A 125715-nucleotide genomic window follows, 5' to 3' on the forward strand; every position below is an offset into this window, starting at 1 on the left:
GAAAGATTTACATCACTGAGGGGAAGTGTTTTTTAAAGTCCTGGAGGAGTTGCATCAATGTGGGGTCGTTGGAGTCAGCGTAGGATAAAATAAATTTAAAAAAATTAATACAAATCTATTTTTATACATTTATGATTGTTAGAACACAACATTGATTGAGTAAGGTGGAAGCAATATACATCATGAAGCAAGCAATGAAAGCTAGCTCTTGGGAGTTAAGCAAGAAGAACTATTAAAAGCGATCTTGAAATTTTAACTTGGTCCTTCGTCCAAAACAATGATCGATTTTCTTCCTTCACAAAGTCATACTTTTGGTGTATTTTATCTTATGCGGTGTTAAAGTGTACAATTGTAAAAGAAATTAAAACTATTATAATCTAATTACATTGTAATAATTAATAAATTAAGTGTTTTCCAGAATTAACAAGCTTGAATAAATCATCAAACATTTGAAAGGAATTAAAAATTAAATTATTCTACTTCTTTCATTCATTATATCAACAAAAAGAAAAAAAATAATAATTAGAGAGGCGATTATTAATTTGGATTAAATTGGATTAAGATGACCTAGTTCAAATAGAATTAAGTATGCAAATATGGAAGTTGTTAAACGAGTTGCTAAAATTTGTCTCTATGAAATTATACAAGATTTGAGGATTATTAAAACATATCTGTTCTGCACTTTATTTTGAAAAAAAATGTCAAATTTCAAAAAGAAATTTAAATTCTGTTCCACCATAAATTTTACTTTGATAACATCTATGTAAGAGAGCCAAGTGTGGCTCTTTCGATGGGAAAGTGCGGCTCTCAACCTTACGTCAACCTCTAATCTAGGTGATACGAAAAATTTGATTGAAATCATGTCTACATCATGTTGATCTTGACATTGATTATTATGAAAACAGGTCAAATAAATTACCTAAAATAATTACTAAAATTAGTCTAATTGAGAGTCAACAAGATTCAATGATTATCCAATCACAAATCGAAAACACTAATAAAAAAATCAAATTACAATATATTTCTTTTCATTCCACCAATAAAGAAATTTATTCATAACAAAATTAATTAAAATTAAACTTATTAACACCGATTAAATTGAATTAAGCTAATCATGTTCGAGCGCTTGTGATAATTGCTAAAATTACCTTACGTCCATTATTTAATGGACTCGATTTGAAACTGTAAAATTCTACATCGAGCACAGTTTGTTAAATTAGCATATTATGAAAGATCTTTATTCGATCCTAATTATATTAGCTCGTCGCTTTTAAATTAGTTGTTTAGCACTGTTAGGAATTATCTTTGTTAATCCATAAAACGGTATTCCCAATTTGGTCCCTCCGCAGTTGTCTCTTTGTTCTTTGTCCATCTACGAAGGAAACATTAGCGTAATGCTTCTATTGAATCAATTGTATTACTGCTTTCTCGCTAATTTGATTTTCCAAGCAGATATTCATATTTATTATAATATAAAATTTAAAATACTTTAGAACAGTCTTCAAAGGGAAGAAACAAAGCATTCCACCATACAGCATAGTCCTCGGAGTTGCACGCCGCATACATCGGTGGAAGCGGAGATGTAGATCGAAGTGTTGAGTGCGGGCCCTGACACTAGGTGCATATGTTGCTATTTGGATAAACATTCCTGTGGGGTGGGGTGCTCTCAACTCTGGAAAGAGTCCATGCATCCAGTTATTATGAGGATTTTAAATGTTGATTGACCAGTCACTCTCGAGATAATTATTTTGCATAATCTGTGTTCGATTGCAGTTGATTTTAGGTGCTGTCTAAGCATTCGTAATAACTTGGTCTATTTTTGTTAGCATACAATACAACGAAGTGGTGTAAGGATTTTTAGTAAGCCCTTTAGAAGGGTTGCATAATGGACAATGGACAATGGTCTTAGGATTGTTCATTTATAATAAGAAGCCAGTTTTTGTTGGGTAATTGGGTATAATTTGGGTACATGTCGGACAGTTAAATGCTTGTCCTAACCTCGCAGGTATTTAAATAGAAGATGTTATTTTGCGTTTTAATGATTGGTGGCATGTATTTTTCATTGAGGTTGATCTGCCAGATACATTTTGAGAAGTTTTGAAAGTATTTGCGTCGTCTCTTTGACTGATATCTCTCGCAGTTTTTGTATGTTTTTTGATTTAGTGTAAAACTTTTTTGATCGGTCTCGTTTCCTCTTCCCCTGCTACCACATACCAACTATAGGCTCAGAAAAGCATGATAAATTTAGACAAAGTGTAAATAAAATATCTATTTTACAAAAAGTACTCGGCGCTGTGGAAGAATCAACTGCACTGCATCGCGTTTCGAACTGAACTGTTTATATAATCATAAAACAGTAACAAAGGGCTATTAACTACAATCTTACAGCCCTGTATATTTTTTTCATTTAATTTCATAATTAAACATATTCAATACGAAATAATGTTTAAATTTTAATAATAAAAATCTATGTAAAAAATATATTTTGGGATTTTATTTATTAATTTCCAATAAAAATATTGCAAAGATTACTGAAATAAATAGTGAGTTCACTCGCAAGAAAGTTGGTTTGTTTGGTAACTTTAGTGTTAGTTTAAGGAAGTTAAGCATTTTATTAAAATTTTAGAAAAATATGGGTAAGTAAATTAGAAACAAAACTTATAATAAGTATACTAATTTCACTATTTTAGCGTATATGTCCGAATATTACACAAACGCTAAAGCTCTCGCTCTTGTAGAGGTTGTTGAAAAAGAAAAAACTTACTATGAAATCATCGATTTCAATAAAATCGTTAGCAAGCATGATGTAATTAAGTTAGATATTCGGGTGCTAGCGCCTTTCCAAGATGGACTTGTTCGGTTGGGCGTATTAAAATCTATTTCTAGTGCGTATTTTTCTAGAAATCGTTAATTGAAATCAAATAATAATTTAACTATTTTAGGTGAACTTTCCAGATTGCTTACATACAAAAAATATCTCGAAGATATACTTAAAAATCCCACGTTAAATCATAATACTCCAGGAACTAGCAATTTCGAGACGAATAGCAACGTAAAGTTTGTTAGAAGATTGAGATCAAGTGAGTTTTAATTGTAATTAATTAAAATTAGATAAAATATGCAATTTTGTATACTATATATACTATATAAATTTTATGAAAATTTTTCTTTTTCAGATTCAGCCGTGAAAAATAATTAGACACCCAATTTTTCTGATGATTTATCTAGTCCAGAGAATAATGTAAAATATTAAATTATCGGAATATGGGAAAAATTTTAAGTAAAGTTTAGACATACTTGAATAGTTTTTATATATAAAAATTAAAAGGTCAATGAAAAAATGTTCAAAATTCAATTTTTCTTTGAATATTTCTCACTTGAACTTAAAATAATAGAAACATTTTTTATTTAAAAATATAAGAAAATATAGATACAAAATAATTGATATATTCAATAATTAGCCTAAAATAATTACGTCATCGACAACAAAACAAATCTAAATCAATTATTCAATTATTCAAAATTAAAGCAATAATTTTCCTTTTAAGTATCTTTTGAAATATAAAAATCATTTAATATTCACCGTGAAGTGAATAAATTTGAAAGTATTGAAAAAATATTATATTTTTTATAAGTTCATGTGTCTATGTATTGTTATTAAACTTTTAAATTGTATTTTTTTATTACAATTACCATCTATTTCGGACCGTAAGTCACAGATTTTTACATAGAAAAATCTTAAGTATGTATTGCGTCTTATGGTCCGAAGGTAATAAAATATTTTTTTCTAAAAATTGTCTCACAAATTTAGTCCGAAAAATGCAGTATATTTGAATAAAAAGTAATGAGGAATTAAAATCGGAAAATTGAAATATTAAATGTTTAATAATTAGACTTTTTTTAGAATTAGAATATTTTTCACAAATATATATATGATCTCCAACTAATGTATTATGTATTATAAAAGTACTGTATTATGAAACATATTTCTAGTGTTTTTTTCATATTATTTGCATAAAATGAAAATTTATCTAACAGCAAAATTAATCAGAACTAGTTCTTTTTATTACGAAATAAAGTACACTAATAAAATATTCAGATTTATAAATATATACAAATAAACTTTTCCTTGCCAAACCTAAACTAACCTAACCTAAGCTTACATTAAAACTTAGGGGCGCCATAACAAAAGACACTAGAGCACTCTTTCCTAACGTGGGACCCACGCCCCACAGGGGGGCAATTTGATTGATAAAGGTGGCAATTCGAAAATAGACATGTTTAGAGTTTAACCATATGTCGTATTATGTATATGTTCCATAGGGGCATAAGAATTTTAGAAAGGCTTTGGTGGGGCATGGTTGAAAAAAGGCTGGGAGTGAATGTTTTGGGTACTTAACATTAATTCTAACCTTTAGTTCTACGATTTGTATTAAATCAAAATGTTAGAATTACAGTATCTATTTTTTTTTTGTACGCCAAAACGACAAAATAATATCAAAAAAAATGGAATAATAAATGTTATATCAAAGATTTGAAAAAGGTTCTTAAATGACATTAAAAACGTTTTAATTTTTCTTAGTAAAAATTATCCTGATTTAGGATATAAAAGAAAATTTAGTCTCATATAAGAAAATTTAATTTCACTTTGTATGTAAGTTATGCTTTTCATTTTCTTTAGAAGGAACGCATTCCCATTCTACCTATAGGATATTTACCTCTGAAAAGGAAATTCACTAATTTTGTGAAACGCATCCTATTCGTTAATCGAGGTCTGCGTGTATCGTATTGCAATTTGACATTATGAAATCAAATACTATATACTGTACTATATATAGTATAAAACGTACAATACAGCAGCGTTAAAATAAACAGACATAACATAAATAAATACGAATCACACCAGGATGTGAGTCTGTTGAATTTTCAAGAAAAATAGGGCCAAACACGTAAAGTGAAAACTGTCACGAAGAACGGAATCCGATGGAAAACCCTGAAATCGAATCACCGTGAATCACCACAACATTTCGATCAACCAAAAACGAAAGATGTTTCGTAACAAATAAAAAAGGACACAATTAACATAGCGGTTAGGTAACATCGGATTCTCGTGTTCGTTTTTCGTGTAAGGTGCTAATAGCACTTTCACTTGGAAAACTTTATATGTCACTGGATTTGATTAGCTTCCTATTGTATGTAAAATATTCAATATTGAAGTTGATAGATGTAAGTGTGACCGATATTATTGAAATAAGAGTAATGAATATTCAGAAATCGTCATAGTGATTTGGCAGACGGAATCTGCTCAAGACATGTTTTGATTATAATATACTCTATATGTATATGTGTATCTAAACATATATATATTTATTTTTTTATATACTCTGATACCGTTAGACTGTAGCGAAGGCTAGTTAATCGTACATGAAGAATTATTTATATCATAATTTAAAATGTAGGTTACGAAACGGCCTCTAAACGAGCCGCAATTATTTTCTTCTTCCAACGCAGCCGCACGTATTTAACTAATAAAAAAAACTGATAATTTCGAATTATCCTAAAACCGATTTCCTATTTCCAATAGATCCCAAAAGCATTAAAAAAATCGTTGATTCAATTTTCGTATTGTATTTTCGAACGGTGCGAGTAGGATCTCTCGCTGTGTTTGTTTTCTCGAGTTTTCTCGAGTTTTTCTTGCCCAATAGAGGAAATGTTGTTCTACATGGCACTTTCTCATCAAACATCCATCCATCAATCAGGCTGCAGGCCAAGGAAGATGGAGGAAGAAAAGAATAAAAACAAAATAAAATAAGAAGAGATTGGAGAAAGAAATGTACGTTTGAAGGCGGAATTCCGAGACAATCATTTTGTAATTAAATGGATGCGAGCCCGAAAAATGTATCATTACGTTCGTTTCCGGTCGAGCACGGACTATTAATTAGACCTTTTATTTCTGTTGACCACTTCCTTGGTCGCATCCTCTGCCTTTTATACCTGATCTTCTGCAGGTGTTTTTAGTGTCGTCGTAATTCTAGATGCATTTTTTTTTGTTGGGAATGCGTTAAGTTTGTATCCAATTTCTTTTCGTTATTTAATTCGATGTCATTTACAATGCGACATTGATATATTTCATACATTTATTACAATCAATTTATACAAAAAAAATCACTTTTGATTAACAAGATAGACCACATCCTCTTATTTCTGTATTTATTATATAACTATGAAAAAAGCTAATTCGCATTAAAAAATGAGTACATTAGAAGATTATTTTAAATGTATTAACTATATCCTATATAGCAATGTGCAGAAATAATACGGGTTATATCAATCCGTATTCATTACAGTTTGGTTTGAATGTTTCAAATCGAACAACTTGAACAAAATAAAAATAAATTCTAAAAAAATAATACACAAAATTATTTCTGTATATAAATAATTGTTGTTTTTCTATATACAATCAAGTGCGATTTGTTTTTGCTTTATTTAATTTGGTTTCAACCAATTCTGGATATTGATTCTGATCAGATTTCTCGTACTATACGAGGTATTGCTGTAATACAATTTTATAAAAAATTTATTATTATATGAAATGAATTATTCCACTGAATAGAATATAGCAGATTATATCAATAATTACATAACAATGTATGCACATTTTATCTCGGTTTATAGTTTTAATATTATATTGATTCAAAAACTTCATATATTATAAAATACCTTCGATTTTTTAGTGTGAAATAATACTCATTTCTATAGAGAAATATTGAACTTAAATCAATAATATATTTTCTATTTCGTCCGGTGACCTTTATCAATCTTTCTGGAAACTTTATTACTACGCACTCATAGAACTTCTAGTCCTTAGCAGCAAAATACTGAATCAGAAACAATTTCAGGTCATCATAATTAGAGAAAGTTTTAACATTTAAAGAGTTTTGCAAACTTCGAAATACATGGTAATCTATTGGTAAAAAGTCATGAGGGATGCGACATCACTTCCTAAGCAAGCTCCAAAAATGTTCCACTAGTAATCAAAGATGTGTGATGATTTTCATTGTTTTGGTGAAACACAATTTGCCAATTCTGGCCATTTTTCTTTGATTTCTTTCTCCAGTTTCATTAGTTGTTGATAGTAAACATCTGAATTGATCGTTTTGTTCCTTGGATGCTCAAAATACACGACACTTTTGTGATCCCAAATTGATAGCATGATCTTTTTTATGTATTTCAGCTTAGGTTGTGGTTAGTGCTGATTATCACAATGAATCATAATCGTTTTACCTGTAATTAATTCCTCATCAACAAAGATGACGTTAGTATGGTGATAGTAATTTCCCTACTTCGTAAATATTTTTAAAGACTAAATCTATTGTGAGTAGTTTTTCTAAATAGACGAATATGTTATTATTTGTAAATATTGCTTTTAATTATTGTTAGTTTAAAAATAGTTATTTTCTCAAACTAATTATAAACAAAATGAAAATATTCTCAAACTTATAACAAAAAATAAAACATCATATTTTCTGCAATCAACATTTAGGTTTACCTCGCAGTCCTAGTATAGTAATTTTCACAATACAGTGTAACCTGAAATAACGAGCGTTTCGCAAAATGACACGCATTGCTATATGAGTATAAATTCAGAAATTTTGGAACGGATTAAACTCGTTAAGCGAGGTTCTACTGTATATATGTTCACCATATTTCTTTGTAAGTTATGTTAGATTAAGTGAAGATGGTACAGTATGAAAAGAAATGGGTTAAAAATATTTATTAGGAAGTGCTTCTCTAATCTGGCAATAGACCAAAGCTAAAAATTCTCAATTTAATTTTAGAACTACGGAATACACTGCAACCAGTATGTAGCTATCATCTAGACGTAAAACATTAAACTGTAGACATAATCATATCTCTATCAATGCTGACACGTGTAAATATTATCAATAACAAACTTGACCTCACTTTCTATAAAAAAATATAAATTTAAATAAACTTTCATATAAATCCTTATTGAGAAAATTATACTCACTTCAAAATAATACAAGAAAATGAATCCCATTTATAAAATTCCCTAATTTCAATAATCGTGGAACAAAGTAATGTAAGTCCGGGTTTCATCAACATCCCGCACTGTTTGAAATCAGATTTATCGAACCTTTAAAATAAAATAAAAAGCTTAAAAGAGACTTGTCTATAGAAGAGAAATGCACACAATTTTTAGAATTTATTTGTTTTGAAACCGTACTATAGTGAATCCGCACTGATCGAAGTCGTATTATGCGAGGAATTCATGTACATTAGAAAACAAATATATTTGTGATATAACAGTAATATTAATTTAAAAATCTATTTTTTGTCCAATGAGCCCAAGTTTTTCTGGTATTTTAACGTTAAACTTACCACGCGCAGGCAAATTTTCCTATAAAATCCTGTAATTTGTAAAAAAAAAATGTACTAAAAACGCATAAATTTTGTATAACGTCTCTAAATGAAAGGAAATATTTGGTTCACTACCCAAGTGGCTAAAATCTCATTCTATATTAAGATTCTTATTCTATATTTTTGGAAGTGGTCATTTAACCGCTCATGGTAGGAATAGGTATACATGAAGTGCCGGTAGATTTAGTGTTAATAAATTAAGAAAAAAAATTGTTCGTTTTTTACATTGATGTGTTTTGTATCTAATTTTATATGTATTATTATTGTTATTAATATTATTAACTAAATAACTTACAAATAAAAAGTAATAAATAATATAATATATTACAATACAATTGATAAAGTTGTGGTAAATATACAAGAAAATACAAAAAAAGGTCTCTGCATCATTCATCAACTTGGTATCGGAATGCACGATTCTGCTTTTACCGAAACAGAAGAAAACCAACTCGAAATTCCGCTCAAGTATCGGCAATTTAAATGAAACTTTCGATTGCTAATTTCAATTTCAAATTTCGGATCTTCCGTGCATCCTAATGCAAATTGCCGTTTACATAATATTTGTTCAAAAAGTGGACGACTCGAAAAAAAAAGGCGCAACTAAACGGTTTCGATTTTCACTTCCTCCAGTTGAGAATATCAATTGGCCACAAGCAAAAATTCTGTTTATTTATATTTTAATGTATGTATGTTGCGTACACCACCGGAATTGTTAATGTAAATTGACGTTTGGAATTTAATGTAACAATTCTTTACAACGCAGATGTACATTAATACGTTTGCCCATGAATGTTTTATTATCATTTAATGGACTTTAATGGTGCTATTATAAATATTAATTTATATAACATAACATAAATGTACCGTTATGTGGACTTTAAGCCCCACAATAATTTTAGAATTTAATTTAATTTTTATGTAAGTTAGTTCTTAGTGATGGCGCGGCGGTAAGGGCTGCAATCTTGTACACCCTTTAGTATATAATGAAAGTTTCTGTATTTTTTTTGTATTTCTATTAATATCACGGCATTATTTACTGATTATTTATCGCATTTTTAATTTATATGTAAATTTAAATTAAATATTTTCGTTACATAATATTTTTTGCTTTTATTGCAATTATAAATTATTTCTTAATACGAATTTCAAGGTTTATATATAAATCACATTTATTGATCTTAAGAACGAATTCTCTAATAAATCTAATATTGAATTTCTCCCAAATTAAAAAAGTGTTTCAATTTACCAATTCGTGAATTGCGTAGTTTAACATTCTTGAACTATCAAATAAAAGTTCTCTATGAATGCAATATATACAAATTGTTGCATTTGAATCACTCTTCGCGATTTGGTATAAACTAAACAAAAAAACGAATTTTCACTTTCTCCAGTATGGAATATCAACTGGATACAAACAAAAATTCTGTTTATTTATTTTTTTTTGAAGTGTTTATCCTCAAATCGTGTTCTGGGGTAAGTGTGTGTCCTGATCTTAGCCTATCTATATTATGTCTATTATTTTTGGTGATGGCCATGATTACAAACAATCAAAACAGTTGTGTGTATTTTAGGACTTATGGTAATATTTTCACTTCCTAGAGCAATTCATGTCTAATATTGCCTGCTATGTTTGATTTAACTGTATGATAGAGATCAGTAAAGGGAGTTCTCATTGGTGTTTCTTCATTACCTTCTATTCCTTGATGTATTGGTATCCAGCAGAGATTATTATTTTTCCATTCTTAGCAAAACAATGCACGTATCTCAAGGGCCCAATAGTTTGTTTCCACTTTATAATCAACTGATGTGATCAGACTTATGGAGTTGGCAGAATCGGATAATGGCAGATGTTAATATAAATTGAAATTTGGAATCTAATTGGAATCACAGTAAAATCTTTGCTCATGGATATTTTATACATATATAGTACATTTGAGAATCACCGGCCCGTGGGCCTTACTTGACCCTCTACTTCGTTTGAAGTAAATGAATCAAGCAATATAGTATATTTGTTTTAAACTATATGAATTGAATACTGTCAAAATTATTATTTTATAATTGATATTTTGTTCCAATTTTTATGATATTTCACTACAATGTACATCAAACATGAAAATTAATTAAATAATTTAAATGTTTCTTTTCATTTGTTGCTAATTAATATATATTTTATTATACATAAATATAAACTCATTAATCAATATAAATCTCAATGATATTTTAATTGATGTTAATTTAAAAAAAAAAACAATTTAAATTATTGTTATAAACCAAAATAAGTTAATCACTTTGAGAAATACTTTTTTTTCATTATAAATACATTTATTTCGATAATTAATGACTATCTAATAGCTCAATAATCCATGAGCTCAATACTATGAGAGGTATTATTATATTTTGGATATATTAATAATATTTAATGAATCATGTCATAAATTAAAATCACGAAGATTTTTTTTATCCAAAATGACTTGAGTCACTAAATTAAATGGATAGGAAAGAGAATATCATCATCATTTTATATTGAAAGTGCTTCATTTTATACGGCCGAATTCCAAAACACTCACTTTATAGTTAATAGCCAAAATGTTGGCAATTGCATCGATGTTGTACGATTTAAACGCAAACATTCACATGGAATTTCGATGAGTAACAACGATGAGTCAAAGGGCTTACCAGTTTTTAACGTCTCCAGGCTGATGACCTCCCAAAGACCATTAAACAAGGTAATAAACATAAAAAAGTAAAGATGCCCTTAACAAATATGTTTGTGATTTTAAAGATTTTATTTCCATTTGATTCCTGTAGAAAAAACATTGGACAAATAAATAAATTCAATATCATAGTTTTTTGCTCTTTCATTTCATCAAAGGCCTAGTAGCAAAAAGAGAAACTCGAAACCCGTATAAAGAGACAGGCTCGACCATGGATGGAAGCGTAAATGATCATTACCATTTAAACTGTAGTTTAAATAAACGAACGGCCGGTGTTAATTAAAAAATAATAATATATATGTAATATACAGTGAAAAAAGATCTAGCACGAATGGAAATATCATCATTAATGGTTAATGTCGTGCGACTCTGGTCGAAATCGATTTTTGGCCTTTGGGGCTGAATAAATTTTGGATGGAACGGCATTGTGTTCGAGAATTTATAGCCGAGTTAAAAAAAATAAATATAATTTACATGGGTAGAAAGTTCGATAATGTTATTTTTTATTTTTGTTTTGTTACATCAAGGTAGGATCGATCAAAGATTAAAATTGTACTAAGTATGGACGACATAATGGAGCATTGTTTTCCTCGGGTGATGGGGGTCATTGTCGTATCAAGAGCAAGTGAGTTACTCATCTTGTCCGGGCCTGGAGAAAGTGGCCGCACCTAAAAAGCATTAATCATCTCTCACATGTGTTATAATCTTTGAACGTATCTTTGTCCTTCTCGAGATGCCGAATCTCTGATCTTTTACGATTTTGTTTGTATTCGAGGAAAACGAAACTAACAGAGAGCCGCGTGGATTGTTACGCAACGTAATTGTGGTACTGATTTTCTTTTTTGTTGTTTATGGAAAAACCAATTTTTGTTGTTGTTGAAAAATAAAAACGGTTTTCAAATTCCAGTGTCAAATCTCTCGTTTACGAAGAAACTAAGAACTTGCATTGGACTCTTACGCAATTGTGGATAACAAAACAAAGACTTCCTGATTTTCGGTATATAAAATAAACATTTTTTTTCTTCAAATTTTATGAAAATCAAATAAAACAATAAAAAATATTATATTTTAAAAATTTCAAGTTTTTCAATTAACCTCGCATAGTGCGGCATCCATCAGTACGGATTGGTTTTGAAAATTTAAAAACAAAATAAAAATTAATTGTAAAAAAAAATATTACACAAAATTAAACTTATATGAATTAAATATTTTAGGTTCTCGATTAGTCCGGTTTGAAATAGATTACCCGCACTATGAGAAGTATTGCTGAAAATCGCTAAATTAAACATACTTCATACATAACTAAAAAAAATATCTTGTAACTACAGAATTCTGAATAAATAATTTAATTTTTAAGTTTTTTTTTTATTAATTATCTTTCCTAAAGAATATATTACGAATAATCTTGGTTGTCACAAATAATCTGAATATTAGGCATTTGTATGTTCTCATCTTGTTAATTTTTTAAAACAGTTTTTTTAAAATTAATTCTATTATCAATGAATAATTAAAATTAATATGTGAAAATAATAATTATACTAATAAAATTTATAGCAAATATCCAATTGCAGACTTAATATTTTTTTACTTTTTTCTTACCTTTTTAATTTAATAAATGATTTACTTTTACTGTCTCCATTTCAAAATTATTAATGAAATTAGATATTTTTGGAATACATTTTTTGATAGTATAAGTATAATTTATTAAAATATATAAATTGATAAATAAACCCTGTAAAAGAGTCATTTCTAATTATAAATTAACCAAATATAAATTTGTACCCAAAAATATAAAATTAAATTAATTAGAAAAAAGAGGATATACATCTGATCAAAGGTATATCGACCTAAGTGTTTCAGTCCTAATTTTTATGATTATTATTTGTTTTATAAATTCTAGTAGTAATAATATTATTTTTTAATTAAAAACTTTTATAAATTTATCAAAAAAAAAAGGTTTTTGAAACCAGTTTTCTAAAACGGACAATATAATAACATGTAGCTATTCCTAAACGTCATTTTAGATATGGAAAACTTCTTGATTTTTGTTGGTCGATCAACTATTTTGATTAAATATTGCGGATGGTAGATTAGGCGGAAGGAATGTAAGTGAAAGTTGGTGAGGGTCAAAGCCTCTAGGACCAAGAACTTCCATCAAAAGGCAATAATAATAAAATGTGATGGAAGAAGAAAACAAAAAGGAACAACGTAATGAATGCCTTTTGTGTGTCGCGGCTTTTTATCTGAGACACGCATGTTGCGTATATGTGCGTGTGGAATGCCTAATGCGTGCCGTGGACGTTATTCTTTATTTATTTTTTATTCTTTCCATTTCGTGTTTGTTCCTTGTTTGTTGTTTTCTTCGCCGCCAGCTTTTGTGATTTGGACTGGATGCGATGGTGGCCCGGCTAAATTTAAACTGCCGCTAAATTTAGCCTAAAAAAATCATCAGAACGGTCGACGGTCGTCGCGACGCGTGCACAAACGCTATGTCCACGAGAGAATGCTGAGTCTACAGATCATCATCGTCGGATCATTGTTGCTTGCCGCCGGCGCCTCCGATATCCTCAACGTCGGTATGTAGTACCAACAAATCTAAGCACTTCCTGGACCAAGTTTCAAGCTCCTCTCCAGGTGGCATCTTCGACAGCGAGAACGAAAACAAGAAAATCGCGTTCGGTAGGAGCATCGACATCATCAACAACAATGGCGTGTTGAAGAAGTACAAGCTGCAACCGCTGCGGGAGCATATCGAGCCGGACAATGCTCTGGAGGCTTCGCAAACGGCCTGCAGTTTACTCTCGGCTGGAGTCCTTGGCATCTTCGGACCAGTTTCGGAGGAGAACTCTCAGGGAGTTCAATCGGTGTGCGACACCAAAGAGATACCCCACATCGAGACCAGATACGATGCCAACCAAGTTCGGGACTCTTGCTCGGTCAACTTCTATCCGCATCCTTCGGTGCTTTCCCGTGTTTACGTCGATATCGTCAAAGCTTGGGATTGGAAGAGCTTCACCGTTCTCTACGAAAACAACGAGGGACTCTCCAGAATACACGAGCTTTTGAAGATGTACGACAACAAAGGTTACACAGTTGTCGTCCGACAATTGGATAAAGGCCGCACAGGAAACTACAGGTTTGAATGAAAACCTAAGATACTAGCATAACATAAATAAACGCTTCATTATTAGGCCAGTCTTAAAAGAAGTCTGGAAATCTGGAGAGACACACTTCGTCTTGGATAGCACCATTGAGCACTTGGAAGAAATCTTGAGACAAGCGCAGCAAGTTGGTCTTATGACCAACTTGCATAACTACATTATTACAAATATGGATATGCACACCATCGACCTTAACCCTTACCAATATAGCGAAACCAACATTACAGGGGTAAAACACTAATTACCATATTTTTTGGACTACAAAACTCATTAAATCAAATTTATAATTCAATTTTTTCAAAAATTTACTTAGAAATTGACTTGAATAGTCCAAAATATAAGGAAAATCAATTAACTTATAGAAGTGTTTCCGAAATTGGACCATCTCTAAATTATACTATAAAAGAAAGAAAATTTTTAAATTGGAAGTTATATTAATAGTAAAAACTGAAGAAGAAATCTATCTGTTTCACACTTCTTATGGCACCTGTCTAACCCTCCCCTAATTAATCAAATTTGCAGATTCGTTTCATCAATCCTGAAGATAACGATGTCATGGATATGGCCAGTTTTTTAGAAGAAGAGAAGGCTGCAATGGGAAAAGAACACGAAGAAAACTCATACATAGCAGCATGGAAATTACAAGTAGAAACTGCTTTGATGGTGGATGCAGTGAAAGCTTTTGCTATTGCCATTTCCGAGCTACAATCTGATCAGAAATTCAACGTGGAGCCTCTTTATTGTAACACAACAGATAATTGGGGTTACGGCTACAGCATAATAAACATCATAAAAACAGTAAATCCTCACATAATAATGTAATTAAGTTATTTATGTTATTTTTTAAGAACACCATAAAAGGATTAACCGGGCCCATCAAATTTGACAATCAAGGATTTAGAAGTGACTTTTCTGTTGATATCATCGAATTGTGCGAAGGTGGAATCACTAAAGTCGGGAATTGGAATACAAGTGAAGGACTGAATATCACAAGAACGTATCCGGTGATGCCACCACCGGATGAGCTTAGTTTACAAAACAAAACGTTCATCGTTATTACAGCCATGGTATAACTACGCAGTTGGATATATCATTTGACCTTTAACGATTTCTATTTTAGACTGATCCTTACGGCATGCTCAAAGAATCCCAAAGCAGTTTAACAGGCAACGACAGATTTGAAGGATTCGGTATCGATCTGATCCATGAATTGTCTGTGATGGAAGGTTTCAATTACACGTTCATCATTCGCGAGGATAAATCCAATGGAGCCAAGCATCCAGTCACAGGGAAATGGTCGGGAATGATTGGTGACCTAATGGACTTTGTACGAGTATTTCACATATCAATTAATCACCATTACAAGTCATAATATGCTTTTAGAGAGCGGATTTAGCTATCACGGATTTCACAATCACTTCGGAACGTGAGGAAGCTGTCGATTTCACATCGCCCTTTATGAATTTAGGTAATAAACATTAATTAAAGATTAATTGAAAATTTTACATGTAATTACAGGTATTAGCATTTTGTTCAAAAAACCGAAGAAGGCGCCACCAAACTTCTTTTCGTTTGCTGAGCCATTTGCCTTTGAGGTGTGGCTTTGGTTGGCCGGAGCTTATTTCATCGTTTCTATTTCTTTGTTCATAATGGGAAGGCTTTGTACTAGCGAATGGACCAATCCGTATCCTTGCATTGAAGAACCGGATTTTTTAATAAACCAATTCAGCTTGAGGAATTCGTTTTGGTTTACCATAGGAAGTCTTATGCAGCAAGGAACAGAAATTGCACCAATGTATGTTTACTTCATATTTTTCAGTTAATAATAGTATTTTGAAATATACTTATATCATTCATAATATTTCGTTTATAAGATCTTTCAGTCATGTAATTTCAACAAATTTTATTAAAGATGTCTAATATCTATGATATAACCTTAATAATTATTGTTTTAGTGCTGTTTCTACGCGTATGGTAGCTGGTATGTGGTGGTTCTTTACTTTGATCATGGTTTCTTCTTACACTGCAAATTTGGCTGCTTTCTTAACAACGGAAAATCCAGATTCACCATTCACAAATGTACATGAGCTTGTTCAAAGAGCACCAAAAGCTGGGATCAAATACGGAGCAAAGAAAAATGGAGCTACTGCTAATTTCTTCAGAGTACGTATTCTATACATTGCATTATATAGTAGTTTTTGGACAATAAAACGGACAATTTTACATCAAAAATTATCTGTACCATGGATAGTTAATTGAATAATTGGTTCAACAGGATTCGGCTGTTGAAGATTACAAGAAAATTTATGATAACATGAAGAACTATGAGGATGAAATGATGATGAAAGAGAATAAAGACGGTGTGACTAGGGCTGAATCTGAGGATGAACAATACGCTTTCTTCATGGAATCCACGTCCATCGAATACGAGATCCAAAGGCATTGCTCTTTAACGCAAATCGGCGGTTTGTTAGACGAGAAAGGTTATGGAATTGCTATGAGAAAAGGTTCGAAGTGCATTGATTAATTATCACGCGCCAATTTTAAACGTATTCAATTTAGATTCACCTTACAGGAATATTCTCAGCACAGCGGTGTTGAAATTGCAGGAATCTGGAAAAATAGCGGATTTGAAGAGGAAATGGTGGGAAGAGCGACGCGGCGGAGGACAATGCACTGTAATTATCAAATTTGTATTACAACTAAAATAATATATATACATGATCGTCTTTCAGGGTGAAGCGGATTCCCAAGAGGCAAAGCCTTTGAATTTGAAGAACGTAGGTGGTGTGTTTTGGGTGACCGTGGGCGGAACGGTGATGGCCTGCTTCATGGTGTTCCTAGAAATGGTGCTGCACGTAGCGAAGGAATCGATTAAGAGAAAGGCGACGTTCTTGGAGGAGTTCAAGGAAGAGATAAAGTTTTATTTCAAATTTAAAGGAAGCGTGAAGCCGGTCAGGATGCGCTCCTTCTCGAAGTCGCCTGAAGCAAGCGCCAAGTCGGCCGAATCCTTCGGTGATCTGGCCATCGAGGTGCCCAAGAAGTCTCTGTCGAAATGAACAGTTTCACAATAAATAGTACTATTACTACAACTACAATAGCAGCACTCTGTTCAAATTGTTTTCCTTTTGAACGAACTGAAGTTCATCCGAAGCCACGTCGCTCATTGTATCGGATAAGGCAAGCGTGGCTTTCTTCGGACGCGGATTGCGGCAACCATACCTGTTGTTGTTGATGTTCTTTTTTTTATTCAAAATCATTAACGTTCGATTGCGCAACTACAATTCAATTGTCGTCGGGAAATTGAGCGTTTGGACGAAAAGAAAAGAAACGAAATCACCACATACACAATCAAGTAAACCGTTGCGAAACAAAAGCGCGCTCGCAATTAAAACCGCCTCATAAATAAATAAAACTTATAACCACATAAGATACAGAATTTATATATGTATGTGTGTATGTATGTATGTACAAGAAATGAACAGTTTCTAGAGAAAACAGGGAAATTAAATGTTCGGTATAAAAAGCAATTAGTCTCCTTCCATATAATGCGAGCATACTAAACAGAGCGCTAATTAGCACGAGACGCAAATAGTAAGGAGCGTTGCAACGTTTAATAAATATCGTTTTTAATGAATGAATCTTCGTTTGTAAATTGCAAATCCAGTTGGATTCAGGTCGACCGAATTAGACCGAATTCTAATGCTCGTCGCCCGGCAACGCTTATTGTCATGTTTGATCGATCGCAATGTCCGACGCTGACGTTCCTTTATCCAAAAGCCAAACAGAGTAAGATTTTTATTTACATAAAATTCTTAATTTAATTGGGTTTCTTTACGAAGATGGGTCAAGTTGGGTAAGGTGAGACATTTGTACTTCATCGGTAAAGAGATTTGTTGCTTCTACGGAGGATGTCACATACTCTTCGTTCACGTAGTCAGCGGACAACAGAGACTTTTAAGGGTGAACGACTCAGAGATAGGAGAAGGTGTAAGATGTTTTGCAGGACACCGCAGTTTGCCTTTCTTTGCTTATGCAGAGAAATGCAAGAAACCCAAAATCAAAGTTCTTTCCTATCCAGAGTTCAAAATCATATCGACTATGCACGGTAAGTTGGTATATATTTTAAATAATTACTATAACTAAGTAAGTAAAATAAGTTATTTACGTTTATTAATTCATCAGTTTAGAATAAATGAGCTAGAATAACAAATAATAAGTCAAAGATTCTAGTATGAAAAAGGGTAGTCTTCTTTGAAGACTAATGTATAGCCATGATTACAATGTAGTATATTTGTTATATTCATTATAGATAAATCTTATATTCGTTAATTCAATATTTTTTCTAAAAATATGTTGAATTTAGAACAATATTAATACAAACAAAATACAATAAGCGAATTCACAGATTTATATTAAATATAAAATTATATAATTTCTTACTTTCCAAAAACAAGTAAAATAAAAGTTACTACACACATTCTAATTAACTTAACAAGTATATATGTAGTTTTTGTAATTAACACTAAATGTGTTTCTAATTGAACATTTGTGGCTAATTCATGAACGTATTTAAAAACTGAGGACAATTAACGTAGGCAACCCACATATTATTTTTCACGTACAATTTTGACATAAAACAAATATTTACAATGATTCAAATTTAAAATAAATTTAAACTTGATAATTTTATTATTAACAAACAAAATAGAGATAAATGATTTTATTTTAGAAATATCATGTCTATTATAATTATTTATATAATTTCAGGGTTCACTCAATAAATTTTCCATTATTTGTTTGAAATCAGTGGCAATCAAAAGCCCGACAACCGAAATCCTGTCAATCAAATTCCTGACGTTTGAAATCCCGACGTTGTAAATCCCGGCTGTATCGAAATCCCGACGTTCGAAATCCCGACAACCATAACCCTGACTATATTGAAATCCCGACAACCATAATCCCGACTGTATCAAAATCCCGACTATATCGAAAATGTCTACAATAACATTTTTAAATTATTCCGGAGCGTATTGTAATTAATAATTAATAACATCAATTAATTGTATTTAAGATTATTTCATATTGTTAAGGTTTATTTTGAATAATTCAACAAAATTAAATAAATTAATAATTTATTCTTATTAATAATAAAAAATGTTATTGTAAAAATTTTCGATATAGTCTCGGGATTCTGATACAGTCGGGATTTCGAACGTTGGGATTTCGATACAGTCGGGATTTCGAATGTCGGGATTTCGATTGACGGGTTGTCGGGCTTTCGATATACGGGCTTTCTGAAATATTTCACTTGTATATAATTTTTATTTAATTTGTAATACTGTATTTAGTTACGCATCAAATTATTAGTACTTTACTATATTAGACATTCTTGAGGATCAAATTAAAAAAAAATTAACAAATTTATTTACTTCATAAAATTTAACAATTTGTGTAATTTATTTTTATGTGGTTTTAAAGTCTTCTATTAATCCGGTTTCCACACTATGCGAGGTATTACTATATTAATAACAAATTCAATATAACGTGTCTAATAAAATAATCACTTAATCACATTTAAATCATGTTTTATTTATTACATAACGTACTTTTCTATATACTTACGGTAAAGCACACCAAATCTGCAATTTACATAACGCTATTCGCATCAATCAGCTGTATCGCATTTCCAATACAAATATTATTGATGCAAAAAAAAAAGGAGTTAGTGAATGTGAATTACAAAAATGTCTTACATTAGAGCATGGAAGGAGATCCAATTGAATTGATACTTGATTGAAATTTGCATTTTGGTAGCAAGGATGATGTCCGTAATGCCCGATTTGCATGGAAATTGTACGTCCTTTTGCGGACGTGCAATTCCGAAAAATTACTTTCTAATTAATGAGAGGCCCTAAAGGACTAACCAGACCCGTTTGCGGTAACGCAAATTACACCGGACGGGGCATTTACTAAGTACATGGTAGTAGCTGCACGCACCGCTAACAAATTTACGTTTTGTAACTTTTCGTTTTTTAATCTCATTATCCAATCCCACGAATTACAGCAGAGTTAAAATTCTTAAAACCTTATTATATACAGTTGAGATCCTCTAACTTCCAATGCAATTCGATCCAAGAATCGGTTCAACTTTCAAGTTAAAGTTCGCTACAAGGAAAACATGTAAATTCCATTCACATATTCTGGTAACCCAATAATTATTATGTAATGTTTTGTGGAAGGAATTAGGTACAAATTACTTTTGACATCAATTAAATTTCCTCATAAGAAATACATTTCAATTATTTGTTTATTTCTATTTACAACTTTTAAACAATTTTTCATTTTAATTATATTTTTTTAATACTGGTGATCCTAAGCTTCAGTTCTTTCGACAATCATTGAAACTGGCATTGAGAGTGAGTTTGTTTATGAATTATGTCTCTGTAATGTTCCAGAAGCCTTTTCTTAATTTCATTTTCTCTTCTTATTTCTTCTGCAATTTTGTTGTAATGTATAATGCCATGTACTTCCATTCATCATGTTCATCTCAGTATGTTCCGTCCTTTTTTAATTTATTTCAGACACTTCAATAACTATTTTGTAATGTTATGTGGAAGTAATTTAATTACTTTTGGCATCAAGACAATAATTTTTGCATGATTGCTTAGGTGGCTTTATAAAGAAGAAGAAATTTAATTGAAACATTTTTATTTGATAATTATTAATGTTAAAAAAACTACTTTTGTTGGTAGATGACAACTGTGAACAGTACATCCGTACGGTCTTCACGGAAACTGAATTGATGATAGCCTTGACCGGTTTTCCTTCTTGCACGATGGTCGTCTACAAATGGCGTACAGGGGAATACGTGGCTTCAGCATCGACCGATTTGATTTACAGCAAGCAGATCTTACGGTACAGTAATGATAGCATAAGTATGAAACCCATCATTGTCGGATTCCAATTACGCGCAGTTCGAACTTCGGATGCCCGGTGAGGTTGTTCCACGTGATCAAGTACACCACTCAGGTGTACGTCTGGGAAGTTTCGATGTGCGGAAGGAAGTGCATCATGAACAGCGAGAAGATATCCCACAGAGATCCACTGAATATGAAAGGTATCACCTCAAGTCATTGGACAACAGACGGAGCTTTAATTGTATGCGATACCAAAGGAAATATTTACACGGTATACACTTGCATTCTTTATTCGATTTGAATAAATTAGTAGTATATTTTAGTTGAGTACCGATTATAAACTAGACGAGATTATCCATTGGGACGAGGATGGTCCTAACACGGCCACGTTCTGCTGGCACAAGAATGGAGCATTAATTCAAGGTTGCACTGGAGAGATTCGAGTATTTTTTAAGTACTTGAGCTTAGCTTATTTCTTAATTTTTTCATGTTTAGCATTATGTAAAGACTGGTGATTGGGTCTTAAATTGGAGTGTACATACCCCATTGTCGATTAAGAAGTTCAACGGACGTGAACATTTAGTTTGCATCACTCAAATCAATGACGTTAGACTATTCAATGAGCAGACCAAAGATTTTGATAAAGTCTGTGGAGATTCTAGCAGAATTAGTGACTTTGCAATAATATTTCCAAGAGGAAAGACGTTTGTGACTCTATCACACCAACGTAAATTAAACTTGTGGAATATAGCAACCGGTTTATTGGTATACGTTTAATGAATAATTTAAGTACAAAATCATTATAGAATTATGTTGTAGCTGAATCGTATTAAATTTGAAGGCGAAAAACTGGTAGAAATAGCATCAAATCCCAAATATCCTTACGTTGCTGTTACCAACAACTTGGGTATGCTTCGTTTATACTCCGCGCTCGAAGATACTTTAGAACTGATGACTTCTTTTCAATTATGTAGACAACCCTTGAATGTAGTCAAATTCTTCGAGGATTCTAAAATAATTGTCACAGGGAACATGGATACTGGAGAACTATTTGTTATAGAAGTAACTTTGTAGATATTAACTTTAATCCAAATTAACCTATTGTTTTCAGGGAGTTCCTGGGTCAAAGTTCAATATTATTGGAAACGTATCTGCTGATGCACAGTTAGCTGATTTAATTTTAGTTGGGAGCAAAGCTTGTATTCGTTTGTTTACCATCGTGATTACATCAAATATGTTTTGCGCAGGCAACAATATAACGCGTTTCTGCATCACTAAAGCAGGAACGACGGTGAAAACTTACGAACTGGAACATCCGGAACGCCTTTACACGCGATTATACGTCTCCCTGGACCCGCAAAAAAGAGATCGCATATTCTATGCCACCCCAATGGATAATAAGAATCTTCATGAATTGGAAACTAAACGAGCGGTAAAAAGGCTTTAATCAATTTGGGTATTTATTTGATTGTTTATTTTTAGGATACGCACGCTCGTATAATCAATCGAATTCCATCCGGACATTGGATGAAGCGAATTTGTTATTACTTTACAGAGCAATACATCCTCACTTATGGCTACGATGGTTTAATCATGGTTAGACCAGCGAACGATATGACCCAGATATTGTACACTTTGATGCCTCATCATCGTATAGATTGTGGAATCAAAAGAGCTGCAGCAACGCCGGATCTTAAATATGTGATCTCCTTAGGTTTCGATAATATACTCGTTGGAACATCTGTAACAGATATCAAAGTCAATGAAGAATATGAAGCCAAGGTCGAGTTGCTAATGCAGGAATATACCGAGATGTTCTCCAAACCTACTATTGGCTTTATTCCTATTGGTAGAATTTTATACATATTCATAATTTGAAGAAAATAACTTTATTTTTTTAGGTATTTTGGAGGGAAAGGCTTGGTCTGAATATTACGAGCTTATGAGAATCGAAGGCGAACGTATCAAGTATGAAAAAGAACGCAATTCAATCTTAAAGGAATTCCAACGCATCAAGACTGCTGTTTGCGATCTCTTGACGCAGAACTCGGAAGGACCAGAAAACGAACTTCTGGATTTGCAGGATTTCAATTTAGATTTGAACTTGAAGGAAGAAAAGATTAAAGCTTCCAAAGAAAAATGCGATAACACAAAAATGTATTTGGAAAATTTGATAGCGGAAGAAACTCGCGTCTCAAAGTTAATCAAAGAGAGGTTTTGGGATAAGATTAGTGTCCAGAAAAGAAATATGTGGGCAATCTTTGGATTCTTCGATGTTAACAGCTATGCTATTCCACCAGCTGATGGAATAAAGCAGGAAAATCTAGTTAAAATTCAAAAGAATCGAGAGATCGAAGAGTTACTTGCCTCGGACACCTTCCAACCTTGGAAATGCATCACTGAAGAGTTGCTTTATACGAAATCAGCTTTATGTCTTCAATTAATTGCTTATATTTTAGGGAATTAAATGAAAAGCTTAATGTTAATCCACATCTTAATATGAACAAGGAACAAAGTTTTATTAACTTGGAGGATGATGAAGAGGAGGAAGAAGAAAATGAGGAGCTAATAGAAAGACAGAATGCTGAATTTGAAACGTATACGGCTTTGTGTGGTAGTACAATTCATACTTTTGTAGATTTGGACCCAGGTCATTACACTCAACCTGAATTGCAATCATTCTATCAGCATTACTGGGATCTTTACATGTCAATGGTAAATCTAATTATGCTATTCTATTCTATTAGTAATGGTGACGATATTCGTTTATTTTTTATTTTTAATAGAATGAACAGCAAAAATTGATGGAATTCTTTAACCAAAAGTTTGAATCAATGAGTCAAACAAAAATTCACGAAATGAGCAGCATCATGGAGAAAAACGCTCGATTGAGGTATCTGCTGGACGAGTTAAACTACTTTTCTAAAAATAAATTGAGCATTATCATTTTTGATCCTGAATGGATGCAAGATGAAAATCCTGAAATGCTGACTAAAGTTGATAGCAGTGAGGTAATGATATATAATTAACATGAAATGAAAATACTGAGTTTAAATATAAAAATCTATACCTACTTTGACTCCAGGTTTCTATTACACCATATATATCTCCAAGTGAACAAGATTTGTTGGACGCTGAAGCTGCAGAAGCTGAAAGAATTAGACTCTTACGTTTGGCAGATGATTTTAAAGAGAGAGCTTTAATGAAGATGATGAATGGTGTGTTGGAGGTTCGGTGGGAAGAGGAATTGCGAAAAGAAGTTCCAAAACCGAAATGCATGGTCTGTTTCTTGTACAGTAATTAATACTAATATTAATTATTTCTGAAATTATAGTTGGAAAAGCAACCTGAAAAGTATAATGTTGATGACTTGAAGGATATTAAAGATTACGAAGCAGCCGTTGTATTCCTAGCCTCGGAAAGGGAAAGATACAGAGTTATTCTTCAAACTGAATACACGAAATTAAGCAGTCAATTACGAGACAATGTTAAGAAATTTAATGATCGTTTGCAAGAGCTCATGATTCTAAAAATCCAAGTGGAATCGGCTAATACTAACGAAATGTTAAGAGCAAATAGACTAAGGCAATGGGAAATCAAGCGCAATTTGATGGACAAAGAAGATAATGATATAATGTAAATTAACATTAAAAATAAAAAATGTACCAAATTTATTTTGTTTCAGGAAATTGATAAGTCAAAACCAATCGACTACCAACTCATTGTCCTCTCTAGTTGCATCGCTGAAGGAGTTTAAAATGGAAATACGTAGTAACTTGGAGATGCTACAAAGCAAGGAAAAATTTTTGGATAAAAATTTCCGGAAAGATTTCCAAGACGTCAGCACTGCTGTATTTGAGATGCTCGTCAAACTCTACAAGTAATAATCTTAGAAGTGTTATTTAATTTAATTAATGATATTTTTGGTTGCAGGAAGAGACCCAAAATTAATTTACGAACCATAGGTTCAACCTGCGTTCTCAACGTTACATCACAATGCGTTGTTAATCATACAAGATCGATTTTGTTATTACCTGAAGCCATCGAGTATTTAAACTCTTTGGATTTTTTGGATAAATTCGTTGGTCTTCCTTTGGTGATTGATGAACATAACTATTCGGTGCTCTGCCGTCATCGAAGATTGAAAATAGAAAGCGAGATCAAGGTATTAGTATTATGTTTCGTAAATCTTTACTTTTAATATTATTTCTTAGATTAGAGCCAGCGCCATGGAATTAACTGAAGCCGAAAGTACAATAGATATGTTTGAGAAAAGATACATCAAATCGCGCGATCTTCATTCTATTTTGATTAAGAAACTAGAAGATTTAAGAGAGAAGAAGTTTCAGCACAGTTTGAATATAGAATTGCAGATTGTCCTGAAAGAAGGATTCGTTGAGATACCGCGGACAGGAAGCATGGATGATTTCAAAGATGCCCTTATCATTTCTAGAGCTGACGTTGAACATATCAACGACGTTATTATAGTTATTTATTTTTCTGGAATTTTGTTTATGTAAATTTAAAATTATATATTTATAGGATGCAGGAAAAAAGAAAATTAAAGCAATGAAAAACGCTATGTGTTTTAAGCGGGAAATAATGCTCAAGGAATGGGAGCACAAGAAGAAGAAAATGGAGATCGAAGATTTGCATTATAAATTAGCAGATATTAAGAGTGTTAAGGTGTGAAGGTTATTCTTTTAGTTAAAAAAAAATGTTGTAATTATCATTTGCAGCTCACGAAAGTACTGCAAGATTTCTTAAAATCCAAAGCTCGTGGAGAGAGTGCAGATAAGTTGTTGTCGTTTGAACATGAAGTCGAATTGGCTAAACTTAAATACGTGAAAATGATCAATGAGCATAAGCAGAAAATTAAAGAGATCGAAGGAAAACTGGTCCAACTAGAAATAGAAAACAAGAAGATTGACAAGCAAATCAAGAAAGTCAATGTTGATGTTTGTGATTACCAACTACATTTTGACAAGAACCTCGAGAAGAAGGAAAAGGAGTTTTTAGAGATGAAGTATGTATTCTTTATAACTGAAAAAAAAATCGAATAACTAAATATAATTGTTTTCAGAATAAATGCTTACTTGAAGAGGGCGAAGCTCGTGTCTCAAATCCAGTCCAACCATAACGAGATATTGGTTTTGCAAGCTGAATTGGAAATACTGAGGCTGAAAACGTTTCCCGTTCTCGATTACAAAATCGACGAGTAGTCTCGTTTTTATATGTATTTATTATTATTTTTAATTTCAATAAATCTATTTCATAATATTGTAATCTTGGAGTTAATAGCCTTTGTGATAACACCGATGACTCGGCTAAGGTCAATTATATAAAGTCGAAATAGAATTTGTGTTTCGCTAGTCGCTGACAAAATGACCAAGGAGAAGGTTATCTTAGCTTATTCGGGTGGTTTGGACACCAGCTGCATCCTCAAATGGTTGCTGGAGAAGAACTATGAAGTCATCTGCTACATGGCCAATATTGGCCAGGAGGAAGACTTTGATGCTGCCCACCAAAAGGCTATGAAAATCGGCGCCTCTAAGGTAATTTTATGAGCAAAAAAAAATGCATTACGTAACAAACATTTTGATTCCATCCAATTAAATTGTTATTATTTTCATATAATCAACAATATTTGGTATAAGTGTTTGATTTTTCGTAATGAATATTAAAATTTTATTCAAATTACGCAGATACAGTATTAATAACATATTTTGTTTTTGACTATTAGTTGATTACAAAGTCAGTCAACATTTCCTTGCATAATTTTTAATGTTTATTAATGATATTTTCCTAATATTATCATATAGATATTGTGTTGACAAATATACATTTTATTATATAGTATTTATTGCATAAACTATCAACTTTTTGTAAAATTTGTTTTTTTTATGACAAATAATGACTCTTCAGTTTTATAATTAGGTTAAATCTGACAATTGTATTCATTATCAATAATATTATATGTTTTTTTTTTAGTTTTTAGTTGATTGCATAATATGTAAGCAATACTAATTGTTATTGATATATTTTAGGTCGTCATTGATGACCTTAGAGAATCGTTCGTGAACGATTACGTCTGGCCAGCAATCCGTTCAGGATTGATCTATGAGAACCGTTATCTTCTTGGTACATCTTTGGCACGTCCATGCATTTCGGTGGGACTCATGAAATGCGCTCAAGCTAATGGCGCTCAGTACATTTCCCACGGAGCGACGGGAAAAGGTAACGACCAGGTCCGATTCGAGTTGTCCTGCTACTACATCTGTCCCAAGATCAAGGTAATAATATAATAAAAGAAGATGAGATGATCATTATCAAATAATCTTAACTATGTAATGTAATCGTAGGTGATCGCACCATGGCGTATGGACGAGTTCTGCAAGCGCTTCCAAGGTCGTCAAGATCTTCTGAAGTACGCCGCTGAGAACGGCATCCCGGTTTCCGTGACTCCTAAGGCACCTTGGAGCATGGACGCCAATCTCATGCACATCAGCTACGAGTCCGGAATCTTGGAGAACCCAAACACCGAAGCACCGGAAGATCTCTTCATGATGACCAAGAACCCGCTCACCTGCACCTTGAAACCGATGAGAATCGAAATCGAATTCTGCAAGGGAGTACCTGTTCAATTGAAGACAGCCGACAAAGTCATCAAGGATAATCTCCAGATTTTCTTGTACTTGAACAAACTAGGAGGAGACTTTGGTATCGGCAGAATCGACATCGTTGAAAACAGATTCATTGGTCTTAAAGTAATGTAAACAGCGTAATAATTATAATTAATATTAATTGTATCCATTTTATCTAGTCTCGCGGTGTATACGAAACCCCAGCTGGTTTCATTCTGCACGAAGCACACACCGATTTGGAGGTCTTCTGCATGGATAAAGAAATGTACCGCGTCAAGCAGAGCCTGCGCGACAGATTATCCGATTACGTTTACAACGGATTCTGGTTCTCACCGGAAGGTAATTACGTAAGGAAGTGCATTGAGCTTGCCGAGGAGAACATCACCGGCAATGTTAAGTTACTGTTGCATCCAGGAGCAGGTAAGAAAAATCAAAAGATAGTAATGAGCGTTGTTAATCTTGTTATTTTTTTCTGTTTAGTAACCGTTTTGGGACGCAGCTCTGCGTACTCCACCTACAATGAGGATTTGGTGTCCATGGACAAACACGCCGATTTCAGCCCAGAAGATGCTTCCGGTTTCATCAACATCCAAGCAATTCGTCTTAAGGAATTCAGGAGACTGAACATCAACCAATGAATATTCAATATAATTTGAACAAGATTAAAACAACTACAAATACAACTTACAACTAATATTGTGTCTTTTTTACTTCTGTTCCCATATTGAAAATATTTAATAATCTTTATTGAATACATAATATATGCTGCATTTAAATTACATTATAATGCTTTCAAACCTTTGTTATTGTGTCTTTACAAAATATCAATCAATAATTCTTCCAATCGAAAAGCGGAGGTTGTTTTAAAGATGACAAAATTTAATTTACATTCAAAGTTCTGTAGTAATCAAATATCAAAATGTGAGAAGAATCTCATAAACCCTCTGGTAATTCTTGAACTAAAAACTTCTTTTGATGACTAAATAAAACCTAATATAAATTCTTAATTCTTACATCTTAGAATATTACTTTGACGGTTACTTCAACTTTCTAGAAAAGTTGTGTGCTTGGTAATAGAGATACATTTTTAACATTGAACCAAACTAATTCTAAAATTTTACATAATTACCCGATTTAAAAATAATTAATTCCAATGCAACCCATATTTAGTATGCATTTTAATATACCAAACACTTCTCCAGTTATTTGAAAATCTTAAGAAAAAGTCACGTAATTATAAGAAAATACTTAGAGAATCTTTGGTTATTCAAGATTATATTTGTTTAAAAACAATGAATTTTTTTCATATTGTGTTATTAAAATTAAACAAGATTCGATTGGAATAACTGTTTGTTTATTACAGCTAGCGCCACACGAAATTCCTGTCTCAAACTAAGAAACGATGGTTACGCCATCTCCAAACACATCTGCTGTACATGTTGCAGCCGTAAGGAATTTGTCTTCAAAGAAATAAAAGTTGAGTTGCTAAATACTTCTTTATTTTTTTAATTTTCTAAAGTGATCAAATTGTTTTGCGTTGAATAGTTTTACATCATAAGGATATACGGTTTTCTTTATTAATAATAGTTTTGTTTAAATTTATTGCTGTTACTTTTGGTGGGAAAACAAACATGAGTGGAAAAGACATTGAAATAAAGTGTTTAAGCAGTTTGAATGAGTATTTATCAGCATGTGATAATTCAGTAAATGCAGTATACTTATCCCAAATACCTCAAGTATGTAAAGATCACCCATGTGTACTTGGTATTGATGAAGCAGGAAGAGGCCCTGTATTAGGTTAGATTTAATCCATTATATTTTTGAATTTTCTTATTTTTTGATGCATTATTTTAAGGACCCATGGTTTATGGCACAGCTTTTTGTCCAATAAATAACTTACAGTTATTAGAGACTCTGCAGTGTGATGATTCAAAAGCATTAACAGAAGAGAAGCGAGATGATATTTTTGGGAAGATTGGTGATAACAGGAACAACATGGGATGGGGCATTGAGGTGATTTCCCCAAATTTCATTTGTAACAATATGTTGAGTAGAAGCAAATATTCCTTGAATCAAGTCTCAATGGACTCTGCAATTGGACTAATTAGGGCTGCTAAAGAAGGTGGTGTTAACATTGCCCATATCTATGTTGATACAGTTGGAAAACCAGAAAAATACCAAAGCTATTTATTATCACTCTTTCCTGAATATAAAATTACTGTAGCTAAAAAAGCTGATTCCACCTATCCTATTGTCTCAGCAGCTAGTATTTGTGCCAAAGTATCTCGAGATCATGCACTGCAAGTGTGGAAGTTCCCTGAAGAAATTGGTAATGTCCTTCATAAGGATTTTGGAAGTGGTTATCCTGGAGGTAAATATATTTTTTAATAATAATGTCACAAATATATAAAACTAGTCTATTTCAGATCCAGTTACTAAAAAGTTCTTAGTGGACCACTGTGATACAGTATTTGGATACCCACAATTAGTGAGGTTCAGCTGGTCAACTGCTGGTAACGCTTTGGAGAATACAGCCTATCACGTAGAATGGGAAGACATAGAGGACGAGGACCAGAAGAAACCAGAAAACAATACATCAATAACATCATTCTTCAAATTCACTAAGCAGAGTTCGACGGAGAAAAAACAGCATGAATTTTTCAATAGGAGATGCTTGAAAAGCACAACGGAATTGTGATCTGAAGTTACTATTTTTATACGAATTTCTTTATTTATAAATACACTTTTTTAATTGTATACATCAAAGGTGCAGCTAATGCTAAGCTAAGGAATAACCATTTCCTGCTATTCCAACGTTTGTCACTTCTTGAGCAAATGAAGTCCACCTGTTCGTTGTCTTTCTCCCACTAAAAATCAATTTGATCGTTATTGGAAAAAAATACATAACTTAATATAAATACCGTTTGGATCCTTCTGCCCAAAGCAGTCACCGTTCTTTCTAAAGACTTTAATTTACGGCAAATCCTATCAATATCATTGACTAAATTGGTATTTGTTAAATCTTTCAAATTTAATCTTAAATATTTAACGGCTGATTCCATTACTACTAAATGACGTAAGCTTGTTATAATTGAAATTCCAACGTTCACCGTAGTCTGAGCTTCACCTTTCTTTAGGTAGTTAATCGATTTGGGCAAGTAAGGATACTTATGGAATTTGAAGAGCGCACCCAAAATTCTATCCTGCTGATACGGTTTAAGAATACCGAAACCGATTAGATCCTCGCGCGTCAATGTTAGGAATCGCTTTAAATTTATGTTGGAATCTACGAAGGTTTCTATGAAATTCGGGCTGTCGCATGATTTCAACATCAAAATAACATCTCTGAGAAAAGTTTGTCTAAAAAATAATAATAAAGAAAAGTATTTTGTGTTGTATATACAATATAGTCTATTACTAACTCGTACAATTCTTCTTGGAAAATATATTGGCTATTTTCGTTAATGTAATATTCATAATTATTCTCAGCTTGTGGAAGCACCTTTATGATGTCGTGAAAATCATATTGTATAGCATAATCTAAGCATGTGCATCCCCTAACATCAATCGTTTTTCCATTAAAACCATTATCAAGTAATAATTGACAAGTTTCTACATGGTTTGAGCACACTGCCCAAAACAATGCATCCCAACCTTGATTGTCAATGTCATCCTTTTTGCAGATATCCAAAAGCAATTTGATTGCTGGAAGATTCCCATAACTTGCAGCGCACATCAAAGGTGTAACCCTCCTGTTATCACAAACATTGGGATCTGCCCCACTATCCAAAAGCAATTTAATAGTCTCAATTGACTCTTGCTGTGGGTTATTCTGATGAGAACATGAACATGCTGCCATTAATGGTGTCACAGTATCTAACAAGAAACAATTAGTAAAAATAATGCATGTTATTAATTTTTGTAGATAGAAACTTACTTCTATGCAGCTTGATATCTGCCCCTCTAGAAATAAGTTCTTTTGTAAATGAAAAATTCCCAAAAGTAGCAGCAAAAATCAACAGTGTCCAACCATCTGGCAGTATAGTATTAACATCAAATCCTACAATATTAAACAGTCATAAAAGTAAATTGAATCTTAACTAATCGAACCTTCATTTAGATAATCAATGATAGGTGCGGTGTGATTTATGCTTGACAATCTATAGACATCTTGCCTTATTTGTTCTTGCTTGTCTTTTTCAGTCAATTCAGGTTTTGGTGCTTCTACAACCTAAACAAAATTACGAAAAAAAATATATCTGCACTTGTAATTAATTGTTGTATACTCACATTACTGTAATAGCAATCATCAAACTCATCACTAGAATCATCTGTATAACATCCTGCAGGTCTCATTTTGTCACAGGAAAAAATTGCAAAAACTCAAATAATATGGATATAGCGAATCCAAGTAGAGGTTAGTTTCGAAAACAAACTGATCCCAACTTGATGGAACAAAAACAATTCGCAATAATTCTTTCCTGTTACATTTTGTCATTGAAACATTGTTAAAATAAAGAGATTTATTTATTCATATCTTCAATGTATTCTGATGATTTTCATTCTTCATGATCATCATTTTTATAAATACATTTATTGAAAAGGGGATTTCCCATCGTCTTATATTTTTATAAAGTGTTGTCAATAAAATATTTTAGAATTTTCTTGGTCTTTCTTTATTGTTTCTCTGTTAGAATTTTTTAACCTTTTAAAAACTTCACCCTCCAAAAAAAAATGTTAATATGAAATCTTCTTGTTTCATTTCATTTAGACGAAAGTTATTACCTTTCCGGTAATATTAATTAGTAGTAAATAATTAAAATTACCTTCATCGTTGCCTACAGAAATTTGAAGATCTTCATTTTTAGATATTATTTATAATGAAGTGGACTTAGACTTTCAAATTAATTTGTTTAATTATTGAACTAAGTGTGACATATATATTTTAAAAATTATCATATACTATGAATATACTTAATCACAAATTATTGTTTGAGAGTTAAATTATGAACGTTACTACAGTCAACAACAAAAAAATTAAAAACCCAATTTCAAAATTTGTTAAAACAAATGTAAAAAAAATAGTTCTTTAATATTTGAATGACTCACTGTTTTATCACTGTAATGAGCTTTGATTCGTATATCCTGAATTTTATATTTAATAGATAAAATAATTTGTAGCAATTTGATGCTTTATATTTCTATTTATAAAACTAAACTTCTAAATTAAAAACAATATTATAAAAATCAATGTTCGAACTAAATCTTCTAGATATTTTTTTTAAGATATTAATACTATATGAGAACTTATAAAACATATAAATGTATTTTATTGTTTACTTTTTTTAACTGCAATTATTATTTATTATTATTGTGAAAGGAAGAAATACAAAATGCGTAAAATATACAGAACTGATAATGTGTAAAAACAAACTTTATTATTAATTATAATTATCATTTATATAAGGAGATGAATAAACTTTACAAACTTAGCAAATCTAGATACATTAAAATATGGAAAGACAATAAAAGAACAAAATATATGAAAAACAAAATACTTAAATTATTAAATACGCATATATCTATTACGTTTAAGAATATCTACGTTTAGTTTACCTGATTTATTTCCTCTGGAAATTTTAATTTGATCATCTTTGCTGGAATTTGAACGATTTTTATTCACCTCTGGTATTTTGCTGCTTGTATCTTCAATTTGTACATTATGAGTTTCCGCGATACAACTATACTTTATATTTTGATCTTGAGGAGTTTCTATTTCCATTGGTTGTGTATCACATATTTCCATTTCTTCGATAATTTCTTCCTGTAAACTTACAAAAGGAGTTAAACCTTCTTTGTTTTGATTATCACGATTATCTTCATATGTAGAGTCTAAGAACAATTTCTTCCTTGATGTCTTGCTTGTGGTCGTTATACAAACATCTTTTGGTTCTTCTTCAGGCGAGAAGAGAAGTTTCCTTTTGTATCTGCCATCGTAAGAAGTCGTTGGTAAATCCATGTTGTTGTGCATCTTCACTTGCTTCTTGCTACTGAACAACTAACTTATTTTTGAAAAATGCTGTTCCTACATATACCTTGTACATCCAGAACGTTATTTTATTGACAAATCGTAAAGTAATAAAATGGTATTTTTTTCAGAATTCGGTAAACCTGAAATTTATATATTTGTGAGTTAATAATAAATTCTGCAAATTTCTAAAGAAGTATTTTAAAAATATGTACAATCTACGTGATAGCTGTGGAAAAATGTATGCTGTGAGTATACCTGTAAAGTGAAGGACCTCACCCTCGCGTCTTTACCTGATAATGAAAGAAAGCCTGTATTCCTAGAATTTCAATCTTTTATTATTGTTATTCGACCCAAAAATATTCCTTGATATTCTAAGAAGCAAACCGCTTATGATTAACGCTAATGAACGATATTAATAATTTCTAATACAAATTTTCCTAACATAAGAATAATCCTATTCATGCTATTTTTGAAAAATCCATTAGAAACCATGGAAATTAATATACGTTTTCGGGTTGAAAATGTTCTTCCTCTTGATGTTCTTCGGATTCTTGTTCAAGATCAAGACTATCCTATTTTAATTCGCGCGCGCTCGCGCCTGTTTGTATATTTTTTTTGGATACACATCGAACATATATTAACAAGTGGTTTCGATGTGTGTTCAGTGAGTAAAAAACCGCATCTTATCCAATTTTATCAGTGCCCGGTTTCCGCTCGATTATTGCACTTGGTGCTACGCAAAGCCGAGCGATGGAGCAGAAAAAGAACGTTATTATTCTAGGTGGTAAGTTTCAATTTTTGAGGATGTTCTTAACCTAAAACTAGATCAAATTAACGGTATTTTGCGTTTGAATTATTGTCAGGATGTGGATTTATTGGAAGGAATCTAGTCGCCTATTTGGTCTCCAATAAACTAGTCAATAGGCTTCGAGTAGTGGATAAGGTGCCACCTCAGGTGGCTTGGCTACACCCTGAACACCAGAAGTACTTCGATGATCCCATTGTGGAATTCAAACATGCAAACTTGGTTGTCTTAGGTACTGTGACTCATCACTCATTATCAATATGTATATAATGAATCATTATTCTTAGAATCATGCAAAAACGCCTTCTTAGTTGACGATGAGATTAGTGGCTGGGATTATGCCATCAATTGTGCTGGTGAGACTAAATATGGACAAAGCTCCCTGATTTATAAAGAAGGTGTTTACAAGCTGAGTTCCCATTGCATTGAGGTAGCAACATTATGCAAAGTGAAGCACTATATTGATATATCCTCTGGTCAAGTATTTTCCTCAGACAAACCAGGCGATGAGGAGCATGATTGTGCACCTTGGACTTATGTGGCCAAATGGAAACACGAAGTAATTATTGAATATGTTTTTAATGCTAACAAACAATATTCATAAATTAATTCAGATAAGGTCTACCATTAAATTATTCATATCATGTAGAAATCATATAATTATATATATATATATTTTTGTTTTATTTAAGCAAATATATTATTTATTCAACAGGCAGAAAGTATTATCAGAAAATCGAGAACGAAATGTACAATCTTGAGACCAGCTTTGGTATATGGTAGAGGCGATAGACAAGGATTGACATCGCGGGCAATGGTAGCTGCAATCTACAAATTCCTGAATGAACCAATGAAGTTTCTTTGGGATAGCGACATTAGAGTGAATACAGTTCACGTGGACGACCTGTGCAGAGCAATTTGGTATGTCTGCGGTCGCGAGGAAGCTGTAGGCCAGGTAAGATTTAATTTATATTATATATCATGAATTGTACAAGAACATTCTCATCAATTATTTATAACAAAATAAGTTTAAATAAGAATTATCAGATAGTAGATAACATTCAGTTAGTCATTATAATTGAATTATTATAATAACTATTGATTATATTTGATAAAATAGATTGAAGCTATAGTTTTGTTTGTTTGTAGACTTCATTTATATTAGAAAACTTACTCTCCTAAAAAATAATCTATTTAATTATGAATTTTATTATTTAAAAAAATGAGTTTGATTAACAAAATAAAGTCAAGATTTCGAAAAAAAAAATTAATGTTCTAAATACTGTGACTATTGTTATGATTGTCCCTTTGATTGAATATGAAAAAATGAGTTTAATTAACAAAAGAAGAAAGTCAAGATTTCGAAAAAGATATTTAATGTTTTAAATACTGTGACTATATGTTATAATTGTCCCTTTGATTGAATATGAATGAGAAGCTTGAGGTCAGTTTGTTGTATGTCCTAGTGATAATTTCAAAAAGATTCAAATGAAAATATGTTTATATTTGTTGTTTTTCTTTTTACAATTTGTAGATATACAACGTTGTGGACCAGGCGGGATCGACTCAGGGAAGTCTAGCTTCGATGCTCTCCGAGATTTTTAAAGTAAAGGTTAGCTATTACGGAAATCTGGTGTCATCGGTGGTGGACCTGGGCAACGCCGCCGACGAAGCGAACGACAAGCATTTAGTTGCATGGGCGAATGCCTGTCAACAGGACGACATCCAGAACACGCCACTGTCCCCTTACATGGACTTCGAGTTGCTTCAGAACAAACACTTGAACTTGGATGGGACAAAACTGCGTAATCTAGGATTCACTTACACCGTGCCAAAGCCCACTGTCGAGTCAATCAGAGAGGCGCTCAAGTACTTCCTTGACATGAAAGTCTTCCCACCATCTTTGGTACCTTGATTATTACTATATCTACAGCATCACAGCCTTATACTATTTTCTACATCGAGTACTTAAACGAAAAAAAAAAAGGAATTAATTTCAAATACATTCCAACTCACATACACGCGCATACATATATACTTAAGTTTAGTTTTTTTTCTCTCCTTGGAAGTGGTTTCAAACATTTGCTCAATTTACTTAATTTTAATGCAACCCATGTAATTCCTATATATGCATATATATACATATAAATATAGATTATCTATATTGTTAATATACAAATATTTTCATTTTAAACTTTAATTTGACACCATCTCGTCAAACAGAATCAACAACGGCTTATTATATTCGCTCGACCATTGTGAGCAATAACAACAAACGTATATTGTAATATTATATAATTTTGTTTGGCTTATCATTTATTAACTTGTACGTATCGCTGGATTCCGAGAAGAGGACACCGAGGTCGGGCCGCAGAGGAGTGATGATGATGTTGAACTTCAGTTGATCAGAGTTCAAACCAACAAGAAACTTGCTATCGGGGGTATGCGTGTTATTCATATCTTCGAACGGTATGAAGTTGTCGATATTCAGGATTCTGTCCTGGGCTGTGAAGTAGTGGGCTCGTTCAATTACACGTTTCACGTGTTCAGTCCCGCCTTGTTTCGCGTATAACAGTATACCGATCTTCACTTTGATGTCTTCGCATTCTCCGATGTGTCCACGAAAGGTCAAAGCTAAACGGACGACTTCGTACTTCTGCTCGGGCACCTGCAGCGTGCCTTGCCATACGATGAGGAAGCTCTGCTTGAACCAGACACCTTTTGGATACAGATCTACCATCCATTCGTAATTTCGGTCGTTCTCGCATTCTGCCACCGACATGTGTGTGGAGAATACGAAGGTGCTTGTATGGTAACTAGGTACAGAAAGTACGTTATCTATGATTAACACAGCACTGTAACTATCACAGGTGTACAGTCGAGGTGTCAACAGTCGTCTGCCATCGTCCGTAGAGCATAGTTCCTTCAGTCGATCCACTTGTCCAGAATGGTACATCATTCCCATAGCCATCCTTTCTACAAAAAATTCTTTGTGTTCCTTTATTAGAGGCGACAGTAGCAGATCAGCCAGCTCGCGCGGTGACATCATAGGGAATCGTATATAACTCATCGCTACTTCAATCAGGCTCTTCATATGCAACTGCAACTCGCTTCTGGGAACTCCTGATTGCTGCATCCTAATCTTTTGAAGATCTAACCATCTAATAACGAAATTATAGAGAACCATCTCGTTGTAAACGACAATATCGTTCTGCTGTAGCAAATTCACAAAGAGTTCTGCCTCGAATTCGCTGAATTCTGGTGTATTAGCCACCAGCTCCAAGTTCCATTTGATGTAACTGAGGCATTTCTCGGCAAGTTCCATATGTCCGCATGGTATGGTGTATTGCAACCAAGAAAACAGAACGTTATGTGCAGACGCGTGAGGAATATGGTTGATCATGTAATCAATGCACAGCCACGTTAAACTCTACAAACAAAAATATAGCTATTATTATATTCACGCGCGATAAAAGAAGCTGCCAGTTCAGTTAACTTAGGTTAGCTAATCTTTACCTTAACAATATACTTATCAGCTAAACATAAAATTGCCATAACGTTTGTATGCGTTATAATTATCTTTCCTGTATAAAAGTATTCTAAAAAATGATGAAAAACTGGCTCGCATTGCGGTAATTCCCGGAGCACGACTCTGCTCTCATTCCATTCACTCCATTCTGGCTTCATCAACATTGCCTGAAAATATTTACAATTACATTATTTGCAAATTTTATTTATTCCATATATTATTAATCAGTACATATTTCACATTTTAATTTAATTATAATAATCAATAATGCTTCACAATGTATACATTACAACAATGCTAATACAAATAACTCAAAGTGAAATTAATACAATTTCAATCAGACATAATAAGAATTTGTACCTGCAATTAATTTAATAACTTACTTGAAATACATCACTTGAAGCGCATAAAATAAGCCTGTGTGTTGCATGCTCCTTTTTGCCAACTGTCAAGAAGACATCACACATCCGTTTATCATGGTAAATGTTCTTCATAATCTTTAAAACATGATCTGAATTGTCCACCTAAAGAAGAAGAAAAAAGAAAACTAAGTTCAAGAGATGGATATAAATAAACAAGTAATTTTGGCTCACTGCAATTTGGCAGGTGCTCTCATGGTTGTAACTCATTTTATGCGGGTCCTCTTTTTTCCTGTTCTTACAGTTGGGTTCTTCATTAGCATCCATCAGATTAGTGACAATAACAACAGAATATTAGAGGTTGGAAAATAAAGTTGCAGAAATATAGTAATATTATTTTGTTATAACCTCAACCGAAAAAACGGACCTAATGGGTAAATTCTCACTGATCGCACCACCAAATCTGACAAGCTATTAACACTGCGACATTGATGCCCTTTCCGTAGTCCATTCTGTTCGTTCCGTAATGGATTTACGCTTTAAAAACAAAGAGAAACTTATAAAAATCAAAGACGAACAATCGTGAATTGCGCAAAACATGTAAACATTTTTTTTTTGACAGATGTTACGTTTTAATATGAACATACTCAAATTAAGTATTGTACATATAACTACTTTGTGCTTTTTTTTATATAAACACTTAGTTTAAATTCTGAAATTGCCTTTCTGGTATATTCCAATTAAAAAATATATTAAGAGTAATGTTGGTCACATACCTCAGTTGTTATAAAGCAATTATATTCAAAGTTCTTATGGAATACATTTACTACAGACTAGGACTATACATATGATCCGTATTAAATTTACATTATTTTTTTAACATATATTGTTTTGTACTTCTACAATTTTAATTTAATAAATTTATCTTCAAATTTTTGTACACATATCCATAACAAATTAAATAATGAGAGTTTGTAGGTAAAAAATTATTGTTTTATTATTGTTTAATATAAATATGGAATGTAATATGAACAATCACATATTGGGTTGTCAGGAAAATTCATGCCTATTTTCGCTAAATACCATTGGTGGTGTCTAAATATAAAAGAATTGTGAAAAACAATGAACTTATGTATATATTCTAAAAAGTGAGATTTGAACCGCCTTTAGAAAAAAAAACCGTCATTTTTAACTAAACCGTAACTGTAATCGGAACGAAAAATTGCTCAATTGAAAAACCGAAACCGGAACAAAATTTTAATTACGGTTCAATTTGTCTTTGATGGGATTGGTGTGTTTTGGTTTATTGTTGTGTTGGTCGGTCTATTGTGAACAGAATATATAAACAAACAAAGACATTGATGGAGTCTCTTTGAATACTTTGAATTCTTGTTTCAAATAAACAAAAACATAATAAACAGAACCATCAAGGCCGAATTCCGTGGGAACGCTTAATCATTAATATAAATAAAGCCTCAATCACCACCAATCAACCACCGACAAAAAATTACAAGTCTTGCGCAACTTACATTAGAACAAATTCAAATGAAAGTGATTAAAAATGATATTACTGTAAATATGACCGAAAAAACATTACAAAGTGCATGTGTTGAACTAGTCACTAATTAAGGTTTATTTCTTTTTTATTTTCAATTTTATAATTGAAAACAATAGTAAGGGAATTTGATAAATAAAATTAAACCAAAATTTGATATTTGACTCGATTTAACTAATTTAAATTGCTTTTTTTACATTTTAATTTCTGAAACTGAACATTTACTTGGAACGTAACCGTAAACCGGAACGAAATTAATTGCGATTCGACTCTCTAATTGTCATATAGACATAAAATGTATCATGATTAAGGTTTAGTTGATTTTTGTAAATTGTATTTGAAAGTTAATGCTGAGATTGTAATTGTATTAATGAAATCGAACATTTCTTTAATAACATATATTATTTCATATTTTACACTTTAAAAAAAAATTCAATATACAAAGATATAAAATGCAAACATGGAGATTAAAATGTTATGCGTACGTACATTCCAGCAGTAAACTTGCTATTGATTTGCTGGGATGCACATTAGGAGCATGGGAGGATATGAACAATATTATTTCTATTCGATTGGTAGGCCGGATGGGAAATGGGTAGTAAAATTTATCGCCGCCCCCGGATTCCCAAAAGTCACTTATGTAATACCGTGCTCCCCTTATCACCGTGCGATTCTTTAATGTGTTTTGACAGGTAAAAAGCCGCCGGGAGCGAGGCCAATTTTTTTCGTATTTGTTGTTCCCTCGAAAAGTGTGCTATGTTTTCGCTCAAACAGCGAACATCAACCTCCCCCAAGTTTCCCCCCAAGGCTCACACCTACCGAGCATCTCCGGTTACTCGCCTCGTATTTCTCAATCAGCATTATCCGAATGACGAAGATGAAGATGAAATGTATCCGACTCGAGAATGTACCATTGTTTCAAACGTACCATTTTAAATTTAAACGTTTCTAATTACATTTCTGGATCAATACATGCTAAAAATAATAATGAAGTCAGTGATCTGTAAATATATATTTCATTTTCGTTTCTTTCTTAGTATAAACGTATTTGATGTTCATACGAACGTACACCTTGTCATCGGATATTTATATGGTGCAAATTTATAAACAGACTATAGTAGAGACAAGTATGAATATGTATAGGAAATCGTGAGACATAATTACTACGGTAATAACTGATTTAAACTGTAAATGAGGATAAAAATCAATGGTAAAATATTTTCAAATGTTTGACATATTACAATTTCTTGGGAAAATAATGCTACTATAGTACTAATTATTAAGTTGTTGTTGAAAGTTTTTATACTATATAATTGATCAGTACATAGCTGCGTAAATGTCCCACTGCCATAATTAATTGTACGTTCGTACGAATATTTGTATGTTACTTCAGTTAAATGACAGCATATAATGATGAATTATCGAACGTATGTTAAACGTGCACTGAAAGTTCTTCTAGATATTATAAAAGATCAACCTTTTTCTATTTTATTTTGTAACTGGTTCAACCGACATAATTGTACACTATTGTTATTTATACATTACTCCGGACAGAGAAATAATCATGTACGTATTTTCAAACGTATGATAAATGAATGTACATAATGTGAACACTGATTATATAATTAAAAGACAGCTTTTCCCAATGATCCGAATTATTAATGTTTGCCAATCAATTTTAAGATGACTTCAATCCGTTTTTATTAATTTTCTAAATATTTCCTGTATTTTATTTAGCTGCTGCTTGATTGGTTATTTATACGTTAGTTCAAACAGTGGATAAATAATCATTTACGTATTTTCAAATGTTTACTGAAAACACAGATTTTACTAATTCATACATTATAATTTGCGACTGATTCGACTGATATAATTGTACGTTCATATGGTTATTTGTATATTAGTTCGAACATGAGGCTATAAATAATCATGTACTTATTATTAATTGTACGATAAACGTACTTTCATGAAAAGCGAGTTCTAAAAAAAACATAGCTCTTCCAGTTGAATTGAATTATTCAGAGCTGGAGCGGAGGCCCATTCATAACTTTATTCAATTCCGTTACATAAAAGAAAGGTCCCACTTACAAAAATTAATTAAGTGGTTTGTTCACTTTATTTTCCTTGATAATTATTGGAGTGTGAATAAATAACCTTTGGCTTTGGTTTTGAAGATCATCAAAAGAAACGATTAACTTTTATCCAGGAAGGGAAAAAGAAGAAGAAGAAGAATGAACATAAACAACAACAAATTATCAATGGGCAGACAAAAGAAGAAAGCTGAACTTTAAATTTGTTTATTTTTCGGCGAGCGGAGAAGATGAAATCATCGCCAGATGAAACTCATTTAACACGATACTCGTAAATCTAGTTCCTCCAACTGTGATTTTCATTAAAAAACTTCGCGCCCTATTCAAATGCTAAACGTCGTTCGTTATGTATTGTTTTTTTTTATTTTCTCCTCTTTCTGTTGTTTCCCGTTTCGAGCTTTGAGCCATTAAAAATTTAACTGAATAACGTAGCTCGTGTTCCGCAAGTTAATTTCAGTAATTTCATTATTATTATTAACGTTATTCGGAAATCGCGTAACGAAAGTTTCCACTCTGTGTTTTTTTTTAATTAAAACGCTCCTAGGCAACAATTATGGTGAAACCTACACATTTCAGTTATTTAGTTAAGATATAAATGAATTTGTTTGCGGCTATTATTACTGTGTTATCCTTTCGAGTACGTGATACGAAAAGGATTTAATCAGTTCAGCTCTGATGGGTTTTTAATAAATCCTGAACTCGTTGACAGAACATATTGCCGATAGGACGATAATAATCGCTGCTGCGACATAAGAATGCTTCCATGGAAAATGTTGCATATTTTTTTTGTATTCTTGTCTGTTTGTTTGCTTGCTTGTTTGTTGTCATGTTGGGTGGCTTCTAGATTGCAATTTCCAACGAAATACAACAACGAAATCAAACAGAAATTTCTGTCCTAGACATTAAGCGTGGACGAACACCAAACAGATCGGATTTCAATATGTATACTATGCAAATAGGCCGGTTCCGTTTTACTGCGAGACAATTAAAAGCTCTAAAAAACATGTTTTTCGCCCACGCAAAAAAATGTACATGTGCAAAAATACAAACTTTGCAACGAGTGTTATTAAACGTTTCACTACATTGTTGCAAATGCTTTTCGATTGTTTTAATCCGCATAGCGCAACTGGTATAAAAAATGTTTAGTTGTACAATATTTCTATACTTCATATAAATACAATATAATATATGAACCGTTTATTTTGAAAATGTTCATTTGACAATTTTTTTGTTGACTAGTAACGTTTATAATTTGAAGTTAACTTAAAAAAACAGTAATTTGCGGTTAAGTGTATTCAAATTATATGATAATTTTGAACACATAATGCTTTTACATTTAGTTTAATAATTATGAACATTATTTTGAAAGTGACCTAAGTCCACTTAATTATTGATAATATCCGAAAATGCGGATCTTCAAATTTCCGAAGATTAATGTGTATTCATACGGTGGCAATCGCTAGCTCGACAAACGAAATACCGTCAATCAAATTCCCAACGTTTGAAATTCCGACTGCTTGAAATGCCCCACGTTTGAAATGCCGACTGTATCGAAATCCCGACTATATTAAAATCCCGACTGTGTCAAAATCCCGACTATATCGAAAATGTCAATAACAATTAATAATCTAATTGTATTTGATATTATTTCATAATGTTCAGGTTAATTATGAATAATTCAACAAAATCAAACAAATTAATAATAATTTATTGTTATGATATAGTTGGGATTATGTCTGTCGGGATTATCGTTGTCGAGATTTTGATATAGTCGGGATTTTGATATAGTGGGGATTTCGAACGTCGGGATTTCAATAAACGGTTTTTCGGTTGTCGGGCTTGCGATATAGACCCGTATTCATAATGTTCACATATTTGTTTGGCATGAAACAACTGCATCAAGAGGTTTATATGAAATAGATTCATACATCTTGAAACAGATTAATATAATATAAGTGAAAGACACATCTTTGTGATAAAATAGAAACTCTCCTTTAAGTTCGTGGCTAAAAATTGTCCTAACTGTTGAACATCAAGACATTCGTTTTTACCTAATGATTGAGATTTTGGCATCGTAGAAATGTCATGAAAGTAAAATAATTTACTATTTGTTTCCTAATGTTATTAAAAAAGTGCCGGAACGGTAATAAATTTATTCTAAAGGAATAATAAAAATTATCAATAAAGTTTTTATTTTTATGTGAAATTAAATGATCGGTTAACAATTGGTATTTACTAGGAAAATAAATGATAAAAAAACATATTGAATATTACATGTATTAATAGCATGATGCACTTTGTCACATTTATAGCTCTGTTTATTGATTATTAATTGATAATAGTCTTATAGGGACCAATTACTTATTAATAGTAATATATAGACCAGACGTACATAATATTTATATTGGTAAATTTGCAAGGACAAAATGATATTTCTTATATTATGAAAATAAATTTGAATTTTGTAACAGTTAATTATTTTGTTATTTTATTCTGATTAAATAAACACGATTTTTTGTAAGTTCTTGAATCGGTCGACCAATATTTTTTTCAATTGGTGTTATTGTAGACAATACATTTTTTTGTAAAAGTGACATATTTTAAATGAAAAAAGTATAAGATCAAGAAGTTCTTCAAAAAAAAAACATAAAACTATTTATATTTTCTTACCAACTTAATAGAAATTAAAAATAAACAGTATAATGTTGAAAAATTATATTTTTTACAATTATTATCCTTAAATCACGTTGCCTCCGGTTGAAGACTACTGTATTATAACAGAAAAGCTTGGGTCAATAGCTTTTTGGTCTAAATAAGGCCAATAAAAATGTGTATATAAATAAATAATTAAAAACATTAAGTTTTGATTAATATGTCATAAAATTAATGAAAAAAATATTGAATTTTGTGAACATCAATTATGCTTGATACTGTTTTCAAGAACATTCTTATCCTGAAGGTTAAAATTAATTACTTTTCAAATTGTTGTCGTATAGTATAACACAGTTTTATTTATACTTTATTTTATCATTTTATTTATACAATTTTTAAAAGTAGAGGAAATAAACACATAACGCATAGTTCTAATAGAGGACCTGAATAAAATAGAAATAAACAGCACATAGACTGAAAAGTTCTGAAAGAACGATCTTTTATGTATAAAACTATATTTGTTGTTGTGAATTTATTTTCTTTTAAAATATATTGATCAATGGTATTTCTTTGTTAGTCGTTGTGTTTAGAGCAAAATTGTGAAATAATGCACACAACTTTTGGTTCAGATATGTATATTAGTTTGTTTGTTTTTTAGATTTTTAATACATTTCGTATTAAAAAAAATTGCTATGAGTTTAATTATAGTTACGTATTTAATTATATTTATATTATGTGATTGTATGCAATTATTCTTGCATTCAATAAAATATATATTAATAATAAATAAAATGACTACTTTTATAAATGATAAAGAAATATGAAATATTATCTACGATGTTCACGGCCAATTTAAATATAATCCTATTCCGACTGATCCCAACCTTCTTATTTGTCCGTTCCGTGAAGAATGGGCATGCATGTACAAATTTGAATACAGCTTTATTTGGTTTTATAAGAAGCCATTTGCATCCTATAGTAAAATTGATTTTCTAAAGCAAACAACAACATCGATGCGTTCATAACAACGTCAGCGACGCTTTTTATAGACGCTCATTGAATGATTGTACAAAAAACAATATAATCTGAACTAATTGTTGAATCTGTTTTGACTATTTTTTGTAATACACAGCAATACTTTCATAGTGCATTCTCTATAAAAGATTGAATATTGTTACAAATTTTTTTATGTACATAAATTATCGTTTTTTTTTTCATTTTATTTAGTTTCTCGATTAGTCAGGTTTCAAACAGGTGGTTTAGCGTTATTGCTGAAGCGTAATATGGAAACCGCCTTATAAGAAACTCAGTGTTTATGCAAATCTGATTAACTTGTACCATGTTCTATGGACAAATAATTCTAATTGTTTACACAAATCAAGTCTAGTTTTTAAATTTTCAATCCATTATTTTGCCTTTGAAAACTAATGGCATTATTTCCTCTTTATATATACTTTAGATTTTATAGTCTCTTTACGAAATAGTTCTTAACATAAGTTGTATTTTATAGAAACATCGTTCTATGCGTTATATAGAAACAGCATTATAAAAATACTGTGTTATAGGAGGCATTACTGTATAGTTTATTAAAGAATTCGCTTATTGAAGTATCTTTCAAGAAATGTTATATCTATTACAAATCTCTCTCTCGTTTTACAAATAAATCTAGATATTGGTTACAATAATCTTCAGAAATAACTTAACCATAAGAAATTAAGCTTTACTATGAATAATTAAGATTTGGTTAAAAAATAGATTTTGGTACTTCCCTAAAAATAACTTTGTAAACAATGCAATTTGAGAAAATAACAAATAACAAAGTGATCATTTTTAATATAGAATTTAATATAACACATTCTTAGATTGCAATTCAATTCATGAAATATTTTAATATACCTCGCATATTGCAATTTCGATTCATAATTTAAATATAAAATACATTTTAATTGAGCTATATACAATAATATTATTAAGACTATTACTATTAAAACATTTTTATTCTATAATATTTTGTACAATTTTACATTGAGTTAAAGTGACCGATTCGAGTAATGTCCGCTATAAACTTTGATTAAATTTTGAAAGCTGTCAAATATTAAGTGTTATATGTATGAGCTCTAGTCTCCAATTGGAACAATGTCTGCTTCACACTTCGTTTAACTTTTGAAAGGTGTCAAATATTAAGTGTCATATGTATGAGTTCAAGTCATTAATTCGAATAATATCCGCTTCACGCTTCGATTAACTTCTGAAAGCTGTCAAATATTAAGTGTCATATGTATGAGCTCCAGTTACCAATGCGAGTAATGTCCGCTTCACGCTTTGATTAACTTTTGAAATATGTCAAATATTAAGTGTCATATGCATGAGCTCTAGTCTCCAATTCGAGTAATCTCTGCTTCACAGTTCGATTAACTTTTGAAAGCTGTCAAATATGTTGTCATATGTTTGTTACCTATGAAATATTAACATTTCTTGCAACATTAATATAATTAATTTATTTTATTGAACTAATTATAATGTTTAATGAATTTATGTAATATTTCAATTAAATTGATTGGAAAGTTTGTAAGTAAAATTAATATAAGTTTCCAGTTGATTTTTTTCTGAAAATTTTAATAATAATTGTAAAAAGTTTCTACAAATGTTAATCCATAAGAGTAAGTTTCGTTGAAACATTTAAAAAAAAACTTGAAAAGCTTTAATCTAAAACAAAATACAAGATAAATGTTGTGCTTTGCTTTTATATTAGTCAACTTTTTATGTTTTTTTTTTATTGTATTTCGGTTTAAATTCCTTGATCCATCCAGTTTCAGACAGTCCGGGATATTCCAATTACCGGGACTATTATATAATAGGTTATATAGGTATAAACATTGTATTTATAAATATAACACTTATAAAATTAAAAGAGAGTAATCAGTTCAAAACATTGTATTTGAAATGAAATGAATCTTTTTTCATTCATTCAATGTGAATTCATTTAATTAAATTCTCGAAATTCAAGGCAGAGGATCGAATTGCAATTATACGCGTTGGAACTCGAATCTCAGGACGAGAAGTTTATCCTAGTTACGTGTGTATTTGTATACATGTCCTGTCTTTTTTTTGTGTATATACTATGGAGCTGTTGTCATTTCATTTCCGTTTTCGTGCAATTTAATATTGTTTCTGCGGTAAATTGGATGCGAATTCGCTTTCGAGATAAACATGTGTATATACATGCATACACGTGTGTATGGGAGTGAGAGAGTGTTTTTTCCTCTTCGCAGCGCACTTTATTTTTTAAATTTATATTTATTACGTTTTATTTTATTTTTCCATCTCGAGGGTGAACGGATGAGGGAGAGAGAGAGAATGAGCATCGTAGGCGGCGAAGTTAAAGACTGTTCGAGGGGGTTCTAATCTTCAATACCGAATGCCTCTGTGACGGATGGGTTTTGTTTTCGGGTTGTTTTGTATTCTTAACTGGTGGCGATTAAAATTAAAAAGGCCACCTCGAAATGAGAGTGACGACAGTCAGGACATTTAGCCACTCGTTATTGTTATTACCATTTGGAGAAGTGGTCTTTGTAAAGGACGACGCGAAGTACAGGGGTTTAGGAGGATGGAAGTGAGGGAGGGGGTGATCCTTGCGTAGGTTGTGTGTGTGAGTGTTGGAACGACGCGAGATGAAGAGGGGGGATGTTTGCTAATTAATGTGAACCTGTTTCACACACACGCACGACTTCAGGTCTTGTTGTTATCCTCTTCGGTGCCAGGATTCTACGGAGGGTGGGGAGGCAACGAGAGAAGACGGCACCGACACCTCCCCCCTCCGATGGTCGGCGTCGCGACGCTCTTGCAGCGCCGGCGTGCGTCTTCCTATTTCACCTATATAAACGGGACGCGAATTCGTGCAGCGAATCTGTCGCGTCGCATAGGGTTCAACAGGTGAGTAGTTTATAACGTGCAATTACTTTCTTATTTTCTTGGCTTCCTTCTTTCAATATACACACTTTTTTTTCACCCCGGTTTCACACAACGGGAATATATTTTCAATTTTACCTCACATCATGAACAAAATGTATTTGAAAATAAATAAAAAATCATATATATTAAGTATTATGATTGTTGCAATAAATATTATTTTTTATTAATATATATTAAAATCTTCAATAATTTCAATATTTAACAAAAATATTTCCAACTTACAAACTTTAGACGCAAATAAATAATTCAAATAAAAAATCTGTTAAATTTTGGAAAATTCATGATTTAATTATATTTTATTTCAAATATTTAGTTTAAATGTAGAAAAATTATAAAAATAGAAAAATCTTTGTTTCTCTCTCATAAATGTAGAGAAGACGTCTTTAATTAAATGAATGCAAATTTAAAAAAAACAATAGTAAAATTTTATTAAATCATTTAATTGTATTTTATTTCAATTTTTAGCTTAAAAGTATATAAATCATAAATATAGAAAAAGTTTCACAGCAGCAGAATTATTTTTAAAATTTGATGAATGTGGAGAAAATATCGCTAGTTGCAGTAATAAATAATCCATTTAAAAGCATCTGTAAAATTTCATGAAATATATAATTTAATTTAAGTTCACATATTTAGCTTAAATTTATAAAAAAATTACACTTAATAAAGTGGAGAAAGAATCTATAGTTATATTTAGTAAACAATTCAGAAAAAATATTATAATTTACACTTAAATTTTACATTACTACAAAATAAATATTTCAAGAAAATATTTTAAATGAATAATATAATTACTTATAATTAATTGTATCCATTTCATTAGATAATTATATTTGATTTTTGAAAATGCAGATAAAAAATCTCATTAATTAATGTAATTTTATACTACAATAATTCATAAATTAATACCTAAAAACAAAAAGAGTAAGTAAATTACTTTCATATACAGTTATCTACTATTTGAATTTAATTTAGATATTTTTATTGTCACTGATTTCTACTAAAATCTTATAAAATTTTGTATTAGAATAACTTACACTTCCATATTTTATTTTAAATTTAATTTATTGCGTTCGTGTTTCTAAATTTTCTGAAGTTTTTCATTTTTTTATGATATTTCTGTCTTTTTTGTGTATAAAATAATTTAATAACAACTGTTAACATTTACTTAAAAATATTTGTCTGATTTATAATTAAATTTTCTAAGTGATATTGTTTGAAAACTAATATTTATTAAATTATATGTATTAAACAAAAACGAAGAAAACAATCAACTTTCAATAATGTGAATTGAAAGTTGTATGTTTATATAAATAAATATATATTGTAGTGCAATTTAATATGGCAAAACATGTTTGTTCTAAACATATTACGTCTTTTATTCTAAATTTTATTGAAAGGAGTTTCAATTAAACATTTTTTTAATTAATTACTAGTTAAAAGGTTCTTCAATTAAAAATATTAAATGTTATTTCATATTAATGGACTAATGGACAATCAATTTGTAATACATTTGTTTCATTGATTATTGTTTTATTTACATTTTATTGACCGCCAGAAAACGTTTTAAAATATTAATTAAAATCATTCTTGAACTTTGATCAATAATTTAATGTTTTACAAAACTTGCGTCTTCATTCTAATTTGTTGTTGAAAATATTTATAATATGAAAAATTGATATTTTAGTATTTTTTAGCCAAAATTCTTTAAAAACAATGTAAAAAACTTTATTGGGTGTCTTGGTTCTTTATTTGTAACAGATCTACGTAGAAAAAGTAAACAAAATTACAGCTATTCAATAGATATATTATTTCACAGAATATTTAGAATCTTGTATATTTGCCAGAATTAAACTTTGAAGATTATTAAAAAAGTTTAATTAACAAATTTGTTTAATAATATTTACTTTAGTTTACATCATTCATTCATTTTGCATTAAATCAAATTATTTAAGCACACACATCTGAAATATTTAAACATGAATTAAATAATTAATAAAAATTAGAAAATATTTCATTACCTTATATTTAGAAATATATTATTTAATATTTAGTTTTAGCAAATCAGGCAACAAACTACAAAAAAAATATCACATTTTTTATATTATTTCATTTAGTTAATTTCATGTGTGTAAGAGATAGGCTAAGTTGAAACAATTAAATAGTTCGTCCAAAGTTTAATGGAAAATCTTCGTTTTTCGGAAAGTGCATATTGTAATTTGCAAAACAATCATCATCCTCCTCCGCAAAACCCCGTTCAGTTACAGTTGAAATTTTAATTGCATATGGTGTGCGCGTGTGAGTTACAGTTAATTAAATGGAAACTTCCTCGGCGCAACACAAAGTTTCTTCACTTTTCACGCGCGAAATTTCATAAATCGCGTTATTGTGCAACTAAACTTGAACATGCAGAATGCGAATTTTCATAATCAAACGTATATAATTCGTAATTGTTCTTCATCTAATTAAATAACTTTTGCTACGAACTTGCGTTAATTTAACGGCTGAAATCATTTTTTAAACAAATCCAGCAATACCTCCAAGTGCGGATTTTATCAATGTGAATTCGCTATATTACGGTTTGAAAACTTCAAAACGAATACAATTTTATTTGAGTAAAATAAAAATAAATTCTAAAAAAATAGTACATAAAATGATTTTGCTTGTATTGTCATGTTTTTTTCTTGATTTATTTTTCTGCGCTTTTAAAGTCCTCGATTAGTCCGGTTTCACATTGTGCGGGATATTTGAACAAAATATTAAATAAATAGTATACAAAATTATTTTGTTTTATTCTCAAGTGTCTTTCTGTTTAGTTTATTTTTCTGCGCATTTAAAATCCTCGATTAGTCCGGTTTCAAATAGTGGTTGTATATTAACCGATTATTCACACGATGTATTTCTGTACTTTTAATATATGAGCAAATAAACAAATTAAATATGTAGAGATAAAGCATGTTTGAGGTTTTAGTAAACAATTTAGTAACGAATGATAATAACTTGATACCAATTTATTTGTGTTTTAATATGACATTAAACATATTGTTATATGTAATTAACATATTTTTATCTTACATAAACATAATAATATGTATTACTACAATTATACAAATAATCATAAATCATTTCGCTCCGTTTTATATTAATTTATATATATACAAGAGTTGCTTTATATTTGTACCAAGTAATCAAGTAGTATTTAGTCATTAATCCTTCTAATATACGTAATAGATGTTGCATAACTTACATTAGATATAACTCAGAACTAATATATAATAATAACTCGCATAGTAGGGCTTTGATTAATTATAGTCCAAATTTCAATTGTTAAAATAAAAATAAATTGTAAAAAAATAGTACTCAAAATAAATAAAATAATATTTTCTCTTTCTTTTATATAGTCAAATCTTTTGTGTGCAGTTTATTTTTATGCGGTTTTAAAGTCCTGGATTAGTCCGTTTTCAAACAGTCAGGGATATTTCATTATTTTAATTTTGTTATTACTAAATATCTGAAATCATTGGCATTTTTTGTACATTCTAATAATTCTAATCATTTGTGTATTACGAAATGATGAGCAAAAAATTAATTAATGAATTTTTTTACTGATGTCTTAGATTTAACGACCTTACAAGTTTATTTTAATTTTAGTTTAAATAATATGATTAATTATACTAATTGTATAAAATATTTGGTTATTATATAATATTTTTCACTCATCTAACTTTCTAATCTACTGTTAAAACGTTGCTAAAATATGTTGAATTTATTTAAAAGTATATAAAGATTTTTATAATTGGTCCCTCTAATATCCCAAAATGTTTGAAACCGCACTAATTGAGGACTTTAAAACCTTACGATAAAGGTCCAATGTTACAAATCGCAAAACCGTGTAAAAATAAACTGTATTATTTTGAATCAGGACTGATCGAAGCAGCACTATGAGAGGTACTCATGGTAATTGTTCCTGTATTAATGTGTTATTTTTTTTAATTTAAATTATTATAAATTTTTGTTATAAAATAGCTATTAAAAAAATATTGAAATTTATATAAAAGTGAATGCAGTAATAAAATATTTAATATAAAAAATGAATGAAAATACAGGAATTTTAGATTCTAAAAGCCGAAGTATGTTTTCGTGATGCTTAAATTGAGAATGCAAGTTCATAATGGTTTCGGTTCATTAATTGTGTTTGTTCCTTGTACCGGAAGGGCGTAAAGCAGGTGCGCATACGTTTCCATTTCGAAAGAAAATAAACGTGAAATTTTTATAAATTTATAGCGACACGCGAAGAATTTATTATTTCGCAGAAAGTTGATGCGTTTTGGTCGATGCTGCAGGAAGCACACGAAATTCAATTTGAATTTTTTACTAAATACAACATCCGCTGAAACAAAACGTAAAGTATATATCCTTTTAATTTCATCAAAATTCGATTGTAACAATCAAATTGAATTATCAAAGTCTTTTGATCGAAGCGCGCTTTTGTGTAATGCATTTTCGTGGCAAATATCACGTATGTACTCTTATTTGTTTGCTCGAAAATTGGTTTCGGTAATTTCCCTTTTGTTTCCTTTTTGTGGGAAAATAGCAGTAGGTGATATTTTCCAATCAAGTTAACAAACAGTCGCCAATTGGTGTACAACAAACAATACATAAATGTTAATGCGCCCGGCGCATTCACCAAAACCGCATTGGGTGGATAATGGAAAGATATGATAGTGCTTCACATGGTATATGCATTGAGGCAGAGATGATTTGAACCGATTTTCCTTCAGTTTGTTTACGTGAACTAGTAATTAGGATGAAAGTGGATTTCATCTGGGAAACAAGGGACAACAAAATACTCTTGTAAAGTATACACAACAAAATCTTTAGTGACTTCATAGCTGTGTTCTAAAGCTAAACAAACTATGGTTTTAGAAAAATAATGCTACTAATCCTAGTTCATTATATATAATGAAGTTTACTAACTATTAGCCTTAAGGTTTACACAATTATCCATTATATTACATAAAAACGTTCCTCTTACTTCTCGAACGCATCGGTTTCCGAAACATTCGCTTTCTGAACAAAATTAAAACAGCTTACAAACAGTTTTCAAACATCCTTTAGTATCGGTTTCAATTCAATAAAAAAATACGTTTATAAACAAAATTAGATTTGAAATTTTGCATCTTCATAAAATTTTGATTATATTTAATTGGAATACATATTAATTTCAGTTTCTGAAAATTTAAAATAAAATCGACTGATACAAAATTTCAGTTTCCAAAGTAATGGTTTTGGTTTGCATATAGTTCACGCTTAGTATTGACTTAAATTTAAAAAAAAACGAGGTTTTCGATATATTTGGTTTGTGAATAACAATACAAAATAATTTGGAAAGATGCAAAATTTCGGTTTCCGAACATGGTAAAATGGTATTGGTTTGCAAATAATACAATTTACAAAGATTGATTGAAAATATAAATAAAATGGTACAATTCCTTCAAATACGTTTATCAAAAAATAGAAGGTGAACAATGTTCGGATTATATTTAATTGAATTATCGCTATTTTTTTAATTGTTGGAACTTTGCTACACGAACACATCAGTTTCCAAATAAATCGTTTTCTGAACAAATATATTCAACAAAATCATCTCATGTACTATTTCGGTTTACAAACATGACAAATACTATTGGCTTGCATATTAAATTCAGTTTTCAAACATCATTAAGATTCTAATTAATTTCGAGAACCAAGGTTTCAATGTATAGAAATGGAATTAATATTTCAGATCATGATGGGATGATGATGACTTCTATTATTTTTAATTATAACATCATGCTTAAATTTAACAATTTTGTGCTGAAATATTCAAAATTCTTATATAATACAAACTATTCCATTTCAATAAATAATTATCTATTTATTTACATTAATGTCATAATTTTTTGATTAAACATACTATTTTTATTTATTAATGAAAATGATTTTTTTTTTATTAATTTACCATTTATTATCATGTTAAATTTCCATTGACTCTATAATATTTAGAATACATATAAACGTATATCACCAGATTAATTATTCTAATATAAACAAACTATGCATACACATTGTTTTAATACTGAACGATTAATTATACTAGATATAATATACGTAGAGTGCATTTCCGCATAATTCATCCTCGTATTACGTTGTAAAACACGAAGCGCGAATTTTAAGGATAATTTATTATTTATAATTAAAGTGAAATTAAAATACTTCATCAATTTTATTAATGCAGAGTTGTTAAAGTATTTAACTTGGTTTTCTTATGACAAAAAAAAGCAGAAATTTACAGAGATAATCATAACTTAGAAGAATTTTCTTGAAAGGTTTCAACTAATATACAGTAATAGCCGCATAGTGCGGACTAATCGACTTAAAAACCGCTTAAAAACAAACGGCACAAAAATTGATTGTATAGAAAAAAAATTATTTTGATGTATTCAAACCTATAGCGAATCCGCAATGATCGTTTTACTCGAAATGTCTATAAAGTAGAACCAGTTTTTGTGCGGTACTTTTATTATGCGATTTTATTTTTGGCGTTGGCACAATTGAAATATTTTCTATTTATCAGTGTGCATATGTGCATTTTGAAAATTTCTTCATATTCGATTTCGTAAATCTTTGATGTATTTTCTAAGTACGATTTTTTATATCCACCGCATAAAAAATGTAATATTTTATACAAAGTTATTTGTTATATGTAAGAATTTATGAAAAGTTCGGATATTTTTTTTGTGCGATTTTTTTATACAGTCTCTAACTACCGATCAAAAACAGATTTTTCTGTAGTTTTAAAAGTACACATATCACGTTTTACACGGTACTTTCTTTACACTTTTCCAAGGTTACAAAAAAATAAATTAAGAAATATATGTTGAAAATACACTAATCTCACGTTTTACACGGTTCTTTCTTTACTCGTTTTCGCTTTAAAATGGTTTAATAAAAATTTAATTAAAAATTAATGTTCAAAATAATCTGTCTTGGGTTGAAAATTACATAAACTGAAATTTCAATATTTATAATAAAACATTGTCAGTAATTTGACAGATATATTATATTTTTGTGGTGATGTTCATTTTCAGAAACTACCGAAACTCCAAAAACTCGAACATGAAATCCTCCGCAACTAGGATGTTCGCACTTCTCGCTGCGATCTTCATTATCGAAGGGAATTGGGTCCGCGCCGCACCAAGTCCTGACAACGACAAGCTACTCAGGACTCTCGAAAACCTGGACAAGCTCTACTCGTCCATGGCAAGACCTAGGTAAAGTACTCGTTCCGTTTATATCTTTCTAAATCCGCTTTAAACGTCCTATTCTTTCAAAACATTTCTATCTGCCTATCTATCACCAAAAAAATTAACCACGACATATCTAACCGAAACACAGACGCTTTCACGTAAATAATCACAAAAGAAAAAAAATCAATCAAATAATTAGAAAACATCACAGAACATGAATTAGTATAACCATTCATATATAAAAGTCTGGAAAAAGAGCGCAAAAACTTCAATGTAAGTAAAACATTTTGGGGCTTCGCTTTAAATTTTGATATAATATTATAAAAGCAAATAACGAAAACAAATCCTCAGCTTTGCATGTCTCGTCTTTTATTTGTTTGCATTTATATGTCTCTCTCTCTCTATCTCTCTTTGCATGCGAGTGGAGTTAAGTCGCTGTTAAGTGTCGCGTTACAATTGATCCCTAATGAGATTCGGCAAGTCGCTTCTCGTCTGGCATTTAGAAACCTTAATTGCTCGTGCAAAATAAATTTCCGACGTACGATTAATTATGCAACGCATCGGGGTTTCTTGCATCAACTGGTGCATAATTTAGATGCAGCTACGAATCCAAACAAGCTTTATCCGTACACAAAGATCTCTGATGTTTGATATCATCTCATGGCAAATGCACATATTATCTTTAAATCGGTTTGAATTAACTTTGTGAATTAACATTATACAATCATTAAAAATATATTTTTTTAGTAATATATACAATAGGTAAAAAAGTATTAATTTCATCAATAAACTACATACAAAAATAATTATAGATAAACAAATTAATCACAATCAAAATACAAATGAAATGAAACGAAAATTTAGTTTGATTTTAAATATTAAAATCCAGACTGTATGTAACTAATAATTACATATACATTTAATACAAGAAGTACAGTATTAAAAGTATTCTTCTTCAAATTTTAATACTTTCTGCTATCATTATTTCAAGATTTAATTAAATTATTGAAAAACCTTAGTTTCATTCCCGTTTACATTATCTACCAATTAAAAAAAGGATAAAAATCAAAATTATACTACAAATCATTCTTGTTTTTACTTTAATCTATTTTAATGACAATTCGATTATTTAAAAACAAAAAAATAGGGTTTTTATAATTATAACAACTTCAGTTAGATAATTTTATTTCTAATTGCTTTTATATTTTATTTGATAATATTAATAATATTTATTGAAACAGAAAATTACAAAGTAAAAAACTCAATACAATAATATAAACATCATAAATAAAAAAATGTCAACTGCTTCAGTTATTTAGTTCAGTTCTCATTTGAAATTTCAATTTTAAGACTTTTTATGGATAATAGTTATAATGATAACAATACAAAATACATATATTAAATACATTAATAATTTTATTTCTTATTGAAATGTGTTCAAGTTGTATCAGATTAATGTTTTAAATTCAAATTTGTGTATGTTTTTTTTTTATAATTTAGTCTAATTTTAACTTGTTACAAAAAGTAATTAATTTATTTGAAATATATAAAAATAATTAGATAATTTTAAATCATATTTTAATTGAAAAAAAAATATAAATCGTCCTGTTCGCCAGTAATAATATTATTTTGTAAATTAATATTGTAATTCTTGGGTAATTCTAGGTTGATCTAGTCAAATTAGGCTAACAAAAATGTACAAATAAAATAAAAATCATCCTGTTATTATTATGAGATACATTTGTATAGATTATTTATATGAACTTCTTAATTATAGCTCTGAATATAAAATGTGTTCATTCTTAATGAAGTGCACTAATAAAGCTTTTTAGTTGTAAATTATTTAACATCATATCTCATTAAATATTAGTGGACAATATCTTGGACTTATATCTCTTGCCTGTGCATTACTAATATCTATACCATCAACACAAATTACGTAATATATTTTACGTCGCAAATGCTACTTGGCGAATATTAAACTTTCTCATTCTAGATGTAAAAGGATTCTATACATAATGAATAACCACATTTATTTTATATCTCTTTCATAAAAAATAACGTATTAACGTATCAAAAATATATTAAATATACTTTCTCAAAATAATAATTTATTTATTACATAGTTTTTTATTATCATTATAAAGATTTTTTTTATAATTAACTTTAAAAAAATAGTTATATAAATGCACAAAAATATAATTATTTTTTTGTATTTACACATTTTATTTGGATTTTGTTTATTTGAAATTGAGTAAAATTATGAGATCCATTAAAAAATATTTCATATTTATTTTCAACACAACGAACTCACGAAATCCTTCCGTTCCAAAGGGTTGTTCGTAAGTCGAATTTGTTCGAAAGTCGGGAAAGTTATAGCTTTTAGAATTTTGTTCGTAAGTCCGGGAGTTCGTAAGTCGGGGGATAACTGTAATAATTAATATGTAAAGAAACAATGACATTTTGATTTTAATTTGTTGATTGGCTGTCGTCTTGTAGGTTAACTTCAGTAGTATATTGATGCTCTTCGATTCCACTATTTCCTTTCACTGTGAATCTGCTGCTATCCTTAACACTGTCATTGTCCATCGACTTGGCTTGTCCATCTGTGATGTACCGAAAGGGTTCACAAAGGGCCTGGCTTGACCAGGATTCGAACTGGCGCCCACTAAATCGTGGGTAGGGTCGTCCTGTTAGTCGTCCTGTATTAAAATATAAAAATTGTTTTGCTAATTATTAAAGTTAAAGTAATTGTTTCAAATATTTATTTAAGTTTTGATATAGAAAAAAATTCTATCACTTGACTTAGTTTTTAGATATTTTGTATACATGATTGAGAAGTTAAAATTTATATTTTTTTTATAATTCAATATAATGTAAAAAATCTATTATTATTTGACTTTACGTGTAGCGAATTTGGCCATACATTTGTATGTATAAAAAAAGGCAATAGACTAGACAATATATTCCAATCTGAAACATAAATATTCGACGGAAACTGGAAATCCCAAAGGCAAACAGTAATGGACGTGTTCTACGTTCATGGACGTTATAGGGCGACAAAAACGCAAACACCACGGAGGGTCGGAAATATGAACTTTCGCGTTTCGTTCTGTTACCATTTTTTTTACGTATATACATGTGTGTTTGTATTCCTGAATTTATGGATGCACACGGAAAAAATGCATCTGGTGCTTAAAGTTCGGGATTTACGATGAGGCCGTTCCAGGATTTAATTGTTAGGTGAGGCTAATTGAAAGTGGGGACTGCGTAGGTTATGATCTTGATCAGGATCAATGTGTGTGTATGTGCAATGGAAAATCCTTGGGTTTTCGTAAACAGCGGGATGCGGATTGCGACGCAGTCGGGGTGCGGAAATTAACACGCTAGGATTATCATAAGAACAGTAAACTTCCCGTTTAGTCTACTATATTACCGCTCCGAACACCAAAACAAAATCCTCAATTGAGACGCTATTATTTCAAGTAAATCCCTATGCAGATTACCTACTAGAGGCTCAAGTTTATATTCGACTTTGCGAAGAATTAAAATTGAAAAATAAACGTATAAAGTTAATACCAATGTTTAATGCTCGACCTATACGGTAAATAAATACAAACAAAGGATAATCAAATTTATAGTTACCTATAAATAAGGTATTTAATAGCAAAGCTTGTTTATAATGAATCTTAAATGATTCTGATCTAAATGTATCAATATTTAATTAACTTATATAACTTACTTACAAATACACAATTTAATATACGTGGGTCAATATTCCTATTCATTTGGTTACAATGTTTTTAATTATTAGAATAATCCAATAGTTTTGATATATTAAGCTTATTAAAATAAAAGTATTGAAATAAGAGTAATAAGCTTTAACTTAGATCAGAAAGACCTATGCTTAATATGCGTTTGAAACAGTTTACTTTTTATTTTTATATTTAAATTATATTTTTATTGTTGCATTAAATATTATTATTTATTGAGCTTTAGCTTTCAGTTATTTTATTGATAAATAAAACAGAAGTTTTGTACTTTTTTTGTTAAAAAATTACATATGTTATAAAATATTCTTGATTGAAGCTTGAAAATTGAAAAATAATTAAAAAATTAATAAATTTTTTTTTCACTTAACCTACTTATAATATTTAAATGAATTATCACCATATCAGTAAATTATATACACAAATCATTCAATAATTGTATTATAAGATCTTAAATTTGATTCTACTATTTATTTATAGTAATGGACTAAATTAAATCAATATTAAAGTAGAAAATTTAGAGAATACTTTTTTTCATATTTTCAAAATTATTTATGAAAAAAATCCACTAAAATCATTCTGATGATAAAACTTTATATTATTATAGAAAAATAATTCAATAATTATATCATAAGATCTTAAAATTCATTTTATTATTGAAACCAAAACAAGTCAATAGTAAAATAGAAAAAGTACAGGATAGTTTTTTTTTCATATTTGAAAAATATTTTATGAAATTCTACTAATGATTAAAGCTTATAAAGCAATTAAATCAGGTTAACTAAAAATCAAAAATTCATTTGATTTAACCATTTCATACTAAATATAAAAATTAATACTTTGAATCAAAATTTAGACATAAAAGTATTAAATAGTATTCAGTCATCAAATTCTGCTTGGTTCTGTTTTATTAATAGCTAGATCGCATTTTAGTTCTAAAATAGATTTTTGTATTAATTGATTATTTACTATTTTTAACTCAATAAAAAATATATATCTACATATCTTAGTATGAAGACTTTTACATACGCTTTACAAATAAACTGCAAAGTTTACAATATATTTAGGGGTAAATTGCACTAAAACACAATTACAGTGGAACCTGTATTTTCACTCGTATAGTGAAACAATTTTCTCCATAAAAACTAATGTAATATACGATAATGCGTTCCATTTTGCGAGTCATTTTATTACAATTTATTTTGCTCGTTAACCGAAATGCTCGTTAAGCGAAGTTCAACTGTATATTTAAAATATTCCTAGTACATATGTGTATAACCCGGAACGAAAGAGTTTAATAAACTTTTATCATTAATATTTTACAATTAATAGATTACAATGTAATTAACAATTTTATTTATCTTTTACACTAAATTAAAAATAAACCCAATAAGTAATTATTAAAATAGGTATACTTTTTAAACACGTTATTAAAAATTAGAATGATCAACGAAGGAATTATATAAGTAACGTAATAAATAAAAAGTAGTCCTAAGTAAACTATATTAACCTGGCAACAGTAACAGTGATGCTTCCTGATATAAATAGTTGGTGATAAATAGTTGAGTTTTGTAACAACAATATTAAATGAATTGATTTGTTGCTCTGTAATTATAAATTGAACTACTTTTGACAAGTAACAAATTATATATTTGTTTTTCAGATTTCACTCATTTTAATTGCCATAATTAGAACATGGAATAGTAATAATGAAATATTTTTTATCAGTTTTGCCGCCAATATACTGGACTGTTTGAAATCGGACTAATCGACGAATTGAATACATATAAAAAATATTACTGTATTAATGATTTAGACTTTATTATTTTAGATTTAGTTTGTTTGAAATTTTTAAACCGGACTATAGTGAATCCGGACGGATCGAAGCCCGTACTATGAGAGGTATTTCTGTAATTTGTTGCTTTTATATCATTTCAGATAAAATAAATTATTTCCCAATAATATTTTCGAAGATCAAAGTTTTTACAATTTTAGAAATTAGGTAATAGGTAATTCCACAATTTGAATATTACAATTGGAAACAAATATAGATTCAAAATTTACTTAAACTTATACCAAAAAGTAATATTTTAATGTAATTTCATAAATTGATTAAGATTAAAGTTAGATAAATATAACTTTGAAATTACCTGAAACAAAAATTATTAAATTTCCTTAATATTCATAAAAGTTAGACATTTTAATTGTTAGATTGAAAACTAAAATTAAAAAGAAATTTCATTATAATAAATTATTAAATATTTTGTTAATAAGTTAGTTTAAAAAAAATGTATTTATTGACAAAACATTTATTTTAAATATCCAATATATGAATGAAACTATAAAACTAAGAATTGCATGCAATGTAATACAAGGAAAATGTGGGCTGAACAAATCTATGAATATAAATTGCAGGCAGATTCCCAAATGTCTTGCACACGCGTATTGGATTTTCGGGGAAACATTTATATTTAATGTGAAGACGAAAGACGAATTCGAACATAATGCACTACAATAGGAAATTGAAACAGTTTTAAATTAAATTTCAAACTAAATCCCTGCACAAAACTATTGTTTTAATATTTCAAATATTGATTTGTTTTCTCAATATAATATAAATTTGGAGTGATCAAGATGTACGTTTGTACGTCTGTACGAACAAATAAACACGTACAGTAATTGCATATATTTATATGGAAATATACAATATAATTAATGTAAATTAAAATAAACCAAATTTCAAAACAAAATTTTAAAAAAAATCACAAAATGTATACAAAATGATGGATTATTTTTTCTTCAGTCAAATGCGATTTCAATGTCCTCGGTTAGTACAGTTTTTGAGATATTTCTTCTATACGAGTTAGTGCTGCATTGGTGGAAGTGAAATGAAATATGGTTATGATTATATGACTGTTGTCGGGCTTCATCGATTTTACTGCAATTTCCTATCCATAATAACAAAATTGTTATTGATTTGCGTGTAATCGAATGATTAATTAAGAGAACTATGTGTATCGTGGAAAAAGGCGTACGAACTACTTACCTTGGGGGCAATTTTTCAATTATATTAACTCGACTTAATTTTATAATTATATTTGCACAGACGTAATTAATTACAATATGTCAGCTCTCGTTATGTGACTTTATTTTTTTGCTGTTAAGTATTTATCTTACATGACAATAATATTTAATAAATGACACCTTTACAATGATAATTCAAGGAAACGATAATTATAAATTTTAATTGAATTAACGTATTCCGTTTCGTAATACTTTTTGCAATATGTAAGTACGATCGCTTGGAAATTTGTACGTTCGTATGAACTTTGTGTACGTACCTGCGAACAAAAGTTTATATAGTGGATTAACTGTTAGCTGTAAGGTATTCGTTATCCGAATTTAAAATACTTATTGTCCGATTTGTTGGTATTCCGAACTTTTCGTTAACCTTTTTCTTCCCTACTGCTCTAACAAATGTAAAATCATAGATTTATATAGAAATTCATTAACGTTCATTTTCTTAATGTATGGAAAGTTGTATAATATTTAGGCCTATAAAATTATAATGAATTGTTTATTATATTTGAAAGTTTCGAAAATTTTGCAATTTCATGCAAAAATAAAATAAACTCAAAACAAATATAATTAATAAAAAAAAATAGTAATTGGTTTATGTTTGTGCTTGTGTTGTATCGCGTTTGAAAAGTAATTATTAGTATAGCCTAGTTTCGTATGCATCTCATTCGATTTCGCACGTGGGTAGTGTTATTCATTTTTTTTTTAATAAAGTTAATTAAAAAGTTGAAAATGTATATAGGAAATAATACAAAAAAAAAATGTTCAAACACACGTTTATATAAGCAATGATGTGATATAACTAAACGAAACTAATGCTCGGTGTTTCAATTCACTTATTTATCCCTGAGAACATTTCAAGGCTCATTTCTAACAGGTCGTTACTATTTATTTCGTGCTTTTTTATTATTTCTTTCTTTATTTTTTTTTGCTTCTCCTCGGGGTTTTCGTGTATTTAGTGGTTGCCCCACATACTAACCTTTATTTCTTTGGCCTTCGCTCTCTCCTTCCCTTAAAAAAGAAGAAGATTCAGCGCGCCTCTGCTGAACGGTTTATTTTTCATTTTTATTTGTTTCTCGTCTTTAATATCACTATATTTCAAAAGCCGGTGATAAATTTGCCGGGTTCTAATCTAGTAACGTAGTTTATTTTACCCATTCGTCTTGTTTTTATTCTCTCCGACTTGTCTTATGCAATAGTAGTAATATTCATTTTCCCTGCAATTTGCATCAATATTCATATATAAAATGCAATATAATATTCTCAAATAACTACAATATTTTTCCTGATAATCATATTTCCAACTTATATACTACTTTTATATTTTATTAGCGTGTAATCAATTGTTTAGTGCATTTTTATTTTATACTTTTATATATAAATAATGAAATATTCATTATAAATAATGAACCAACCTACTTTTTATTCTTAAACATTTATTTATTTGCTTTTATCAAATATAATAATTAACCTAATTAGTGATTGGTCATATAACAGAGATACAATGGCTTAGGACCTTGTAATGTGGAGGAGTGGTATTCGGATGTATAGATGGCCCAGATAAAATTTTGTTAGGGCCCTCAAATCTCGAAAGGTATACTGTAATTAACAACATCATCTTCCACTAGTGCCCACGAAACTCTTAATTTGTCCCACTAAGAACCGACATTTCATCTGTGTATGTTGAAGACTTTATAATATTATGTCTTTCATATTAAGGGGTGATTTATTAAAATTATTCTGTGGCTACCAAATTGCCAAAAGATTCAAATTTGCGGTGGTCGCAGAAATTCAAAATTCTCAAGCAGGAGGAAGAAGGATTTCTTGCAAATTTAAAATACTTCTGGAATAATCTTAAATTTTAAATATATTTACAGTGGTACCTCGCTTAACGAGTTTAATACGTTCCAAAATTTCCGGTTTTTTAAGTGTGGGCTCAAATAATATTTTTTCTATGGTTATCAAATTGGCAATTGATTAAAATTTGATGTGGGCCCCAAAATTCAAATTTGTCCTTCTAAGTAGAATATATCACGAATTTAAAGTCCTGGAGGAATAATCTTAAATTTTAAATATATATTGATTCATAAAAAAATAGTTAGAAGCCTTCAGGTAGAGTTAAAAAAACTTAAATTATAATGTAGAATATCTATTTTTGTTCATATAAAAACAAACTAAATGTTTAAATCTTATTTAATACATTTCACCTTCTACATTTAATTAAAATATGAATCATAATAACGTTTTCTTTAATTTAATTGCTCGTGGTTGGAGTTTTTTTTATGCTCATCTAATTACATTTTAATTATAGCTGTGCACTGGGTGGGATTAGTGAAATTTGCATGCAGTGCACGCTCGGTAATCCTGTTTCTTTTGCCAAGCAAAACTCCGTCGTTGATATAGATATAATACTGTGTATTATGTTTTATTTGAAAACCCAAATTATACAAAATAATTCTTTATTTATAATTATTAACAATACAATAATAACATTGCAATGTTTCTTCAATTATAATATTATGATTGTTCAATTTTATATAATTACATTTTTAATATTCTTTTACTATATACATTTGTTAAAAGATTTAATACCAAAATATTAATTTCATAAGATATTAAACTAAAATATAAATATACAATTGAAATGATTTACAATAAACTATCACCATATTTTCTTCTTGGTTTGGATATTTAAAATTCAAAAGTATTATAAAATTACATACATTAAAATGTTCATTAGTAAATTTGTTAGAACATTCAATCATTAATGCTAAATTTAAAATGTGTATTTGCTATTCAAATAGAAAATCAGTGAGATCTTAAAAACCTCGAATGTTCGTTAACATTATAAATGCATGTTAAATTATTATTATAACGTTAATATAAAAAACATATTTACATTATACAATTTTAATATATAGCAATACATTGCTTAGTTTGTCACAATAAATTATAAAAAATGGTACAAAATTATTTTTTTGGTACATACATGATCTTTTTTTTTCATAAAAGAGACACTTGCCTGTAAAAAAACAAGTCTCCTTTAATTTTGTTTCTATTTAGTTCCTCGATTAGTTCAGTTTGAAACAGTCCGGGATATTTCCTAAAACTCGCACTATGCGAGGTATTGTTGTATTGTATTTTAGTATCAATTTATAATCACCTTTTTAATATACAGTCAGTGTTTCTTAGTTAACGTACATAATGAGTCCACAAAGTATACGTTCTTATACATGTGCATGATTATTTGTTTACATCAACGTACTCAATATTTATACGAACGTACAGTTTGCTATCGGTCCGAATGGAATAGATATTTCAGTTTTATTAGTCAGATTGAAAAGTTATTTATTTATCCAATGATTTAACGAATTTAAGAATAAACTGATAACTTCGTTTAAATTCACTGAATGACATAATTGTACGTTCCTACGAATATTTGTACGTTTGTTCGAAGAGAGTAAATAATAATTAAATAATCGTTCAAGTGTTATCAAATGTACGTTAAATGGACGATGATGTACGCTAAGTAAACATTGACTGTAACTTTTAGTTTTAGTGCATGTTTTCCTCACTTATCAATTCTACTACACTCGCAATAGCTTCTGTGTGCTGATTCTTTTACTCTTGATTTCTGAATCAAAAAAGAAAAAAATACAACGTGGTACTGTTTACTTGTCTTGTGAGCTAACGCGTGCTGGTGGCAGGTAGTGTGCGAAGTGGGCCTGCGACCCAACCAAACATGGGTCCCAAGGTACAGCGGGCCATCAACATGTTAAGAATTCAGCATCTGGAGCATCTGTACGGTGATCGAGCAAGGCCCAGGTGAGATAACAAAACAACAAAAAACAAAAAGTTAGAAGAAAAATACACATTTACATCTATATTTATAGCTTTATTATCATTACTTTTCCCCATTACATCATCTCTTTTTCATCCATCTCCAACAAAACTGTTTGTTGTTTATTTTTAATTATTTTTATCATATTATTATTTTGATATGTAGAAGTGCATAATTCATCATTGGTTTGGCTTCCTGTATAATTCCTTGTGCAGTTTGGATAATAAAATACATTTTCTATATATTATATGGAATACTTAGGCATTTTAAGAAACATCTAATTTTTAGTAAAAACAAAAAAAAACAATTAAGAAAATAATCAAAACATTTATTTTTCTCAATCTGATAAAAAAAATCTTTATTAACTAAATTATTCCTCCTAATTTATCAAAAAAAGAAGTTCAATTCAATTTCCTTGATATTTTCTAAAACGCATAGACATTGTACAAAATTTACCTAAGGGGTATTGTACAATATTATACTGAATCAATACCGAATTTTATACATTTTGTAACTAACATAGATATGCAACTTTTCTATGATATATATAGTGGGATTTTTCACCTGGGAAATTAGCTGCTTTTTATAAAAGTATAGTTTAAAAATTTTTTAGAACATTTTTTTTTAATAAAAATGAATTAAATTTCTCTATAACATCTAAGGTTCAATATTAACACAAAAATAGGCGGTGGCAATCGCAAGCCCGACAACAGAAATCCCGTCTATTGAAATCCCGATGTTCGAAATCCCGACTATCATAATCCCAACAATCAAAATCCTGACTATATCGAAATTCCGACAGTGTCTTTTATTATTATAAATTTATACAATAACATTTTTATTGTAGTCGGGATTTCGATATAGTTATGATTTTGATTGTCGGGATTATGGAAGTCCGGATTTTGACATAGTCGGGATTTCAAGCGTCGGGATTTTAATACAGCCGGGATTTCGAACGTCGGGATTTCGGTACACTCGGGATTTCGAACGTCATTCGGTTGTCGGGCTTGCGATATAGATCCAAAAATAGGTACCTTTTCTGTTTGATATTCCGAAAGATATGGAAAGGTTGCTAAAATAAAAACATGCTTCTTATTTTACTTTCAAAATGCATATTGAATAATTATTGCAATTTTCATTCTCTTTTCATCCATCCAAGTATACTTTTTTATGTCTTCAATTGTTTTATTGTCATGGAAAGAGGAAAGGCCTCAACTGAAGTGTGCCGCGCATAAACATTAGCAAATCGGAAATAAATATCGTTTCTTTTGTGCTACTCGTTTTGTTTTTTGTCCCCTCGGTCATTTGCATAGCTCGACTCTCGGTTTATGGTCGATTTATCCGACGCAATCGCGCGTGAATCACCCGCAAGTTTCGTGCGCTAATTAGTATATACCTGAGGTCGCTTCTTAATTCCGCCACTTTCTAAGCCGTGATCAGAGCCAAACGAGATATGTCCATACTTGGAGCGAATCGAACGACTTCCCATCAATACAGATTTCCGAAGAGCACCTCTAAATGGAAACGAGGAAGAACAAAGAGAACAAAAAGTTAAGTAAAAAAACACTCGAAAAGAAAGCGACCACTTTGAAATTCCCGCGTCTGATCTATCCATTGGCGGTTTTCCTAATTTATTAGCACCGTCAATTTTCTCTTACCTAATTATAAATCCATCAGAACTATTTAAAACTTTGAAAATCTCGTGCACGCATCTAATTAACTCGGATTGTGCACGATTTTCATCCAGAAATTTGCTTAAATGCGTCTTCCTTAAATTCAGTCGACGGGAAACTAATTAATTCTGCATCAAAACATTTGGAACTACTTTTACCATGCAATTTAGAACATAGGATGGAAATATAGAAATGAATAATTGCTTTTAAGCTTATCCAGACAATGTTTAATTCATATGACACTTTAATTCCATATATTTTATTTTATTTTTTGGTAATGACATTTTAATTATGTGTAAAGTTAATTCAAGTATAATTGATTATTATTGCAATTAATCGATATTTTATCCTTCTGTTACTTGTAAATAAATACAAGTCCTAATAAAAGTATAATTCAGAATACACGTTGCTTAACTATTATTATTTGTTGTATAAGTTACTTGATGATATTTTAGCTATTACTAAATAGTTGAAAAAGTTCATCAAATATTGGTAAAAACATACTTCTGTCATTAGTAACAACTATAGTCTTAAATACAATTATGTTCATATATTAAGTTATTAAAATCAAATGAATTAATTTATGTACTTCCTATATTACAGCAATATTTCATATCACAAACAGTGTAGCTGCATTAAAAAACATGTTTTCATTTAATTTTTTAGGAGTTGACAAAAAATTACACAATTTTAATAAAATTAACAAAAAATATTAATTTGTGATACATTACCGAATTCTTAACTTTTGGTATTATATAACTTGAGAGTCTATCAAGAGTAATGTAACTCATTGAGGTACAATGGGATACGTATTGTCCCACCTTTTGAATTATTACAATTTTCTAGAAAATTTACAGGAAAGAGGAACTACCATTTAATTTGTTTGGTATTTATTGATTTTTCGATCTTGACGAAGTTGTCTGATTGAGTTGTTTAAAAAATTGTTGGGTCTAGAAATGTAAGAAATTCCCCTCAAACAGTTAAAATATGGTAAAAACCTACATAAAGTAGGTAAATTTCGTTAATTGTAAAATATAAAACAATTTATAAAATTATTAAAACAATTAGATTGTAGCGCCATCTAGCGACACAATACAAAAATAAACAATTGTATTAATACTAATCGATTAATTGACGGGTTGGATGCAGATTTTATTGGAGATTCAGCATAATTACAATTCAATTTGTTCATATGCATTGGAATAAGTAAGATTTGTTTGTATAATTTAATGTAATTGAATGAGTTGCGGGTGGTTTGCAGATGCTAATCGTAATTTGAACGTTTTGTTTGCGAATGCAAATTCGGAAAGCCACAATCCGCCTTTGCAGCAGTGGGAATCCCCGACTCAAGCAGCTTTTAATTGCCTGAAGTGAGACTCGCTTAAATCCACTCACCGAGCTTATTAATACACAATTATTCAATGACCTGGATAAATGCCTTTTTTATAATAGTATAAATATATTATGCTACAGTTGTGAAACCAAAATAATAAATCATTTGGATTAAGAATTAGAGTAAAAAGACAAATAATATATTTGGTTAAATTTTATACTTATTAAAGTTTTTTGATAAATGCATTGAACAAAATCCTTTTACTAGTATAATTATATTATGCAACTGTTGTAAAATCAAAGTGTTAAATGGCTCGTTTATAATATAAACATATGAAAGTTAAGCAACTCTTATTGGATACTTGGATTGATGACTGTGGACAAAGACTTCGAGTAAAAGGACAAATAGTATATTTGGTTGAATTGTATACTTATTAAAGTTTCTTCATAAATTCATTTAATAAAATCCATATTATGCAACTGTTGTGAAAACAAATTATTCATTTATAATATAAATACTGTATAATTAGTTAAGCAACACCTATTATAGAAAATATTTGGATTGGTACCTTTGGACAACGAATTGGGGTAAAAAAAGACAAATCATATTGACGAATTATCTAGAATAATTGAAATAAAATATTTTGTTTCTTGTAAACATATGAAAATTTATTAAAAATGAATTTTATAAAATTTTACATAATAACTTTTCAACATATACAGAATGTTTGTAGTTATACAAATGAATATAGGATAGTTTATAGAATTCTTGTAGCTATTAGAAGTAAAATAAAGTCATTTAAATCTAGGATAGTTCAGAAAAAATACAAAGATCATTCGTAGTTGAATGCTCGAGATCTTACAAACTTAATTTCTGTTATTAAGCCCCGTATGTAATACTTAAAGGAAGGTAATGAAAAGTGAAGAATGAAAGGAAAGTAGTTATTAAATGCAATGAAATAAAGCCGTTTCAAAGCGCGCTTCCAGTGTTAACCGTTTCACAAGTAATTGACACATGTCAAAATAGCAATGTAATTGCACGGTTAGATGTCAAAGTAAATTGACATTTAATTTGCGTATTTCGCATTGTAATCATTGATAATAATAATATTTGGAACATCAACTAGTTATTTCAAATGATTATTAGAAAAAAATTTATTAAATTGTTTAAAATACACAGAAAGCTTAGTTTGAATATGAATAATGGTATAAATGGGAAATTCTATTAAATAAATCGGGAATACGCTTTGTATGATGTAGTCATTATCTAGCAACGAAATGTTTCACAAAGCTTCTTAATGAAATTGCAAACGACAAGCATTATTCTGCTTGAAAATAACGTTGGATATTGCGGTGGAGCACTGTATAAGAACGATATGTCTTAAGTAAAAACATCAACTTATAATAATATCTTATTCATTATTATATAAATACAGTACTATCCTACATTTCTCACTCATTAATTACATAAACAAATCATTTGTAATATCTCGTTCAACTTTCATATAGTTCTATTATTTATATTTATACAATATAAATATTATGTTGGGTTAAGTCATAACATAATTTCAAAGAATTCTGCAATAGTAAAGCTTATACTCAATAAGTACTTGTCTATTACTTTGCAACTGCCATATAAAATGTGGTCTTTTTGGAATGTATTTTCAAGAAACCCAATAAAATGTATTTGGCAAGTACCAAAAATTGATTTTAAACTAGAAGTTTAATATAATTGGTTACGTTGCCAAAAACTACAATTTACGTAACTTTACAAGTTTGGAATGTAAGAGCATTTTAACTTGGTAATTTTCTTATAATTATTTACGTTAGTAAGTTTTTTAACTTGGTAATTTTGTTAATCCAAATTGTCAAAAGTATCGATTTTGTCTAAAATTTTACTTACTGCTTATAGTTTGACATGTCAAATGTGACAAGTGACATATATAACTTAAGTTGGAAACATGTTAATAATAATATTTCAAATTACCAAATAAATGTACTTTACAAGTAATGTACTATATATAGGATATGCTATAGCTCAAGTAACTATTTAACTGATTAGGGAACATGATTAGGGCGTTATCATAATTTACTAGAAAATGTACAAGAATTATCATTAAATTTAGTAGGTATGTCAAGGGATGAATCTTGATAGTTCATACAATCCAATATTGATTCAGTTGACGAAGTTGTCTCATTAAATTGTCTAGAAATTTAGGAATTTCTGGCCACTCAAAGAGTTATACTTTCTCACATCAAATATATAACAGCTTATACTTCATAAATTTGTAAAGTGCAAGGATTTGACAATTTCATACTTATGTATAGTTTTGTAAGTAAAATCTGGCAGATGACATATGTAATTAATTGGATCTTAAAGTTGATAAATATATTTATATGACAAGTTGCTTTACTATTTATGAGAGCTGCTAGTAGTCAACTGCTTATACTTGTATACGTGAAATCAAATGACAAATTAGTAGTCCATGTAGAAAACACATATAATTCTAGTAACTGAATATACATGAACATGTCAAATGTGACAAGTGACGTAGGTTATTAGACATTCTACAAGTAATAATCGAAGTTAACAAAAGCTCATATACATAAAATGTTACTTGTATTAGCTCGTAAATATTATTGCTATAAAAAAATGAATATATTATATATTATGTTTGTAAATGTGAAAAACCATTCAATTGCTTTATGTAAACCTCATTTAAATCTTTTATTTCATTAATTCCCATGCAAAATTGGTCATGTTTAAATGTATACTGTTCCACTTTGTCTGGGGTGAATTTCCAATGACGAGGTAAATGCGACTCTGCGATTCCATGTTTTATTCTGCGGAAATCCACCCCCGGCTTTGCTGCCACCAAAAGCAACAGGTAATTTAGGATCGTTTTTCTTCCGCCTGTTGCAGATTTGGGAAGCGAACCGAGGCCGACGATGCCACCATCAATTTCCCAGCAGAGACCTACGAGAGTCAGGTAAAGCCCAACATTAAAATATTCCAACATTATCATAATCATAACGTGTTCTTGAAATGAAGCCACTGATAATGGCTGCCTTTTTTTGATGGCGGAACGAAAGCGAGACTAATCCGCTATGCCGCGAAGAGTAACACTGGCAGCGAGGTAGAATTGGTGGTAGATGCAGAAGCGGATGACTTTCTCTTCACAATTCTGTTCTTGATTCTCCTCTCTGCCGGAGCAGTGAGAGTCTTTAATCGGCACTAATCACTGTTATTTATTGATCTTCGCAGATGAGTGCACTTCTCGATTAGGTCGACCCACACATACACACTTATACTCGGGCGCTCAGGAAATCGCCTATTATTAAAGGATTTTTAATACGATTTTCGTTTTCACTCTCGCAGCTTTCGGAAACGCATTTCACCTCTCTTCCTATTGCACAGCGCGAGAGAAACGAAAAATCAATTGAAAAAAAAATATAATTTAGCGTTGTTAATTGAATCTAATTTCACTCGATTCCCTTGAATAGCGACAACAAGCGCATTCCTTATACTATTTTTTTTAAACAGATTCTATTAGTGAAATCAATTTAAAATTAAATTCTATTATTGAAAAATAGAAAGTAAGAAAGAAATTATTATATCTTTCTTCCTTAAAGCTAATGATAATTCACTATTATTTTTATGTCCTCCAAATTTCTATAATCGAACTTATATCCTTAATCTTTATATTTTGTTTGTACAAATCATAAATTAATATACATAGAGCATACGTCATACTTTTTAAAAACAAGTTCGCTTTAAATTAGGTTTTCTTTTCTTTATCCTTTCATGAAATCATCGTCCTTTAAGTTTGTTCTACTCTTCATGAAAAACGTGTTAAATCGAACAGTTTTCTATACTAATTTTTACATTCATATCAATGTTATAAAATTATCTCTATGTGAAATACTAATATATGAAGTAATATCCACTTAAATGCCGAGGAACGGAATTACTATGTTAATATAAGTTAATTACTTAATTAAATGATAAGAAATAATCATTTTTTAAATAAGTTGTTACCTAATAAAAAAATCATAGTAAAATGATGAAGGGAAAAGTAATAATTTATCTTTATATTTATATTTAACTTAACGAAAAAGCATTAAAACAACAGTCATTTCAACAAATCTAATTATTAAAAAAAGTGAAAAAGCAATAAATCAAAATCAATAAGATTCATAGATAGAACTACATTTTTTTTAATTAACTATGGGGAAATTATTAGCTTATAGTAGTAACAAAAATATTATTATAAATAATCTAAGATGTGATGTGTATTTACTGTTTATTCAAAAATAATCAAGAACGAATATATCAATAAAATGTTATTTGTGAAACTTTATTTGCATAAATAATATAATATTTTTATAGAAAGACTTCAGAAGGTTCATTTGAATATTTTTTACATTAGCAACCTTTTTAAAATTAGATGAAAATGGAAAACATTAAGAAAAAAAAAAGGAAATAAAAAAAATGTAACAAATGTGACTATGTCAACGCAAAGAGTTTTCTTTATCCTAAAACTTATGAATTTTAATATAACATCCACTTTTTATTCGTTTAATTTAAAATTTCAATTCTATTTTTATTTAAACAACAAGGGATAATTTGGTCAGAGAGATTTATTTTCTTCATTTTAGTAAATTTGATTATATAACGAATTCTCAAATTAATTAATAAAAATAAATGATTATAATTTAATTAAACAGAAAAATAATTAACATTTTCATATTTATTTGTATTAGAAGTTCGATAAAATTTCATTAAATATAATCATTGAAAAAAATATAAGTTTTTATAGTTTTAACAAAAACTTATGATATTTTCGATTACAATATATTTTTTCTAAAAAATATATCAATAAAAAATAAAATAAATTAGGGTTGATGGTAACTACGTACTTAAAGATTAAATAAACTAGTGAGCGTTGGTGCAATTTTATTATTATCTAACATAACGTATCTCGGTTATTAAATTTCAACTATAAATAGTTGCATTAAACTCTAGATTACCAATGAATTTATGTCTCAATAATCCCTCAAAACAATATAGCTTATATAAATCCTCATAAATTAATACAAGTCTTCAATATACAAAAGAGTAGTAATTTTTTTTACGAATAACCGTTGAACCATGACAAAAACTGCCATTGAGCACCGCGGAGACAAACAATAAGAAGTTTTCATTACGAGGAAATTGATATTTGAAACCGAATTGAGGATAATAACGAAATATCCATCCCTCAAGATTTTGTTGCTCAATAAAAAGCAAATATATCGGTAATCCTCGAGCGATTGAAAAAGTAAATTATGGTTAATAAAAGGATTCCATATTGAGCGATTACACGCATCGCTGCATTTGATGGGTCAACCCCCAATGGAACGACAGTAAAGTAAAGGTGTTTTCCCTTAATTTTTTTTGTATCCCGTCAATTCATTTTTTTTTTGATGGAAAAGGAAAATAAAGTTTCTTAATTACGGATCTAATATCCAAACGAATTAAAATAAAAATCCAATTACTGCATCGCCTTTTAATGTTTTATTTATTTGTATGTAATTTTTGCTTTGGGTTTTTCATCTTTGTAGTCTTTCTATATTTCGTTTTTATTTTCTCATTGCGCCGCCTCTTAATTTCGTGCCGTGGAAACCGGAAACGTAATTTATACTTCAGCCTCATCATCATCATCGTCGTCCCCTTTCTGTCGTCGGTTATTTCACCACTTCGGTATAATTACACTCCAGCGTTTTCTCTCGACCCCCCTCCCCCGACCGTTACGTAATTTTTCTCTTTTCAGTCCTTCACGCACTGTTTTAATTAGCCTCTGAAATTGCCTCAGCAGAAAAATAAACACGAAATGTCTCTAAACCGATTAGTTTTCGTGTACAATTCTTACAATTTTGTCATTACGTCTTAAGGATTTGAATTATTCAGTTAGTAGTTCCATACTGAATAGTTGATTATTACTCCAAAATGAAGATTTGTTATCAAATTATTATAGTAAAAAAACGTATTCTATGTTTGAGAAAGTCTTGAAACGTGTCTCGCGGTTAAAAGTTGAATTAGTGTTTGCCAAATAGGTATAAATATAAGTATTTTCTATGCAACAAGTAGTTATATTTCTCATAATACTTTTTATTTCACAAGTATATATAAATTAATAGCTTTTAAACATTTCTTACTCGAAATTAAATTTCATTTAATTTGAAATAATTCTAAATAATTCTATAAAAGCAAAACATATAACGTATTTACATAATCATAAGAGAATACAAATAAATTTAACTAATATGATTGATAACTTCGACAAGTACTTGTGATACCTACTTGACATATAACATTATACTAAAAACTATGGTATTTTATATAATTAATTACGTTTATTTACACAAATACAAGTATTTTTTTAGAAATAATTATTACAAAATTATTATCTATAATGATTTATCTTTCTCCAATCGATTGAGTGGAGGAAATTAAGTACTTTATGTGCAACAAGTAGTTATATTTCTCATAATAGTAGTACTTTTTATATCACAAGTATATATAAATTAATAGCTTTTAAACATTTCTTACTCAAAATAAAATTTCATTTAATTTGAAATAATTCTACGTTCTACAATGAATGAACAGTTTTTACATTACGAATTCCGAAATTACAAACAAAATATAATTTGTTACTTTTCAAATATAATATTTTCAAGTTTTCAAAATAATTTCAAAAAAGGCAAATCAAATAAGAATCATCACCTTACTAGAAATATTAAATAAACAAAAAATAAATTTACGACCCAATATAAATAATTATGTTATAATTTTTTATTTATGTGAGATTGCAACAAAAAATACAAAAAAAAAGAATACAATAATAAAAATTAGGCTATTAACCATTTTTCACATACAATTAACTTTACAATTAAGTAGAATGTTCTTTCTTTAGTTATAAATGTATTAAAATAGTCAAAGCTAAAAGAAAAACATAGAATGATATATTTATGATTTAACCATTTTCTCCTAGTTCTGTCTTCTTTTCGGCTCAAATATGACAACTCTCATTTCTAATTTTTCGGCTCTGGAACTTTATTTTCCTTGGAGGATTATTTGATGCCGAGAATAAAACTACATTTCATTCTTATTTGTTTTGAAATCGATTCAAACTGAAGTTTATACTGCGGCAAAAAAAAACACATTATGAACTAAGCAGTTGAGCAAGGACACTTTTTTTTAAATCTTTGGGATACACGTATTGTTTTCTTCCCAGATTTATCTTACATTTAATTTAAGTATCAAATTAAAAGTGCTACTTGTTTGATTTTATTGATTATATAAGTTATTATAAGTAAATACACAAGTTATATAATAAATACATTTAAATAAAATAATTTACAAGACTCTTTTCATTATTATCGATTAAATAAATGTTATATTATACATACCTTTAAAAAATGTTATGCAAGTAAATTATGTAACTAAATTTGTTTATTGTGTTTCAGCGTCTTTACGTTTCTCCGATACTCCAGAGGGCGTTGCAGCAGAGCTTCCAGAACTGGAACCCAGGTAAGAACATTATCGAATCCAAAACCAAAGCTAGTCTATCCCTGATACCGATTCATAATTTCATTCTCGGTTTGTACATTAATCTAATTGAAAATCCGCAACACAGTCTCTAATCTGTGCGGTCTGGGATCAAAGTGTACGCGTTGACTGACAAGCAAATCTACATCCCCTTCATCAGCAACATCATCAGCATCTCTGTTTAATTATTAATACCAGTCTGCAGAGATCAAGCTGTGCTTTGCCACTAAAACCGTATGATATTTACCCATCAACGAAAATAAAATGCAAAGCGTTTTAGTTTACCCTTTTTCATTTTGTTTTCTTTCTTTTGTATGCCATCTCCACGTGGTTATATTTAGTGCACGTTTATTTTCATTTTCATTTTGATTAGTTCTAATGAAGAAGCGCACGGGAATTCCCGGTAATTATGAATCCCGTGCGGATTAGATGAAAGCCGGGAAATCCCAATGTAAAATATACTAAATCTCAATGCAGCTACCACCAATTTAAACTTACGTCAAACTAGATCATTGCATTACTATTAAGTTATACGGCTTATAGTGAATAACTAATCCATGCTGGTAGTAATGCACATCTGTAAGATATTGCATACATAGAGCTATACCTCTCCTAATGCTACTTCGATCAGTGTGGATTAACTATAATATGGTTTGAATATTTCAAAACAAACTAAAAGAATACTTATTATTATCTCTGTCTCTTTTAATACGGTTCAATTTCAAACTGTGCGGCAGAATCGATTAATCGCACTATACGAGTATAAATCTAAGATTGAACTAACCTGGAATTAAGCCAAATTAGCAACATATTTTGTTCAAAACAGATATATTTAATTTATAAATTAATTAATGAACAATTCGGTTGTACTTAACTTATTTGTTAAAAAATAACACTAAAGGTAAAGTAAATACTGAAAAAAAATAAGATAAAAAATCTAATATCCAAAATTCATCAAAGGGAAAACTCGTTATGATTATAAGTCTATAAAAAAGTGGATAATACGTGTGTCTTTACTTAATCCAAGTTAAAAAAAATATCGGATACATGACATTCAATGTGCTTCTGCAAAACTTCTGCCATTTTGCCCGTAATGGAATAATTATGTAATTCTCTAATGGGATTCGGTAACGCTGTATTATATTTTATTATTACGTGCATATTATACATTTTTTTTTGCATCCAGTCTCGAAACTTATATAATATTCCATGAATAATATAAAAGATTCGGATACGCACGGACTAATGTTGTGAATGGTACATTTTTTGTGCGCGCTGTGCATTTTTTTTTGCATTTGATTCATCCGGATTATCGGCTTATTTATGTGTGGAAATAAAGATCTTAATTACTTTATTCGAAACTGGGGGGACTTAAGACATCTGGTATTTACGATCAATGTCGTTACGGTCGCCTTTTATATATACATAATCTTTGTTTTAACGATCTTTATCAGCGTTTGTTGCCATACTTGAGATTTATTTGTTAAATAACTTTTGCGGTTTTCATTTTATTTATCGCTTAATTTATTTGAATGTATTTTGTGAGTAATTTAATTTATTACAAATTAGTTCATTCAATTATTAACAGACACAGTTTTCTTTTCCTTTAAGATTTATATAGTAATAGCAATTGTGACGTTTATATAAATTAGAGTATTACATAATTATAGAAGTACACATTACGCTATATAAACTTTTAAACATACATAATCTTTATTTCAACAATCTTTATCAACGTTTGTTTTCCATACTTGAAATTTATTTGTTAATTAACTTTTTCGGTTTTCATTTTATTTATCGCTTAATGTCTTTGAATGTATTTTGTGAGGAATTTAATTTATTATGAATTAGTTCATTAAATTCTTAACAAACGCAGTTTTTTCTACAATAATTCTATAGCAATAGTAATTGTAACGTTTATAGAAATTATAGTATTACATAATTAAAGAATTACAAATTACGCTATAGAAAATGAACTTAAAATAGGATAATTTTGTTAACTGATATGAATTATTACAGATTTAGAATTAACAAATTATTACATACAATCTCAAATTTCTTCTATTATACAAAAATTCAATAGTTTGATTTCCAATATTAGACATAACTATTGGATAATTGAGAAATAGAATATTTTCATGATTAAATTTAAATTAATTTTCAAATATTTACATTTTTCTTGATAATCATGATTAAACTTATTTGTATTTTTCTAAATTTGTATTTTTTTTTTAATATTCTGCATAATTTCAATAATTTCAGCTCTTTTAAATGATATTTAATATTTTTAAAACCTTACAAATATTACAATAATGATGACATAAAAATTTCTCCAAATTTTCAACATTTTCTATTATTGATAGCTCAATAACATTCTGATTAAATTACAATCAGTTCAAATTTCTTATAACATTTTTAAATCCTAAAACTTTTTCACGTTAATCATGATTTTTTTTATAAAATTCTGGATTCTGCCTGATACAATTTCAATTGCGTTTCAACAAATATTTGTACCTTTCTAAAATTATTAAATTACAAATGGGTTTCAATTTATTTTTATTATGTTTTGAAAATCTGTTTCAAAGGGATAGTGACTATCTTATCTCTTGGAAATTTCCTAAATAATTTAAGATATCTTTATTATAAGACATTTTCATATTTTTTGTTTATAACATTTGTATTTTTTTTTCACGTCAAATTTATTTCTCAAAATAAAATAGTTTGAAAAAAATTCGTATGATATATACGATTTATAAGTTATGTAACTAAATCTGTATTTTTTTTGTATGTTCTAGCTACTAAATGGGGATACGAAAGGGTGGCTCCAGAAAACGATGTCAGATATGAATCACCATACCAATCCGACAACGTAATATCTTCTTAAACAGTCTACAGCAATGAAAATAAATATCCTCTAAATGTAAAGACAAACCTATGTAAAACCTTAAGATACCAATCCTTTTGAACATTTCCCCACTTCCCTACATTACTAATATTATAATATATATAAGTAAAATGCCAAATAGCTGTGTAACGTTAATTGTATTTATGCGATAATGAGCTTTCTAATAATTATACTTGTTTCGTAGAACTTTTGAATTCACTCTTAAGCCCATATAAAAAATATATATAAGAACAAATAAAAAGATGGCAAAGATGTAAAAGTTGATTCTTAATATACTACACACGCATACACACTTTATTCTATGAATGTTCATTAAAAATGTTCCTCTTTAAGATTAGCCAATATAAATGAATAAATAATACAAAAAACACTGTTATTCTCTCTACAACCCGATTATAAAAAACATAATAAAGAAAACAATCCAATACTTCCTGTATTCATCGAGCAAATATTGTTAGTTTTTTTTTCTCTTGTGAGATGACTGCAAGATCTTGTTAATGATTGCCTCGGCTTGTCAATATTTGCGCACAGCCTCGAAGCTTGTTCTTCGCGAAACACAACAAGGGAAAACTTTCCAAAACAGATTGTCTTGAAGAAGTTTTTCTTTTTTTTTGTGCTCAATTATCCTTTTTTGCAGTTTTTGTTTTGTTTCCACGTAGACGATAAACAAGTGAGTAGCCGCAATATTTGCACGGACCGATGTTCTCCGACATGGTTTTAATGTACTTTAAATATGTAGTTAATTAAGTTCTTAGCTGTTACTTACAGGATGCAAACTTTGCACAAAGCAAACATTTCAGATTATTGTGTTGAACGGAAGGTCGAAACTCATTTGACTACATTAATTGAAATAATAAATTCTCGATATAAATTACAATAAAAAATAACAATATTAAACAATAATTAAATTATTAAAATCTATACCTCAAATAGGATAAATCCGGATACACAAAATAATAATAATGTCTAAAAAAATATTTTTTTTTATATGAAAGGTGTTCCAAAATTAACGCAAGATTTGAATTTGCCGCTATTTATGCAATAAAGTGTTGGCAACCCCAAAAAAAAAAACAGTTTGACAGCTGAGAGGTTAGGGTTAGTAAAAATTTTGAGTTAATTTTGTTATACCCTTTATAAATGATTAGTGCTTTTTCACTTTATACAATCAAGTTTCTTTATGTGCGATTTATTTATGTATTTATTTAGACTATGTGAGATAATAATACTATTTAAAAAACTTATACATAAGTTTTTAGATCCAAAATTTTTAAAAATAAATAATACGTCTTATACAGGGTGGGCCAACTTGAACTGAATGTTTTAAAATTTTGAGTTTATTTTTATTGTAGATTATAAATAATTTTAAGAAAATTTATAATTGCTACATACTCAGTGCAAGAATTGGTTAAAATTATATAATTTTATTATATTTCCGTACGCACAAAAATACAATCACAAAAGTTATATGTATTTTACATCAGTCAGTCGATGTTTTCCCACCCTGTTCTTGAGCTATACTATTTAGTGTTAACTTCAATTATGTTATTATATGACTTTTTTTACGTAAAGAAATCGACTTAAAAATTGACTGTGATAATTTGTTTTCTCTCAAAATTGTCTCTATAATTTGTTAAAAAGAAGATACTAAAATGAATAAATCCTAATAAAATTTTAGTAAAAAGTGAATATTAAGAAATTTAATATAATCAATAAGTTTAAGAAACGCATTCAATTATTTCAATACGAATATATTATGTAAAACATTTTTAATAAATCATTGCTTTGTCATTTAGTTATACTTTTTTTTAATTCATATTTGTTATCCTATTTCATTTATTATCTCAGATACTTTTAATAACAAAAATATTTGTATATCGATTTCATATAACATTTGAATTAATATAAACAATTTTATAACCGTAATAAAGTGGTTTTATTAGTCTCGCCTGAAATTATGTTTTCTTTAAGTATACAATAATACCTCGAATAATACGTGTAATCGGTTTCATTAATACGCACTATTCGAATCCGGACTATTTAAGGATTTTTAAACCACATTAAATAATCAGTAAAAAGAGCCTTGACTTGAATAATGAAAAAAACGACGATTTATGATATTTTTTTTTACTAATTTTCTAGAATTTATTTTAATTTTATTAATATTTAGTTTGTTTTAAAATTTCTAACCGGACTGTAGTGAGTCCGTACTCATCGAAACCGCACGTGGTATTTGCTGGTAAATGTGACATTGATAGCGAATATTATTAGGTTAAAACTTATTGAAATTTATAATTAAATTACAAATATTAATGCAGAAAAACTATGTTTAAAATTAGGTCAAATAAAAAATATAAATATTAATATAAAGTCAGGGTTTATATTAAAAAATAATGCAAAATATTAATTTTGAATTATTTTATTACTATGAAATTTTATTACCTTAATAAAACAGAGTTTAATGTTTTTTTTTTAATTTAATTCAAATATTAATAATTCATGTAATTTAATATATTCAAGATGAAGCTATAATTTTATAAGTAGAGTAAATATAAACTGAATTTAGTATTAGAAAACAAGGACAAGAACATTTGGTCAAAAGATGACTTGAATAATACCGAACAAACGAATTCAGTGTAATAATTGGTAGAAAGTGTGGATAATTCACATTTCCGTACTGATTTCTACTTTGGTTTTTCACAAACCTCATATAATTTGGATGGACTTCTAAATTTGTGCTAAATGTATGCTTATATAATTAACACAATGTACAGCAATATTCCAGATTTATTACAGTCTGATTAACTATAGATTTTTTTTGTATTTAGATTTATGATTAGTAAACCATTTCAAGATATTGATTTGACATACATTTTGTTTTATAATTTATTGTTTCCATGACTGTGTTTATTTATATATCTCAGTTAACAAAGCTTTGATATAACGAAATCAGCAATTGTCTTGGAAATTACTAACAAATGCTTAAAGGCCAATGATTGTATCATCAAATGAATCCAGATGACTCAATCATAGGTTTCGAATAGTTGGCAATCAAAATCTCGACATTCGAAATCCCGACAACCATTATCCCAACAATATCAAAATCCCGACAACCATAATACCATTTACATCCTATTCGTAAATCGAGGTAAGACTGTACAGATATGAAAACACCATTAAAATAATATTTCTTTATATAGTTTGTTTTTATAGCTTGTTGACTTAATGTCTATGTTTATTTATTTATAAACACACGTAATCCTATTTGTTAATCCAATTAACCGTATTATTCAAGGGTTCGATGTATATACAAATTAATATACAGAATGAAATTCGCTTCAACGTAAAGACAGTATACACATTTTAGTTAGTATATTTTGAAATTTTTTATAATTTCTAATAAATTTATGTTTGTCCAGATCTAAATTTACTTTAGAAGAATAACAGAAATACCTCGGATAATCGTTTTCGACAATATCCCGTACTGTTTGAAGCCGCACTAATCGATGACTTTAAATCAGTGATTCCTACAATGGGTCTATGTCAGCGAAAAAAAAAATTGGGGGTCCATGAAATGAAAATGGGGGTCCACTATAGTGGATCTCAACATACACTGATAGTACCTATTTACTTACATTATACTATCTTATAATATAAAGACTGGTCTATATCGCAAGCCCGACAACTTTGTTTTTTTTGTTGATTTATTCATTATAAAACTTAAGAATAAGAAATATTATATAATAAAATTAGTTTATGTTATTAACAATAAATAACAACAATTAATAATCTTATTAAGTTTTAGATTGTCGGGATTTCGATATAGTCGGGATTTCGAACGTTGGGATTTCGAACATCGGGATGTCGATAAACTCGGGATTTCGAACGTCGGGATTTCAATACACTCTGGATTTCCATAGACGGGATTTCGATAAACTCGGGATTTCAATACACTCGGGATTTCGAACGTCGGGATTTCTAAAGGCCGGGATTTCGAACGTCGGGATTTTGAATGTCGGGATTTCGATACACTCGGGATTTCGATAGACGGGATTTCGGTTGTCGGGATTATGGTAGTCGGGATTTCGAACGTCGGGATTTTGATATAGTCGGGATTTCGAACGTCGGGATTTCGATACACTTGGGATTTCTATAGACGGGATTTCGGTTTTCGGGCTTGCGATTGCCACCGATAAAGACATATACATTATGTATAAAAGTACCTATGAAGTAAAAAAAATATTATATATGTTTATAAAATTGTGTAAGTTGTAGGATGTAGGCATTCGTTTTGTGGTCGCAATACATTTTGAACTTAAATTCAATTAATAAATGTATAAAACTTAACATTTTTTACTTTAAGTTTTTAACACTAAACTTCACTACTAAATTTACTAAAAATCAATATCTGGTAATTGGGGGGTCTACCCAAAACCGAAAAACATGGCAAGGGGTCTACGACACAAAAATGTTTGGGAACCTCTGCTTTAAATCATATGTAAAAACAATAAAAATAACTAGTATTTGAATTATCATACAGGAACAATCACAAAACTCATACATAACAAATTATCTTATAAGGTTACATAAAAAGCAATAACAAATATTACATTTTTTTTGTATTTCAAGTTAATTCTTTACATACAGTATTTTTCCTATTTGGGCAATATTTGCAAATAGAATTCCACGTGGTGTGTAATTAAAAATGAATATATGCAGAGATTTATGATCCGTGCAGATTAGAATCAATTTGTACAAGGCTAAAATCCTCTTTTCGCCGAAAAAGATTGATCGATAGCACGGCAAATATTTGACGAAAACATTTATGTCACATATTTTTAAATCAAACAGCAAAAGTAATTCCTGCACCGCCTTGTAGCAAGGTAGCAAAAAAAAATGACACATGCCGTTGTGTTTTGCTTTATTTGCTATTATGTAATCCGAATACACAGTTTATTTGTACAGGGTGGGCCAAAAGTCACTTTACCATTTAAAAATGAAATATTTTTGTCAGTTTTTATTGGTTAATAATTTTTATTTTTGAAATTGTTGATAAAAACTAAATTTTAATTTAGAAAAATAAAAATAAAATCTATGTGTACCATATACAAAACTGTCCTTTTTATGTGGTTCCTCTTAATTCCGTTATAAGAACCTCGATTTGCCCGATTTCAAGTCGACTATGCGAGGTAGTTTGCTGTAATTTGATTTTTTAACGGAGTCGAATCTCGCCAAATTCAACCCTTAGGATTGCTGCAAAGTAGAATATAACAAAGATATACAAATAATAAAAAATATGTTTTTAAACCGAGGTTCCACTGCAAATCTAACCCGGTGGTACTTCTTTTCACAATTAATTTTGGACAGTATCCAACAACAATCAAACGAAATACTGACACCAGATGATCTGAAATATTAAAAATAATATAATTAGAAGTTGCATATAAATATTATTAATGAATTTAACTTTTGTAAATTGGAGTATTGCTTTGTTTTATTAAACTTGGTGTTGAAATTTACTTTTTACAAGTGCTTGGGAAACATTATAATTACAGTCTTTCTTAGAATCTTCTGTCATCTAAAATAGTAATTAAAAATGCTTTATACCTTTTGACAATATTTATTAATGGATAATTGTATCTATTTGGAACCATAAATAATTATAACATTCGTTACTTGCTGAAAGTATTTATATAATTTTTATACTTAATATTTTTGCTTAATTCTAGTTGATATTCGAAGATATATATATTTCAACATTTTTTGAGAATAGGCTTGTGTTATTATTTTTTAATGGTATATATAAATGAATTTGTAATATTTTAATACTGAAAACAACTCATTTTAAATTTAACGTAATGTACAATTCAAGAAAGACTATTTTGTTTGATATTTCGTGATATATTCAAAGAATTATGTAATTTCTGCGTTAGGAATTCTGCCTATACAAACTGTTTTTAGATATTTTTTTTTCAATTCGAAGGTCTAGCAAAGAACATATGATAATTTGCTTTATTGACGATAGATTGGAAGTAAATGTTTATGTAATTAGTGTAAATAATATTATGGAAAACATCTTAGCAATTGAAATGTAAATGTATAATTTCATTATATAATGTATAAAATAAGATAATTTACTCTAATAATGAGAGTTTTCAATATAATAAACCATTTTTTACAGGAAAATATAAATTAGTGCATGTTATCATGCACATTGTTTCAAAACCGAAAACTCCTCGTTATATGTTAGGTATACCAAATGCCATGCATTCAATTTGTATAATGATTCAAATTACAATTGCAAAAAAATGTGTAGTTGGTAATCATGGGTTTACATGGAGACAGAATACGGTAAAATAAATCTTGGTTTTCAACTATATATTTTCCATTTTGTTTTGTCATCTTTCTGGCAACTTCTGGTCCTTATCAAAAAAAAAACTGAAGCAAATGCGATTTCATGTCATTATAATTAGTGAAAGCTTTACCATTCAAAGAGTTTTGAAAACTTCGAAAAAATGGTAGGTCAGGGCTATATGGGGGATGCGACATTACTTCACAACAGAGCTCTTATAATTTTCCACGTGTTACACAAAGATATGTAAAGATTTGCATTGTTTTAGTCAATTGTGACCATTAGTTGATGACAGTAAACATCTTAATTGATCATTTGGTTCCTTGGATCCAGCTCAAAATACACAACACCTTTGTAATCCCACCAAATTGATAGCATGGTCTTTTTTGATGCAATTCAGATTTTGATGTGGTTTGTGCTGTTTCATCACGCTTGGATTATGACCATTTTATTTGACGTTATTGTAGATGATCCATTTTGCATCACCAGTGATGATTCGTTGTGTTGAGTGAATCTTTTTCAAATCATGCAAATATCGAAATTCTTAACGAGTCCAGAACATACGTGAATTTTAGTTGTTGTATGTGATAAATGTAATCTCTTGCATAGTTATATGATGATCCAAATCAATTATGACATTGAAGATGTATCAGTAAGTCGATCAGAATTTTCAGAACGGATTTTCTTAAAACTAATCTGACATGTGCATTCTTTTAAACAATGAACAAAATAAACTTCACAAATCTCTTTATGAGCTTCAGTTTACTTGTTTTAACGAAAAAAAAGTAAAATTTGTAGAAAACAGCTGCAATCGAAATTACGCCTAATTGGTGTAGAAGTCATTCAAAACAAACTTAATGCTATTTGTTTGTGAAGAGCGAAATTACTTTTTTACTGAATTTATTCGAAAACCGAAAGTAATATACTTTTACATCTTACATATCTGATTGATAGTTTAACAAATGATGTAATAAAAATACATTAATCTTGAATCGTGAGCTAATTTATTGAAATCTATTGCAAAGAAAGTTGCAATAATAAAGTTTATAAATGCAAGCTGACTCTGCAAAATTAGCCACGTACGGTTTTGGTAAAGTTAATAAAACTGCGTGTTCCCATTAGCAATGTAAATGCGTTACGTTGATCATATACATGATGAATTTTCGATGTAATTGCGAAAACTTTCAATTGGCTAGAATCGAGTTAGCCGAGTGTTCGAGCTCGAGAATAAACGTGGCGAAAAGAGGAAATTATAGCATTACAGGAGATTAATGAATTATACCCCAAGTATAATTAACCTTCCTTGAAGCGTGTTGCAGGGAAATTCTCGATTTTCACTAATTTTTTTTTCAGTAAAACAAAACCCTCAATCATCAATCAATCATTGATGGATTTCCATGCAAATCTTGCGGAATGCACCAATAGAAACCAGATACACCGCACCAACCGCACATCTTTTCTTCCGCTCCAAATTACAATCAGGAGCAATCAGTGCACTACGTTAATTACATGAAGGATTCGCGCCGTTTTTCTGCTCGTTCTCGAAACGGTTCTGTTTGTTTTCGTTTTTGGAAAGCAGCGAAAATTCGGATTTAATTCCCATTCTTTCTCTTTCCCTCGTCGTATCATCATTTCTCTCCTCGGTTCGCAGCAACTACTTTCACTAAAAAGTAAAAACTATTTGAAACACACACACAGTGAGGAGACAGAGGCCACGTTTCGTTTTCTTGCTACAAGGCATAAAATAAATCAAGGCCAACGTACAAAACATTTGCATAAAACAATACGGAGAGAGAGAGAAAGAGATGGTTACTTTTGTACGATGAGCTGCAATAAACGAGCAGTGAAAGATGGCTTTGCAAGAGGGAACAGTCGAAATAAAACAAAACACGTTCCCGTTTCATAAATTATTGCTTATTACGAAAGACCGCGAATTGTTGTTTCCCGTTTAATGTTCACATACTGCAAAGCTACTATTAAATTTTTATAGATTCAAAAAATAATACTGCGGTTTTCCTGCTACTTTCGTAATTTTGTTTTGATTTTCGTCACTTGAAATATATGCTATAATTACTTAATTATACTTAAATCATATATACTTATTTTTATATGCATTTTATTGAAAAAAAGGTTAATTTATAAGTATTTCGTTTCCAAATTATTGGGCAATTTACTAATTACTATTTTGCTTATTATTTCTAAAACTGGGATAAACAAGTGTTACAAAATAATGATATATAGACTATAATTTTCAATAATTATATTTAATGATTTGTAACTGCTATACATTATAATAAGTATAAAATAATAGAAGGTATATCTCGATTAGTGCGGGTAAGCGATTCCACCAATATCTTGCACTGTTTAAAACCGGACTAATCGAGGACTTTCAAACTGCATAAAAATAAATAGCACAAAATGAGACTTGACTTCATAGAAAAAAAGAACGATGATTTTGTGTATTAATTTTATAAAATGTATTTTTATTTTGTTCAATTGAAATTATAATATAAGTTGACTAAATATAATAATAAATTATTATATAAACTCAGGGAGAAAGACAATTATTTTGTCCTTTGGTTAATCAAAATTAGTAAAATAATTCTTCTATACAGAAAATGCAGCTGTAAATGATTATATTTAATTAATTTATTTTTAAAATAACACCTATGATAAATAGTAAAATCAGGTAGTAATGATAAATTTGACTCCAATATTTGAAACAATTGAAGAAACAGAAAACTTGAAGAAGAAATGATGTACCGGAAAAGAAAGAACATGATAAACAACAGTGTACTTGTCTTATATGGGAATATAATGAGCTTCGATAAAACATGAAATAGGAAAGAAGTTTTAAAACCAAACTAGTGCATTGGTAGAAAATATAAATATAAACGTGGTTTCGTCGCAATACGATAACCAAATTACCTGTAGAAGAGGAAAATCAACAGTGAGACAATATAAATGAAAATAAAATATTTATATAATATACGTCTGTTTTAAAATTTTAAATATACTTACCACTTTCAAATGTAATGGTGAGTAAATAATTTAAAGGGAAAAAAATCTTATAGAAAGTAGGAAAATTAAATGAAATATAATAATATTTGTATTAATTAAATTAACACTTCATATTTTAATTTCTAATAATTTTCTTACAAAATTTCTAGTTTACATGTTTTCAAGAAAAGTTTCTTTTGAAAATTCGTTTTACTTTTTTGTTATGATTTAGTTTGAAAATAAATATGATAAAATGATATTTTAGTTAAAAATTAGATTCATATAAATATTAGTATCAGAATCTTTTTTAAATTTTCAGGCCTTAATCAAATGAATCTAACAGCTAATAAATACAATAACAATACAACTATTTACATAATTCTAGATTTTAATTAAAGTTATTTTTTTTCTCGATTGGTACCGACAAACAAATTCATTTTATAATAATTATTTTTTTAAACAAATATTTCCATCTTTTTTTTTCAATTTCTATAATTCAAACATAAACTTTACAAATTAATATCAATAATTTCATTTTTTATACTTTAAATGAAAAATAAGGGCGTAAATAATTGTTAAGTCACTGCGAAATGTTCTTAGCTTTTTGCAATTTATTTCATTTTTTTTTTATAAATGTTGCAATAAAAATATTATTAATTCCATATCATTAATTCCATATCATTAATTTTTATTTATTTTTTTTATATTTGATTGAATTATGAGTGTTTCTTTTTTATTTGTAAAAGTATAGACAAATGAAATCATTTTATTCTCTGCTATAATAAAAAACAAATTTTAATTTCGATATTAAATTGAATAAAAACTGGTATATTTCAGTTCATGATCATTAAATTAATTGTTCATTTCCTCGTAGTTTGTAAATGCCAATTATAGTTTACAAATCACCAAGGACTTATTAAAATATCATTACTCATAACTCAAAATATTATTTATTAAAAAACTCTTTCTTAAATTATTCTCACGGTCAATTTTTTGCAATAATTTTATCATCAACACGAATCATTTTAATTCTCGATAATAATAAAAGGTTTTTACATATGTATAGTTTCGGGTTGAAGATACCGTAATACCGGACTATTTGAAATAAGATTACTCGAGGAATTAAGTACAGAAATACCTCGCATAGTGCGGGTAATCGGTTCTGTAAATAACCCAAACTGTAACCAGATTAATCGTGGAACTAAATACATACAAAAATAATACATAAGGAGGCTTTATTATACAAATGTAAAACCCGATATTTTTTTAACCGGAACTAAATTCTGAAATATTTTGAATAGTGCGCTTAATCAGTCCCGACAATATCCCGGACTGTTTGGAACCTGACTAAACGAGAAAATAAATACAAAAAACCTTACATAGTTTCCGCCATTATCGCAGATTGTAACCGGACTAATCGCGAAACTAAATACATTCAAAAATAATACATATAAACTTTTCTACTGCAATTTCATTTGATCACGTATATCATTAAAAAAAGTCTTAATCATCAATAATGTAAATCCTGAATGGAAATCCTAGTTTATGATCTTATAATGCGATGTAAATGGTGTAATTTAGCTGTTTAAACTGCTTGCATGCGAGAAATGGCTGGTAAGAAATTGAAATCAAAATTTATTTGAGTAGAAAGTGAAGTTATGCATTTATTTCTAAACGCTTCAAGCGCCGCATTGATTATAAATGATTTATTATTCAAATCTATTCTTATTGTACTGATTTTACATCTTTTTTTTATCGTATATAAATTTATTGTTACAAGCTTTGTTTTTATAATTTTTACATACAAATTTTTTTCAAAATTATTTTTTTGATTCTTTTATGTCCCACGTATAGAAATTGAGTAAAATGTTGTCTGATGTGGAGTCTTAGGGTTGTAAATAAATCAATCTAATGGGTTTTAATTGAAATTTATTCTTAATATTCATTAAACTATGTTAAAGTCTTCGATTTATTATATCAACTAACAATAAGTAGTTCTTCCCTTAGCGATTTCACATTTGAAGTTAACTATTATTAAAACGGTGTGAGAGTTGTGATTTGGTTGGACTTGATCCATATGTGTCGACTAAGTGAAATGAGATTTGTCCACTCTGCGTCTTATACTGATAACTTGTATTAATTCATATATAAAAAGGTATTGTATTAAGGTCACAACACTTTTTCTAATACGAAAGATGCTAATTTCTACAAATATCGTTCTTATGAATTAAATTTTATTTATTTTATAGTATATATTTGCTACTTCAATTGTTAGTTACCTGAAAGTGCAACATTGAGTATCTAATTTTTTATTGTGTATTTTTTCTATTTATACTTATTTATTATAGATTTTCTCTTTTTTTCAGGATAAACTTGATAATATAAACTAATAAAAAAAACACATATAAAATATTAATTATAGCAAAGATTTTCTCTTTTTTTTTCTCTAACTAAATGTGTAATTTTATTTTTTTTTCTAATTGAATGTAAATAACATTTAAAACACTAAATACAGCAGTACCTTGCATTATGCGGATAATCGGTTCCGCCATTGTCTCTGATTGATTGAAACCGGACTAATCGAGAAATACCTTGTATATTGAAGTCGGATCCACCAATATCGTAAACAGAAACCGAACTAATCGAGAAACTACATACAGCAGTACCTCTCATAGTGCGGATATTCGGTTCCGTCAATATCTCGGATTGTTTGAAATCAAACTAATCAAAAAACTAAATGCATAATTTGTTTGTATTGTGCGGTTAATCGGTTCTGTCAATATCCTGAACTGTTTTATTCCAAACTAATCGATAAACTAAATACAGAAGTACCTCGCATAGTGCGGGTAAACGGTTCCATAAATATCTTGGATTGATTAAAACTCAACTAATCGAGGAACTAAATACTGAAATTCCTTGCATAGTGCGGTCGGTTCCGCCAATATCCCAAACAGAAACCGCACTAATCGAGGAACTATATACATACAAAAAAAGATCATTTATGAACAATTTACTAATATTTTGTTTTATTAATACTTTCAAATATCGATATTCAATCAATCTACAATACACTTAAATTATTTCAGCTTATTCAAAAAATATTTCATATATTTTATGAACTTCGGTTTCGCACATTTGCAGCATGATTTACTGTTTGTAGGCCTAGAGGTTCGCATCTTCATATCTTGGCTTCACATCCCGGAATAAATAACACAGACCAAAATGCAATGTTCAATCGTCATCCTGTTACAAATGAAACCTTCCAACTTATACGACTCACAACATCAATATTATTTATGTCATATTTTGCAGGGCTTCTCATATATATATTTTTTTCTTATTATAGTTTCTAGTATGAACATACAAATATAAAATTTTCATTAATAAAACAATTTCTCTTTATGCATTATCACATGCATTATAATGAGTGTTTTTGTACTAATTATTAAGATATTACCAAGTATCCTTGATATTACATAACGATATTTATTATATTTTTTTAATGATCATAATGCATCAAATTTTACAAATAATACTTATATTTCTGTGCGCTGATTGTCTCTTTTTAGTATATCTTATTATAACTACATTATTTTTATCTTATTTTATTTAAATATGCTTTCAAATGAATGATTGTAATGAGAAATACGTGACTTTCAATTAAGAAAGTACATACTTTATTTCAACAAATATAGAAAGTAATTGTAATGTTTTTCTTACTGACTTAAATACATAATGAAATTGTAAATCAATATTTAAACTGTGTTGTTACATCACATTTGACACCTTAAGGAAGTTAAACAATATGTGTCTGTGTTATTACTTGAATGGGATGAACTGTGCTTTTGTTAACTGAATAAATAATAGAAGTCTAATGATTTGCTATGAAAATATAAAGATTATTTGTAAAATATAACAATAGTCTACAATTTACATGTTGTTTCAAATTAATAAATTTTCTTGTTTTTCTATTGGGTTGGTGCATAATTATTAGGCGTTTTGTATACGGTTTTTGTTAATAAAAATTGCTGTTTTGTTTACTTTTTTAATCAAATTACTATTTGCAAATGGGAAGCAGTTATTGAAGTTGATAATGACTACGCTCCAAAATAATATTTTTTTATTATGTCATAGTATATTTTATTTACAATCTTATTCTTGCGAAAATCAATTAAATCATTTTTGCTTTTTGGTAAACTTTCCATTGGACGTTTTTACCATTATATTCTTCTGTAATTTATAGGTTGGCTGCCGTCTTCTAGCTTCAGTATATTGATGCTCTGTGATTCTACTATTCTTTTTGACTGTGTATCTGCTGCTATCCTTAACACTGTCATTGTCCAACGACTTGGTTTTAAGTCCATATGCTAAACCTCATTCATTTTACCATTCATGATGAACGATTGCTGTAAGCACCGACAGTGCTCACAAAGAGCCAGGCTTGACCAGAATCCGAACCTGCGCCCACGGAATCGTGGGTAGGATGGGAATAATTATTTAAAAAATGTTATTGTAGAATTTTTATGTTTCTTTTTTCATTTACTGTTGAAAAAATTTAACTGTTTACTGTTTAAAAATTTAATTTTTTAAATCATTTTAAGGATCTCTCGGAAATATTTAAATTTAATGTGTTTTAGTGAAAAAGTACCGTAATGCAATACTTATGTAATACTTAAAAATTATTATAGTTTTTACTGTCAATATTACAGAATATAAAATTTTGTATAAATCCGTAACAGTTTTATGGTTTTTAGAGAAAAGTTGATTAAAATTCAATGGAATTAAAAGTAGATTATCTTTTAATGTTTTATGATGACTTCAATAATAAAAAAATTTAAACAAATAAATTTTCTATAAATACTTTCTTAAACATCATTTTCAAAATATGTTTAATATTATAAATTCCAATTGTTGTATTTTATATGTGTACAAAATAATAAATATTATAAAACAAAGAATATTTAAATTTGTTTAATTTTATTTATTATAGAATTATTATTAAAAATGTTATCTACACTTTACATAACGAATAATAATTGAAAATTAATTAATTTATAATTAAAAAACTAATAGTGAAATGGTTAAGTCGCCCTACCCACGAGCTAGTGAGCCCAGGTTCGAATCCTGGTCAAGCCAGGCCCTTCGTGAACCCTCTCGGTGCTTGCAGCAATAGGGCCATCGTTCATCACAGACGGACAGTCAAATGAATGAGGTTCAGCATATGGACCTTCAGCCAAGTCGATGGATAATGACAGTGTTAAGAATAGCAGCAGATAGACAGAAAAAGGGAAAAGTGGAATCGCCGACCAACAAATTAAAAGAAGAAAATAATGGTAAAACTTCCAATGAAAAGTTTACCAAAAAAGAAATGTCAATTAAATTTAATCTGTTCTACCAGTATTCTGAATGATTTAAACCCAGACTAATCAGAGACTAAATTAATAAAATTAAATTTTTATTGGTCAAAAATATTTTATTTTTATTTCATTCAATTAAAATTTAGTTTTCAAATTTTCAAACCGGAGTATAAAGAATCCGCACCGATGAAAGCCGCATTATACGAGTTATTGTTGTTCACACTTATTTTTCAATTACAAATATTTTATTTTATTGATACTTTTTTCGTTTCATTCAAAGCTTCCATGTTTTAATTACATTAAAAGTAAAAGCGGCGAGACATCTTAATATGTATATATTAAACAGTAATTTTAAAATTGTAATAAATTACAAGTGAACACAAAATTACTGTTGTAGTCTTTTTAAATTACTTTAAATTCTATATGAATAAATATAATTTGTGTTTTAAATAATGAAATAAATTGTATGTACAGGTATCCGACTTACGAACTAGTTCCTTTCCAAAGGGAACAACACATTTTATTATTGTTTTTACTGTTATATATATCAAATTCCGTATTACTGAAAAAATAGATTAAAATAAACAAAATATTCACTGACTACTTTTCAATGTAGACATCATAATTATTTTAATAAAAAAAAACTACAAAAGAAACAAATGCAACAAAACAGATAGTACATCTTCCAAAAATATTATATTTTATTAAAGAAATGATCAATTTTTGTTTGGACGGTTAATTTATATATCTCCTTGTAACAAGTTAGAGCTTTTAGAATTTTATTTATAAGTCCGAGAATTCGTAAGTCGGGAGATATCTGTATATTATTTTATATTATTGCAATTAAGTTAGTGCAATTATTAATAGATTTGACAAATGACCACAATTTTTTTGAGTTATTTGTAAATGTTAATAAATTCAGTTAATTGTATCCTAAACGAAAATAAAAATAATTAGAGAATTACTCCTCTATATTTCTCATATGATATATTTTTATGATATATGTTATGTAAAATATGAAATATTGGAATCACTTCTAGATGTTTACTACCAACATTCTATAATGTGTATGCAATTAAAATAGAAGGTAATATACGCCAACGATGTATGTCTGGTCTATGAAGAAAGAGATCGACTTCAGACCAAAATAAATGAAAATCTGAAGCAAAGCCAGCAAAAATTACCGTCACCTACTGGAAGAGTTTGTTGATTTTAATAATTGAGTTCAATTAAATAAATTTATGCGAAGTTTGGTCATCAACTGTTGATTTTTGAACTAAATTCTTTAACACTAAATTTAGAAACATTGATAACATAAATTGCTTTTTTTTGTAATAATATTAATTCTCCGTATCCTTCTGTTCTTCACATGCTCACCAAAATTCGACATCCAAATAACCCTCACAATTATTTCGTATATTCTAAAAGCAAAATTGTTCCTCTCCTCGACAGATACCTCTCGTTTTCTCTTAAATGTATTTTCAAAGACGCATATATTTCTTCTCTGCAAATTATGTCCCCTAAATCCAAATATCCTTACAATTATTGTTCTTTATTTTTAAGTGAATGAATTTTTAAGTACATAATTACAAGTATATATAAAATAATATTAAAAAAAAGTCACATAATTAATGTGAAAAAAAGAAATATAAATAATTAAATAAAGTATAACTAAATAAATTAATTATTTTTTATCTAACCATAACTAATGTTGATTGTTAATATATATATGAAAAAATTGTTATAATGAAACTATTAAACTAAAATAAATATAAGTAATTAGGTTTATGAATATATTTACATAATAGAGTATTAAAAATATATGTAGAAACGTGGCTTCATAATTATTATATTACTTTTAAATTAGGTAAGATTATTAATTAATTTTAAAAACTAGTATCAAAGAATATAATTATAGTAGTGAAATTGCTTTAGAATTAACTAAAATTATTGATACATTTTGTAATAATCGAGTATGAAAAATTAGAAATAAAACTGTGTCATCGAAAGGTATTAAATTACTTAAAGTGGAAAGTTTTATTTGAAAATGGTTCAGAGTGAGCAAAGGTAAATGGAATGGAATGCGGGATTACGCATACGAAATGCAGTTGGGATTATCATATCTTCTGTGTGTGACAAGAGCGGGTGAAGCAAGCGACTTGCATCCGGTTGTTGGCGGTGGGTGATGATGGGAAAGAAAGAGTGTTGGTAGTCCCCAACGGAGGAAAAGCATGGCATCCAGTCCAGTTTAGTGTTTACAATCGTACCATAGAAATAGAAGAGAGCACTTTCATTGTTTCATATATATATAGTCACCACTATCACTCTCTCTCGGCGCGCTTTTGGTCTACTGGGGTTTACTCTTCTAGCAGTTCCCAAGAGAGTTGCTGGTCATGTCAGTGCTATGGGCGTCCAGCACCACGCGCTCCCGCTGCTCCTCGTCCTCTTCGGCGCCTTCTCTGGGTCAATGTCAACTACTCAAGGTAACATACCACAACCATACTCACTGTTGCATCCGTTAAAATATTACTAATCGAAAAACCAAATTACTTTGTTAAGCATAAATAAATTCATTTAATTATTCATTTGCAGAAAACCTTCAACTTCGCTAATAGCTTCTTTTTTTCTAAATACATTAAAAAACGTGTTTTGTTTAATTTTCTAATTACGTTCCGAATAATGCATCAAATGTCAAATAAATTAGCTTTTTGCTTCTTCTTTTAGTTTATTTATATTTTTTACGTAGAAACATCCTCGTGCGTGTTTGTTTTTCGATTGTTTTTTTTTTTAAATCCTAGTGTATACTAACTTTTTATCGAATACGAAACGTTGTTTATGCACTTAATTGATTACTTCTGTTCACTTAACTCATGTTTCTACTTAAACCGAGACAAACGTATCATTACTGTACACGATTTTAATGTTGTTGTTGGGTTTAAATTTAATTGATTTACTCGAAAACGATTCAATGTACATATATCACTAACAAAATAATTATAAATTAAAGAATAAAAATACAATGTTTTTTTTTTATTTCATTATAAATTATAACAATAATTTAATTTGTAAACTTCTACTTATAAAGCATTCATAATATCGTTTCTTCATTTAATTTGTTGTCAATATTAATACACATTAAACTGAATTAATCGAGAGAAATAAACAGAATTGATTATATTAAAGGAAACAAAAGATCATTTATGTATAAAAAATAATTTTGTGTACATTTTTTTTTATTTCTCTGAATTCAAATTTAGTTTACTATAAAATTTTCAAACTGGACTATAGTGAATTCGGACTAATATGAAGTATTGTTGTAATTATATTAATATGATGAAAATATATTGAATATTAAACGAGGGAAAATATATTTTCTGCGTATTTTTTAATAATTAACTTATATTCATAAATTATTTGTATTAATTTTTTTTGAATTTGGAAATATATTATCAACGATGATATATTAATGTTATATGTACAAAGGTCATAATATTCTTCATATTAAAAAAAAATATATAAAATATAACTTTAGTTAATAAATAATTATTGATGTTTTACAATAATTTTAAACATTATTTTTTAGTAAAATAAAAATGCATTTGGTTTAGTAATTTGAAATAGGCAAAAGAATAATAATAAAGAAATATATTTATTTTATTATTATTCTTGATTGATTATTATTAAATAAGTATAATAAAAAATATAATAATTATAAATATTTCGAAACTAGAGTGAATTTTATTTTAGTATGTTTATTGATTAGTTGAAAAGCCTAGATTTACTTTCATGTCTGAATCCTGATTCGATTTTATTGAATCCAGTGTATAGCAATCTCTTTTCAAAGCAATTACCAGCTTAAGTCATCCACAATTATAAAATGAAAGTGTTATAACCGATTTCTTGTATAATTAGGAGCTCACATTTTAATGCTCAGGCCAATAAAAATAATTGTCTGCATTTACCAAACGTTAGTTTCACAATTGATTAAAGGTTGTAATAAATTAAAAAAATCTTAGATCAAATGGGTATTTTATGTTTAGAAGCTTAAAAAACATTAAGGTAAGTGTTATAATTTACTACGATTTTTTAATATAACAAAACTAATAATGTTAAAGAAACGCATAATTTTTACGTAAGTTAAGAGATGTTAAATATAAATAAAATTATTTTAGATTTTTTTATTCGAAATTAATATAACTTTATTTATGAGAAACGATACAGAGGGAGAATTGTTGTTATGTGGTGGCGTACATGAGAACTTATCGCTCATTTTGCCAAAACAAAAATGTACATATGTCATTAAGCGAACAAAAAAAAAGAATAAAAACTTAGATAGACACGATTTGGTAAATTCACAAGATTTTTTTGTGAAAAAACTCATAGTTTTTTGCTAATGAAGAGAATAATTATAAATATTCAATTTAAATAAACTTGAATTAACACGAGTTAATTTTTTTTAAATCATAATTCGATAAGAAATTACCTTAAAAATATAATTTATAAACTATAAATAAAATCATTGTAAATTAATACGAATTGTTTAATTAAAAAGTAATATATATTTTAAACGTATTTCCTTATTGCTGGAATGTGGAGATTGTTAATATAAAATAAAAGTTGTAAAAAAATCTCGTAATATAAATGTGAATTCTATGTAAAAATGTTTGAATTGATGAATTGATTTTTATTAATCTTAAACTTTTATGAAAAGAAAGCCTGACATTTACATCGGGATAATTAAAAATATATCTATTGAATACATTTGAATATAAAAGCGAGAATTGTATTAAATAGACGGTTCGATGCAAAAATAACTTTTCTTCATTCTACGATATATATTTAAAGAAACTCACGTCTCAATTAGCGGATTAATTCCTACGTTTTCTTCATTATTCGCTGTCAGAAATGAAAGCGTTTAATTGCAAAATAACATAACAAAAATACAAATTCCAACCATTAATTTCACTTTTCCGTTACAAAACGTCGATGTTATTTTATGTTAGTATTATAAAACATAAAAACAGTAAAATTTACAATTTTTAGTTTTTTATGTACTTTTTTTATATATTATTTTTATTTACAATCTGGTAATAAGTAATTACATATTAACAATGAAAGAAAAATAACTCAATAGAAATTTTCCAACAAAAAATATGGATTATTTTTTTATATTATTCAATAAATTATTATTCAGTAAATTCATTTTTAATTAATAAATGAACCCAATTCTAATATGTTTCACTGCAAGAAAAGAATATAATTCAATATTTCGCATAGTGCTGGTAATCAGTTTGACCAATATCCCGGACTGTTTGAAACCGCACTAATCGAGTATTTTGATTTGTATATAATATCATAGTTTTGTGTACTATTTTCTTAGAATTAATTTTTATGTTGTGATTTCAGACTGTTTGAAACAAGACTATATGAGTACAACTAATTTAATTAACATTGCTAAATTCAAATTTTAATAATAAAAATTTGCATTGAATTTTGATTTTTTTTTCATAAACTTTTTCAGTTTTTTTTCTAATTTAATTTTGAGTTGTTGTTTTTTTGCTATTTTTGTTAAATTACATTATTTTTAAGTTTATACCCCACTAGAATAACCCGATTTCATGAAAAACTAACCTTTGTTGTTACATTTCAGTTTAACCTTTGAATAACACGGTTCATTGGTCCCATCTTAGAGAAAACCGTGTTATTCGATACCCCCGCATTCATTCTTTGTGTTGGAGAGTTTTATTTGAAAAGATGTGCTGAACTGTTAAAGATTTTCCTTAACAGTGGAAAGTAATGCTATTAAAAATTGTGAAAAATATACATTAAAGAAACGTATTATACGAAAATTTTCGATACTATTTACCGTGTTATTCGAGTCTCCGTGTAACTCAATTAGCGTGTTATTTGATTACATAAATAATTTTCCCTCTTTCTGAATATTGATTTATCTACTTGAATTTTAATATAAAATAATAAGAACAGTAAATTTTAATTAACTTATCCATAAAATTTGATTAAATAATTGATTAAATGAATTTTTAACATATTATTAACCAGAAAACTAAATTTCTCTAGTAGTTTTTTCTTTCATAAAATATATCATAAATCACAACATGTTAATCTTCAGAGAAATTTAAATAAATAAGAAGTTATTTATATTACTTAAAAAGAAACTGCAGAAAAAAAACAAATTGAAAATGAAAGTAACCAAATGTTTATATAAATAATATACACTCTTTTTAAGGTCACACACGTTCATGAACGGTCCTCACTTTGCAGGTATAAAATTCCATTTATGATTTATTCTCGTGCGTGCAACAATTCTGGCAATAAAGCATCAATAACAGCCATTACATTGACCGATATCCGATTCCAATTTGGAAAGACAAGTTTTAAAAATACAAATTAAAAATATACCGAACTTTGTAAATATTCCAATAGTAACCTTAATATAAATCATCTATAAGGTTAGCGTAGGTGATTTCCCAAAAAGCATCTTTTAATGACATTTTTTAAATGTATTATTTAGGGAAAATAGTTAGTAAAACACGTTTGTTTTTGAAGATTAAAATTTATCCTTGAGCTGTGCTAAATATTAGGTGTTAGTAGATTATTGCCTGACGTCAGATGTGTTTCTTTTAATTAGATATATTTGCGGTTTGAACTTGAACTTGTACTTGTACTAGTTACACGAGATTTCCACAGTTATTAGAAATAAAACCAAATATAGTTAACAAACGTACAATTTGAATTTTATCCTATTATAATAAATCTGTACAGAAATACATCGTATAATGTGGAATCACCATAGTAGGCTATGAAAATTTCAAAACAAACTAAATTTTAATTAAGCTCTATATATTTTCAAAAAAAAAAAATAGTACACAAAATTATTTTTTATACAACAAAACAACTTTTTTTTCTATACAGATTGACTCTTTTTGTGCTTTTTATTTGTATGAAGTTTTAAAGTCCTCGATTATTCCGGTTACAAACAGATCGAGGTATTGCTCGAATAGTGCGAGTGCGATCAGTTCCGATTTTCTACAGTAGGCTATGAAAATTTCAAAACAAACTAAATTTAAATTGAGAAAAATAAAAATAAATTGTAAAAAAATAGTACACAAAATATTTTTTTGTACACTGTTCATTTTCATGTGGTTTTAAAGTCTTGTCTTAGCCCGAGGTATGCGAAGTTTTGCTTTATTTTAGAAGATTGTGGTTTATTATGTAAAAAAGTTAACAAAAAAGAAAATAGTTATATTTATTAATTATATTATTATCATATAATTATAATTACATCTCCATTCAATCCAGTAAGCTTCGTGTATTATTGTAAAGTTGGTATGACTAAATGTCCTGGTTATATCAATTTGTTTATATCTTAGATTACTCAGAAAATATATTTTATGAATTATACAAAAAATATGAATTCTAGTTTGTTGTATCAACAAAAAATTACGAGAGTTCAAGGTTCATATTCTTGATTCAATGAAGTCGGCTTTAATATTTTGAAGTTTATTGCCTTCTTCGAACAATACAATAAGAATGATGTCATTCACGTAATTTATTTAACATATTTTTTTTTAGATTTTTTCAAAAGTTACATTGTTACTTGTTTTATATAAGTATTCATTACATTTAAACTGCAATGTGAAGCTCACTTTTCGAATATAATTCGTTTCTAAAGGCTGTTCGAAAACTGAACTATAAGAATTAATGCAAAATTTCATAATGCAAAACCTAGATGCTTATTCAAAACGTTATTTGTTCGGGAACCGAGGGGCTCAAGAAACAATATATTTTATTTATTATGTACATAATATTGGACTTTTAAGGTTATTTTATAATAGAATATATTTCCCAAAAGATGCACACATTTCGTAATTTATATATTAGTTTAAGTATTCATTACATTTAAACTACAACTTTCAAATATAGTTCATTCTTAAAGGCTATTAGAAAACTGAAATAATTGTCAATATAAGAATTAATGTAAAATTTCATAATGCGAAACATTATTTGTTCGGGAACCGAGGGGCTCAATAAATTATTCAAACTATCAAAAGTTGTCATTTAATTATTAACTACATAATACTGGACTTTTTAGGTTCTTTATAATAGAATATCTGTACCAAAAGTTGTTTAAATTTCGTAATTTATATATAACTTTAAGTATTTAAACTGCTGTTTGAAGTTCTCTATTCGAATATAATTTGTTCCTACAGGCTGTTCGAAAACCGAATTATTCGAAAACAGATATAGAATGAATGCAAAATTTCATAATCCGTAGCGTATATGCTTATTCAAATGTTTATTTGTTCGAAACCGAGGCGTTCAAGAAACGAGGTAATAGGTATACAAAATAATATGTATAATATAGGTGTAATAGGTATACAAAAAAATAATTACAGAATATTGCATATTTTTAGTTGTTTTACACTAAAATATCTTTAATTTTATATAAGTAATCTAATTTCTGTTAAAATAATATATGTATAAAAAATGATCAAATCAGACTGTAATTAATCCGGATTGATCGATGCCGAAGATATTGTTGTATATATTTTATATTATTATTGATTATGAAAAAAAGCAAAATATATAGAAAGAAAATGTGCATACAAAATTTCTGGAGCATGAAAATATTGTTGTTTTTAGAAACATTTTTATAATGGCATTCTGTTTGAAAGTAAACACGTTTTCCAATGTAGTTTTGCAAATAGACTATTCATTTTCTTGTCCTTAATCAAACGTAACAATCATACGTAACAGAACATTTATTTATATTTATTTATAAAAAAAAACCTTAATTATTTCATTAAAAAAATATGAACCTTGTGCAATATATATTATTATGTTTTTGCCAATTAATGAGATTTATTACATAGTAAACACCTTTTCTGAAGTTAATAAATCATTCTGAAGATCGAAAAACAAGCGAATTGTTTTAATGAGAATAATTAACTGAGAGGCAATAATAAATATAAACATTAATATAGATCAGATCATCTTTTATTATTTACATGTTTATGATATTTGTACATATTATTTACTTTTAGTGTTGAATAACATTATAATTATATTATAATTAAACAAAAAAAATAGCTTTTTATTTCTTTTGAAATAATCTGAAAGCAGCAATTTAAAATCGAAAGATTAATTCATTAAGAAAAAATGTTATTTTTTAGAGTTCAATTTATAAAGATTTATTATACTGAATAAAATAAACTTAGTTGAAAAAATATATAATTTTAATTAATTTAATGGTACAAGACATAAATTCATTAATTTATGAAGAAAATATGCACTAAATTTATAATAAATCAATGTCAATACTAAGAAACAAAATAATCATATTTGAATTTATTATTTCTTGGAATCTTTGGACTTTTACTACCAAACACAAAAATAATGAAAAATTTAACAGAAAAATGACTTATAACATATAGACAATAAAATTGGAAACCATAAGAAAAAAAATCTTAATTATTAATTTATTTGATTCAAAAAATCAATTAATTTTGAGTAAATTATAGATTTTAAATATTACATATTATACCTAAAGGAAATAAATGTAATATTAATATATAGAATATTAGAATCTGTGTTTAGTAAATTAACAATTATTGGAAAGTACAGGACGGTAATTTCACTTAGTCATGTAATAATAATAATGCTAATTAGTTCCTAAAGATATTGGTTTGTTCGATTTTTTGTGTAGTTTTAGTTTTGTTCTCTGCTATTTCAATTTCTATTTGGAAATCTTTCTTAATTGTGTACCATTTAATACCAAGAAACTTTGTTAAGTTCTTTTGATCAAGTGTCTATAAACTTCTTGAAGTTTGTTTTTTATTTGAAAAATTGTATTTTCAACTTACAGACTCGTTTAACTTGTAGTTTTTGTTTCTCTACTGCTCTTTTTTGCCAAATTGTTATTTATTGCATTTATACTAGACGATTAAAGAAATTACTTAATTTTGTATGTTTTTCTTTACTACTTTTTTGGCAAATTATTATCAATTGCATCAACACTTTAATAAACTTCCTTAAAGTTGTTTTTATTAAAAATAATATATGTATACGTTCAAATTACAAACTCGTTTAACTGGTAGATTTAATATTATCTAGTTTTTGTTGTTTTCACTACATTTCTTGGCAAATTCTTCCTTATTGTGATGCATTTCCTTAATGTTTGTTATTAAAAAAAATATGTTCAACTAACAAATAGATTTATTTCTGTCTAATATTTTTCTGCATTTGGAAATCCTTATGATGTACCATTAACCAACTACATTAATTTAATTGAAATAAATATTTTTTATATTATTCCACATAATTTTATTTTACAAATCTACGTCAAAATTAAGTTCATATTCACTTTAAACAAAAACAGTTTATTTTATTTGGAATACTTTCGAGTTCACATAATACCTAACAACATTTCCTGAGCTTAATTTTACATTGTTTCCTCTTTGTTTGTATGTGGGTTAAAGACAATAATTCATTCGAAAGTGAACACAAATTACGTTTTCTATTTTTTTTATTAAATCTTCAGCCAACTCCATTTTTTATACAATACTTTTTTCATTAAATATATTTGTTACAAAAAAATATTTTTTCTTTATTAAAAATTAATAATGAAGTATTTAATCTTAATAAATATTGAATTATTAGAAATGTATTAAAATTAGAAGAAAAGGTGTATAGATTTGATCTTTTAAATATCACTTAATCAATAAATTAAATCAAATTTAATTGCAGAAAAATAAAATGTATTATAGTAAATAATCAGTAATTAATTTTTGTTATTTTATTGGAGAATTTTTACAGATTTTGTCACAAAATAAATGATGTCCAGCCCATCCGAAAATGTGTGTTGCTTAACTTTTAAATAGTTTTTTTGTATATTTACTTCAATAATTTTTTTATTAATAAAATTTAAAATAAAAATTTGTTAAGTACCTGTTGGTCTAAGAAGAAAATAATAATTAGTAATAAAATATTGGGAATTTATTGTATTTGGAAGTAAATTTGTGTGTTATTTATTGATTGTTTGCACATTGCAGATGAGCATGTTTCCATAGGATGTGGATTAATTTATCGGGAGCAATTTTGCAGCAAGTGCGTTCTCGCAGTTTCTATTTTCGCTAAGATTATTAATAATGAAGAGTAATGATATGGAAATACAGCAGAGAAATTTAATATATCCTGCTTTTAATTATGACTCCCATTCGTTCGAGGGGCCTTTTCACTACTTTGTTCAATATTCAAACCAATTTGCCGGAGCTCGGATTTCTATCCGAGAACGTGCAATTTGCCGTCCAGCCGAATCGCTTCTGGCCGATCCAAGAAAACCAAGATTGCAAATGCCATCTATGTTAATTGGAGAGGCGTCACCGTTATATCAAATAACAAAGATTGTTAACTACTTCATTTATGTTGCTGTTTCAGAATGTGGGACCAGTATGAGAAGATCGCGACAGCCTCGGGCAGGATCCTTAGGAAGGATAATCAACGGCAAACAGAGTGCACGCGGTGCATGGCCGTGGCAGGTAAATTAATCTATCGATTAGATCCTTTTGTCTTATGTCAGTAAATTGTCTATTTGTAAGCACAGTTAACTTAATCAATCAATCCTTGTGTGTTATAACTATAGAGATGAGATCCTTTGGTATTACAACAAAATGACTATAAATTGTTTATTTGTGGTCGCAAGTAAAATAATCCAAAGATATCCTTTCGTATCATATAAATTAGTATTCAAAAAGTCTATAAATTGACTATTGCTGGGCGAAAGTAAAGTAATAAAAAGAAATCCAATAAATTAACTTTTTGTATACGCAGGCAAATTAATCAAATCAATAATTAAACAAATATTCTATTTTCGTGCATTTGTGAATGTAGAGATCATTTTGTATCACATCAAAAATGACTCAAATATATTTTCTATTTGCGAGCATATAAAAATTCATCAATTGATGTTATACACTTTAAAAAGGATTCAAATTCTATAAATTGACTCTTTGTATTATCACATTTCTATTTCTAGTCACATTCATCCATCTTTGAGATTCTTTTATATCTTGTCAAAACTTACTACAAAAGTCTACAAATTGTCTATTTTCGTGCATCCTTTTGTTTCATCGATTGATGAGATTCACTTAAAAAGGATTATAAAAGTTTATAGATTGTCTATTTATGAGTGCAAGTAAAGTAATCCAAAGATAAGTCTATAAACTGTCTCGTTGTATACGTAGGCATTTTAGTCAATCGATGAGATTCTTTAATCAAATCAATAAGGACTGTTATAAAAATTGTCTATTTCTAGTCACAAGTATATTAATCCATCGACAAAACCCTTTTGTATTACATCAAAAATTACTACAAAAGTCTACAAACTACCTATTTGAGATCCTTTTATGTTATGTCAACAAAAAGTCTACAAATTGTCTATTTTCATGTATTCTTTTGATTCATCAATTGATGAGATTCACTTAAAAAGGATTATCAAAGTTTATAGAATGTCTATTTATGAGTGCAAGTAATCCAAAGATAAGTCTATAAACTGTCTCTTTGTATACGTAGGCATATTAATCAATCAATGAGATCCTTTAATCACTTCAGAAAGGACTGTTATACAAATTGTCTATTTCCAGTAATCCATCGATGAAATCCTTTTGCATTACATCAAAAATTACTAGAAACTGTCGATCGTTTGGCTCAAATTAAAGAGGTCTCAAATAAATTGTCTATTTGTGAGCATATGAAAATTTATCAATTGATGAGATCCTTTTAAAAAGGATTAAAAATGTCTGTAAATTGTCTTTTTGTATACGCAGGCAAATTAATCAATCGATGTCTATTTCTAGTTACAAGTGAATTAATCCATCGTTAAGGATCACATCAACTTACTACAAAAGTCTAAAAACTGTCTATTTTAGTGCATTTGGAAATTTATCACTTGGTCAAATCCTTTTGTATCACATCAAAAAGGACTCAAATAATTTGTCTATTTGTGAGCATATGTAAATTCTTCAATTGATAAGATCCTCTCAAATAAATTGTCTACTTTTTAATCACAAGTAAATTAATCAATAGATGAGGTTACAAAAAGGACTCAGGTGAATTAATCAATTGATAGATCATTTTTTATCACATAAAAGTATAATCAAACTGTCTACAATTTGTCTATTTGTGGTATCAGGTAAATTAATCAATGAGATTAATGAGATCAATGAAAAAGTCCACAAATAATTAATATGTTGGTACAGGACAATTCATTATTCAATCAATTCCTTTTGTATCACATCAAATAAAACTCTCAACAGTCCACAAATTTAGACAATTTTTAGTCTCAGATAAATTAATCGATTTGGCGTTTGAAAATTAATCAAAAGATTTTTGTATCACATCAAAAAAGGACTCTAAATTATCTATTTGTTGACTTTGGTTGTTATTTGATTATAATCTGCAAGTTAATATAATTGAATCTGCTAGTCGGAGACTTGGGATGCTTTCACCGCGCTCTATTTTAATAACGAATTTCGCTTTGTAATATCAATTATTGGCTGGGAAACCGATTTCGCGTCATTTCGTTTCGTTTATGCAATGCCGATGTACAGATTTCCCATAAACAAAGCGCATGTAGGCTAATTCGTGATTTTCTATTATTCACTTTCATTCCAATTAGATTCCACGCTTTATTACATGCCTCTTTTTGCATTTCAAATGGAAAACGATTCGGAATGAAAATTACTTCAGCGATGCATTATTCATATACAAAAAAACTTCTCTCTGAATTCTATACATACAATTAATTTCAAATAATTGTATACATATAAATGTAATTATTTTTTTTGTTCTCCCATTGACTAAAGCTTAAAGAATATTTTAAGCTTTATATGTTTTTATTTATTAAAATAATAATGCATATTTTTACTGCATATCCATTCGCGATTTTGGAAAAAATATACTAAAACTTCAATATTAATATAATTGTTTATTGAATAAAAAGAAAAGTTTTTAAGTATACATACTACACACTTCTGTACAACAGAAGGAAAAAGGATTATTTATATATAAAACAATAATTTTGTGTACTATTCTATTAGAAATTATTTTTATATTATTCTACTCAATTTCATTCATAAGTTGAATTAAGTTTGTCATTACTGAGTTTGTCACATGCTTAACATATTTGACATATGTCAACGCTATTGAGTCAAGTTCTTGTCTATAATTTAATTTACAATGAAATGTATTTATTGTTTTCTATCAAATCAAAATAAAACAATAAAGTGGAAAGATTCTAATGAAGAGAAAACGCCTAATACTTCGTTCTATTTACGTTCAATGTTACTCAAATATTTATTATCTATTTGCTGATTTATCGGAGGTCAGGTTCACCTCATGCAACCTTTACGATCCAACCTCTACGCCTAATCCTCCACATTTAAATTTCTCTTATTTTACGACTGCTACTAAATTCGCGCAGTCTAAACCACGTTGCGAATAACAATGACCATTTTTTTGTATTTGCCTTCTTTTATACTCCAAACCCTGAGAATTGTCTGTTCATGCGAATTTACTGCAACCTTAATTGTGGAAAGGTCAACGCCGATACAAATCTATGAATACAAAGCTCATCAAATTTCTACGTGTAATAGTTCATCAATTTGTAATGAATCCGTAATACACATCAAGGATGTTGTTTCCGATCAGTAGTATTTGTCAATGTCAATGATTTTTAAGATCGGAAACCAGATTTTGTTTTTTGTTTTCCTAGAATCGATGATTACGGAAACCTTTGCGTAACTTCATGCGTTTTTTAACAATGAAGGTTGAAAACATTACATTCCACTTAACCTTCGAGTTTTGTAACTAATATTAGTTAAACGTTTCCAGGTGTCGCTGCAATTGTTGCACCCGCAGTTCGGGTTCATAGGTCACTGGTGCGGGGGCGTGCTCATCTCACCGGAATGGCTTTTAACAGCAGCCCACTGCATCAACAAGTGAGTATATTTACTCAAGGATATTTGTTAGTAGAATAAATATTAGTAGAGGGAATTCCCCATCGAAACATCTTGACCTGAATACATTTTGTCAATTTTTTTTTTGCATTCATTTAATTTGTTTTGGTTTCAGCGATCTGTTCAACTTGCCTTTGGCTGCATTGTGGACTGCGGTCCTTGGTGATTGGGATCAGAACCTCGAGGAGAATACGGAAGAGAGGATCCCGATCGAGGAGATTGTTATACATGAGCGTTTCCACAACTTTCAACACGATATTGGTTAGTATATTGAGATCACTTTATTGGATATACTTATTTATATGTTTGTTTTTCAGCGTTGATGAAACTGTCGAAACCTGTCAAAGTAGCGAGGAATAGTAGAATAAGGGCTGTATGTTTACCGACCAAAAGGTTCACCCATAATGAGACTGATTTGTGCATAGCCACGGGATGGGGAAGAGATGCGGAGGATGGTCAATTGGCTGGTCAACTATTAGAAGCTAAAGTACCAGTTCACGATAACGCGATTTGCAGGAAGAAGTATGGGCATTCAGTAGCCATCAGGTCAGGACATCTGTGCGCGGGTCATCTGGATGGATCGACGGGAACTTGCGTTGTTGGTTATTCACTAAAGTATTTAAAACATCCTTATATAGATTACTGAAATTTTCAGGGGGATTCCGGAGGACCTCTGCAATGTGCACACACCGATGGTCGTTGGTTCCTTGCTGGCATCACATCCTTCGGTTCGGGTTGCGCGAAACCTGGATTCCCAGACGTCTACACCAGATTATCCTATTACTTACCGTGGATCAAATCCAAAATAAAATAGCGTCACCACCTACCTGATCTCAACCTAGTGCAATAATTATTAGTTTGTTCAAGTTTGATTTAAAAATAAAATATATTTCGTACAAAATTGCTATCACATTCTCTACAAACAGTATTTACAAAACAAAAGTAATGGTACGTATTGATAAATACTTAAACTATATATTCTAATACAAAAAAAAAAATCGAAAAATAAAAAAGATATCAGTCTGTGTCTTGTCGCATTGTTCAAGAACTAAAGGTTTGCTCACTATAATTGTCACTATATAAAAAAATATATATAATAATTTCTAACTAACACTTCATTTACTAATCCTTAAGTTCTCATTCAAATAAGCGGTCATGGGAATGATCCTGATTGGACTGTACCCTATTCTATTGGCGTAAGGGTCTTCTAATCCATGGTTGTGTGGTGTGTAGAAGGATATCAGTGCTGCGGCCGCGACTAATGCAGGTCCGAAGAGGATGAACAACCACATTAAGACTATCTGAGATATTGGCAATATGTTGTACAGCATGTAGAGGATCCAATCGACCTGCGTGGGTAAGTCCACTATGTCGAGTTCGAGCCAGAATAATGGTAAAGTAAGTCCATTCATGGGTTTGCATCTATTGTTCAATCTGGTGTCGATCTCTAAATTGATTTGAATCCTGAGCTTGGCTTCAAGAGGGACCCCGAGTTGCGAGTGGACTTTCAGCGTGGAATCGTGCAGCTCCACGTTTGGCTCCATACCAATTACTTGCTCGGAGAGGCTGGGGTCGGAATTCAAGTAATGGGGCTGCGAGATCGCTACGGGTATGTCGTAATAACAGGGCGTCAGGTAACTCAAGCCTTTCTTGGGACACTTCCCTTTGTAGCAATAACAAGCGTTGTCGGGATTCTCTTCAGGGCGGGCAAGGAACAAAGGATCCACTCGGAAAACGTTCGCGTCGTATCCTTTGAACACCTCTTTTTTTTCAAATCGGAAATCAACTGGCCTACAAAACGCTCTTCTGTATAATCTCAGAGTATTATTCAGATCCATATCAGGTGTGAACAATCCTTCCACGAAAACTCCTTCGACAGTATTGCACTTACTGTTGCTCTCCCAGTCGTCGTCCTTGAAGCCCCAGTGGTGAAGGCCAGGTGATCCGTTGAATTCGCTGATTGTATACAGCATTTCCCTCTCGCTTTCACTTTGATAAGAATTCCTCATCTGTACGTCGCTTTTAGTTTTAATAGTAACCACATTCGAAGCATTATCCAGCGCCATCATCTAAACAAAACAAAAAAACAAAAATAAAAATATTGTATGTACTCAATTTGAATTGATCTTACCCTATCCATAATCCCGAATCGAGGAAAGTTTATCCAATTAGGGAGAGCTTTGTTGGCTAAATCGACCAATTTATCATCGTATCCCCACAGATACTCATCAATCGTCAATTCCAGGAAAATCTGAGAATCCAGAGCGGTTGCGATATTAGCAACAACGAAGTTTACGAAAAACGATTTATCCTTCAGTGACGATGATATTCCCTAAATAAATCAAAATAATAAACATTACATAAACAATTTGTATTACATACGTTTTATTATACAATAATGTATTTTATTGTGCTTACCAGTAGTGGAATATTAGCGGCGATGATCCTGTCTTCTTTGGTATCGCCAACCGACAACTCGCGTTTGAATACTAGATGTCTTTTTGGTGCGAATGTGATCGTTCCGTTATCGTTGAAATGGCCATCAGTGTTCGTTATGATCTCTCTAAATTTAGCAAGGAAAAAGCAATGAGCAATTTACAAACTAAACATTTGCTGTTCGCGTAAACTCACTGGTAGACGTACGGCCCGATTTGCTCAAGCTGCAGCTTATCGCCGTTCTCCAGGAACTCCTTGGAATTTGTGATGTTGAATATGTAGACATTCACATTGATCTCGTATGGCGGTTTTGACCAGATTTTGAAGAGTATCGAGTTCGGAGCAAGAACTGCGAACTGCAACAAATTGTTTGAATTATAGAAATGAGAATTGCCAACTGTCCTCTAAAAACCGTATTCACTTTGGTCACCTTGGTTATACTCCAACCGAACAATTGACAACTGACATTTGACATAAATATTTGTCAGGTCTACCAACTACTATTGATTATCAGTTGTTTACAATCCGATGATATTAAACAGCTACATTAGAATAATAGTTGGTCTCCTGGTAGATATTAATTTAAGACCTATAAACTCTATTTAGTAGCAGAAATAGGAAAATTATCTATATACACTTTTTTATGTTTAAATATTAAAGAAATGTGTATCAAGTATAGATTGGAATATTGCTTTTCGGGAAACTAATTTAATTAAAAAAAGAACTATTTTTTTTTTAATGTCTGTTAATGTAAAAGTATATTGATGACTCATTCTACTTAACTTATACCAAATAAATTTTCAAATCCCAGATATATATTTTAGTATATGATAGAAATTGAATACACAACATAAGTTATTGTAATACTTACAGCTTTAATAATGACATTGAGTGGATCGAAGTAGTAGATCAAGAATCCGCATAAAGCCATCAGCGTTCCTGATATTCCCATCACTAGGAATTCTGCAACATAAAGGAAATACCAGTAATGAGATGACACGTTAATCAACTGCAAAAGCCATCCCCTAATTGCACCTTTCGCGGGGGAAATCGTGTGAAACATCTGCACGTACAAAGAGCGCTTCCTAACCGTATTACCGAAACACGCGATCTCCATTATTACTACTAACTAACCAATTTAATCGGCGGACATCGAACGTGTACTAATGCTAAATACAACCATCATTTGCGTAATCCATAAATGTTTTTGAACAACCGCCGTTACCGTTATCCGTTAACCCACTGAGGCTTGTGAAAGTTTTTTTTTCTTTAAAATTATTAATTATTGATATTGTTAGTATATAATCAAAATATTCTTAATATAACAAAACTGGGTTAATCATTAATCATAATAACAACAAACAAAAAATTGTTTACAACCTTGTAAACCTCTCAAGTTTATAACAATTAAAAGCATTCGTAAGAATTAAATATGATATTTATTTTTATATGGTTATTTCAATTATTATTTATCGATTTCGTTAAAATATAATCAAACCATTCATATTTTTTTTTTGTTTCAAATAAAAAAAGAAACTGGGTTAATCATTAATAATAGTCCAAAATAAAATTTTACCATATCCTTGTAACTAAATTAATCAATTAAATGAATAATATTGTTAAGTCCACTGCGATATAAAACGAGTTATAATCAAATCCAAAAATTTTTTTTTATTGCGCCAGAACTACAAATTTAATAGTTCATATATCTTTCCTCTTCAAAAAAACGATGGACTTGGTATTCTCATAAATTTCGCATTTTTAATGTTGCGAATATAAAAAAAAACATGACTTTTCTGCTAAAACTAATTTCACGAGTAATAAAATAAAAAAAATAATATATTGGCGACATGATTCTCGGTGCAATAATTATGTGTGACCAAAGTCTGCATAGACAATATAAAATTGAAATAATGAAACATGTTTAGAAAAATGTACTCATTCCTGTACAATTAAATGAATTATATTAATACTAGTTTTAGAATACGGTACAATTTTGGGTAATTGTCGGTGTTTCGAGTAAATGTCATAGTAGACTAGAGGTTGGCAAACTTATTGGAACCATTTTTAAGATAAAAGAAGTCTAAGGAGCCGCACGTAGTGCTAGTGAAATGAAGTTACGCTATACAACATAGCCATCTCAATTTATTATCAAAGGAGCCGCGCTTCGCACTGGAGCCACGGTTTGCCAATATATAACCGACAGCAGACTTTTCCTTTAATTTAATTTATAATTAAAAAAAGCATGACAATATACCGAAATAGTATGTTAATTTTGATATTATGAAAACATTCAACATTTAATCAATTTAGATGTAGAAAAAAAAAACAATATTTTTTGTAATATCATTACATAACAAAACAAATATTTATTCTACGAAATGTTAAATACGTGTATTTGAATACTTTATATATTAAAATAGAACAAAATTACAATAACATTTATAATTTACATATATTTATATCAAAAATTGTGTAGTAAATAATGAATTAATTGTTGCTCTATAAGGAAATTGATGAATTTTTGTGTGCGAATTAATTGCGAGTATTATAATTGAGATTCTTAAATATACTTTTTTTTGAATTACACTAAATAGATTACAAATAGAATAATTCTAATAAAATCTTTATTAAATATTTGAAAGTTTGTAGTTCCTCGATTAATCCGGTTTCAAGCAGTCCAGAATATCGCCGGTTAATGCTGTACTTTAATGTAAAGTTTAGATCTACGTTGTTTTTTTGTACAATATTTTCTACTAAAGGCCAATGACCGTAGTCCTTCATCCAAAATAATTGTTATGTACATAACTTCATTCTATGTAATAAATCAAGCAAAATTGTCGAAAGAAATACGATGAGCAAATATTATAGTATAAACTAAGCCATTATTTTTTTTATTTACACGAGATAATCTAAAAACCAATCAGAAAAATTTTGGAACACTATTATTAATAAAATATTTCGAGTTAATAGATGACCGCTTATTATTTACTAGTAACATGAAGGACAGTGAGTTATTAACAGCGCATAAGAAGTAACTCAAGTTTATTGAACCTGTTTCTATTCCTCCAAAATAAAATTCCTTAATCAGAGATCAGAGCATCTTCAAGCATCAAATTGATAAATGTTTATCTTGTTATTATCCATTCGATAATGCTCACAAAACGGTATTCGTCAAAAGGATAGAGAACAAAAGAGTTCCATTATTATTCTGTATGCAAATATGTACTTTAGAGTAATAATATTTTGTTTAAACATACATTCATTTAGGTAAGGCGTAAAATATTATCGTTGTTGAACTTTGTAGTAAATTCAAATAGAAATCTGGAGAAAGGAGTTTTGATGCAAATATATTTAGTGGCAACGAATCACAAGTTGTCTTAATTAATTGATATGTAATAATATTGATTTACAATAGAAATACAGCAATATCTCGCATAGTGCGGTTTCTATTAGTGTCGATTCACTATGGTTCGGTTTAAAAATGTCAAAACTAGATTTTAATTAAATTAATACACAAAATTATCTTTTTTTATTCCAAAATGTGAGCTTCTCGATTAGTCCAGTTTCAAACTATGAAGGATATTAGTGGAACCAATAAACCCGCACTAAGCAAATTATTCTTATATGCATAAAAAAATGCTTTCAAAGTAATTATAATTTATTTTAAATAATTAAAAGATGATAAAATTTGTATGTTGATAATTTTTTAATTATTGTCGAAAAAAGTACATTTAAAGAACTAATTAATTAATTAATTTGTTTAATTAATAAGTAAGAATATTGAATTGCATTATAAATATGTGTCAAAAGAAAAGAGATAAACAAAATTTTCTTTGTCCGTATTTGTCAGGTGGAATGTTAAATGAATAACGACAGAAAATCGCAATTACATTACTCATGCGATTCAATCAAAAACAATCGCAGAAAACAAATATTAATGCTGCTATGCTAATAATAAACTTTGTTATATAACAGGAATACCTGATGGAATAACAGGAATATCGTCATAGCACAACATACATTATTGTACTTGTTATGAAAATATCAGAATGTTTACAAGCAAGCCACGTTTTACTAAAAATAGAAAATATTATTGTAAAATATTCTATTTTTGCGCATAAATCTGCATTATTTCTTGAAATAGTCAAATAGCCTATTGTATATGTACAGCAATAACTCGCATAGTGCTGTTCCGATAATAACCCGGACTGTTTGAAACTTCTGAAACTAATGACGAAACTAAATATATATTTTTGTGTATTTGACAAATAAACTGCACAAAAAGAAATATACAAGAATTATGCGTACTATTTATTTTTAATTTTGTTTTACTTTGTTCAAGAAAAATTTAGTTTGCTGATCGAAACCGGATTTTTATATCTACAATAATTATTATTTTATTACTACTTGATGTGCCGAAATAATTAAATTTCATGTAAAAAAAAAAATATTAGAATTTAATTATAAAATTTCTCAAAGTTTGTGATAATTGTATAAAAGCTTTGTTACATAATTATTATTTGTGTGTGAGTATTATCAACTTCTGATTATGTTACATTTAGTTAATTAGAAATTACGAATGTGTATTTAAAGAGATTGTCTTTTTATTATAATCAAACTTCTGATCATGTTACATTTGTATAATTAGAAAGTACATGTTTAAATAAATTAAACTATAAAAAATCGAGAAATTAAAAAAAAAATATATTGGAGAACTTCTAAATGATAATCACATTTTAATAAAATTTATATAATTCATTTAAATTTAAACATTTATTCAAATGTTAGATAAAATATAATAAATATATAATTAAATATTTATATTTTATTTCGTTTTAAATTTTAGATTTTTATATAAAAATTGCTTTTTTTATGTGGAATCAAAAACATTAATAGCCACCAAATTTAAATTAACATGAAAATTGAATAAATTGATTTGTTCAAATATAATCTTACTTAATAAATCCTATGAGTAGACTCAAATTAGAGTACAATAAAAACAGGATTTATCAATGAAAAGCGTCGAAATATTTGGACTGGAATGTTTTATAAATTGTTCAATATTTAGGTTTGAATTCCTTTTATGTAACATGTATGAAATGATTCATTTCAAACTTGTAAAATCTCTGATTTTCTTTACATAAACTGTATAAGTGCATAATCACAAACAAATTAAATTGATTTTAAGTGTCGTGTAAACAACTTTATTTTGTAATAAAGAAAGGTTATGTATCGATTGTTTATATTTAACTGGACAATAATGAAGCCTTGATCATCGACTCAATGTCGATGGAACAATGACAACTTATTTTCCGAGCGAGTACAAACTGCACTTTTTACTCATCACCAGGAAACGACTTGAAAGACTTTTTGCAAAATTTTATTCTTTTTTTTTTTCAATTACAAACACGCGCTTTGTTTAACAATCAATTTAATCATTGACAGCATACAATTAGAGGACATAAATATACAACATAATATATTTATTGGAGACGTCGCAGTTTGTCCAACAATTTAAATTGAGTGCATTTCGTACAACGCATTTTCATTGACAATAAAAGTAATACGAGAAAGTGATTTAAGTGAAGAAATAGCCCTTTTCAGCCAGTATCTCAATACCGCAAGTAATAAGTAAAATTTTCGTTTTGATTGTTACAATAAACATTATTATAAAAAAAAGAATGAATACAAAATGGATAAAAATATTAAATTATCCAAATTTATATTAATTCTTTCAACTAATTTGCTTTAAGCAAGTTTCAGTTTTCGTATATCCTTTAATAGTTTTAAAACCATGGTTTTGTAATTTTTGTTTATTTTATGTAATTTACTAGTTAGTATAATTATAGTATAATTATAATTATAAGTATAATTAGAAGACATACAAATGATTTAAATTGAATATATTTCGAACAAATTATTTTTATTATTTATTTTAATATGTCGAGAAAGTGATGTGAATAAAGGAAGAAGAAATATTTGTTTGTTTTTATATTTCATGCAATTTACTAATTTGTTGCAATACATATTTTATAAGATTTTATTAATTTTATAATAATTAATTCCTAAATATCTTTAACAAAGATATAATAAATCACTTATGAAAGAGATTATCCATATAAACATTCATTTGTCGAACAGTTTGTTTAGAGATTCGGTTTTCGAACATCCATTAGGAAATAATTATAATTATGTTCGATAAGCGAAGTTCGATAGTAATTAGAAGGAGATTGAACATACTAATTAATTTCAATTAATGGGTAAAAACAATTAGAAGACATAAATATACAGCAGTAAATTATTGGTCTAGTCTATTTGCTTCATGATTTTTCGTACAACGCATTAGAGGATATAAATATACGGCAGTAAATTACTATCATAGACAGTTTGTTCAATAATTTCTTTTTACGCATTTACAAAATGTAGACAAAACAACGTAAAAGAAGGAAGACGTAAAAATATGGCAGTAATTTTTTTTCCAAGTGTGCACAATTTGAAACAATTTGGCATATGTGAAATCATCAGAATGCTTTCGTTTGTAACTAATGAAAATGTATACAATTTGGATTGAAGATCTATTTGCATTCATTTTTATAAAAAAAAGATATGTATGATGTAAAAATTTGAAGAAAAATTATAAACTTTGAAAATTTGGGATAACGAATTTTGTTTACAAACAAATCATTTCTATTTATAAACTTGAATTTATGTTTTTGAATGATTTTGTGGAGATTTAGTGAGAAGTCAGCATGATTGCGTTTACGATTTATGTAAGGAAAATTACAAATTAATGGAATAAATGCAATCAATTAGTTGGACTTCATTACTAACAGTTAAAGTCGTAATTTGCTTAATGGACGAGTCACTTTTCTATTTGAGGAAAACTTGCGTTCCCAAAGTACTTATCTCATCCGTTCGAGCAATTTGCAAAGTTTCGTTAATAACATGCACAAACATCTGCTCTCTTGTCCAAACGTTTGTAACATTCCTTGCCGAATTCGATTGTTTGTAAGAGACTCGGAATCAAGGTTAATCGTGTGTTTCTGCACATGCACCGAGCGCTCCGGTTGCGCAACGCCTGACGCGGGTCAACCACACCGAGACGGCACACGGCTAATCTGTTATATAATTCGAGTCTGCCGAGGATCAACCTAGATCCAAACTGCGTTCATTTCAAAGCTCGGATCGGATGGAAAGAAGTGAGATTAAAGGTGTTAGTTGAAAAAGAGAAACGAGATTCCGAATTTGAAACCGCCTGATATGGATGTCCATGCCGACGGTCAATGCTATCAAGGTGGTATATCTTGGCCAAGGTTCCAAATCGTTCGATTGTAACAGAAGAAAAAAGTAACGAGCTGCATCAATCAATTCTTACACAGCTAAACTCTCATTTCGGATTGCAATTTAAGGATTTACTCTCTAATTGTTGCGAATTTCATGCGGCGGCGGCAAAAAGGCCGACCCGATTGCAAAACTGCTACTACCAAAGCGACTTTCACATCAATTCGTGGATTATTTACACATACTGCATCGAAACGGTATTGCACCATTGCAGAGTCTAGCTGCATTGCTGAAGACTTCTTTCCATCTGGTCGAGGAAGTTGAGTAACAGGAAGACATTATGCGTCTGCCCTTGATGCAGTCCATATAATAAATGTGCTCAACTATACTATTTCCGAACTAGAAGTTAACTTTCTAATAACCATAGTTGTTCGTTTCATATGCAAATTACTCCTGTATTTTATACATGTTACATAGCATAATTTGATGTGATTTAGCTTGTAATTAGGTAATTCTATCATTTTAAATGTTTAACAATTGAAGTTACGGCATCCATAATTTTAAATATATATAAAATTATACATGTGATATTCGGCTAGTGCTTAATTATCAGGAGTTTTTAAATAATATTTATTATGAAAAAAGAAACATAAAAATTCTATAATAACATTTTTAAATGATTATTCCTGAGCATACTCATCATCTATTACTTCAATAACATTTTTCAATTTATTGAATCAATACCAAATATTAATCGAAACTAAATTTTAATGACAAGCCAATCTAAATATTTACAAATCTAAAATTCAAGAGAATTTTCTTGTATTATTTATTAGGAAATATTAGTTATTATTAGTAATTTTTGTGAATAGATTTTTAATACAGCAATATCTCGCATAGTGAGACTTGGATTAGTCCGGATTCACTATAAACTGGTTTGAAAATTTCAAAGTAAAATAAATTTTATTTCAACAAAATATTTTTTTTTTGACTTTCAATCATTCACAATCTGCCATAATTATGGCAATGAATTGAGTAGTTTTTTGACATATACAACAAAAAAGAAAATATAAACAGAAAAAAAACAAAATAAATAGGTATGGAGTGGAACAATTTCCCGTCGGAAATCTTCGTACAAACAAAATAAAAATAAATTATAAAAAAGTAGTATATCTCACATATTGCGGGTAATCGGTTTAGTAAATGTCTCGGATTGTTTGAAACCTGACTAAATAAGGAACTAAAGCAGAAATTGGTAAATTTTCTCGGATAATTATTAAATGGTGTAAAACATAAATTCGTGGAGGTAATGATAATGTAAATTTGTTGATGTTAAAAGCTGCAAATACTTCTAAAGTTCCACATAAAAAGGCAGTCAAAAAGATGCTGCATTTGGCAACAATCTACCGTTTTCTCACTTTCCAATCAAAATCCACGTAGATAAATATATAAATTCTTAATCTTCAATTTTCTATTTTATTTTGCTCGATAAAAAATTACGTTGTTTTGAAATATTCAAACCGGTCTATAATGAATCCGGATTGAATAAAGCCGCACTATGCGAGGTATTACTGTAATAATCAAAATCAATGTTCATTGTTCTTTAAATAATGGAATTAAAAATCTTTATAGATAATGTAAGTATTTTCTTAGAAAAAACTAACGAATGAAGAGATGTGAGAGATAAATGTAAGATTAAGAGAAAGTTTAAGATATTGCAACTGAAATTGCAAATTCGTTCCTTCACTATTAAAGGCCTTGAAGAGTCATTGCAAACCATAGGAAAGGAAATAAAAGTTTTCGAGTCGAAAAAATTTAACTGTGAACTTCAGATATTGTAGATTTTATAAAGAAATGAAATATCATAGCTTTTAATAGACGTATTCTCTAGGACACATTTAATTCCTTAGAACAAAACAAATATTTGGAACATTACAACCAAGATCCATGCACAAAACAACATTCTAATACAAACAATAAAGCAATTAACTTACAATAACAACGATATAAATAGTCAAACCTACTCATACTCAGTTACAAGACAACTTACTATGTACTATTGCTTGTTAAATTTAAATAAATACCTTCTATTTATTTTATTTTCTATATTAGCAAACGATTTGATTTATTCTTAAATTATTGGTTTATAAAATACAGGATACATCGCAGTGCTATCCCGCACTCTTTGAAACTGAACTAATCGATGACTTAAAACTTGACTTTATAGAATAAGAAAAATAATTTTATATAGTATTTTTTAGAACAATTAAAATTTAGTATGTTTTAAAATTTTCAATCCGTACTATATTGAATCCGAATTGATCGAAGCCTCATTTAAAAACATTTCTGTACATGAATTAATTAATAGAAGCACCTTCTTGCATAAGAGTCAAATTATTATTGGAACTAAATAAAATGAATTTAATACTCGATTTCTTCAAATTAAAATATTATTACAATTACCCTCTGCAGCTTAATTTAGTTGTATTTTTATTTTTATGTTATTGTTTTAAGATTTAGTTATTTACATTTAAATAATTCAATAATAAATTTATCAAAATAAGAAAACTGTAAGTGGGTCAATAATCATTTTGATTTTAATTTAAAATTATAATTTAATGGGAAGATTATAATTTAACTAAGAATTTATTAATGAATATCAATTGTGGATTATATAAAATACGAGTTAAAGTCACTAATAAAGTACACGCTATTACCATTCGATCAATGTCGAATTGGAGACTACCTTGTATAAATAAATAAGACTGTACAAGAACTAAAGTTTGGAAATACCAAAAAATAAATACGATTAAATCAATTAATCAATAATTGAATATAAATTAATGAAATTGTATAGTTCGTATGTTCACCTTCAAGTAAAATTAAATCTTTAAACTACGTATTCTATTTGTCAACTTACTGAGTGTGCGATGATAATCTTGTATGTTATTCATTACGTAATACATCTGCAGAATCCCCTTAATCATATTTTAATGATGACACGTGACACTTCTAATTTATTTATCTGCACAAGCAATTTGATTTAATTTCTAAGTAAATAATTTGCAACAATAAATTACATAATTAAACTTAATACAATAACAAAAATAAATTCAAATGGCTATTGACTATAGGTCTTTCTGCTAATAAATTATAATATTTATTATAAAAGTTATATAAACAAATAAAAAATTATAGTTTATAGTTAATATAGTTTTGGCTATAATTTAAACAAAACTGAGTAATTCACAAATAACTGTTTAAAAATATTAATCAACATATTTCGAGGATATTTTTAGGATTGAAGAAAAATCCTTTTTATTTAAAAAAAATAGTTATTGTTAATAATATTAATATAAAATGTTTCCATCAATAGTTTACAAATATTTGAATGTAACACCTCACTCAATAAGTTCGTAGGATGACCAATAAAACAACAATTTTTGGGCAATATTCGACTTTATTCATGAACATACGCTCTTTCAAGTGTGTCACATTCATACCAACGTTTTTCTAACATTTCGATACCTTTCTTGTAGAACGATTAATCTTTGGCCTCAAAATACAGCTTTTACCCTTTGCTGTCCACTCAGCTGACGACCGATTTGACTCTTGAGTGTAGTTGTGGATCCATGTTTCATCCATTGTTACATACCGCATGAACAAAGTTTTTTCAATACACGAAATTCAATTTTTTCCATTGTTTTGAAAATTACAAAAGTAACGTCACTAAAACCACTGTAAATTATGAACTAAAAGTCAGATTGTTAGGAAATATTGACAGGCGTCGTCTGAAGGTTGGTACTTCCTAACAATGATATGAATTTTTCGATAGAGGCTCCATGTTAATGTCATACTACGAACTTATTGACTGAGGTGTTATTTTTATATTCTAGTATTAATAAACTAAATTAAATAAACTACTGAATAATCTAATTTTTCATTCAAAATAAATATGTAAATTGTAATTATGAAGCTAAGTAAACAATAAACAATACACATTTTCGTCATAAAATTAATTATATCAATTTATTTTGATGTGTATTTATTTCTTACAATTATTTGTATTTTCATTTCCTTGTTATTATAAAACAGGTAAATATCTTTTTCTTTCTTACATGCAGATTTTTTTCTATCCTTTTAAAAATAATTTAAGTATATATGTTATTCGAAATAATTATTGTGTTACAAGTGTCTGCAAAGTAAACAGTAATTATTTTAGCAATTATCTATAGGAAAGTAAACCACTTTGTGTCGCATTGTCTCCAGGTATGGTTAAGTGGAAATCGAAAAAAAAGTGCATAAATCATTCATGGATTAGCATACAAATTACTAATTTAACCAAATCACTTTACGACTGATTCATTCACCATTTTTGAAGCGCATAAACACTGTCTGACTTTACGACAATTCCAGAGGTTGTCACTCTGTAGTCAATTTTAGTCGTGTTTTTTTTTATGAACATTTATTGAAATTCGAATGAATAATAAAATAAAATGTGTTATAATAAGAACAAAAATTGGTCTTACGGGTAAAAGATTAATTAAGAAAGTTAAGCTTCGTTTTGTGGAAAAATAATTTCGATGGATAATTTGCAAATTTAGAGCAAATAAAATAAAACATGTTAAAGTACAAATACTGAGGCTGTCAAAATTCTGTCAGTTCGACAAATAGCAATATCTCATATAGTGCGGATAATAGCAATAATCCGTACTTTTTGAAACCGGAGAAATCGAGGAACTGAATAAATTAAGAAAAAAATCGCACAAAAAGAGACTTCATTGTATAAAGTGAAAAAGTCGATCATTTCTATATAAAAAAAAATAATTTTGTGTATTAATTATTCAGAATTTATTTTTATTTTATTCTATTAAAATTTAGTTTGTTAAATTATAAAAATGGACTAATTGAAGCCGCATTATGCGAGGTATTGTAAATGTTACAAATAAGAAAATTGAATTAAATTAAATTAATATAAACGACCAGGAAAAATATTTTTTTAAATAATTTATATATTATTATTTTTTTTATTGAGAAATTTAATTGGTTTTGATTAATTATTAAATTATACACTCATAATTAGCTGCAATACAATAATATACACGACAAGGTAATAAAATTTTATCACATTGTTTCGCAATTATAATTAAGTTAATTTTATAATTACGTGGATCTACAGTAGAGAAATATAAATTTGCAAAAAAAAAAGAAAGATTTATTCATAATGGCATGTTCTGTTCCAGACTATTCGTTTTTCTATAATTATGATTTAATAATCTTTGCAATTTTATACATTCAATAAAAATACTCTTTTGTAATAATGTTTCTATCTTTTTCTTAATAATATTTCTATCTCTGTCAATAAATGAAATTTTTAGTTATTTTCCATACAAGTTTTTTAAAGTCCAATTATATTTACAATGTATTTTGTACATAAAATTAAGTTTAAAAATAATTATAAATTTATTTTTAAATTGATTTGTCAACAATATCAACAACATTTTTTTGTTGTAATAAAAACAATCGAAGTTTTATTGACAACAACAACAAAATATTAATTTCTTCTTTTTTTCTTTCGTATCTAATTGCGGACATTCTCTCTTGTAGATTCGTAACAAAAAAATAGTGCCTCATGCAACTTACCTAAATGGTGATTTGGAAATCATTACGTTTAATTATATACTTAATTATCATCACGCCACAGAAAAAATACATAATAAAAATAACATATTACTTTTATCTAGAAAATACAGCAATACTTCACATAGTGCAACTTCAATTGAAAATTTCAATAAATTTTCCCAAAGGAAAAAATTCCTCACCCCCCTGCCGTGCTGGCGTCCTACGCTAACTCCAACGACCCCACATTAATACAACTCCTCCAAGACTTTAAAAAACACT

The 125715-nt window shown here is 29.0% G+C and overlaps 11 protein-coding genes across 12 annotated transcripts in view; 8 read left to right on the forward strand and 3 right to left on the reverse strand.

Moving 5' to 3' along the window:
- Positions 1–2468: 2468 nt before the first annotated feature.
- On the forward strand, positions 2469–3291 carry LOC108557364. The gene is made up of 4 exons (XM_017913850.1): positions 2469–2636; positions 2691–2885; positions 2943–3080; positions 3177–3291. The coding sequence occupies exons 1-4, from the start codon at positions 2633–2635 to the stop codon at positions 3197–3199; spliced, it is 360 nt and encodes a 119-aa protein (XP_017769339.1). The 5' UTR covers positions 2469–2632; the 3' UTR covers positions 3200–3291.
- A 10325-nt stretch (positions 3292–13616) lies between these two features.
- On the forward strand, positions 13617–17415 carry LOC108557365 (glutamate receptor ionotropic, kainate 2-like). The gene is made up of 12 exons (XM_017913851.1): positions 13617–13732; positions 13791–14292; positions 14348–14546; positions 14840–15115; positions 15166–15384; positions 15438–15644; positions 15701–15785; positions 15836–16112; positions 16273–16480; positions 16593–16824; positions 16880–16995; positions 17053–17415. The coding sequence occupies exons 1-12, from the start codon at positions 13660–13662 to the stop codon at positions 17374–17376; spliced, it is 2718 nt and encodes a 905-aa protein (XP_017769340.1). The 5' UTR covers positions 13617–13659; the 3' UTR covers positions 17377–17415.
- A 95-nt stretch (positions 17416–17510) lies between these two features.
- On the forward strand, positions 17511–26459 carry LOC108557359 (cilia- and flagella-associated protein 43). The gene is made up of 20 exons (XM_017913844.1): positions 17511–18106; positions 18160–18425; positions 21073–21235; positions 21295–21508; positions 21561–21680; positions 21733–22002; positions 22057–22299; positions 22349–22669; positions 22720–23086; positions 23139–23643; positions 23697–23952; positions 24024–24248; positions 24323–24517; positions 24572–24873; positions 24923–25117; positions 25171–25402; positions 25452–25724; positions 25780–25923; positions 25977–26263; positions 26321–26459. The coding sequence occupies exons 1-20, from the start codon at positions 18066–18068 to the stop codon at positions 26457–26459; spliced, it is 4758 nt and encodes a 1585-aa protein (XP_017769333.1). The 5' UTR covers positions 17511–18065.
- Positions 26460–26589: 130 nt separating this feature from the next.
- LOC108557361 (argininosuccinate synthase) lies at positions 26590–28575 on the forward strand. Its single transcript, XM_017913846.1, has 5 exons — positions 26590–26792; positions 27285–27530; positions 27600–28004; positions 28061–28301; positions 28362–28575. The coding sequence occupies exons 1-5, from the start codon at positions 26622–26624 to the stop codon at positions 28517–28519; spliced, it is 1221 nt and encodes a 406-aa protein (XP_017769335.1). The 5' UTR covers positions 26590–26621; the 3' UTR covers positions 28520–28575.
- A 792-nt stretch (positions 28576–29367) lies between these two features.
- Positions 29368–30638, forward strand: LOC108557370 (ribonuclease H2 subunit A). The gene is made up of 3 exons (XM_017913857.1): positions 29368–29678; positions 29737–30252; positions 30308–30638. The coding sequence occupies exons 1-3, from the start codon at positions 29513–29515 to the stop codon at positions 30577–30579; spliced, it is 954 nt and encodes a 317-aa protein (XP_017769346.1). The 5' UTR covers positions 29368–29512; the 3' UTR covers positions 30580–30638.
- Positions 30595–32334, reverse strand: LOC108557369 (ankyrin repeat, SAM and basic leucine zipper domain-containing protein 1). Its single transcript, XM_017913856.1, has 6 exons — positions 32172–32334; positions 31992–32112; positions 31819–31941; positions 31304–31757; positions 30803–31241; positions 30595–30748 (listed from the first exon to the last, which is right to left on the reverse strand). The coding sequence occupies exons 1-6, from the start codon at positions 32235–32237 to the stop codon at positions 30614–30616; spliced, it is 1338 nt and encodes a 445-aa protein (XP_017769345.1). The 5' UTR covers positions 32238–32334; the 3' UTR covers positions 30595–30613.
- Positions 32335–34532: 2198 nt separating this feature from the next.
- On the forward strand, positions 34533–36845 carry LOC108557368. Its single transcript, XM_017913855.1, has 5 exons — positions 34533–34696; positions 34776–34949; positions 35005–35276; positions 35433–35672; positions 36252–36845. Exons 1-5 carry the CDS (start codon positions 34663–34665, stop codon positions 36630–36632), a joined length of 1101 nt encoding a protein of 366 aa, XP_017769344.1. The 5' UTR covers positions 34533–34662; the 3' UTR covers positions 36633–36845.
- Positions 36846–36868: 23 nt separating this feature from the next.
- LOC108557366 (BTB/POZ domain-containing protein 17) lies at positions 36869–39222 on the reverse strand. 2 transcript variants are annotated; one of them, XM_017913853.1, is made up of 5 exons: positions 39033–39222; positions 38840–38916; positions 38630–38770; positions 38234–38413; positions 36869–38147 (listed from the first exon to the last, which is right to left on the reverse strand). In XM_017913853.1, the coding sequence occupies exons 2-5, from the start codon at positions 38873–38875 to the stop codon at positions 37008–37010; spliced, it is 1497 nt and encodes a 498-aa protein (XP_017769342.1). In that variant the 5' UTR covers positions 38876–38916; positions 39033–39222; the 3' UTR covers positions 36869–37007. The 2 variants fall into 2 exon arrangements, with proteins under 2 accessions (XP_017769342.1, XP_017769341.1); XM_017913852.1 differs by having other exon boundaries at positions 38840–39222.
- Positions 39223–48795: 9573 nt separating this feature from the next.
- On the forward strand, positions 48796–80687 carry LOC108557363. Its single transcript, XM_017913848.1, has 6 exons — positions 48796–48835; positions 56005–56187; positions 66723–66836; positions 72781–72847; positions 77367–77430; positions 80244–80687. Exons 2-6 carry the CDS (start codon positions 56033–56035, stop codon positions 80330–80332), a joined length of 489 nt encoding a protein of 162 aa, XP_017769337.1. The 5' UTR covers positions 48796–48835; positions 56005–56032; the 3' UTR covers positions 80333–80687.
- A 16776-nt stretch (positions 80688–97463) lies between these two features.
- On the forward strand, positions 97464–110908 carry LOC108557360 (tryptase alpha/beta-1-like). The gene is made up of 6 exons (XM_017913845.1): positions 97464–97542; positions 106517–106617; positions 109970–110076; positions 110210–110355; positions 110412–110692; positions 110750–110908. Exons 1-6 carry the CDS (start codon positions 97464–97466, stop codon positions 110906–110908), a joined length of 873 nt encoding a protein of 290 aa, XP_017769334.1.
- A 96-nt stretch (positions 110909–111004) lies between these two features.
- Positions 111005–125715, reverse strand: part of LOC108557362 (scavenger receptor class B member 1) — a 22085-nt gene continuing 7374 nt past the window's right edge. Inside the window, exons 2-6 of the mRNA XM_017913847.1 lie at positions 113402–113493; positions 112726–112886; positions 112513–112657; positions 112226–112426; positions 111005–112163 (exon numbers count right to left, since the gene is read on the reverse strand). Coding sequence (XP_017769336.1) covers positions 111210–112163; positions 112226–112426; positions 112513–112657; positions 112726–112886; positions 113402–113493 — 1553 coding nt within the window. The 3' untranslated portion in view covers positions 111005–111209. The remainder of the gene's footprint in view (positions 112164–112225; positions 112427–112512; positions 112658–112725; positions 112887–113401; positions 113494–125715) is intronic.

The sequence above is a fragment of the Nicrophorus vespilloides genome, unplaced genomic scaffold, assembly GCF_001412225.1.
Source record: "Nicrophorus vespilloides isolate i.1.1-1 unplaced genomic scaffold, Nicve_v1.0, whole genome shotgun sequence".
Taxonomy (NCBI): domain Eukaryota; kingdom Metazoa; phylum Arthropoda; class Insecta; order Coleoptera; family Silphidae; genus Nicrophorus; species Nicrophorus vespilloides.

Excerpts from the sequence above, each read along its gene's own strand:
- LOC108557364 (XM_017913850.1), top strand. Across the intron at positions 2,886-2,942 it reads CGTATTAAAATCTATTTCTA|GTGAACTTTCCAGATTGCTT; the intron begins GTGCGTATTTTT and ends TAACTATTTTAG. Across the intron at positions 3,081-3,176 it reads TGTTAGAAGATTGAGATCAA|ATTCAGCCGTGAAAAATAAT; the intron begins GTGAGTTTTAAT and ends TTTCTTTTTCAG.
- LOC108557365 (XM_017913851.1), top strand. The coding sequence starts at position 13,660 with ATGCTGAGTCTACAGATCATCATCGTCGGATCATTGTTGCTTGCCGCC. Across the intron at positions 16,825-16,879 it reads TGGAATTGCTATGAGAAAAG|ATTCACCTTACAGGAATATT; the intron begins GTTCGAAGTGCA and ends TATTCAATTTAG. Across the intron at positions 16,996-17,052 it reads GCGGCGGAGGACAATGCACT|GGTGAAGCGGATTCCCAAGA; the intron begins GTAATTATCAAA and ends ATCGTCTTTCAG.
- LOC108557359 (XM_017913844.1), top strand. The coding sequence starts at position 18,066 with ATGTCCGACGCTGACGTTCCTTTATCCAAAAGCCAAACAGA. Across the intron at positions 18,426-21,072 it reads AATCATATCGACTATGCACG|ATGACAACTGTGAACAGTAC; the intron begins GTAAGTTGGTAT and ends TTTTGTTGGTAG. Across the intron at positions 23,953-24,023 it reads GGGATCTTTACATGTCAATG|AATGAACAGCAAAAATTGAT; the intron begins GTAAATCTAATT and ends TATTTTTAATAG.
- LOC108557361 (XM_017913846.1), top strand. The coding sequence starts at position 26,622 with ATGACCAAGGAGAAGGTTATCTTAGCTTATTCGGGTGGTTTGGACACC. Across the intron at positions 26,793-27,284 it reads TGAAAATCGGCGCCTCTAAG|GTCGTCATTGATGACCTTAG; the intron begins GTAATTTTATGA and ends GATATATTTTAG. Across the intron at positions 27,531-27,599 it reads ACATCTGTCCCAAGATCAAG|GTGATCGCACCATGGCGTAT; the intron begins GTAATAATATAA and ends ATGTAATCGTAG.
- LOC108557370 (XM_017913857.1), top strand. The coding sequence starts at position 29,513 with ATGAGTGGAAAAGACATTGAAATAAAGTGTTTAAGCAGTTTGAATGAG. Across the intron at positions 29,679-29,736 it reads AGGAAGAGGCCCTGTATTAG|GACCCATGGTTTATGGCACA; the intron begins GTTAGATTTAAT and ends CATTATTTTAAG. Across the intron at positions 30,253-30,307 it reads TGGAAGTGGTTATCCTGGAG|ATCCAGTTACTAAAAAGTTC; the intron begins GTAAATATATTT and ends AGTCTATTTCAG.
- LOC108557369 (XM_017913856.1), bottom strand. The coding sequence starts at position 32,237 with ATGAGACCTGCAGGATGTTATACAGATGATTCTAGTGATGAGTTTGAT. Across the intron at positions 32,113-32,171 it reads ATGATTGCTATTACAGTAAT|GTTGTAGAAGCACCAAAACC; the intron begins GTGAGTATACAA and ends AATTTTGTTTAG. Across the intron at positions 31,242-31,303 it reads TTCCAAGAAGAATTGTACGA|ACAAACTTTTCTCAGAGATG; the intron begins GTTAGTAATAGA and ends ATTATTTTTTAG.
- LOC108557368 (XM_017913855.1), top strand. The coding sequence starts at position 34,663 with ATGGAGCAGAAAAAGAACGTTATTATTCTAGGTG. Across the intron at positions 34,697-34,775 it reads GAACGTTATTATTCTAGGTG|GATGTGGATTTATTGGAAGG; the intron begins GTAAGTTTCAAT and ends AATTATTGTCAG. Across the intron at positions 35,673-36,251 it reads GCGAGGAAGCTGTAGGCCAG|ATATACAACGTTGTGGACCA; the intron begins GTAAGATTTAAT and ends TACAATTTGTAG.
- LOC108557366 (XM_017913852.1), bottom strand. The coding sequence starts at position 38,932 with ATGGATGCTAATGAAGAACCCAACTGTAAGAACAGGAAAAAAGAGGAC. Across the intron at positions 38,414-38,629 it reads CTTCAAGTGATGTATTTCAA|GCAATGTTGATGAAGCCAGA; the intron begins GTAAGTTATTAA and ends AAATATTTTCAG. Across the intron at positions 38,148-38,233 it reads CTGATAAGTATATTGTTAAG|AGTTTAACGTGGCTGTGCAT; the intron begins GTAAAGATTAGC and ends TTTTGTTTGTAG.
- LOC108557363 (XM_017913848.1), top strand. The coding sequence starts at position 56,033 with ATGAAATCCTCCGCAACTAGGATGTTCGCACTTCTCGCTGCGATCTTC. Across the intron at positions 56,188-66,722 it reads TCGTCCATGGCAAGACCTAG|TGTGCGAAGTGGGCCTGCGA; the intron begins GTAAAGTACTCG and ends GGTGGCAGGTAG. Across the intron at positions 77,431-80,243 it reads CTTCCAGAACTGGAACCCAG|CTACTAAATGGGGATACGAA; the intron begins GTAAGAACATTA and ends TGTATGTTCTAG.
- LOC108557360 (XM_017913845.1), top strand. The coding sequence starts at position 97,464 with ATGGGCGTCCAGCACCACGCGCTCCCGCTGCTCCTCGTCCTCTTCGGC. Across the intron at positions 106,618-109,969 it reads GCGGTGCATGGCCGTGGCAG|GTGTCGCTGCAATTGTTGCA; the intron begins GTAAATTAATCT and ends AAACGTTTCCAG. Across the intron at positions 110,077-110,209 it reads GCAGCCCACTGCATCAACAA|CGATCTGTTCAACTTGCCTT; the intron begins GTGAGTATATTT and ends TTTTGGTTTCAG.